The following is a 111,776-nucleotide window of genomic DNA, read 5'->3' as shown; positions in this document are numbered from 1 at the left end:
GGTATTAATCCCTGTTTATCTGGGTAAAGGTTGCTGGAGAGGATGTGTTCTGGTCTTTTTGTTTCCTTCTTAGCTTTCTTATTGTCTCTTTTGAATGGTATGTAAATGTGGTTTATCTCTTTGTATCGATTGATGGCTGATATGTCTGAGTGCCAAGCTTCCAGGAATTCCCTAGTGTTTTTGGATTTAGCTTGGTCTAGGATGCTCAGAGTTTCCCAGTTGAAACTATGGTTGAGTCTGTCCATGTGTTGCAAGATTAAGGAGTTTTCATCATGTCCTCTGACTGCTAGTTGGTGTTCATAGATGCGCTCTGCTAGTCTTCTGCCTGTCTGAAGACTGAAAGAATAAAGCAAAAGGGGCAATGTCCCTACCCAGAATTAAAGTTGGAATCTCCCTGGAGTTGGATGGCTTGTGAACCCAAAGGCACTCCATCTTGTTGGAATTAAGCCTCAAGCTGGTCTTCCCTATCCAGACTCAAACAGCCTCCATGCATCTGGAGAGCACTTTGATGACATCACCTGTGCAGCCCTGTAGCAGTGAGTCTACAGGAGTGGGTGGCCATAATACATTCAATAAATAAACCTCTACACAAATATATAGCACTTGCATAATCTTCAAACATCAGCTCTACAAATGTTGTGTTAATGTTATTCTTTGATATTAGGTCAGTTGCAATATGGCCTGTTTGAAATATACAGTAAGAACTCACTGAAGCTCAAACATTCACATTTGTGTCAGAGAAAGCTGATATCATAAAAAATTGTTTGGTTATAAATTCATGTTTTTCTATACAGTTGCAAATAATTTGCCAATTCAAATTGGATCTCAGTGAAAGAAAAGGAACAAAGTTCAGTTAAACAATTTGAAAAGATAGCAATAAATAAAGGAAACATCTTCCTGAAACAAATCCTAGGGGAAAAAAAACAGATAAATTGTTAATTACCACCTATTGAATCCTGTATTTTTCCAAGAAAAAACACATAAATACACAATATGTCTGGCTACATTAACAGCAATGTTCTGTGACATTCTATGGAAGCAAAAGTTGGACTCTGAAGAAGCAGAATAGAAGGAGTATTGACACTTTTTGAAGTTTGGTGTTGGAGAAAATTTCAGAGAATACCATGGATAGCCAAAAAAACAAACAAATGGAACAAATCAATCCAGAGTTATCACTTGAGGCACAAATGACCAGGCTGAAATTTTCATATTTTGATACATTATGCAAAGACACAGCTCCTTTGAATAGTCTATAATGCTGGAAAGAGAAGGCGAGGATGACCAGCAGCAAGGGAGTCTCCATTACAGTGGTGATGGGAGCACCATTGGAAGATATGAAGGGCCAGGTTGGTGATAGGCCAGGTTGGTAGACACTGCTTAATTTTAAAGGCCAAGACTGAACACCTTAAGAATTCAGGTGGGGCTGACTTCTTAGTCAATACAGTTGCCTAAGACTGGTTGCCTAGGACCGTTACTTAAGACAGAATGGACTGTTAAAATGTGTACTGCAAGATTGCTGACTAAATGTACTCTACTCGCAATTTAGTCACTGGCAAAACAACTTCCTGTCAAAAAGGAAGATTAGAAATGTGGCATAACATGGCTGGAGAACCAAATCAGCATTATACTACATTCCTATATTAGATTATTGTTGCCACACTAGCAAATTGCAGTTTATATAATGATTACACAAATAGAAGATTTAGGCAAGTAAAGCCATTCTGTTTTTTAAAACAGAACGTCTTCAAGTTATTTGTCATAGAAATTGGCAAGCCAATTTCATTGCAAAATTACAAACAGATTCCTGAAACTCTTTAAGTCATTTCCTTTTGGGCACAGAAACACTGACTACCCCCGCCCCCACATTACTTAGTATAAGGCATTTTTGTTGCTTCATTCTAGTCACTACATAAACAAAACCAAACCATTTAGTCTAATGTTTTCAATAACACTAGAATAAATATCTGCAAGTCCTTATGTTTCATTGTTTTTGTTGTTAGGTCAACTGCATATTTGGACCCCTCTCAAAAAAGAAAATAAATGTTAATTTTCCAAATACTTCTGTGCCATAGTTAGTGAAATCTGTTCAGCTGCTTTGCCAGAAATCCTGCTGCATGATTTAAAGGCTCATTATTCACAAGCTGATCAGAAACAGGATCAGACCTCAATGATACTGAGAATACCACAGGAATCTTCATCATTTCAGGAGCCAAGAAAAAGCATAATGTTATTTCTCCAAGTTATGTCCCATGTTTATTTTAATCAAACCAAGATAATATGCAGCGATCAATACATGAAAATATTGTCCAGTACACATTAATCTTCAAAAATGATCCTTAATAGACTTTCAGTGCCATTATAGATACTATGGTAGTTATTTATTTATATCTATCCTGCCTTTCCCTCAAGACCTCGTTAGACAGATAGCCCCCCCCCCCAGCAATATCCCTGTATGTGGGTTGGCTGAGAGAGAGAATGACTAGTCCGAAGCCAGCTTCTATGGAGGAGGACAAGGAGGACTAGAACCTAGGTCTCTCCTTTCCTAGTCTGACGTGTGAACCACTGCATCTCACTGGCTCTCAGCAGCCTTGCTACTTGGTGAGGATCAACTAATGCATGCTTTAAAACTAGAGTAAGAAGTGTGTGAATACATATTAAAAAGATTTCCAGCAAGAACTTCCATGTGTTCATGTTCAGATATGAAATGCTGACAGGTCAGCTCTGAAACAAGTACATATAATTTATAAACAGTGAAAGAATGCCAACTATTCAGTATATTTTGTTTTTCTCATGCTGACCTAATTGCTTGCTAAATTAATTATTCAGTAACTTATAAGATTAATCAAGTTTTTTTTTTAAAATAAGGTTCAAAAAAGAAGCATATTTTCCATGCAACAATTAAGACAGTTTGAGTGTTAGGAAGAGAAGCACAGCTTCAAAAGAAGTACCTAAGTAAATGAGAAATGATTGTTAACTTGTTTCTTATGACATAAATGACACAGCACTGTCCTTTTAAAACATTAACTTCCACTTTTTTTTAAATTGAAGACTGTTGTTTTTCTTATAGATATCACAGCTGCTTAGGAAGTATGTGACTATTTCACTCTATAAACCTGAACTGGGAAGCTTGATCTTTTATTTTTATTGAAGTCATCAGTTTTGTAAATGTACACATGAACACACTTTTTCTCCCTTTCTTCGTCCCTCTGTCCCTACACACGCACACACAAACACACACACACACAAACTGCAATTTTAAAATTAGCTTGCTGCTTCATGCAGCTGCACATTATTGTAAAAATGTGTGTAGGTGGGAAATGGCTATGACAAATTTGACAAGCTTCCAGGAGGAACTGCTTTCCCTCTGCAAGATGACTGCAGTTGAAAGTAGTCATTAGATTCATATCACACTGCTTTCAAATAGTGAGAAGGGTTTTTTTTTTCACCACTGAAGACTTTGCTAGATATTTTCCATGAACATCATGGAGCTCTTTGCATATTCCAGATGCACACAATTAATATATTTTGCCCATTCGTTTGTACTTAGGTGCAGTCATATTATGCTGATGATAGCCATGGGTGATAAAGCACTCCACGCAGAGAGTAAATTGGCTGCCTGCAATGAGACAGCATGTTCTAGCTTTCCTCTGTGTGTAGAACAACACCCAAGCTGGCTGGTATAGGAGAAAAACCTTCTGCAAAGAAATGCTTCTTCTCTACTGGCCTCTGGTAGGCTAACAGCCCATACTTTTGTTGTCTTATAAAGTCTCTTCTGAGAAGAGTTTCCTACAAACTTAAAAATGGCAAGAGTTAAGAAGAAAAAGATTTGCCATCTACATAGGCATACTTTTCAGAGGATGTAAATCAGTTTATAAATTCTCTACCCATAAGGACAAGCAGCTTTTTTTAAAAAAAGTGTCTCTACCTGAAATACTCAAAATCCTTAAAAGCCTTTTTAAGGGGACCTTTTTCAGGGGGAGGGGGCAAATATGAAATGTCATGAGTACAGCAGTCCCATTCCTCAATTATATTGAGAAGGGAAGCGGAGTTATTACTGCTAAGTTGATAGAAAGGCAGTTTCAGTTGGGAGGGAAGGTGAGAACAACACAAGCCGTTCAGGCAGAGCACTTGAAAACATGGTAACAGCCTATCAGAGAAGTACCATACTGGCAGCGGCCATATAGAAGCAGTGCATCTATCACAGCAGTGGTATTTCTGGCTTTCTGCTGGCTTAGCCAGACTTGTGCCAAATCAACAATTATTATATGATTTATACAGTGCACAGTGGACATTTCTGTTTGTAAAAAGAGATTGTTTCTTTGACATCTAGAAATTCTGTCCTTGCCAGGTGAACAGGCAATTCAGAATGGGATAGGATACTTGGAACTTAGATGGGAGAGCTCTACTTAAATTTTAAACTCCTACTTAGAAAACCTTTAAACTATTAAGTTCTGCCTAGTTGTCTGTATGCTTTTTTCCACCTTTCTCTGTGCTTTACCTAAATATGGAGAAAAGTTCAATTTTTGTTGGGTTCATTTTCAAAATTTGTTAGAACCAGTTTGGTTCTAGTGGTTCTAGCCTAATGGTTAAGGCACCAGGCTAGAAAGCAGGAGACTGTGAGTTCTAGTCCCACCTTAGGCATGAAAGCCGGTTGGGTGACTTTGGGTCAGTCGCTCTCTCTCAACCCAGCCCACCTCACAAGGTTGCTGTTGTTGTGGGGAAAGTAGGAGGAGGAAGGAGAATTAGGTATGTTCACTGCCTTGAGTTATTTATAAAAATAATAAAGACAGGATAAAAAATCTAAAAAACAAACAAACTTGTGCTTTTCTGGGCATGGTCTGTGTACATACTTTCAATTTTTATGATTATTCTACCTACTCCTAGAACCCTAGAACGTCATATTCAGGAGGAATCCAGTTAACACCTTTTCTATCAAATTTTATTAAAAGGCATAAGGTTTCATTTTCACTTCCACTCCAGTTTAGAGTGGCTAAACTGATGCAGGAATTAAATTGGGATGACGCCTGGGGGAAGGCAGGGTGGTTAGGAAGGTGCAGGCTACACATGAGACAGGTTATGAATTAATGATTGGATCTGCTAAAAACCCACTGTGTTGAGACCTTCTGAGATGGTTCGAAATCTGTTAATGTATGTGAGTTCAGCAATCTCTCATTCAATTTTACTGGTCGAGTTTCTTTTTTCTTTTGACTTTCTTTTTTTTCCAAAATGGCTACTTTGAAATCTCTAATGGACCTAAGACTGACATCAGAACTCAAAATATCGGATATCAAAGTAGATATCAATTATTTTTGGAAAAAAGAAAGAGCCCAAAGTTTCAGGTCACCTGCCTATGCAAATAGATTATTCATGAACAATTACAATGAAATATGATTATCCTTTTTGAAACTGTTATGCAAAATCTTCATATATTGGTCTACATATGCATAATAAGCCCTTACACATACAAAATAACTTGATGTAGTTGCATTTTTTTTCTGTTATGTTTCAATATTTTTCTCTGTGTTCTATTATGATACACACACACATATACACACACACACACTCATTCAGATTAGGATGCTGGCAAGTTCTATAAGAAGGGATAGAGGCTGTATCTTGCAAGGTTATCTGAGATGAGTTTGAGGCTGTTGGTCCTAAGTAAGTAGACAAGATTCTATGAAGCTATCTGCGGTTTGTATTCCTGCCCCACCTGGTTGGTGAAAGAATCCAGGGATGTAACAGGAGGCTGTAACAAGTCAATAGTCAATGGATCCTTGGGAGAAGCAGTGGTGTGCCCTCCTTTGAAGGGAGTGGTAGTATGGTCTTTCCTCAAAATCCTATTGCTATTCCAATTGGAGAGAAGTTGACCTCTAGAACTCTCCACTGTGGGGTGCAACCAACCTCACTATGTTTAACATTTACATGAAGGCAACTGGGGAGGTCATCCATGAGTACAGAGTCAGTATCAATAGTATGGCAATGATACACAGTTCTGTAGTTCAATTCTGGGTCAAACAGGAGATGTGATCAAGATTTCATACCATTATGGGGATCCTGTTATGATCTGGCTCAAGTTTAATACCAGCACAGCACAGTGGCTTTGGGTATGGTAATCAACCAAATCCATTAACATTCCATCTTTGTTTCTGACCAGGATAGAGTTCCACAGTGGAGAGCTGACTCATAATCTGCAGGTCTATTTGGACTCACAGTTCCTGCTCAAAGAGCAGGTGGCAGCCATGGCCAAGAGACCTTTACCCATTTCCAGCTTGTGTGCCTTTTATGGCTGTTTCTGGGTCAGGAAGCTATCCTCAGTGGCTTTGTCACCATGGTTTTGATTACTGCAACATACTCTACCTTGAACTGCCCTTGAAGATCACAAGCTTCAGCTGGTCCACAATGTAATAGCTTAAGTAATGTCCTGCACAACTTGATTTATCTATGCCACACCTATATTTAGGGAGCTGCATTGGTTGCTAGTCAATTATAGGCACGTTTTAAAATGCTAGGTATCACCTTTAAAGTCACATATGACTCAGGAGCTGGCTATCTATGAGACCACCTATTCCAAGTAGCAAACTGCAAAAAAGGATTGCTCTGGGTCCCAATCTCTAGGGACTGCTGTCACTGGGGGCCACAGGGGCAGATCTTCTCTCACTGCTCCCCTTCTCTAAAACAGCATGTCCCAGAGATTAGAATCCCAGCTCTGCTATGGTTCTTAAGGACCATTAAGACTGGGTGCTTATAAAGGGCCTTTGAGAGGCTGATATGAATATTGGTTCCTCCTTCAGAAGAGGTGTTCGTCAATTTTGTTTTGACTGTTTTTAGTGGCACATTGTAATGGGCTATTTTATGGTTTTAACCATGTTACTGGACATTGGACTTTAAGTGGCTCAGAATCATTTGTGACTGGAGCAACATGTAAGCCTCAGCAAATAAATAACTCACCCGTTATCCTATTTCAAACTAATTGAGAATTTGCTTTGGTACTAGTGAAGGAGATACAGAAGGACATTAGAGATAGGAAAAAAAAGGTTTTGTATATTATTTAACTGAACAACACAGATCACAGCAACAAATTATCCTAATGTGAAAAACGTTTCAGAGGAAAAGTTACTTACTTCAATATATTCATTGTTCTGATATTTCTGACTTTATCAAACATTTTTTTTTAGGTACCCAGTTGTGTCCAGACCTGCAGCAAAATGACTGCAGATACTTATCTTAAATATAAATGTTCAAAAACAATCATAGTGTCAGTTTTACACACAAAAATCATGTAAATACTATATATGTCAACACGTGTGACTTGCCTTTTATTTTCAGTGTAATGTTATGTTAAGCACAACCCATTACTGAACACTGTGGAAGTACAGAAAGTCTTAGTACAGTGGTACCTCTACTTACGAACTTAATCCCTTCCGTGACTCTGATCACAAGTCGAGTTGGTTGAAAGTCGAAGTAAATTTTCCCATAAGGTTCAATGTAATTACCGTTAATCCGTTCCGGCGTCCGCGGACCACGCGTCAGGGGCAGAAAAATGGCCGGTGACCACGCGGCAGGGCGGAAAAATGGCCGCGGACCACGTGTCAGGGGCGGAAAATGGCCGTGGACCACGTGGAATGGGCGGAAAAATGGCCGCGGATCATGTGGAACAGGCGGAAAATGGCCGCGGACCACGTGGCAGGGCGGGAAAATGGCCGCGGACCACATGGAATGGGCAGAAAATGGCCGCAGATCCAGTTCGTAAGTCGAGGTGAGTTCGTAAGTAGAGGTAAATTTTTGGGCCCGGAGCTGGTCGTATCTCGAAAAATTTGTAAGTAGGGGCGTTCGTAAGTAGAGGTACCACTGTACTATTGTAGTATTTTTGCCAGTTGATCTACCAAACTAGATGTTGCAAGCAGATATATTGAACTTTTTCCCAATGCCTTGCATTTTGCTTTCTTCCTTTTTTCTTTCTTTTCTCCAAAGCAACTTCTTGTTGACAAACAACAGGAAACCAACTGTGGGATGGAATGGTTAACCATTTTCTGACAAGTGCTTTTCCATGTGGAAGAAAAAGCTGCAATTTGGAGGGGCTGAACTGGAGCAGAAAAAAGTCTAGTCGGGAAATGGCAGAGGCTATTGGTGTCTCCTTTTTTCCCCCCTCAGGGGTGGGTATACCAAAAGACATTAAGAACAAGTTGCACACATCTATCAGAAATATCTATTTTGGTTAAAGCCTTTATTAGTCTTAAAATCTAGTCCCCAATGCTCTGAAGCCCATTACACCAATAGAAATTGCCTACACATGAAGGAAATAAGACGAGCATAAAAACATACTTTGTATTAGGTCATGTTAGGCAGTTAGTCCACCAAGCCCTGCGTTATACTAGCTAGTAAAATTCCCCAGGGCCCTGGGCAATGTCCTTTCTTATCTCTGACTTCTTGATTATTTTAACTGGAATCAGGGAGAATGAATCAGGAATTTTCTATATGTAAAGTACATACTTTACTGGTTAATTTAATCCCTTCCTTCAAATCTATTGCTTAGACTTTCATCTCCCTGGAGTTCTGCTAGTGTAGTCAGTAAGACCAGTTCAGAAAAACAGGGATGTTTTTCCTTGGGATCATAACATTGTGCACGTTCTTACATAAAAGACTGCAAATGCAATCTAAAATCAGTTTCACAGGGTATTAAACTTGGGTAATTTATTCCAGACAATTATTTCTAGTGAATGGTAAGGAGTATCAATGATGTTTTCTTTGACTTCTATTTACTATATTTGTATAAAAAGGCAATTAAATCAATATAATAGGCAACGTTTTGTACAAAAATACAGAATTTTAAAAGTTTTAAAAAGTATATTCTATATTACTGATCAGAATTGGACTATATATATTTATATATAAAATTTATATAAATTTATACATGTATATTTATATAAATTGCCAATATTTGGGAACTCAGCAAGTGGCTGCTTTGTTTACACAGTAGCTTTGTATTTTTTTGTCTTCCTAGAGTAGTAACGTTGTAACTTGTAATCAGCTTGCTATAGTCTATTTTTTACCATAATACATCTTCTGCTTTATGACTGAGGAGAATCTACAGGTAGTTCTATCCAATTGCATTTTCAATCAACATGTTTGTGCAACAGGTTGTAAAGCCCCTGAAAAATTAGAAGATCTGGAGGACAAATTGTCCTGATGAAGTTCATTCATCAAAGTTCTCAGTGCTCCTTTTCTTAGTTGGGTGATGGTTCAGTCCCAGATGAATTTCTTTGCAAAGAAAATGTCAATCTCTTGGCCCACAACCTATTACAATCCTGGAGACTGAGCTGCAACAGGGAAGTAAAAGTAAAAAGGGTTACAAAGGCAAAACTTGGTTTTAGAAACCAGAAACCAATACCAGAACTGTAAGTTGCACTGGTGAGTATTGCTTTCCAAACCCTGTTCATATCCAATCCAAATGCAAATACAAGAATGGTAGGAAGGAAGGCATTTGATGTGAAAATCAGTGGGCACCAATTGCAGGTGAGGAAAGAAAGATCACCAGGACCATCTTCTGTCCATTGCCAATGAACCCTCAGGCCACCCGTCAGTTTCACTCTTGAAACACAGAAGTGGGAAAAAAACCCTTCCATCCGCTGATTCTTCTCTGCGGGTAATCCCTCCCTCCCATCTCCAGAGTCTCATTAATAGGCAATTTTGTCCTAAGAACTTACCTAAGTGATTGGCCATTGCTGTTAACATAATGAAATCTGGTTCTTTGGAAAGGTTGTCATATACAGTGGGGCAAAAAAGTATTTAGTCAGCCACCAATTGTGCAAGTTCTCCCACTTAAAAAGATGAGAGAGGCCTGTAATTTTCATCATAGATATACCTCAACTATGAGAGACAAAATGAGAATAAAAATCCAGAAAATCACATTGTCTGATTTTTAAAGAATTTATTTGCAAATCATGGTGGAAAATAAGTATTTGGTCACCTACAAACAAGCAAGATGTCTGGCTCTCATAGACCTGTAACTACTTCTTTAAGAGGCTCCTCTGTCCTCCACTTGTTACCTGTAGTAATGGCACCTGTTTGACCTTGTTATCAGTATAAAAGACACCTGTCCACAACCTCAAACAGTCACACTCCAAACTCCACTATGGCCAAGACCAAAGAGCTGTCAAAGGACACCAGAAACAAAATTGTAGACCTGCACCAGGCTGGGAAGACTGAATCTGCAATAGGCAAGCAGCTTGGTGTGAAGAAATCAACTGTGGGAGCAATAATTAGAAAATGGAAGACATACAAGACCACTGATAATCTCCCTCGATCTGGGGCTCCACGCAAGATCTCACCCCGTGGGGTCAAAATGATCACAAGAATGGTGAGCAAAAATCCCAGAACCACACGGGGGGACCTAGTGAATGACCTGCAGAGAGCTGGGACCAAAGTAACAAAGGCTACCATCAGTAACACACTATGGTGCCAGGGACTCAAATCCTGCAGTGCCAGACGTGTCCCCCTGCTTAAGCCAGTACATGTCTGGGCCCGTCTGAAGTTTGCTAGAGAGCATTTGGAGGATCCAGAAGAGGATTGGGAGAATGTCATATGGTCAGATGAAACCAAAGTAGAACATTTTGGTCTAAACTCAATTCATTGTGTTTGGAGGAGAGAGAATGCTGAGTTGCATCCAAAGAACACCATACCTACTGTGAAGCATGGGGGTGGAAACATCATGCTTTGGGGCTGTTTTTCTGCAAAGAGACCAGGATGACTGATTTGTGTAAAGGAAAGAATGAATGGGGCCATGTATTGTGAGATTTTGAGTGAACACCTCCTTCCATCAGCAAGGGCATTGAAGATGAAACGTGGCTGGGTCTTTCAGCATGACAATGATCCCAAACACACCGCCCGGGCAACAAAGGAGTGGCTTCGTAAGAAGCATTTCAAGGTCCTGGAGTGGCCTGGCCAGTCTCCAGATCTCAACCCCATGGAAAACCTTTGGAGGGAGTTGAAAGTCCGTGTTGCCCAGCGACAGCCCCAAAACATCACTGCTCTAGAGGAGATCTGCATGGAGGAATGGGCCAAAATACCAGCAACAGTGTGTGAAAACCTTGTGAAGACTTATAGAAAATGTTTGACCTCTGTCATTGCCAACAAAGGATATATAACAAAGTATTGAGATGAACTTTTGATATTGACCAAATACTTATTTTCCACCATGATTTGCAAATAAATTCTTTAAAAATCAGACAATGTGATTTTCTGGATTTTTTTCCCCATTTTGTGTCTCATAGTTGAGGTATACCTATGATGAAAATTACAGGCCTCTCTCATCTTTTTAAGTGGGAGAACTTGCACAATTGGTGGCTGACTAAATACTTTTTTGCCCCACTGTAGCTTAAGAAAAGACCTGTCTTTAAAACATCCTAATTGCATTGTATATTTGATAAATCAACTCAGAGGGCCAGTGAAATATAAAGTGAAATGATGTGCTGTTAATAATGTAAGGTAACTGAACAGGGGGCAGGGGAGGGATCCAATCTGGAGCAAGACTGCAATACTGACATAAAGGTCCCAAGGAACTAACTATTTTTTCTCTCTACTTCATGACTAATATCTTCCTACCTCCTATAGAAGTTATCTGCCTTGCAGGAAACAGCAAACACAAACTTATTCCTAAGAATAATTTTTCTAGATGTTATACAGAATCTTTACTTTGGTTACAGTGACTTAATAATTTAAGATATTAAAAATTCAATGAAATTTAAATACACATGAAAATTCTGCTTGAAATTTAAATTTGGAGGCTGCTAAGCTAAGGAAGGCTGATTCAAGAGTGCTTCATGTTTGCTGCTTATTTCTCACTTTCTTTTCTCCAGGAGCCCAGATAAGGATTTTTTTCCCTAATCCCATCCTTCTTGTATAGGTTAGGCTGAGAGAGGGAGGAAAGAAGAATAATTTGTCCAAAGCATCCAATGAATTTTGTAGTATGGATTTAAATATGCCCCCCTACCTCAAAACTTTGTCAATATATTAACCCAAAATTCAGACATTAAAAAGTTATATATAATCAACAATAACAAAACACAAAGGTAGACTTATATTTCATTTCTCAGTTTTTCATTTTCATGTAACATGAATGCAAAGCAGCAGGTACAGGTAAAGGGGATCTGACTCTTCATCCAATGTGCCCTGTTCTTTCATGAGGTCATAGTATATCTCCTTTAAGTTTGGTTTTTAATAATACTTCTAGTACAATAATATTTTAAGGATACTTTTATCATTATGGCTCTCTTGGTTTTTTTTTTGGTACACTGCTTTGATTTATTTTCATCAGAAAGGAAATGCATCACTAAATAGTCTTTAAAAAGCCTTCACGAACATTGGGTCCTATTGCTTATAGCTTTTCAGAATGCATATTTGAATTCTGAAGCTATGCCACTGTCTTTTAGGTGTTAACTGGAAAAAGTAAATTACTGCATTATTTTTCTTCATAATTATCTGGGCATATTTTAGAACACTGACTGCCAAATGTATGTAACATAGTAAGAGTACTGTATCTGTGTAATCCTGGAATACTTGCCAACAGTTTAAAACCTCAGTGACCTGAACCACAGAAGCAGCTGGGGAGAAGGTTTAATCTATATACAGCTACTAATAAGGACTGATTTTCAGTCCTCTTCCGAGATCTTCTATCTGTATGAACAGGGCATTCAATTTCCCCTTGTCCCAGCTGTGGAAACTTGGTTTGGTATAGGCTTTGTGGTAAATGGGAATGCATTTGATTCAAGGCTCTTGCATACCTTTTTCCATATCTTGTTCACAAATAAAACTGTTAACATCTTCACAGTGAAAGTCATTCCAGAGCCCAGCATGGATTAACCCAGCACAATCTTCCCCTGGTCCATGGCCATGTTTCCAGTTATCGGGCTGTCCGGCACTCCAGTTTCTTGCAATAAAACAGAAAATGGATCATTCCATAACCAAGCCATCATGTGACAATGTGACAGAGGAGATTAATAAATTGTGAAAACAAAACAAAAACAAAACAATCTCTCCTAAAGCAGAAAACATACTTCTTAACAAACAGTGCATGACTTTTCCTGGAAATGGAAAACAGCTGGGCTTTAGAGATGGGAATCAATTGGACAAACAGCCAAAGCTCAAAAGCCTAAAATTAGACCAAGGATTCTGTTCTGGTTTTGGACTGCACGTAGACACATGTAGACAGTGTGATCCATCAATGGGGTTGTGCTTGTTTGCTTCATCTATAGCTGCAGATGAGCTACTAAGATATAAACACACCTTCCTGTTGGATTTATATATGCATCTCCAAATCAAAATAAAAAGAATAGTTTCTTGTTATATAATCTTTAGAGAGGAATATATAACATTATCCTATCATAAACTCAAAGCACATCAACAATCATACACTGCAAGAACTATCTTATGATAGAGAGGTTTGTATAATTAGGGCTACCTGATCTGGACAGCAAACCCCAGAGCAGAGCTTCTCTGTCTCTCTGTTGCCATCTAGTGATCCTTCAGATTTCTGTAGGCTTTGTATAATATTCATTTGGGGATGTACATCCACCTAGCAAATTACACTTTGAATGGATTATGAACAATCTCTTAAAGATTTTTAGGTCCTTAATGATGCAATGGTTTAAGTTAAAAACTTGGAGATTTCATCAGGGTAAGGAGGAACTAGCCAAACACGCCAGTGACATTTCCTTAACATAAGCTCCAAGGCTCAACAGCAGTCAAACTGAGAGACTGAAGGAGAAAGTAATACTTTCATTCAATGGAAATGACAGATCTTAGTCTTCTTGATCCAGTGCTAATCCAGTGTATACCCTGATTCCAGTTCAAAAGAATTTGGCTGGTAGCAGGTTTCAATGAAAAGTGAAGACACGAGTTTGGATTCTAGCAATGATTTACATTTGATGCAATAGGGAAGAAGTCTTATTTTCTGTAATGTAATCAGTCAACTAACATGAACTCTTTCCCTACGGCATTTCTCTCTCTCTCCTCCACCCCACCCCCCGTATGTTTATATAAAATAAGGTTTAAAAAAGTCTGTGATTTCTCTACCCTAGTTTGCTACTGAATCCTGTAATTAGCATCTTAAGGTGCCTTATTATCATCTTTTATTGGTTATTCAGTAATTTTTTTCTGGCAATAAGCCTTTTGAAATCAAAGGAGAGTTAGTCTGAGTCTAAAAAAGCATTCCCTTTATAATGTTGCAGCACCATTTCCTAGTGGCAGATGTTAAGAGATCAGTTATAGCAGAAAACAGATAGTTAATGTCCTTCCTGCATTTACATATATTCTGGTATAGTTCCATCCAGCCATCGCCAGTCATCTTCCTTCACTGAGTCAGTGAGACCAATCCAGAAACTGCCTTTTGCGATAACTTGTTTTTTAAGCCATTGCTGTGAACAGAAGAAAGGACAGGTCACATTATTTCACATTCCAAGGTTTTGGCTCCCTAAACTACTTTGCGCTTTAGGACTTGAAAAGGGTGACTAAGCATAAACATGAGCGCAGAATTTAGATGGGTGAAATCCATTGGGAACTATTTCTGAGCTAATTCCATCTGATCTGACCACATTTCCAACTCATCCCTCCCTCCCAATCTCAATCCAATCTCCTCCTCATCATCCACCAAGAATTTCCTTTTCCCCACCAATTTTCTGGTTAAAGATGGTGTACTGATAGCAGCAATAGCCAGCTATGGCACATGAGGTGAAGACAGGGGCTTTTTTCTTTCCACTCTAGCAATGGAAATGCTGCAAAGTAGATTGTGAGAAATGCAGCTTCAACAGGGGCTATTTACGGCATGGTGCGCTCTGCAGCCAGAATGAAAAGGGATTATAAAAGAAGTTCGCCCTTGTTCCTTCCCCAACTTGCTGTCACAAGAGCACCAGCTCAGTAAGCGCTGACCAGGCATTTTAATTTGTACAATCCCTTGTCTGCCTCAATACAAAATGCTGTCTTTTATTATATTTATAGTGGCTCATTGTAGTAATGATGTTGATATTAATGCAGCTGTAGTTGCCCTGGAATCGGATTTTAAGATGACTAACAGAGAACTATTTCAAATAAATAGATAAACAATTTGGGGCTCTGTGGTTAGGCAGAAGGGAAGTTGGAGGTTGAAAGGAAGGGATTCTTTTCTAACTTAAATTAAAATCCAACACCTTCCCCCCAAAAGCATTTAGAAATTACAATAATCATCTCGTATGGAATGACATCCTCTGCCTTATTTCCAACAAGATCTTTTGGAAGCTCACTATTTCTATATCTGGGGCTGGAAATATTACTCTTAGTGACAGCACTGGCTGACATTTGCACACACATTGCTTTTAAGATGTCTGTTTGAGACAATTTTTTATTAGTCTTCATAGGGTCAAACTACATACTGCTTGGGAAAGAACTGTGGATGACCTTTCACCTTTGTTTTGTTATGCAGTGAAGCATAGTTATGTGGGATTGTCAGTTTGTTAAAATGACAAAATGGAAAGGAAGAAGGTATGTAAACCTTTCCCAGTCCTGCCCCCACCTCTACTCAGTCATTCTCCTAGCCTCTTTTTCTTTAGAAGAGAAAATCAATTTTTGGGGGTGGGGGGAGGTGTAACAGTGTCAGTGGAATAAGAAAGAGTGATAAATCCTGTTCTTTTCATGGACTGCTTTGAACTAACTGACAGCATCTGACAACTTCATTTCAAGAAAAATCAACATGGACTTTCAGCAGAACATTCAATCTAGATTGAATGGAAGCTGCGATAACAAGCATTGGTTGCTCCTCCATGCAAATACAGGTAGTCCTCATTTAGCAACCACAACTGGTATCGGCAACTCAGTCATTAAGCAAAGCGATCACAAAGTGAAACCATGACTATGCTTACAATCTTACTTCAGCTTTCATTTACTTTACAGACCTGCAAAGGTCGTAAATGCAAGAATTGGTGGTAAAGTTACTTTTTCATCACCCTCGTAACTGCAAATGGTTGTTAAACGAGGCAGTTGCTAAACAAGGACTACCTATAGTTTTTTGCTAACTTTTACAGTAAGACTGTCATCCCCTGATCATCCCTCCTGATTATCTTTAGTTAGATTATTATCTAACTAAATTATTATGAGACAATTCCACATATAAAATGCTTTCCGACTAGCTTGTCTAACTTAATTACCTCCTATCATTGTCAACTGGCATGGCTGGAGGTAACGATATTTGCATACAAATGTGTTCTAACCCTGCTCCTTTTTACTATTTAAATCTAACAGCATGCCAGATGGGATTCTATACCTGTTCCTCTTTGCTATTAATGAAAACCAAATGTGACGATTTCTCTTCACAGAAAAGTTTTGCATCTTCAAAAATGGCTCTTTCATTTGAAAAGTAGTAACAGCTGTCTGAAAAATTCTTCCAGTAAACAGGACAACCTGTAACATGAAACACTTGCAATAAATCCCTGTGAGAATGAAAACTTAACCCCCCTCAAAAATAAGGGCTCTGAACAGTTTGAAAATGATTGAGAAATGCTTCAGACCTCATGTGAGCACAGCACCTCCCTGCTGTATATTAAGGCAGCCTAACTTTTTCTAGGCTTCAGTATGGGCCTGAAAAAAGATGCTCTACTTTAAGAATCAACCCATTAAAATTAATCTACTGTTAAAACAGCAGCATCTTTTTTTTCAAACTCACACAGAAGCCTGAGAAAAGATGCACCAGCTTTAAGCAATAGCAGGGACTCACTGTGCTCACGTGAAATCTAAAAGACGACTTCAGAATTACTCTTGGAGCACCCAGAACCCTACTAGATAAAGTTTTGAACAACAGTTCTCTAATCATTAGGAGCCATGCAATTTGAAAAAATGATTATCCATTCAGAATATTGTTGAAATGGAATTTCCATTACTGATAGTTGCAGCCATCTTTTTCTATCAAACTGGCCTTCATTTCTAGTTTATAATAAAAAAAAAAGAGGGCACAGTTTAACAATATGTTTACAGGATAAATTTTGAAAAGCAGCCAGAACTTTTCCTGTATCAAAACCATTCTTCTAATACCATTCTGTTTGGATACAAAAAGTGAAACAATTAATGACTAACAATGAGATCTGAACAATCCTACAAAATTACTTATGAAGTTCTAATAGCAACACTGGAGATAAACCATATTTTGTCCATTTTTTCCATATAATACATAGCTTTGTTTTCCCAGTGCTTGCCATTATTACAAGGGACAAATATCAGTCCTGCATATATGTATGTGGTACACAAAACGTAGAAATCATTTTGTGAATTAAAAACTAAGGGGGGAAGAAACTCCAGTGAAGACTCAGGATGCTCAGTGACCTTTAGATATCACAGAGCATAGGTGTCAATGGAGGGAGGAGAAAAAAAGGAAAAGATGGGGAGGAACTGGCCTGCTTGAGCTTCTAATGTTTTTTAATATGTTTTAACAGTACAAAATACTAGTTGTGTCGAGGGTTAAAATTCCTTGCCGCCTTCTTCACATTACAGAGAGAAGCTTTAGAAGGTGAATGAGAGAGAGAAAAAAAGAAACGGATTTTATGGCCCCAGGCCTCTCTGTGTGATGTGATAGATTAACTGTCTGAACCCAAGCAGTAACTACTCTGAAACAGAATGGGAGGAATTCTGGGGAAAAAGAAGAGTTGCTTTTCTGTTCCTTCTTAGAACCGTCATCTGGACCCATGGATTCAAAGAGTATGATGTTCATTTCAAGCTGGTTGGAGGCTTGAAAAAATATAGGCTGCAAACTTTCACTGCAATATGTACACAGAGTACAATCCAATGCAATAGTCAACAGAGTTTCAAACTACACTTTTATACATTGGTAATAAATATACAGTGAGGCATGCAGACAGATAGTATGTGTGTTAGCAGCTTACCGTTAGTTTCACTTTGTAGCGCCACAGGTATTCCTGGACCTGATGGTCCAGGAGGACCAGGCTCACCTGGAAGACCACGTAGTCCAGGTACACCTGGCAGACCAGGCAATCCACGAGCACCAGGTACTCCTGGTTCACCAACAACTCCTTGAAGACCTTGGGGTCCAGGTGGGCCCTGTGGGCCTGGGGGCCCATCTTTGCCAGGTGATCCAGGGAGCCCTGGATCTCCACTAGGACCAGGCAGCCCACTCTTCCCAGTAGAACCTCTCTGGCCTTTAGATCCAGGTGAACCTCTGGAACCTTTCCCACCTTTTTCACCTGGTGGTCCAGGTAGGCCACTTGGTCCTTTTTCACCTTGAGGTCCTGGAGGTCCTGGTTCACCTTTTTCTCCTTTTGGTCCTTTGGGCCCAGTAAGTCCAACTGGACCTTGGGGTCCTCTGTCACCTTTGGGCCCTCTTGGACCTGGAGGGCCTACAATAACATGAACATGTAGAGAAAATTAGAAAAATAATGAAATAGTATAATATCATACAAATAATGAACTGAAGTACATCGTAGTACTAAGAACATATTTGCACTTTATATTTACATCAATTTTTAACTCTTTTTAAAAGTAGTGGGTTCCTCCAAAGAACTCAAGAAAACTTAACCTGTCAGTATGCCTTTATCACAAAATAAGTCAACAGAAAACTAAATCTAGACCCTAAAATGATTTTAAGTAGATGATTACAGCTTCCTTAAAAGATTAAGGAAATTGTCCAAGTTTGTTTAGTATTGTTTAATTTAAGTTGTTTACATGAATCAGTGTTGCATCAAAGAATCTACAAAATCTTATTAGAACATTCTATTGTTTATATTTTTATTATTTTAAGAAATATATCAAGGGTGATTCAATGCCCATATTTCACTTTTTTTCCTAGCTTTTCTATCCATTACAGTCACAGGTTAAACAAAGCAAATATGCTTAACTTTCCCAGTTATGAGAGACATATTTATAGAAGAAAGTTTAAAAAATGGTGGAACTATTATAAAATTCATATTCAAGGAAAATCTTTATTAGGTAAAATAAAAAGTATTAAAACTATTGGAAAAGTTTTAAAAACCTCTATATCTTTTTATGTTCTCTGCCTGATGGATATCTAGAGATCATAAAAAGGCAGAAATCTCAATTTCATGAAACTGAAAGGAAACTATCACTGACTGCAGTTTTTGGAAGTTGCACTGAATAAATTAAAAATATCTCCTTTTCATGAAATTGTCAACAAAAAAGAATCTACTTACCAGGAAAAAAAAACTTTTGCTAAGTGTCTTCACAACATTGGGTTGTTTTTTAGATAGTGACAAATTCTATTTATAATATATGCACAATGCAATATATACCTGACTGTAGGGTTGTAAAAAACCATAGTAGTAGAAAGCTTAGAAATGTAAGATGTTATATACCATATTTTTCCGTCTATAAGACGATACTTTTTTCTAAAATCGTTACACTAAAAATTGAAGGATGTCTTATGCAAGGAAGTAAGCCAAGGAGAGAACTGCACGGTTACGAAACTGCCCATACTTTGTCTCTGCAAACAGGCTTCCTCCAATCATGAGCCTTATGTAACTGACGTCAGCTGATGCTGAACAAACCAATTGGAACACATCCCGTTGGAGGTGGAAAGCGTGTAGGCAGTGTGCAGATGAGACAGGGACCGGTAATGTCAGAGCATTCTGAGCCCATAAAGATGTTGGAAAATAAAAAAATAAATAAGCAAATGTCTTACTCTGCAAAATTCAAACTGAATGTAATCAATTATGCAAAAGAGCATGGAAATAGAGCTGCAGAGAGACAGTTTGGACCTCCTCCCATTGAGTGTAGGTAAATGTTACCTAATTACTAAATAAAAATGTGTTCTGCTTTATCTTTAAAATATTGATTTCTTAATTTTGGGTTCGAAAAGTGGGGGTTGTCTTATACATGGGGGCGTCTTATTAACGGAAAAATACGGTATTTGCAGAAGAAAACAGAACAATAATAATGATTGACAATATATATGAAATACAAAAAGACATACCAAACACTCAGGACCAGTTCTGACAGGATATGTGTTTCCTACTTTTAGCGCTAAACAGATGACCTTTTAACACTTTTTGATGATTTAACATAAAGCCTATTTCAGTATGCGTTTCCCTATTATAGCAGAGATTCCGCTCTTGAAGTTGTTTAAAAAGGGAATTTCTCATTAAAGTTCTCTCCATGTGTCAGAGACATACCCAAGGACTGTCACGTCCAGGGTTGCTGCTTCTGGCAGGAAAGGTCAAAGCACCCTCTTTTTATTTTTCAGTAGCTAGGCTAAAGGGAAAAGTCCTTGTTAGGCAGCTAAGATACAACACAAGTATGGAGACTAGGGTATGTCAGGAAGTTCAGCCTAAGTAGTTGCAGCCTAATACAATGATCTTGTATTGGGCGACAGTGGAAAAAAAGAGACCTGCCAGTAACATAAGATAAAATTATTCCACCTTCCAGCTTGTAACATAAACCACTGATGCAAACATCAAAGCAAGAGCACCTAAGCCTTATCCACCCAGAATGCAAATGTAGTTAGGTATAGGCTGGAAGGTATAAGCATTAGGTGAAGAAAGCTGGGTTGAAAATAACACTCAATGAGTGCTCATAAATGGAGTGAGTATTATTCAGCATTTTTATTAGTTATCTGGATGAGGAGATAAATGGAACACTTAAAATATTTGTAGATCACACAGAAGTGGACGGGACATCTACTTTCCTGGAAGACTAAAATAAAATTTGAAATAATAGGTTAGACAGATAGGCTGAAAATAATAGGATGCAATTTAAGAGAGACAAATTCAAAGTTATGGATTCAGGAAAAGAAATCAAATGCTCAAGTACCGGATGGGGAATAACTGGCTTACAAAGATCTTGGAGTAATAGTTGATTGCACAGTGAGTATGAGTCAATAATATATTGAGAATGCAAAGAAGCAAATGCAATTTTAGGCTGCATCAAATGAAGTATAGTTTTCAAGTCATAGGAAAGATTACTTCTCTTTCTTTCCTTTGGCAGTCCCACCATGGCTATTTTGTCCAGCTCTGGACACCAGACTTTAAAACGGATTCAAGTGAATTGGACAAACATGGATTAGAAACCAAGTCTTATAAAGAGAGATTGAAGGAACTAAGAATGTTTGGCTTTGATGAGAAAAGGTTGAGTGGGGATACGATAGCACTCTTCAGTAAATGAAAGGATATAACCCAGAAGAATATTAAAATTTTTCTCTATTGTTCCAGAGTGCATGATACAAAATAATGGATGCAAATTACAAGAAGGTAGATGTTGATAAAATTGTTCCTAACAGTAAGAACAATTTGAAAGTGGACTTTCAAGAGATGGGGTGGGCTACCCTTCACCCCTCACTAGCAGAGGCTAAACACTATTTAACTCTTCTTGAACACATCTACTGAAGGGAAGCCAGGCTGGTGTTGGTGTTAAGGTGTTGGATTAGGACTGGGTAAAACCCAAGTTCAAGTCCAGCCTCAGGTATTGAAGTTCCTGGGTTGTTTGAGACCAGTCACTCAGCTCAATTCCTCACAGGGTTGTTGTGGGGAAAATGAAATATAGAGTGCTATGTATACCTCCTTGAGCTTCAAGGGGAAAGGCAAAGATATAACAAGTAAATAAATATCTGTCTTAATTTGGATTCCTGCTTGAGGAGTGGACAGACTTGATGACCTAAATAACAATTCTCATCTAAGATACTTCATTGTAATCAGTAAACCAAAATGTTAGATCAATCCAAACATATAATGGGCCAGTTTTAACTTGCATTTATTTTTTAAACTGAGCTGTTTGGGGAATGGTGTTATAGTAACTAGTATTGTAACTAATACAGTATTGTACCTCCTTACTAGAAACTGGCATCTTAGAGCTGATAATAATTTATTCAATTGTTAGATTATGTTTTAGAAATGAGTTCCAAAAGAAAACAAAACATTTAAATTCTGTGTGGATGCGAGAAGATTTGTACACGACAGTTAAAAAAAAAGTTGAATAGAGGAATATGAACTTGGGAATAGCAAAAACCAAGCGCTAAGAGAAAGAAGAATTTGTACAATCTATACTAGGTTAATAACACATTTTCATATAATCTGTATTAGACTATACAACAAATAGCTTGTAGTCTACACCACTGTTTCTCAACAAGTTGTATACAGTACAACAGCAGTCTAAGAGAGATGCATTTCCCTTCCCAAATCATGAAAGAGGTCAAGAGAGAAAAGTAGTCAGAGAAGGCAGGCAGAGTTGCTAGCCTACAGCTGAAAAGTATTGAGGCAAAGAAACTCAGCGTTTTCACAGTGTTTCCTGGAGTCCAGGATTGGAGCAGCCTTTTTGATGCCAAAATAACATTTATGCTAGTTTGTTCCCTCTTTTTTTAACCCTTTTTAAAAACTTTTTAAAACTGTTTGCTTATTTATATATATATATTTTGGCTTAAAGAAAGACTTTCCAGATTGGCAAATGCTGCTTCAGCCCCAATGAGCTCACTCATTATTCTACCATTATAGCAGGAAGTTCAACAGTATTGCTGCAATGTTTAAGTCCTTAAACATACTATAACAGATACATATACAGGTAGTCCTCAATTTACAACCATTCATTTAGTGACCCTTTGAAGTTACAATGGTGGTGAAAAAAGTGACTTACAACTGGTCCTTGCACTTACGACTATCACAGCATCCTTGCAGTCACGTGATCAAAATTTGGGCGCTTGGTAACTGGCATGTATTTATGACAGTTACTGCATCCCAGGGTTACGGGATCACCACTTGCAACCTTCCCAGCCAGCTTCCGACAAGCAAAATCAGTGAGGAACCACATGATCCACTTAACAACCATGGTGATTCACTTAAGGACCACCTTATTTAATGACTGTACTGCTTAACAACAAATTTTCTGGTCCCTATTGTGGTCGTAAGTCGAGGACTACCTGTAGTAACAGAATACTTGTAAACATACATGTCATTTTCAGAAAAGGTAGACTTTTGGTTCATATGTTGGAGGACCCAGGTTGTTTGATACAGAAGTGTGAAAACCACTGGTCTAGACTACTGCAGTTAATACTGTTTGAATGAAATGCTGACATTTGTGTAACTGTTTCTATGCTGCTTTGAAGAAACATCCATATTTCATCACTTGTCCAATTGTTCTTCCATTATTACTAGATCCTCCTTCTTTAGCTTTGTAACCATCACTACATTTTATGCTTCCAAATTCCATAGTTAAACTACATGTGTTTCTTTATATAACCCTATGATTTTTTAAAATTCTGGAACAAAACTTCCAACTGACTGAGGAAATGAATTAAACATCTTTGGTTAGGCTATGTTGACAGAAGGAAAGGATGAATGTTTCATGGTTGTACAAGCTTTGAATAGGTGTTGTTATTTCCAGAATGTCTGAACGGAGCACTGCCTCAAAGCTGCTTTGCAAAGCAATGTGCTTCCCTCCTCTTAAGAGCAAACCAAGCATGTTGGATCTTGTTCTGCCAAAGACTGCTTGGAGCAGCCTCTGAGCGCGCTAAAGGTTTTCTAGGTTGCATAGCTTCAGTGAATGCTGCAGGCAATTCCAAGACTGCCCAGTCTATAAGACCTTCAGCCAGTATTGAGGAAAAGGTGAAGAGAAGCCGCCTCTGCAGCACTGCCCTGAGATCATTCCAGATCAACCAAATTGCTTCATTAAAGGAGCAATTCATCAGGTCATCTCTTTACTTCAGTGAAGCAAATCACAATGTCTATGCAGGGCAAATATCTTTCTTCACACGAAACTAAGTTTGCATAGATGTAATGTTTTTCTAATTCCTATCATTGTTACAGATCTTCAAAATAAATCCCTCAAATAAATATGTCTTAAAATGTAACGCTCTGCTCACTGAAACTTGCAAGCCTGACCTACAGTTCAGCTCCAAATTCAAATGTCACTTATACTATCTGTAAATAAAAGCCATGTGCCTTGTTAACTGAGGTTGTGTTATATAAGCTTCAATAATAATATAAATAATGTTCTGAAAAATAGGATTTTGAGATTAACAAATTTATATTAATGAATTATCAGGCAAAGAACCACCTGTAAATCTAATATTAAAGAAAACAAGGTCCCTTCTCTAAGTCATTCTTAAAACTGTAAATAGCATTACATAGTAAATGCAGCATGTAGAATTTAAAATTGTTTTAGGGATATGTGACTGTTTTGAATATTTTGATATTTTTAAATTTTATTTATTTAAATAATTTATATGGCCACTCATCTCACAACAGTGACTCTGGGTGACATACAAGGATTAAAATATTATTTCTGACATGAGAAAACAGAAGCTCTAACAAATCTGAGAAGCTTGCCCACTGTTTCTCCCTACCCTAGTGTTCTGTCACTACTATTCCCTTTTCTCATTGTTTTTTCCTTCTTGCAAGACTTAATTGTGCTACTCCCTTTCTGCCCACGCATTGCAGGAAAGCCAGGAAGTGGAGTGATGTGCTCACCATATTTATTTTCCTACAATGCCTCTGAAATCCACATGGAGCCCTGAGGTAACCTGGGCAATTTAAAAAACACATACCAATATCTATTTTGGAAAAGTCATCCAAAACGTTCCTTACCTTGTAGTATTGTGAAATTTTTAATCAGCTGACCATGTTTAGAATCTACCAGCTTCATTTCTTCCATTATTACTGATAAATTGGCTACTTCAATATCTAACCGTGTCCTCAACACATCCTGTTGCATCCTTAGAGTAGTAGCATCGAAACGAATATTTGCTAATGTGTTGTTCATAAAAGTCAGCTCATCTGTATGTTTACTAAGAGTATCTGTGCATGTTGTCCTGACATCATTGAGATTGCTGGTTAGTGTCCGTAAGCGATGGGCAGTGTAGCTAATATTACCAATAATGTTGACAATATCTGTCTCAAAGCTATTAAACTGGTCTTCTTGCTGGTTAAATCTGGCAGATGTTCTGTTTTCATATTCTTTATGGTATTCTTGGAGATCCTTCAAACTTTGTTCATTGGCTTGAGCAACAGTAGTGATATTCTCCATCTGTCCACTGAATGAGTTCAGCTGACTGCTCATATCCTCAAGTGTAACTTTATTAGTTTTGGTCATAACTGAATTGTTAGTTGCTAATACTTGCAAATTATGCACTTTCTCTTTAAGCCAATCAGTGTCCTTCCGTGCTTGGAGGGCAACCTGCTGAAGGTTTTGAAAGTCATTTTTGATTTTTTGGATAGCCTGACTTGTATCATCCACAGATCTCTGCAAAGCACTGATAAGATTTCTTTGCTGAACCTGTGTCCGGTTAAGATTATTTAGATTCATTATAACAACGTTATGTGAGTGCATTTGGCTTTGCAAAGTTGTTTGAATGTCACTTGTGTCTTGCTGGAGATCACTGATGTAGCCATTGTAAGATTGAAGAGTTTTGTTGATACTGTTGATCGTGAAAGAATTGCTATCCAAAATATCATTCATTTGGCTTTGCCTGCCATTTAACACACTACCAGATTCTTGTAACTTCTCCAGTGTATTTTTGTCCTTCGCAGTTTTCTCTGAAATCTCATGAAGTTGCTGGCGGAGAGCTGAGATATCAGCTTTGAAGCTTGAAAGCTCTGTGCTTGTGCTTATGGCTTTCTCTTCAGCTTGGTAATCTGAAAGAAGCAGGAAAATGATATATGTTCACATTTGTTACTTATCAGAAGAACAGTTTAACAGAGTTTATTTCATTATAAAAACAGAAGAATAAGCCAATATGTAAACAAACATATTTTGGGGATTGCTAATAAACATTGTGTATGTGTTAGGAAATTCTCTATTAATACAAATTAGTTTCTATTAACAAAGCTGGAGGAAGGGTCATTGCAAAATAGAAAAGTAAAGGCATACAAAAAGCATACGAATTCCCTTTTATGAGTAAACCTAGCTTAATATAATCTGTTCTCACTATCAGAAACTCACCACGGTCTCATACAAGAAGAAAGCTGTCCTGTTGCATGTTTCCAGAAGGGTGAAAACTGTGTGTTTGCCAATATCCCATTTACACCAGAGATTAATCTTAGCTTTAGTAGACCTGACACATGTTTTAGTTGGCTTTACAGTGAGTAACTCTATAACCTGTATATGCATTTACTCAGTATAGTCCTGTATATAGTGTGGAATTCAGAGTCTGAAAGCTTAAAGATGAACCACTAATAAATTAAGCTAATCTTTTAAGGAATCTATAACTATCTACTTTAAAAAGTTACCACAGGTTCCAATTTTAGTATATTGACAACTTCAGTAATAAAGGCATAATAATTTCATCATTTATTTAATCAATCAATCAATTCATTCATTCATATTAATTACCCAGTTTCTTTAAATCACTTTTCACTTCTATAAGTTTCTCACTGCATCTTTGGCGTGAAACTTCCATGTCACCAGAAACACTGTCCATTTTTTCTACAACTAGAACAAAAGAAAACAATATCTTAGCAGTGATCAATATTGATAAAAGGTTGAAAGATGTAATCCAGCAATATGTGGAATGAAACTTCAGGTTCACCATTCCTAACTATGTCTTAAGTTAGGCATAAAGAAACCAGAGTAACCTCCCCCACTGGCACCAGTAAATAAAAATAACTATAATGAGATTACCTTATTATTGTTGCTGATTGTAACAATATTAGCAGGAATAATATAAATTTATTATGTGCTGTTTTTAAATGATAGTACCCAGAATAGCATGCAGCAAAATAAAATTAAATAACATAGTCAATAAATAACTAAAATTTAAAAAGAAATAGCTAAAATAACTAAAAGAAATGTCAAAATGCAACCAAAAAACAGAACTAGACAGAAATCAAGCAACAGTAAAAGTCAATTATGCCATATTAAAACTAGTAACAATAAAACAAGGGGATGCACGTTAAAGCCTGTAGAAATATATGTTTATTCAAAGGTTTAGTGAAATACACAAAGAGGGAATCCAGCAATTTGAACTAGGAAGGCATTATAGTTTTACTCATAGCACTTATATGATAGGGACACCTCTTATGTACATTCACTGAATCTCCTAATAATGGAACCGACAGAAAAAGCTTGAATACTTAATCTATAGAGTAAGCCTTTAAATTCTGTTATGGAAGGTGGCTGAAGGTAATACATGTAGCTAACAGGAATTTTAATGTTTTTCAATTGTTCATGAAAAAGAAAAAAAATGCTAAATTCCTTGATGTCATCCAGGCAGAAAGGTAGAGTGCAAATCAAATAATAATACAATAATATTAATAAATACATCAATTGAAATTTCCAGTTATTCAGATGGAGGGGGATATAATTGTATATATTAGGTATTATAATAAAACTAGGTGATGCATCCTAAAGTCTGTTGAAATATGCTTTGCCCAGTGGATTCTGTACTTTTGAGACTCTAAATCTAACTTTGACCATTTTGGTCTCACATTCACTATGAAACTCTGTTGGGGCTTTTTTTGTTTTAAATAGTTGTAATTTATCAGAATTATGAGGTTTGTCTGGCCTTTCAGATCTGCTGATTGGCATGCTGCCGCTGCCGTCCACAATGGACTTGACAGGGCCTGAAGGCTTCGCTCCAGCCCGTGGGGGGAGCAGAAAGCCAGAGGGGGCATTCACAAGATACCTTGTTACAATTTGTAAAAATATTAAATTTTTCATAAGTATCTAAATTTGAATAATTCACAGCCCATTTTTATAATCATGAAAGTGCACAATATAAAGTGGTCCAATAAAAAAACCCTAGACAACTGTATTTGGATGAAGGTGTGATTAAAAAAAAGGCTAAAAAGAAAAAGAAAAAAAAGAATAAAGTCACAGACTTTAAAGCTATCTAGTAGGCACACTTACACCTCACTGAATACAATATAGTGTTCTTTTGTTGTTGTTGTTGAATATAATCAACAGAGAAGAATAGAAAGGACAGAATTTGGCAATGTTATATAAGGTAACTAACAAGATTTACCATCAGAAGTCAATCCAAGGGAGAAACCAAATATAAAACAGAAACTAAATACTGGGGAAACAGGAATAATATTTACAAAGAAGGCTAAGAAATTTGGGAGAGCACCCAATACTGAAATAGTGCTTTTGAAAGTTAAAATATCTTTTCACATTTTAGCAAATATTTTATGCCAAATTATAATGACATTTAATTCTAAATAAAGACCATTGTGCCAGTAACATTAGTTCACATTAGTTGAACATTAGTTCAATGGCTTCAGATAAACCTCAAGAATTAAAATAATTTTGCACAACAATAATTTACACAATTATTGGGTTATAGTCTTGAATCACTAATTCTTACACATTTTTATAGATTAAGAAGAGCTTCTACTTCCTGGCAAGGCAACAATGATACTGCAACAGATCATAACTTGGGTACAAAATGAGAAGAAAATGAAGATCTTGTGATGCACATCTGCCACATTGTTACATTTCAGTTAAATTATTGCAAAATGCAGAAAAGGGTTAAGGAATAATGAGCCAAAGAAAAGTGATGGCACGAAATAAGAGAAAGAAAAGGAAACATTGCCAAAACTAGTTTACACCAAGACCATTGTCTATACTTTTCTATATTACAAACCTTGCTTCACCATATCTATAAGCTTCATAGGCTGCCTATTGTTCTTTAAACTTCTCACCTGTCACTTTTTCAAAATGTCATTAACTTCATCCAACCGTATTTCTTCAGTCTTTCCTTTCCCTTGACCCATTCACTCTTCCTTCATATATTAATTTTGCAACTCATTACTCATTCATTCTCTCCCTCAACACACTTCTTTCATACCATTCACTTTCATATTCAGTCCATCTTTATTCAGCATACACTCTGTATTCACTTATCTTGTCCGAACCTATCCATTCATGTCAACTAACAGAATATTTTTTCCTGAATCACATTCATTCATAACATTATACAATTTTTCCAGAAGTCATCTCTCTCTTCTTTAAAGTCATTATTTATTATCATTCACTGGAGCATTAACATGTAACTATGTTCAACATACGATTCCTACTTTCCCATAACAACTCTCATAATGCCAATGCATACTTTATGTCATATGCTGTATTTTAGCTCTTTCATTTATTCATGTATTTTCCCATTCCATTTCACAAGCTCAGACCTCCTTCAGTCAGATCCACTACGTCCTTTCCCTTTTAGACTCACAATACACAAAATATTTATTTTCCTTTCATTTGTTAATTAATGCTCTTTGCCATTTACTCCTCTTACATTCCAAGTTATAATCTTCCATACGCCATAGCCATCACTGGATGGGCCCATAGATATTGACCTACACCACCCATTATGGCTTTGGTCAATTCAGGGTTTTAAATAATGCTTGTTACTAAGATAGGTGTAGTCTAGGTTATTGGCCTTAGTTGTACCCATATCACATGCAGCATCCCCAGCTAATAGTATGGAGAGTACCAGTTTTGCCACATTTTGGCCAGTATGCTACAAGTACAACCAAAACCCTGCTTTATCCCAAGCATGCAATTCTATGCATGCTAGGATCTCTAATCCAGAAAGTTAACATGCTGTTACCTGCATCCACCAGGTAGGTAGTATATACAGAATGTTAACACATTCAGATTTCCCATTACTACTGATTTGTACATGTTATCCATGTTGTGTGTGTATCCATCCAGTCCTTAAATTGAAAGCAATTAAGCTATATTTGAAGAACAGTCAGTGACACCTAACTGAAATGTAGAGCTTCTGGTATACACCTGTCCCCAAAATACAGTAACATTATAAAAGACCGAGGTACAGAAGTTCCAAATGAGATGGATTGATGGTAAAGAGCTACTATCTTTGTTTCTCCTAAACTTTAAGAGTTGCTTTCATTTTTACAATTCAATAATAATCTGAGATTGATAACCAGTGTTACTCTATTTAAGTAATTGTTTAGGATGAGGAATTAACTGATAGGCTTCCATGGAAAATAATCAAGATGATTACTATTTCCTTTAGTCTGTGACATATTCTAAAATCACACTGGTTGAATTAACTCATTGCTTTTTTGTGGTCAATTTTTCCTAGACTCAATAGGCAGCTATTATTATAGATGTGGTACTTACCTTTGTATCCCAGGACGGCTAATGTTATTGCTAGCAAGGCACATAATATATACAAAAGTATGATAGAAAATTTCAGTGTCCAGTTACTTTTACACTTGGTGCATTGTGTTCCTTCTTGAATACCTACAAAATAAAATTAAGAATTTAGATTCTTCTTTAGCTTTAATTATTTTGTAATAAATGGTTCTGAAGATATTTATCTGCAAGTCTGCATAAGGCTAAAACTAAATATGGTTTACTGGTAATCCATAATCAGTTTGTTGGTTTGATAAGAGACAATCATACATTACATTCAATGCAAGTCCAACCAGTTAATCTATTTATCTATTTATCCATCCATCTATCCAAGGACAGATAGACAGAGGTAGTTAGTCACACATAAAGTTCGAAGTATATACTGCATACATGTAGTTTATTCCCACAATGGACCATGTGTGAATTCATACGGGATTCCTGAATGATAGTCCCATATTCTTTTGCACACCAAAGGGTATTCCTTCACCTAAAAAGGTGTGGTAAAATACTATCCTTTACACTGCTGTTAAAATATGCAGGTTCTTAAATAAATAAGCACTAGACACAAAAATATTTTTAAAAATCTTTTGAATAAGGATTTTGATTCAAACAACTAGAAATAAGAAACACCCTTGTGCATTCTATGGGTCTTACATAGAATTATGCTTTTCAGAAAAGTTTCTGTTCTACTTAAAGCATTCTAAATATAAGTTAACCACTTACCTAACAGTTAAAAGAAATATTGACCAATTAAAAACAATGGTATTGAACTCTGGAAACTGAATATATGCTAATTTGTCCAATTAAATTGCAATAGGGCACAAAAGGCACCAGGCTAGAAAGTAGGAGACTGTGAGTTCTAGTCCCGCCTTAGGCATGAAAAACCAGTGGGGTAACTTTGGGCCAGTTACTCTCTCTCAGCCCAACTCACCTCGCAGGGTTGTTGTTGTGGGGAAAATAGGAGGAGGAAGGAGTATTAGGTATGTTTGCCGCCTTGAGTTAATTATCAAAATAATAAAGGCGGGATAAAAAAAAAAGTATGCGTTCTTCCAGTTACAAATGCATAGTCTCATGGTTTTTGATGTTACTTTTGTTTGCTCCTATTAAAATTAAATATCCCAGTACTGAACCTTCTCAGTTCTCTGTAAATTTAAGTAAAATGAATGGAATGAAAGTGAAACTGGGGAGGGCTGGAGTCCCAGGCAGCTTTCGTTAGGAGGAAAGAACTGTACGGTGAATTTTGTATTCTTGAGAATTTCCCAGTATTCATTAGTAGTTTCAAGTTCATAAGAGTATTCCATGTTCTTCAAGGGATCATGTGCTAAATTATGCAAAACCGAGTTTAGTCTGCATTGGACTTTTATCTGTTTGTGTTAGTTCCTTGGTTTGAGTTCTTCATTATGTAATCTGAGCACACAGCTTTAATGATGGGCTGCTTCCAAACTTTTGTCACTGGATGAACATACCAGAGAGTCCGGGTCACTTCCGGATGCTGCACATTTCTCCCTACTGACTTAAACAACCCTTAATAAATATCAGATGGGGTACAATGGGCCTTCTTTCACTAGACACACTTTTCTGTTTCCTGGCTTATTATAATGCAAGGTCTGTTTTTTCTTTGTCACTGTTGGGAAGACATCTGGCTAAACAGACCGATGCTTAGTACAAAGGGATCCAGCTGATACACATATTTTGGGGACCCCCTTTCCCCAGCAGCCAAGATGGTCACAAAAAAACAAGCTAGAAAGATACCCTCCTGTTACTGGCCTTTGTAGTATTTGTTTTTCTTGGATTACATTCCAGTGACTGGGGACTTTGTTCTCAAATGGGGGTCTCCATCTGCAGATTTGGGGCGGGAGAGAGACTACAGATAAACAGTTTTACTACTGAGGAATGAAAAGATGTTTTTGCTTTTTTTTTTTTTTTTAGTAAGGCTCATCAGTAATTCCAAGAGCCTTTATTGGGACTTTGAATGTAATCCTATGTTGTTTTTCTTACTGAATAATTGCTAAGAGTTTTTCACCAAGCTTTTTCTTTATTATCTTAAGTGAAAAACCTATTCCTATCTTTCCAAAAAAGAAAACTTGAGGTATAATTATCTAAAGTACTCTTGAAATGGGACTCACTTTGATCTCCAGGTAAGACCCAAATCTAAACAGTCAGTCTGGCCTTACCTTTATCAAGGTAGCAAAAAGGTAATGACAAGCAAAACACTCACTGATTTAAAAAAAAACAAAACTTCAAGATTTTTTAATGGAAAATGGTACAGAAATGTTTGAAATAAATAAAATTCTCTTTAGCAGGTGATGGTGCATGCAGCATCGGTTAATTCCAGGGATGATAGAATCTATAGTTAATAAAACTGCTCCATCATCTCTTATCTATTATTTCTTCCCCAAGGTAAAATTTCTTCCTTTCTCCCTTACTGGGAAGCTATAAGCGTGGAGTACAGAGCTGTTAATCACAATTCAACTGTACAAAATTTTTCAAATTATATGTTGAAACTTCCTACAAAATATGAACTATCCAACCCATTACAATAAATAGCAACAAATCATTGTAAGTAAAGATTTTGTTTCTATAGTTACATCTTTGTAACCGCTCTATCAAGACTTAATCTAGTTGAAAGAAAGGTTTGAAAAGCTTAATTGTTTTTATTGGTTAGCCAGAAGGAGCTCGGAGACCATAGTTGTATAAACTATTAATCTCCTAGCTCCTGCCAGTGTCTATAATACATGAGAACATGTTAGTTATTAAATAATAAGTGCATTAGGATATTTTCCTAATTTCTCTTTTGTTATATTAAGTTTACCTTTAAACCAGAAACCATTTTGGAGATTCAAAAAACAGTGCTTTGAGCACACATGACACCACTAGGTGTCACCCATGAACACTAAAACAATGGCTGAAAATCTCAGAAGGTGGCCAACAATTAAAAGGTTTTTGTGTTGCATGAGATCTTCTAAGATTTCAGTGGTTTATTTTTTTCCAATTTTTTTAAAATTAGAACTCACAACTTCAGGCAAAATAATGCATTGCTGTCCACTGCCTAAAAAGCTTGATAACCTCTGCTAAGGATTAAATTTTAGGCTGCAGAACAGTCAAAATATTTACCTTTGAAGCAATTCTGAAACAGTACTTCTGCTGAACATCTAAGATACAGTATCTTCACAAATTCTTAAACCCATTGCAGCCTTAATTTTTAAACTAATTCACTCCTTTCTGCACCTACTGTAATTTTCCAAATTAAATGAGATCCCATTCAAAGATAGAGAATCTCACTTAAAAGCATTCTGAACTGTGATGTGGTAGAGGAACTTTTTCAAATGAGATCATCAGTGTGAAGTATGAAGTGATACTGTTATTTGAGAGAAAAAAAAACTTTTTCTGAACCTCTAGGGTTTAGAGCAGTGTTTCTCCCAGTTGAAGTCCACTCATCTTAAAGTTGCCAAAGTTGGGAAACACTGGTTTAGAGCATGAAGGGTAGACTCTCTATTTTCTGGAGATTCTGCTAAAGCCAGAGGAAATGCCATGCTACCAAGAGCTCCTTAGCAAAAGTTAACTACTGTAGAACCTTCCTGGAGTTGGGCAGCTAATAACTGTAAGTAAGTAAGTAAGTAAATACATTTCCTGCACAGCATAGCTATCTAGGTCTCTGGATTTCTATAGGACCTCTGAAAGTATTAGTTCAAATGTGCCTATAAGGGGAAAAGAAACATCTCTCACAAAATCATCCAATCATCACCTACGTGTCTTCATTAATCCTTTCTTTAGCATCTGACATAATAAAGAATCCACAAAGAATGCCGTTATTTTCAACAAAGGGTTTCAACAAAGGAAATATTTTTGATTGCATGCAATGTACACAAAACAAATAAAGACTGTCTTGAACATTCTCGGCTTCTGGTGACTATTAAGGACACAGCCAGGCAGTTTTCTTGGCAACTGTATGGAAGTTTGCCATTACTTCCTCCAGGATATTTTTTCAACTCCAATCTAGCCAACAGGCCTTTTCATAAAGAGGTAAAGAATCCTCATTATCCAGCTTGATCATAATTTCTCAATTGTTTTTATAACCCAATCACTTAGCTTATGGCTTTGTTCTTGCTCACTGCAGGCTCAGAGATATAGAATGAATTGTCAAAAATCCTAATTACACACTTCAACAGCCATGGGCATATAATTAAATGGAACAATGTCATACTGTGATTAACTACAAAATAAAATATTTTAAGTGACAAGAAAAAGAAGACAATTGCAAAAAGGGAAAATAAATACACACAAACAAACAAGAACCTAGAGTGTTTGCATACTCAAAACGTTAGAAACCTGAAAACTGTTTATGGTTCATTTTCTGGCAAATTGTTATAGCAGTATATCTAGCCACAAAAATGGACTAAGACTCTAATTCCTGGAGCCGATTTTCTTCCTCCCTCCCTCCCACCCACCCAATTACTCTGCATGTCTTATAAAGGGTTAAAAACAAGTAATTACAAGTAAAACCACAGTAAAGAAGCCACCTGCACAGGGGAGGGAAAACAGAATCAAATACAGTACACAACAATTAGTTTCCCAGTACATATAGAAAGAGGTAGGTCTTTAAGACAAAGGAAAAATTTAAAAGGTAAGCTTTGCTATATCAGCTTTTTTAAAAATACCAATGTTGTGTTCTTAAAAAGCAAACTTCATTAACAGAGTCAGAGGTGTCCACAGGGTATGACCAAACATGTCAAGACGATGGTCGCAATAGTGCAATAGAAGCTCTGCCCATTTTTTAAAAGGAGCATCACACACGACGTGTATAAAAAAACAGGCAGAACTTCAGTTGCATCATTGCAGCTGCCATCTTGACTTTTTTAACTACACCCCGCAAATACTCTTGTAGTGAGAGATGCAGGGATGGGACCAAGCACTTCTATGAAAAAACTGTGCTTATGCCATAAGTTACTGTCTCTCTGTAACTGTAATATTTGAAACTTGTTCATGAGCAGCCCTCTTTATAATGCATTATGACAGCATAATATGGTGACTACTGAAGCTCCTGGACAGCACTGATCAGCTTCCATTTTCTATTGGGACACACAGGGGACAAGGAAACTCACCTCCTAGATCACAGCTTTTACCTGAGAAGCCAAGACAAGCTGTAGGCTAACAGGAACACCTGGCACCTACTTTGTGGACCCTTCTGGTATCAGGCAGAGTTCTCCTTATTCTCTCAGTCCCTTTAACATGTGAAATATTTTTATGCCTCCATGTGGCTTAACACTGCATAGTGGTTAAAGAGCTGCAGTGGCACTGGGGCAACCCAGGTTCTAGTCCACACTCAGTCATAGAAATTCAGTGGGTGGTTTTGGGCCAGTCACTTTCTCTCTCAGCCCAACTTATCATACAGTGCTGTTGTGGGGAAAAATGGGAAGAGGAAACACTATGTACCCCACCTTGAGCTCCTGAACAAAAGCCAGGATATACATTTAACAAATAAATATTACAAAAGTCTTTTGGGGTATTTCTTGTTTTGCTATTTTAGGTGCATGTTTTAAACAGTGGTTTATGGCCACCCTTAGTTTTTATTATATTTAATTGTAAGTTTACTTAAGCACCCTGGTTATTGGCACTCACAAGTTGAGTAAACAAATTAATATATTGCTGTGTACATTTCCTTTAATCCAAAGATCTAGAATTTATCCCCTAAAGAGCATCAGAGATTTCTGAAGAAGCAACCAAATAGTTGTTCTACTCTGTAATTCTGTACTTCAAGAGTTGCCTTCAAAGTATTTAAGGATTTCAAGATAAATCATACATTTCAACAGATTTAAATTTTGTGTACTGGACTGATTGTATTAAGTTGTTTTTTTAAATTAAAATCTTATTCATAGCAGTAGCATATAGACATTTTGGATAGAAACAGAAATATAAACATGTGTTGCTGCTTGGAGCTATCTGCCCAAAGTACTGCTGAATACCAAACATACTTAATGCAAGACACAGTGACCAAAACAAATGATTGCTGCATACCTATTAGAAAGGCTGCATCAGGCATGGCCACATTACAAAAATATTACACACCTTTTCTTCATCCACAGTTCATCATGGATGCCCTGGCATTTTATGTGTTTCTGTTCGGTAGGAATGGATGTGGACTTTTCCAAATAGTAAGTCAACCTTTTATGACCCATAAATTCCTTGTGGCTTTAACTTTAGCTTTAGCTTTAATTAATTTACGTTCTAAACCTAGAGGGGAATGTTCACTAAACATTCACCTAAAATTCTTTCTGTCATTTAATTTAATACTGTATTTATCGGCGTATAACATGCACAGGCGTATAACACGCAACTTAATTTTAAAAAGGAAGTTTGAGTAAAAAAACTTAAATTTAAAATAAATGATTTGGAAGCAAAATAAAGGGAGCTCTGAACTTTTTGTTTATTAATATTTATACCACTTATAAGGTAAATATGTAATATGAAAGAAAAAGCACCTCTTTGAACAAAAAAACTTAGATATTATAAGTTTTTACAAAAATTTTAATCAGAATCACTGCTATCTTGGAAACGATGAAACTCTTCGTCTTCACTGCTATCTTCAAAATCAAACTAAACACTGCTGCTTTCACCGTCACTGTCTTCATACATCAGTTCATCTTCTTTACCATCCAAAGCATTGCTTATGCCACATTTCTTAAAGATTTTATAACAATATCTTGCTTAACTGCGTCTCTTCATAATCGTCTGGCATACACTGGGCAATCCTGGTTCTTGTTTGCATCCAAAGCTCATGCCTCTTCATAAATCTTTGGCACCATGATGCCATCCTTTGGCACCATTTCACCCTTTGAAATCATTTATTTGTAACTCTTTGCTGATTTTCACTGCTTGAATAATTATCATTTTTGTTGATAAAGCAATGTCAGCTTTTCTTTGATTAAGTACAAATTCTTTTACCTGTTCTTCCAATTTTGGCCATTTAGCAATATCGCTGTGGAAACTGCATTTTGTTTTTGATAATGTCTTGATCTTTTCTTCATTTTTCGCCACTCTCGTATTGTGCATTCTGTTGGTGGCTCTCCAAAATGCTTTGCTGCAGCCCTATTTCCATGTTGCTCAGCATATTCCACAACCTTTAACTTGAAACCAGCTGTATATGCTAAACGCTTTTGTCTTGATTCCATTAGGGATACTGGTAGGTTTAAGAAACTGAAACAAGTAGTGTTTCACATCACCCGTGCAGTCCGGCACTCAGTGTATCAGAGCAAAGTGCCGGCGCTTTGCTCTGACTCATTATTACACACCAGAATGCTGCAAAGAGGAGGGAAGCTCGTGGTACTTTAGTGACATCACCCGTGCGGTCCGGCATGTAGTAATGAGTCAGAGCAAAGCGCCAGCACTTTGCTCTGACACACTGAGTGCCAGACCACGCAGGTGATGTTACTAAAGACTGCAAACAGAGGAGGAAAGGTTTAAGTGCCATCAATTGGAGGAGGAGGTGGGAAGCGCACAGTTGCAGCCCCGGTTACAGCCCTGGCTCAAATGAAGGCTCCACTCTCCCAGCCCTGCCGCTTGAGGTGAGAAGCCGCAGGGCTTATACAGGGGCTTATACATCAGCGTATAACATGCATATCGGCGTATAACATACAGCTAGGATTTCAGCCCCAAATTTTAGGAGGGAAAGTGCGTGTTATACACCAATAAATACAGTATTTCAGTTTTGAGGTTGCTTAATTCCATAGTGACTCTGGGTGGCTTACAATTAAAGGAGAATTAAAAAGAAAACAGCATCTACCAAAGAAAGAGAATACAACTGACCAGAAGGCCAACCCATAATCCAAAAAGACGAAAACATACCAAAAGCCAAAGGGGATTGACCACCATCCTAACCCAAGGCCTGGGAGAAAACCAAGGTTTTTAACAATTTGCCAAAAAAAAAAATGCTAACAAACAATCTTATCTTCTATTTTTCTGAAGAATAAATACTTGACACATTTAATTGCTTTTCTGTTAGATATTATCTACGTACAAATTGCATTCTAAAGGGCTGCTGTTGAAAGTAAACTTCCATTGATCTCTCTGAATTTAGTAGTACTTTTGTGTATCTGGATGTAGGACTGTGCTAATTATTTCTAAAATAAACAAATGTAAACCTCATCTTTGTTACAGAGAACTTATTTTCAGCCTGCTTATGCTAGATTTCATGAAGTACAGTATGGTGTATATTTTTTTTAAAGAAACTGATACTTTATTTAAGAATTTTATATCCCACTTTCTCTATTAAAATATATATTTTTGTGTCCATTTCCATTCAATTTCATTTTAAATCCATTACAAAAAAGAGCAGACTTCAAAATAAATTTATTTATTTAAAATATTTGAATGGCCACCCATCTTAAACACAACTCTGGGCAGCTCACAAATTGCACCTCAAGAGTTAGTATTTGGAGATCTAGCAAATGGTCATCTGATCAAAGTCCTCCTCACCACTAAGTGCATTGCATTACCACTTGAACTATAATGATTCTTTCAAATGTGAATCTACAAATATAAATTAGCCTAGGCCCTTTTTGTAGCAATGTAAAAGTAACATCCCCCCCCCCATATACCACCCAACAATTGGCTATTGTAATGACAGAGTGAATGACTCCAATTAATCTTTGCCAATAATACCATTTACTAATGTAAGCGACCATGACTTCGAGTACAGATGTCCTCCCAGTGCTGCATTTATTTAGCTGGATGTCTCAAATTCAGACTGGGAAAAAGATGACTGACTGTGGATCGCTTAACAATCACTTTTGCCATGTGCAAAAGGCTCCTGCAAAAGGAGCTCTCTGCTTTTGGCAGCCCAACCCCAGGATGCTTGTGAATTAAGCTCCACACTTGCCTGATGGCAGCAGAACAACTGCAGGCAGTCCCTCCCTATGTCTCACAAATGCTATTAAAAGGCATAAGAATTCATGAGCTGCAGCTCACTTCAACAGATGCAGAGTGGCTTGAGTGATGTAGGGTTTATATTGCCTTTTAATGAAATGCATTCGTTGGAAAAGTTGCCATGAGATTCCTCCTTTTTTGGGGGGGGGAGCTACCATAGACTAACACATCTCTTCTATAACATCTCAAAAGATTATCTTGTTACTGGGAGGAGACTGGCTTGAGAAGCAATCTTAGGAGAAGGTAGAAGGGAAAAAAATAACATTGGTTGAACTTCTGGATGTTATCGATTGTATTAGGTAATATTTTATATATTGGTAAAGATTATGTTTTGTGTACTCTGGGGTTTTATTCTCACACTAGAAATTACTGGGTGAACTTTCTGACCACATTTATTTTTCATAGTGTTTTTTGGCATTGCCTAAACCGTACCAAACTTTCGGGTTATTGAATAATGCAAACAGGTTGTGAACTAGCATTTCCTTATTAGTACAAGTGAGTACTGGTTTCACATTGCAGCAAGACATACTTGCTTAGAGGTTAAAATACACTTTCGGGTAAATCATCTGTAGTAGTGCAGAGTCACACACAATTTCTTTTCTACTTCACAGAGTATGAACACTCAGACTGGTATCTGCAATTAGAAAAGAGATACTACTGTATGTAATTTGCACCTTGAATCCATTTTGAGCATCAGCTTACAGCCATTAAAAAAAAAGCTTCAACATGCACCATTTTTTCACTGTTATAAATACTCACAAAAGCAGCCAAGACTAGCAGCATCCATGAACAACTATTTGGCCCTAGCATGGCCTACTGGTTTTAGGTGTTTCTTGAATTCATTTTTGTACTGATTCCCGTATCAAGTTTGTTATTTCAAAACAGATTCTGAAGTTTGCACTGTATGAAATCTTCCCATCTGCACAAGTCTCTTGGCTTAATATATGTCAAGTAGCAGAAGAACCCAACATTTTCATGTTTTCCCAGTTGGTCTAAGTGCATTTCATGTAGGAATGCCCCCATGGTGGGGACTCTAAAACAGCAGTTACTTGCTGCTTTACTACAACTGCCAAGTTGGGCTGACTGCACCGCTATTCAACAAGATCTACTGGAGCGTCCCCCTTTTTGAGAGTGCCATCAATCTGAAATAATATCTGAAACAACTTTTAATCCAGGTTCTAAAGAATGGAGTATGTGAATTAATCACTATGAACCTTTTCCTCTTGTTATAATTCATGGAATATCCCAGAGAGTTATCAGAATTTTGAAGACAAGGATTTTTCTTTTTCTTTATTCTAAACCATAGGCAATATAACAAAATTTCAAGAAAACTAAATCATACTAATCTGATAACAACAATTGTACATAAAAGAGATCAGAATTTTCCAGGTGTTTTACCAGATAAGGAGTTACAGTGGGGCAAAAAAGTATTTAGTCAGCCACCAATTGTGCAAGTTCTCCCACTTAAAAAGATGAGAGAGGCCTGTAATTTTCATCATAGGTATACCTCAACTATGAGACACAAAATGGGGGGGGGAAAATCCAGAAAATCTCATTGTCTGATTTTTAAAGAATTTATTTGCAAATCATGGTGGAAAATAAGTATTTGGTCAATATCAAAAGTTCATCTCAATACTTTGTTATATATCCTTTGTTGGCAATGACAGAGGTCAAACATTTTCTGTAAGTCTTCACAAGGTTTTCACACACTGTTGCTGGTATTTTGGCCCATTCCTCCATGCAGATCTCCTCTAGAGCAGTGATGTTTTGGGGCTGTCGCTGGGCAACACGGACTTTCAACTCCCTCCAAAGGTTTTCCATGGGGTTGAGATCTGGAGACTGGCCAGGCCACTCCAGGACCTTGAAATGCTTCTTACGAAGCCACTCCTTTGTTGCCCGGGCGGTGTGTTTGGGATCATTGTCATGCTGAAAGACCCAGCCACGTTTCATCTTCAATGCCCTTGCTGATGGAAGGAGGTGTTCACTCAAAATCTCACAATACATGGCCCCATTCATTCTTTCCTTTACACAAATCAGTCATCCTGGTCCTTTTGCAGAAAAACAGCCCCAAAGCATGATGTTTCCACCCCCATGCTTCACAGTAGGTATGGTGTTCTTTGGATGCAACTCAGCATTCTCTCTCCTCCAAACACAATGAATTGAGTTTAGACCAAAATGTTCTACTTTGGTTTCATCTGACCATATGACATTCTCCCAATCCTCTTCTGGATCCTCCAAATGCTCTCTAGCAAACTTCAGACGGGCCCAGACATGTACTGGCTTAAGCAGGGGGACACGTCTGGCACTGCAGGATTTGAGTCCCTGGCACCATAGTGTGTTACTGATGGTAGCCTTTGTTACTTTGGTCCCAGCTCTCTGCAGGTCATTCACTAGGTCCCCCGTGTGGTTCTGGGATTTTTGCTCACCATTCTTGTGATCATTTTGACCCCACGGGGTGAGATCTTGCATGGAGCCCCAGATCGAGGGAGATTATCAGTGGTCTTGTATGTCTTCCATTTTCTAATTATTGCTCCCACAGTTGATTTCTTCACACCAAGCTGCTTGCCTATTGCAGATTCAGTCTTCCCAGCCTGGTGCAGGTCTACAATTTTGTTTCTGGTGTCCTTTGACAGCTCTTTGGTCTTGGCCATAGTGGAGTTTGGAGTGTGACTGTTTGAGGTTGTGGACAGGTGTCTTTTATACTGATAACAAGGTCAAACAGGTGCCATTACTACAGGTAACAAGTGGAGGACAGAGGAGCCTCTTAAAGAAGTAGTTACAGGTCTGTGAGAGCCAGACATCTTCCTTGTTTGTAGGTGACCAAATACTTATTTTCCACCATGATTTGCAAATAAATTCTTTAAAAATCAGACAATGTGATTTTCTGGATTTTTATTCTCATTTTGTCTCTCATAGTTGAGGTATACCTATGATGAAAATTACAGGCTCCTCTCATCTTTTTAAGTGGGAGAACTTGCACAACTGGTGGCTGACTACATACTTTTTTGCCCCACTGTATAAGGCAAATCCTACAATCCTTACAGAGGGTACAACAGAACAGGACATGAGCTGTAGTCTCAATAGCCCCTTGTCTATAGGGGAACAGTCTAGCTCGTAGGGAACTTTTTTTATATTGGCCGTCCAAAGCATACATACATACATATATTACTGTAATCTATCTATCTATCTATGCAGTTGTTTTACACAATCCTTTAGTTTGTGACAATTTAAAGAATCCATTCCATTGAAGTAATTTACTCCTTTTAACATACTGTAGTCCAGATGTAATGATTACATTGTGTTATGGCACTGGAAATGAAGAAGACTAAATTAACATATTTCCTTAGAACTAAATTCTAGAGCAGCCATTTAATACATGTTTACATAAAGTTCATCAAATGTAAACATTCAATTAAGTATGATGTGACTAGGATCTTTTAGGGGTGCCACTTTTTAATTTGAGGAATTAAGGATAATCCCATTATTCAGTGGTCCAGATTATAAAACAAATGAATTATTTTCTACTCATTATCAACTCCAGCACTTCAGGAGCACTACGTTTTTTTTTTTCCAAGAAGGTTTTTTTTTTTTTTTGGGTGCCTTCAAGACAGTACTGACTCCTGGTGACTATCTGGACTAGTCCCTGCAATTCTCTTAACAACATTTGAAAAGTGGTTTGCCCTTGCCTCCTTCCTAGGGCTGAGAGAGAGAGACTGGCCTAAAGTCACCCAGCTGGCTTTGTTCCTAAGGCAGGACTTGAACTCATGGTCTTCTAGTTTCTAGCCTGGTGCCCTAACCACTACATCAAACTGGCTAAAATATCAATTGTGGGGAAGGCAATAAAAAGAGTGCAGGAAGAGATATAAAGATAATAAATGAGTGTAATGTGAGAGAGGTATAATAAAGAATGGGTGTAGGCAGATGGAACTTATAGGCTACATTCACACATTTTATCAAGATGAAAAAATATTTTTATCAATTTATTTAATTTTTATCAAACATTTTGATATCAAACATATTTTTAATTTTTATCAAAATTAGAAATTAATTTTTATCAAAATTAAATTTTGATAAAAATTAAGATATTTTAATTTTTAATAATGATTTCTTATATTTTCATAATATATATTGTTTGATATATTGTTTTTATATATTTGTTGTTTTATTTATTGTTGTATGCCGTCCAGAGTCATTTCCGATCAATCAATCAATCAATCAACAAACTATGCCAATATGTGAGGATAAAACATGCATGGATGCTAAGGCATTCATTGGTTTTTAAAACATTTGCAAATGCAACATGTATAGAGAGTAAGGAAGATGACCTTGGCGGAAATATGCAAAAACTGTTACCTAGGCAAAAGGGGCTGAAGCATATATTAAGTCTGAGAAATGAGATAATACAGGTAGTCCTTGGGTTATGATCACTTGTTCAGTGACCATTCAAAGTTATGATGGTGCTGAATGAGGGAGACTTACAACTGGCCCTTGAAGTTGCGGCCATTGCAGCATCCCCGCAGTCACGTGATGCAATTTGAGTACTTGACAACTGGCTCGCAACTGTGACGGTTGCAGCATCCCATGGTCACCTGATCGCCATTTGCAACATTCCCTACCAATTTCCCATATGCAAAGTCAATGGGGAAGCCAGCAGGAGGTTGCAAGTCCTCCCACAAGTTGCTCTCCCTGCTTTTTTGCCTGTGGCACTCGCCTGCCCACACTCCATAGCACCCACCTGTGGCACCCACCTGCTCACCCATACTCCGTAGCATTTGCTTGCTGCACCCACTGCCTGCCCACCCGCACTCTGTAGTGCCTGCCTGCCCATAATTCTCACCCGCAGCTCTCACCTGATGGCTTGCTTGACTGGCTTCCTGTCTCTACCCATGACATGGTCACATGAAGTCCTCACTTAACGACCCATGCAGTCCTCGGGTTATGATGACAACCGGGACTGCAGGGATTGCCATCGCTAATGGATGAGTTCATGTGACATCATGCTTTAGGACCACATCACTTAGCAATGGAAATTCCAGTCTCAATTGTGATGGAATGTATCTACGAAGGGGGAGGTGATGTGATGGAATGCAAAAGAGAACCAAGTTCTCAGGAAGGAGGGAGTGCATGCCGGGGGCGAGACAAGAGACAGCATAGCCTGGAGCAGGAGCATGGGAAGCAGAAGAGATTTAGAATAGCCACTCCCTAGAATTTCCCAGCGTATATCCACTAGGTTACAATAGTACAAATTTAGTCTGGCAAGATTCTGTCTATATGGTCTAAGCAATGAAATAAACTGAATTTGGCTGGACTGTTTCCTTTGTTGTTCTTGGGCTAGGCCTGTCATAACCTAAGGACTTCTTATATTTGGAAGTGGCTCAAGCAGACACCTCCCTGCTTCATTGGGGTACAAGAAGAAGGAGGTATACCATAATCAGACTTGTTAGTTTCTGTTATCATAGCCAATCTCAATAAAAGTAGTTCTAGTCTTCTTTTGGAGTTGATTTCCTGGTGCGGTCTACCTAGTGGGGCTGACAACATGCTGTTAAATAATACAGAATTAACCCTTTATAGCAATGATTCTCAGAGTGTGGTTGACAGATCACTGGTGGTCTGTAAAGGTCCACCAGGAGGTCCACTGCAGGTTCCCCACAGGCATGGGCTAGAGTCTACTTACCACCTCATTCCCTGTCTCCCTGGTTGCCAAGAATGAATAGGTGGCTATAAAGTGGTTAACTATATGATAATAAAAGTAGCAACGTAAGTATTAACATTAAGAATACTGACAAACAGGTTTCAAATGGAGTTATTGACTGAGTTTGCATGTGTTGTGAAACATGGAACAGTGTTCTTGCACAAACAATTCATGAAGAAAAGTGTGAATAGGAAATATGATGATGATTACCTAAAAGCAGGGCTTCATCAGGCTGGAGATCCACTTGTCCCTAACCCCTTAGTCCTAAAGACATTCCTGATCAGCAAATTTATGCTAAGAGTTTTTATTATATGGCATGGGCTACATAAAATAATTGAAGTAGTCCAAAATAATTATCAAAGGGTAACTTAGGGATGTTTAATTAGGCATTTTCTGAATGTTTATTCAGTGGTTCCCATGTCAGAAAATGTGAGAAATACAGTGTGTGGAGATGTTCCATTTTATAGGATGTTAATCAACAGTATACTGCAGTGTTTTTCAACCTTGGCAACTTTAAGTGGGTACACTTCAACTCCCAGAATTCTGAGAGTTGAAGTCCATCCCTCTTAAAATTGTCAAGGTTGAAAAACACTGGCATATTGTGAGACAATGCAGCACAAATGCAGTAGAAAGTCTTCAGTTAGCATAGCTAACGAAGTTTGTTTTCAGTGAAATTACAAAAAAAAAACATGTTTAGAAAGCTTGGTGAGAATGGAAATAATACTTTTTCTGACTTTTAAAATATACTGAATTCCTTTCGATGTTTAAAAGTTAGTTGACCTATAATATTCTTAAAATGCTTCAATATATAATTGAAAAAGAACCAACTTTTTACATGAAATCGAAATCTTCAAGATGTCATGAGATTGGATAAAAAACAGACTCATTTATCTGAATCCAAATACAGTTTTTGAACATGCATATCCTGAGGAAAAGGGAGAAAGATTTTTTTCTTGAATATGCTCCTTTTATCCTTAAAGCTTATCTAAGTGCCAAAAGCAGTTATAACTGGAATTATACCATACCTACTCAAATCAGATCCCACAAATGTCCACTGCACTCCGTACCTCCTCTTTTTGAAAAGCACACTTCACATCTGCTTGTTATCAGTAGCTATCTCACAGCATGCTTCTGAATCATTTTGCAAACTCAAACCACATGCTAAGCCTGCTGAGGAATTAGCCATGACTGAGCTATTTACAGGACCTCTGTGACCTGAAGCAACACCAGATGAAGGAGAAAAACTGACCAGAATTTTCTTTCAAGGGTTTCCCTACACTGTCACGTTTAATCACTTCACAGCTTTTTAACTTTCTGTCTCTCACTGTGTGTGTGTGTGTGTGTGCATGTGTGTACTGAGTGTCAGGGTGTGTGAAATTATGCCATAAAGCTGCAAAGCACTAAATAAAGTTCAGGAAGTTTGTCAGTCACCCCTATGGTCTTCTGTTCAGACAGTTAAGCTCTTAAAGGTCTTAAAAGCCATGAATTAATTTTACTTAGAGTTCTCTTGGTCTGAAGTAGCAGGTGGCCCCAAAACATGTGTGTATTCATACACACCTATCAATTTCACTAATAGTTCCATTAAAATAGCCATTCTCTCAACAGTCAAGATTGCCATGTTATTTTGGTATATATACTATGTATTTAAAAAGTCAGATTTGTATCATATTGGCAAATTCGCAAAATTCATTGCAGCAGCATCAAATACACTTGTGAATATGCATGGATGGGAAAAAATCCATTCTCAAAAACACACATCTCCTCTTTGTCCAAATTTATTCCTTCTCAAAACAAAGTTGAGTAGCAGACTCAATCTCATAGAGTTTCATCAATTTCAGTAGGATGATTTAGGCATTATAAACTAAATTATTTTGCTTACTGCAACTTACAAATTCATTTTGAATCTCTAGTATTGAACAAACAGGGAAGAAAGCAATTGTGCCAGGAAATACATAATCAATATATATCAAGATCTTTCAAGTAAGCAGAAGACTACTTGGACAATTAGACAAGTGTAAGCAGTTTCCATTTTCAAAATAAAAGAGGGTTAGGGTTAGCAAACCCTAACAAAAGAGAAAGAGGAAGCTATTAATTATAAAATAGTAGCTCCAAAAAGCCACTGTTTTTGCCAGTTGCTACTTGGTAGTCTGGGTTGCAATTAATTCCATCAAGATTCATTAGAAAGGTGGATTTAAGCTCCTATAAATAATCTGATTTGCTGGCCTCTCAGGATGTCATAGATGGAGCATGTCTTTGACTAGACAAGTCAGTCTCCCCAGAGAGCTTGGCTATCACTTTCTAAGTGATATGTCTAAGAAATGTTCAAGGAAAAAAAGATGAGAAGAAAAAAGAAGACAAGAGAAAGAATGAAGAAGAAAGAAGCTTATGAACATCCAAACAGGAGACCTAAAATAACTCTCTCCAGCCATCTCTGCAGCGAACATCTACTGAAACCAAAGACCTTATTCAAGGTGCTAACAAGTCAATAGTTTAGTTAGTCTAATTATACTGATTTTGAGAATTCTGTTGATGCATTCTGTTGTGTTGTCTGTATTTTTCATTTCCCAATATGGAAAATGAACGTACAGATTTTATACGTACAGATTGGTCTTTATTGGTTTTATAAAGGAATTTCTCATTAAAACCTTCCCCAAGTATATAACTCTCTGACTATAAAGCAACCCTTACATTTCAGAACTGGCACAGTGTTTGTTAAGTTCTGTATTTCTGGGCTTTGAGCAGAAAATCCAAAAGCATTATCCTTTGTACTTTCCTAAAACTCAGCTTAAGAGCAAAGCTATGGGAAAGGACTAGGAACTAGGTGGGAGGTGCCAGGAGGTTCCACCTGACTGTCAGAAGTCTATCATAATTATCTTTCCTGGAACCCCTGGGAAAAATGAGTCTGCCAGGAAGGTTTTAAATTATCTCCTCTCTCACTCTAACAAATTATATCTCAACAATACCTAAATTAAAATTAGAACAGCACAAAGGTTTATCAGGTTTATTTTCAAATTGTAAAGGGTAATCATTTAAATAAATTAGTGTGACTTTGCTATGTGTCCTATGACCTTGAGTACTAGCAAGACAACCTAATATTAAAAATAATATGATTTGCAGCTGATACATTTTTAAAATCCTGTGCACTGGATTAAAGCCACTATGACTATCACAGAGGTTTTAAAATCTCCATGCAGACATAATTTCAACTGTCATATTTAACCAAATTCCATCTAACATTGTCTCTTTTCATGTCACTTAGGAAGTTTAAGGATCTACCTTATTTTCAAATAAGACAATATCAATGATTATATTAGTGCAGAAATAAATAATTCAGCCCATGTGGATTAATTCCAAATTAATCCTAGTCTAACATGACAAAATGCCCCCCCTTTAGTAGAGAATAATGTTTAATTAATGGAAAACTGCTAGTTTTTTAGCCTTAAGGAAATCTCAACTTCAGTAAGCCTCTTTTATCATCAGAAAATACCAGTTTCAAAGCAAAATGAACTAATATTTGTTATGTTCTATTTTTTGTATTGTGTTTTTTTCCTAACCTACACAGGTAGAATAGGGTCTCTGGCTTCTTAACCAATATAGCAAGATATGACAGTCTGTTGCCAGATTTGCTGGATGGTAACTCCCATCAGTCTCAAACAATACAACTACAGTGAGAGATGCTGGTAGTTGCACTTGGCACATCTGGACAGCCACAGGTCTTCCCCCCATAGCATATAACTAATGAGTTATAAACCAGTATAATTTAGGAACAAGCTCTAGACCATGATGGGAATGATGTGACATACTACTCCAACATCTTTCAACTCCATCAGCATCTGATGTATGACTTGCAATGGTTTTAACCCTTACTCCCCACAATGGACCTAATCTGGATCCAGCCCCACTGTGCTTGTTATTTGCATCAGGAGAAAAGTTTCTATTGGCCCAACAAGGACCTCCTTTCCTCAAAAATCAGGTATCTCTGTCAGATACTGACAGATTCTGACAGATCTGTCAGAAGCCTCGCAATCAATTAGACCAGCCTGCTAGTTTGCTTGCTTTGTTTCTGCCATTACAAGAGAAAGGGGGAAGGGGGAAAGAGCTAGAAGGTGAACCGTTAGGCGCAGATGGACTGTCATCTGTTTCTCAGGAATGCCCAAGGTTGTACCAGTGTGGGACTGGGAGAGACCCAGTGGCATGCACAAGAAGGATTATGGGATAGAAGCGGGGAGGCAAAAGGGAAAAGGGTTAAATTGAGCTTGGCGCGTGTGGGATTTTAGTCCCAGCAATGCCCTAGAACTGTACACTAGTCCTCAATAAATGAATCCTTCTTTGAACCTTAAATGGTTTCAATGGGAGTTGCTTTCATTGGGAACTGAGCCTTGCAGCTTCTTACAATCTCAGTGTACATCAGGAACACAGCAGGAATTTGGAGGGAAGGATTGTTTTTGATTTTTACACTTGCTTTTTAGTTTTTAAAAGCCATTCATATAATTGCTAATTGTCTGGACGGTGTTTCATTCTTTTGAATGTGATAGAGCAAACTGAACCCTGAAGATACCTCATGTATCTTTTAAAACTTTTTAAAAAAAATTAATCTTTGACATGTTAAAGAATTAATAGAGAAGACAGACCTTTCCCCTGCTGGGCTATTTTAAAGAATTTTACAATACATTCCAGAATGCTTTGCCATAGCCTGTTGAATTGAAGCAAGCAGAATAAAGAACAAGCAGCCACTGGTTCTTTACCTAAGAGTCCCTAACTAGCAGACTCTATAACCAGCAGACTTTGTAACTGCAAAGACATCTAAATATCCTTGCCAATCTCCATTTTTGAAGCTTTCCTTGCTTCCTTTCGATTCTTATGAGTGTAGGGAAAGGTTGCAAAAGCAACAAAGGACAAGCCATGCTGTGTTTGCTACTTTGCTGTTTATAGTGTACTGGACAACCTACTAGACAACCCATGACCTGTTGGTCACCATTTCAGAGATATTTTCTTATCTAAACAGAGAAACAGAATGACCAAGGGCAAAAAAATAGTGGGAATGTGAGAGTGTGACTTACAAGTTGCTGCCAGCTTCCCCATTGACTTTGTGGGGAGCTGGCAGGGTGCATCAGGAAGCTTGCTTGCTTCCTTCTTCCCTCCCTCCCTCCCTTTTCCTCCCACCCTTGCCCACCCTCCCTCCCTCTCTTCACTTCCCTTGCTTCTTTCCCTCCCTCCCTCCTTCCTCTCTTCCTTTCCACATATAATAGAGGCTTGTGCCATTTGCCCTCCCCTCACAACCCTCAGGAGAGCCCCAGTGAAGCTTCCTCCTCCACCTCAGCTGACCCACGGAACTGCCTGCCACTTTGCTGAGGGGAGCCATGGACCACAAGGAAAATTGTACCCCCGCTCCTCATTCTGGTGTGTTCCTCAAGGGCCCCCTCCCTCAAGGGAAGAAGAGGGCTCACCTGTTGACCACTGGTGCCCCCCAGCCAAACCTACCTCACCAGCAGGCATCCAAGTCACTCCCGCAACCTTCCCTCAAGGCCCACTGCCATTAAGAGATTTCAAGTTTCTGCCTCATTTCCAAAGCAGCCAATCACCACTTGCTCGTCCGGCCTTGCTGCCAGCCAACTGGGTGCAGGGGACATAGGGTGGCAGGAAAGAGGTTGGGGATATGCCCATGACAATCATGTGACCTGGACTGACTGCAGCACAGCAGTGCTGAAGTGGCCACAAATTTCCCAAATTTCAATACCACGGGAGTCATGGATCCTGGATTTTGGATGCATTCTGTAATTTAGCCCATTTGACATTCCTTGGTTCAAAAATTGTTGCCCTATGATGCACCCTTTCACCTAGTTGAAGGTTACAGACATGAGAGTTTTAGTAGTATATAGACTGAAGGCAGTAACAAACATTAAAGCACTGAATAACTCCACAATGCCATTTGTCCAAACTAGCATGGTATGGTTTAAGGCCATCAACTATCTGGTAGCAATTAATGAGTTGCATATGCACGTGTGACTGTGTGGGATCATTCAACATAGGAGCCATAACCTTTGACTCACATTACACTATTTTAAAAATGCAGCAGCAGCACTGAGTCAGTAGGAGATTGACAGAACTCCAAATTTCTACCAGAAAACAAACAAACAAACTGCTATAGGTCTTAAATTTAGTTCTTGTGCAATGTCAGTATTTGATACTTGATTCTTCTCTATCCAAAGCAAACAGGACTTAAAACTCCAGAACTGCAGACTAAAGTATTTTCACACACATCTCTCTGCAAACAATATTTTGGATCACTGTGTCAAATTCTACTCAGAATACAGAATTTGCATTGCATTGTACTTCTGACCCTGAAGTTGCAGGTGCTGATCAACCAATCATAACCATTCTGGAAGCAGAGAAAATTGCTGCTCAGGAACTTAAAGAATTTGTAGATCGGTCTTAGTGTGAGAAGTGATTGTTGTTCAGTTTTGCTGGACTGAGAACTGGAAAGGGGCCAAAATCTAAATTTATTAAGATAGGGAATGTACACATAACAAGATCAAATAAGGGGCTCAGCAAAACACAGAAGGGCAAAGGTAACAAGGAAGGGGTAATTCAATTACAAAGACACCGAGGACTCTACAGAATCAGTAGGCTGTGTGTTACAGAAGGAAGAAAAAAGTTGCTGTAGGTCAAGTAAAGATAGAGGAAGAAGCAGTTATATCACGAATCTAAAACCTACATGAAACTTCTGTCACATGCAGTTTAAAACTGTCTGCAGCACCACCAGAGTTTGGGACTTCGCAAAATGTGAGTGAGGTGAAGGAGATTTAGAACAAATAAATAAATGGGCTTCTTCACATAATGCATTACTCATTACCATAAAACAACAGTGATCGCACTTAACAAGGATGGCTTTAAAAGAAGACTGGATAAATTCATGGGAGGCAGGTCCCATGGCTATCACTTTTGAAGACTCAGTGTTACCTCTGAGTGGGGGCAGCATGTGTCCCAAAGAGCAGAACATCAGGAGAAGGGCATGTTTTAATCTCCTGTTGTGAGCTTCCAAAGTCATCTGGTGTGAGAAACAAAATGCTGGATTGGGAAGGGCTTTGCCCTGATCCCACAGGGCTGTTCTTATGTTCAGTGTTGATAATGGTAACCTTAAAGAAGCAACTCAAAGGAGAAAGCCACAGAGAGATCTATATTTTCACATATTATTTTGAAGTAATGCTGTGAGTAAAAACTGCAGTACAATAAAATGTTCTGCAAAATTTTGAAAATGGTGGTAAGATAGGAATTTCTTTCATAACAACATGGAATGATATAATGTAATTTATGTTCCAAACATCTGCTTCTCTCTTTTGTCATTCCAGGACCCCCACCACTCTGTTTCTTTGAAGAAAGGTTAAACCATCACCATACGCACAATACATTCTTAGCATTCCTAAAGAGTTCTCTCAATCCAGTCTGTATGAATATATTCAATTGCATAACTTAACCATTTCAGAGCTAATTGTTAGCATACTAGAAAATGCTAGAAGTGTAGGGCCTTTCATTTTGGCCTACTAAGGTATTGGACTGTCCATATTTTAGCTCATTTGGGCAAGATGAACACAGGAGTCCCTGTCAGCAAAGCACCATGGTATATCCTCTAACTACAGTGGCTTCTTCTGACCTATGGGAGAAAATACAGCTGAGTATGTGCTGTGTCCCCAATAGAAGCATGCATCATACACACTAAGACAGAACTGTAAATCTGGGAGAAATAAAAGTTATTTGACTACTCACAGGAAGGCCCACTGCCTTTTTTCTTCACATGTATTAAATGAAGGTCTGCATAGGCATAGAATACATAAAACTATCCTCTGTCCCTAAGTGAAAAAAGGGTGATAACCCCCTCCCTGGAGAGAGGAAAATATTAGTGAATATTTTATTAATATTATAGTGTAAATGAGTCCTTTTCTTTGCTGAATAGAATGTATTTGTCTTTCACTGAGATGTCCCTCAGGTGGATTCTATTTGGCATTCTCTCTGTGCTTCATGTATGCTGGCAGCGTGTTCCATCCCCTTGCTCTGATTTTTTTTTCCTTTTCCAGTTCCTAAAAGTAACCATAGTAAGTATGCTGCTCTCTCTCCATACAGTCTATAGGACTATTTCCTAGATTCCTTGATTCTACCAGCAGCTCACATCCATCTGTCAACTTAGTTCATCCCTAAACATGCATTTCATCCACTCACCATCCATTCACACTTTTTTTCTTATTACTCCCTTACTATCTCCTCCTTTGAATTTTCTCACTGTTCTTCATAAGGCAAGCTGACAGAAAGGCAAAATGCATTAAGTACTCAAATATTATCACTCTGCAGTTCACATATAAATTATTAGCATTCTAAAGTGGGCATAGTTTTCAGGAATATCAAGATATAGGCAGGTGATCTAGGAATGCAAAACAAATGATAAATGGCTAGGTTGGACTGAATTGACAATAACTTTCTGTCAGCCAAGCCATACCCCTGGAAATTAGCTAGATCATCTATGAATATATAACACATTTAGCTATATAATGATTAAATTATATTATTTGCTGTTTTGTTACCACAGCAAGTAGTACAGTGATGAAAGTGTTGGGGTTACAAGAATTCCCACAGCTGAACTATTTCCCTCCAGGATGTCTATATCTCAGTGTTCAGAGGGGTGGAGGGTTTTTTGTTTTTGTTTTTCCTTTCTAACTGCCTTCTTGTGTTTTGTGGAGATGGCAGGTCTTTTAACTGATAATAGAAAAGCTTGCAACTGGGTGTTTACATAATATACTCCTGAATCTTTATCAGTCTAGGAATGAACTTCTACAATTTCACTGTAACAAAGCAGGCAGAAGCACGCTCTTCTACACAACCATTTTCACGTCTTTCAACAAACATTCATTCCTTGCAGACCATATACTACTACCCACTATCAGCATTTTCCCATTTTAGTAACTTTTTACCAAAGTATACACAATAATCTACTTGCTCTAGCTTTTGTCACTGACGCATAACTTGCAATTGTTCAATTAATTTTACCTGACAAATACAACTACCCTGGTTTTTGTTGCATTAATTTTTAAGTCCATACTTCTCATTGCATCATGCAATTGATTTAACATCTGTTGTAAAATAATTCAAGTTCTCAGCCAAAAACATGGCATAACCTACATACAAAAGTATACATAAATTTGTGTCCCCAGCCAATACACCACCAATGTCACCACAAGCATTCCTAATACATTTATATATAAATATATTATATAACCCAGCAGACATCATACATCCTTGTGTGAAGAGAAGGCAGCTGTGGGCAGGAAGGCCTTTGCACAACTTCATCTGGTGCTCCAACTGCACACTTTTCTAGGTGGGGGGGGGGCTTCAGATAGTCAGTCATGCTCTAATCACCTTGCAGCTTGACTCTGCAACATGCTCTACATGGGGCTGTCCTTGAAGATCACCCAGAAGCGTCAACTGGTCCAGAATATGGCAGTGTGAGCAGTGATGGGCATACCTCAGTATGGCTATGTAACACCACTGTTTCATGAGCTGCACTAGTTGCCAGTTTGCTTCCAGGTGCGATTCAAGGCTACCTATAAAGTTTTACATGGTATAGGACCTGGTTACTTGAGGGACTGCCTGTCTCATAGTATCTGCCCGGCCAATTTGATCTTACAGGGTTGGCGTACTCCGGGCTCCTTCAATTAAATGTCATCTATCGGGACCCCAGAAGCATGCCTTTTTGGTAACAGCATCTGCCTTCTGGAATGAAGTTCCCCCAAGATCTGAGGGAGAGTAAGACCCCTTGCTTCATTCCATCCAGCTGTTGTGCTTACCATCTTTTATCTTTTATCAGTTTTATTGTAATTTCTTTGACTGTTGTAAGCTGCCTACAGTCATTGGGGGTTGGGCAGCATTCAACTTTAATAAATAACATTATTATTGTTGTTGTTGTTGTTAATAATTTGCATCTGTTTCCATTTATTGATAGATTCCAATGCCCTCGAAAATACAAAGAACTAAAGAACTTCCAGAAATGTAAACTTGCATAGCAACATTCCATGAAAAAAAATGAAACACCCCAGTTACACTATTTTCCAATATTTTCTTTTTATATTTCATACGTTGATAGTTTTGTTTTCTCTAAGGCCAAAACATAATACTTCTATTGTTTCTTAACTTTTAAAAAATCTAAACGTTTGTGGGGTAGATTATAGACATTTGCACAGAATAGAATCCTATAAATTTGGAAATAAGTAGTTCAACCTATTTTTGTAATTCAGATGAGGTTACATGGGCCTTCACTGAATATACATTATGGACATTTTGGGACAGATGATTTAATTTAAAGGACTAAAATAGTGGCTGTGTAATGGCAGTAAAAGTGAAAGCAATCAAGAATGGTAATAACAGCAATCAAGAATCACGGACACTGTGATAGGCTGAAGACAAGCCTCTCAAAGTTCCATTTGGCCTTTGGAGATAGTGTGTCAACTTGGGCAAAATATGCAGATAGAATTCAGCTTGAATACAGCTCTACATGGGGCTCCTCTTGAAGAATATCCAGAAGCTTAAATAAGTCCAGAATGCAGTGGCAGGGACAATTATGGGTATGCCTCATTATGCCTCTGTTGCACCTTTGCTCTGAGAGCTGCATTGGCTTCCAATTTGCTTGTGGGTACAATTCGAGATGCTGGTTATTACCTACAAAGCCCTATATGGCATGGAGCCAGGGTGTTTGAGAGACCACCTTATTGTTCTTCCCTATCCCATTAGATCCAGTGGGAGGGAGATGCTCTGGTTCCTGTCGATCACGGATTGTCATCTAGTAAGACCAGGAAGCGTGCCTTTTCTGTAACTGCCCCTTGCCCTCTGGAACACCATACAACCTCAAGATTAGGTTGGCCCCGACACTGCTCACCTCTCAGAAAGCCTTGAAGACATGGCTGTTTTTCTAGCCATGGGAGTTGGGAGAATATTTGAACCCACACTGTTGGTGTATGGTGACTTTGTGTCAGCCCTTCAGGATAAACCAGACTAGGGAACCAAAGTCATGCATGTTAACACAGGTAGTCCTTGGTTGACAATGGTAACTGGACCAGAATTTCTGTTGCTAAGCAATGCAGGCCTAAAGGGCAATATCATGTGACTGCATCACCTAATGATGGCAATCCCAGCAGTCACTGTTGCCATCATCAAACGAGGTTTGTGGGTCATTAAGCAAGAACCCTCTCACAACTTCCTGCCAGCTTCCAACAACCAAAGTCAGTGGGGAAGCCGGCAGGAAGTTGCAAGTCCCAGGCAGCTTGCAAGCAGGCTGGCAGGCAGGCAAGTGGCTGCTACGAGGGAGGGTGCATGAGGAGCTGGTGCGGTGTGGCGCGACCGCAGCAAGGCTTGGGGTGGCTACTGCTAGACATGGGAGACTTACCCAAGCGACTTGCAACCTTCCCTGCCGGATTCCCCACTGACTTTGCTTGTGGGAAGCTGGCAGGGAAGGTCACAAATGGCAATCAAGTGACTGTGGGATGCTCTAACCATCGTAAGTGCTAGCCGGTTGCCAAGTGCCTAGATCACAATCATGTGATCATGGGGGTGCTGGGACGGCTGGAATTTTGACGACCAGCTGTTAAGTACCACTCTTTCAGTGTCATCAACTTTGAACGGTTGCTGAATGAGTAGTCATTAAATGAGGATTTTTATTATAAGGTTACAGTAACAGAACCTTGCAAGTCTGAATGTGCCTTCTTCCTCCCTCCCTTTATCTTCATGAGAACTAGGAGGGTTTTGCCTGAGATGCTTACTCAGGTTACAGTTCTGGCCCGGACTCAGATTTCTTTTACTTGACTGCTGTCTTGGTTGAGGCTCTTCCTCCTGTTCCTCAAAGTTATTCCTTTTTCCCATGATACTCTGGCAGTCACTTTATGTTTTAGTCAGTCTTTGGCCATATAAACAAATTTAAATTAAATAAATAAATAGACAAACAACTTACTTTTGAAGAGGTGGGCATACAAAGTACTGTTGAAATTCTTAGACGTTTAAAAATAATTATGAAAATCTACAAAGTAATATGTAAGAAGACATGAATATCATATTGTAAAAATTGAAACTGTGCTCCTTACCCTTATTGTGGGGAAGGAAAAGGGGTTGATTGTTTTAGTCTGTTATTTTGCTTAAAGATATTTCAGACTGTCATTTCAAGTTGGTCTTTCTAAAGTTTCTATAATAAGAACTCCTCTTACAGACCTTTCTTTTTTCTTTGAAGAGGAAAAACCTAAAAATCACATTTCACTGTTATGCAAAGGATGGACAAGCCAAAATATTGTTTACTTTTGGTTGGTTAAATTTCATTATGGTAATTATGTGGAATTTTTCTGATTATACTGTCTCCAGCATTTAAAAACAGCAACAGAAACTAAAACAATGAATTATCCTTTCATATCCCAAAACTGAGAGCCAGTTTGGTGTAGGGGTTAAGGCATCAGGCTAGAAAATGGGAGACTGTGAGTTCTAGTCCCATCTTAGGCACAAAGCCAGCCGGGTGACCTTGATTGAGCCAGTCACTCTCTCTCACCCCTAGGAAGGAGGCAATGGCAAACCACGCTGAAAATCTTGCCAAGAAAACTGCAGGGACTTGTCCAGGCAGTTGCCAGGAGTCAACACTGACTCAAAGGCGTGTACACAAACACATACACACACAAATCCCAAAACTATACCCATTTATTCCAAAGTACATCCCTACTAGATACAATTGTACATAATAAATAGGTTGCTTATAATACAATATAAAGAAAACAAGAAAACAAACATGAATTATTCCTTCATATATGGCCAGAAGAATTTCACATATACAGCTAACAAATTTTCTCATATATGCAAGTACATATATTTTGGAACAATTAACATTAATATATCACATTTAAAAAATCTAGCTTCGAATAAAATTATAACCAAAGAATATCGGTTCTTTTCCATGTTCCTTATTTTCCTTTTCTGAGACAATCTGTGGGCACTTACTACCCTCACAGCTTCCAAAAAAACCCCAACTGTTTTATATAAATCAGATATCTTTCTTTTGGAGGTGAACCTTAAATGTTCTTTCAGCAGTCTGAAGTCTGTTTTCCAGAAACTCTTTTTAGTACTTCATTTAAGACAGAAATGCATTGCTAATAAAACCAGCTGAGAAATAAGAAAAGCAGTCCAAACTGAAAATGAGATTCAGTCAACCCAATTATATATTTTATTGTTATTCTCCAAGTTTGATTTAGTGTTCCATTGGTTTTTTGACCAGCTACCGTGGTCTCTTCCAATAAGAAAAATGTTTAAAAACAAATATTTTTATACTAAGAGTTAATCTTGCTAAAATGTCAACATTTGTGAATCTAAAAACCATTTTTTTTCAAACTGCTTAGTAAGTACTGTATGTCCCAATACATATATCTAGAATCATAAAAGATCTAGAAATGTTTGAAGCATAAACAGAGCAAGCTACACCTCAAAGTCTGATAGCTTCTAGCATCTGGAATGTCCCTTTGCTTGACCGTAAGTATTCTGATGGGACTGTCCTGGAAGTGGAGTAATGACTACAGAGATGCACTTAATAGACATACAATACTGTGCAAAAGTTTTAGGCAGGTGTGAAAAAATGCTGTAAAGTAAGAATGCTTTCAAAAATATATACAGTGGTACCTCGGGATACGAACTTAATCCGTTCCGTGACTCTGGGCGTATCCCGAGTTGGGCGTAACCCGACGCAAATTTCCCCATAGGGTTCAATGTAATCCAGTTAATCCGTTCCGCCCTCCGAATTTGGTCGCACCCCGAAGCAAATTTTCCCATAAGGTTCAATGTAATTACCGTTAATCCGTTCTGGCGTCCCCAGACCCCGCATCAGGGGCGGGAAAACGGCTGGGCGCCGCACAGCAGGGCAGGAAAACAGCCGGGCGCCGCGTGGCACGGCAGGAAAACGGCCGCGGACCACGTGTCAGGGGCGGAAAAATGGCCATGGACCATGTGTCAGGGGCGGAAAAATGGCCGTACCCCGAGGCGGAGTTCACACATCGAGGTAAATTTTTGCGGGCGGAGCTGGTCGTAACCTGAAAAGTTCACTAGTAGAGGCGTTCGTATCCCGAGGTACCACTGTATTCTAATTGTTTATGTTTATCAATTTACAAAATGCAAAGGAGCAAACAGAAGAAAAACCCAAATCAAATCAATATTTTGTGTGACCACCCTTTGCCTTCAAAACAGCATCAATTCTTCTAGGTACACTTGCACACAGTTTTTGAAGGAACTCAGCAGGTAGGTTGTTCCAAACATCTTGGAGAACTAACCATAGATTTCCTGTGGATGTAGGCTGTCTCAAATCTTTCTGTTTCTTCATGTAATCCCAGACAGACTCGATGATGTTGAGATCAGGGCTCTGTGTGGGCCAAACCATCACTTCCAGGACTCCTTGTTCTTCTTTACATTGAAGATAGTTCTTAATGATGTTGGCTGTATGTTTGGGGTCATTGTCCTGCTGTAGAATAAATTGGCAGCCAATCACATGCCCCCCTGATGGTATGGCATGATGGATAAGTATCTGCCTGTATTTCTCAGCATTGAGGACACCATTGATCCTGACCAAATCTCCCACTCCATTTGCAGAATACAGCCCCAAACTTGCAAGGAACCTCCACCATGCTTCACTGTTGCCTGCAGACACTCATTATTGTACCGCTCGCCAGCCCTTCAGTGAATAAACTGCCCCCTGCTACAGCCAAATATTTCAAATTTGGACTCATCAGTCCAGAGCACCTGCTGCCATTTTTCTGCACCCCAGTTCCTATGTTTTCATGCATAGTTGAGTCACTTAGCCTTGTTTCCATGTCAGAGGTATGGCTTTTTGGCCACAATTCTTCCATGAAGACCACTTCTGGCCAGACTTCTCTGGACAGTAGATGGGTGTACCTGGGTCCCACTGGTTTCCGCCAGTTCTGTGTTGATGGCACTGCTGGACATCTTCCAATGTCAAAGGGAAGTAAGCATGATGTGTCTTCCATCTGCTGCATTAAGTTTCCTTGGCCGACCACTGCATCTTCAGTCCTCACCGTTGCCCATTTCTTTGTGCTTCTTCAAAAGAACTTGAACAGCACATCTTGAAACCCCAGTCTGCTTTGAAATTTTTGCCTGGGAGAGACCTTGCTGATGCAGTATAACTACCTTGTGTCTTGTTGCTGTGCTCAGTCTTGCCATGGTATATAACCTGTGATATGAAACTGTCCTCCACAACCTCACATTAGTGGCAGAGTTTGGCTGTTCCTCACCCAATTTTAAGCCTCCTACACAGCTGTTTCTGTTTCAGTTAATGACTGTGTTTCAACCTACATATGAAATTGATTATCATTAGCACCTGCTTGGTATAATTGGTTAATCATACACCTGACTCTAAACCTACAAGATCCCTGACTTTGTACAAGTGTAAGAACTGATGCTGGTTTGAAGCCAAAGGATGGTCACACCAAATATTGATTTGATTTAGATTCCTCTTGTTTGCTCACTTTGCATTTTGTAAATTGATAAACATAAACAATTACAATATATATTTTTGAAAGCATTCTTACTTTACAGCATTTTTTCACACCTGCCTAAAACCTGCACAGTACTGTAAATGTAATGTCATTGTCTGGGACTCAGAAGCTATCCACACCAGTGATTTACAGCATCATCCAGCCATCCGTATAGTGATATAGCATTAATATGGACAGGTTTTATATAACCACAGTGCTGGATGGATGATGCTATAAATCACTAGCCTAAATAGCTTCTATCACTACATCCTCCTCTTCTGCTATTTCATATATCGCTGGTGTGTCCTGAGGAAAAGATATTAAGCAAGAGTAGTGGTAACAAAAGTAGTTGTATTTTGCGTGGCTACAATATTTTGTGCACATCAAGCATCAGCTCTATGCAGTAATATCTGCAGAAGACATGGACTGAAACTCTATATCCCAATATCCTTACAGGAAATATCCCTAGTCTTTTCTGGGCAATTTGCGGAACAGGAGGCACAGTAATAAAAACTGGTCTTAACTGAATAGGTTCCCCACACAGACACAAAAAAACCCAACACCTTTACCATGCTAAGGAATCAATATTTAAGAGTACAGTAATGGTGGATCCTGGTTTGAGAAAACGTCTTTGAATTCTACAGTACTTTCATCAGGTATAGTCCACAGCATCATGGATTACCATTTTTGGGGTGTGCAAATGATAGCAGGTGATTAAGAGGAAAGAAATCCCCACGATATGAGTGAACCATTATTCATTGAGTTTTAAATCTTCTTGGTGTTTAGAACACAGGCCATAAGATTGAATGCTGAGTCTACTGACACAGTAAAAGGCAAGTTTTAAAAATATTTTTGACAAGTCCAACATAAAACTGACTTTTAACATCCTAATAGTAGTGTATCTATATCAAGAGGGGCAACTGGTGGCTCTCCAGATCCCAAATGTAGCAGTCCCAGACAAGATCTGGAGGGTTGTTGATGTTATGCCGGGACATTCTTCTGCATTCAGATTATGTAGCCAAGAACCCTTTTTCAAAAGCTAAAACGCGTTTCTTAAACTTAAATCAGAGAACAGCAAAATAAATTTTTCTGATCACTGAGGAAATAAGGAACAAGTAGGAATCTGACAGGCCACACTATTGACTTAAGGTTTTCAGAGGATTAACCCATCAGTAACTGCAGGTGACCTGGAAGGACAGGAAAAAGAATTTGTCTTTTATGAGAAATCTGCCAATATGTTGTTCTAAACTGGAGCTTATTAAATAAAAACTAAAAATAATATGAAGGATAAAGAAGGCTTCTGCACATTATTAGTACATTCAGAATTAATGTATTTTTTTTACTTCAGCATACTGAAATTATACGAATCTCTCTACGGGCCAGGTATCTTTTAACGTGTCTCTATATAGGAATTCCAATGTATGTACAAGTACATTCCAATATCAGGGGTCTTGACAGTAAAATTCTTTAAATCACTTTGCTTGTTTGAAAAGAAGATCAAGACACAGATACTCTTACATATGGTACTGGTTTGCAAACAAATCATTTCTAGATTTAGTTTAGACAGCATATTATGCATATAAAATTATGGACATTTTTCACATTTCAAAAAAAGTATAAGCTAAGAATTTGTTAGGATGTTTTGGTTTAAATAAAGATCATACCCTATTCATTAAGAGGAAGAAGGCCTTTCATAAAGTGGACCTAACCTGCCTGAAAAGCCAAGAGAATATCTAAAAGGTAACACAATGAGAACTTGGATAAATGAGAATTTATAGGATCTCTCTGCTATAGGAATGTGCTTGTTGTGCTAAGATGAAAACCACTATTTCAGGGCATGAATTTCCATAATTGCTTTTTAAAGAAAAAACTCTCCACAACACTTAAGAATCCAGTACTCATAAACTAAACCATCTGTTCACATTGAAAGTGCACAACCTGCCTTCCCCAAAGCCCCTTCTAAAGTTTCTGATCAAAAATACTCTATAACATAAATTAAATTAGTTTACTTTTAATTAAATCTAAATTAAATCAAATTTGTTTTTAATGTAACACCTACTTTTGAGAGTGTGATTTTTGGGAAACCAAAGGCTATATGTAGTTTTCAACCAAGTAATGGATGTACATACATCTCTTTTTAGCTGAGTTTAATAAAACAAGGTTATATGGGAAGCACATGATCAGTCACAAAGAAAATTCTCCCGAGAAGATACTATTTTCTCTGGAGGAAAGCTTCCACTGGTACTAAAAGTTCAGTTGTTCCTGGGAAATTTCACTTATGAGAACCAGAGATCATGAATGTAATGTCAGGTTCGGCCGGCACGGCGCTTCGGGGAAGCTTGCAGCCACACCGCACGAACTCCGCCGGCGGTGGCTAGCTGAGGGAAAGAGGAACTGAAAGCGCCGCTAATTAATGGGCCACCTGCGCCCAGCCAAACGGGAAAACCGCAGCGGAAGTTTTAACTCTACACTGATAACGGCACGAGCCAACAATGAGCGGGGCCGCAGGCAGCGAAACGAGATCACCACGCAACTCAGAACCCTCGGGCTTGCACGTAACGGGGGGGAACCAACCCATGCCGGAGGGGACTGCCAATCAAGGACAATGGACCCTGGCCGAAACTGCCATCATGGACAATTAAGGGGGATTATTGGGGGGCCAATAATCCGCAGCGGTAACGCAATCGCGGGGCGAAAAGCATGGGAAGGGGGGAATATAACGAGTGATGCAAATGTACCAAGCCAGTCCTGGCTCTGCATGAGTAAACCTCTTTTGTGAACCACACGTGTCACGGGAGTTTCTCTGTCGAACGGGGCAACCCTTACATGTAATAGGATGTCTCACCAAAAATTCAGATTTAATTACCCCAATTCAGAAATTGTGGGCAAATACGCATTATGATTCCATGGGAGGATGAACCTTAATGGAGAGGGTTTGTATCTGGAACTAAAAATAGCAGGCAGATGTGCCAAAAAGTCCAGCCAGTAATAGAAAACTCTCTGATCCAGTGGAGGTTCTATGGTGAGAAGTGGCTTTTTGTAATTGCCTATACTACTCCACAAATCTGCTCCAAAAGTTTGGGGGATTTTAGAGAACACTGTGGAGAGGGTGGAAGAATCAGTGAAAATTAGCTGTCCCTCCCCTGCATTTATAGAACTATCACTGGACTAAAGAACCTTCCATCAACAGAGGGATACCAACAAGGTGGTTCTATCAGACCAGGAGAGTTTTGCATCATCTAGATGGTAGCCATTTAATCACATTATCCAAATTATCTGCTTCCCAATGGGACTTGAACTTAACTGTAACTTTAAGAATTGGTGACTGAGCTTGTTCCTTCTCATATTTTCCTTTTCTGTAGGAAGGTACATACTTTCTTCGTACTGATATTTGTTAGCTGCTCTGCAATAATTCTGGCTAAAAGTATTTCTTTTTCTTTAAAAAGGGCTAAATAAATAAGGGCACATCAGAACTGCTGTGACTCAGTGGGAGCATGATAAATGTGTTTAACATCTGACTCAAATTTATGAATTTAATGATATGAAATATGAGGAAGTCTATCCCATTTCTTCCTGTGTTATATTTTAAAAGATATATAGAAGTAGCATATTAAAGTTACATGGATTTGAATTTTGTCTCTGGATTAGATTAAATGCTAACTTTGGAACTTCACAACTGGTTCAAATGATTCATTTTTACATCATTGTCCCATCATTAATTTAGACCACAAACTGTATGTTCAAAGCAATTCCTCATGAATCTTGGTTCTTTTCTGCCAATATTCGTACTAAAACTGATTAATTTTTTTTAAGGAGGCAGCAAATATAATTGCCATTTATTACCCATAATGGTTATGAAATTCCAAGCATTTATGAGCAGGAAGTATTGTGTTGACATTGCAAAACCCATACATTAAAAATATTGGTTAAATGTTGCACACTTTAAATATTCGTTAGGAGCATTTAATGTTTTTTTTTAAAAAAAGCTTCTACCTAAAATTTACAGATGCTATCTTCAAGAAAAGCCAAAATATACCCCTCATTATTTTGAAATGTTGGTCTTCATGTTTTTATTTTATGTCTGTGTTACCAAGATTGTTTTTACTGTTTATTTTTTTCACTGTTTATCTTTTGTATTTTTATATTGTTTATTTTTTGTAATTTTGAATACAACCAATAACAGGGAAAAAATTATTGCTTTGGCTTTCCTAAATTTGTATTTTAAAAATGAATGGAGGTATCAAAATTATTTTGCCTGCTAGCTCCTGAATTTTCTTGACTATGTGGCAATAAAAATGTTTTTACTCATTTCATAGTAGCATGCTGTGTTCAGAAGTGGATGTGTAAATATACATCTTAAAAAACAGTCTGAAATTTGCACATGGCTTTCATTTAATGCCAAATGATACCCAGATACATTTCTTTGCATTCTTTCTATTATTTGTACATCTCCAAGAGTTTTCTTATCCCACCTAAGGACATATAATGTTACTGCTGTGATGAGATTTTAAAAATTAAAACTGGGCCAACTTAGCAGAACTTTATGGCTTAACTTTCTTCTAAAGCCATAAAACCATATTTTCCTTTGAGAGACCTACATTCATACACACAGATCAGTTTCTGTACCTGTTGTCTTTTTTATATTTAATTGTAGACCTGGTTTTTTCACTATGCTCCTTGATTTTCATTACTAGAACTTGCATATCATTTGCATTTTAGAGCAGTGTCAGCAGCATAGTGCAAGTTATTGAAATTTTCACACAAGGACAAGATATTTTGGGATGCCCATTCTCCTAAGCACATTCCACAGCTTGTTATTGTTGATACAACTGAAAGCCTTTCTATAATTGACGAACCACATACTGACTTATTTTTGGTAATGTATTCTCTGGCTTTCTCAATTATCCAGCATGTATCATAATAATATCTCGTTTCTCAGTCTTTTGTAACGCTACTTGAACATCTGGCATCTCCTTTTCCATGTTGGATGATCCTAAGCAATATTTTTCTAGCATGTGAAATTAAGGATATTGTAGTTTGCCCACTCTGTTAAGACTTTTTTTGGGGGGGGTATTAGTATGTAGACTGACCTCTTGCAATCTGTTGGCCACTATGTCTTTCTCCAGATTTGCTGGCATAGTTTGGTTAGAACTTTTATTGATTCTATTGCTTCCCATATTTCTGTAGCTATTCCATCAATTCCTGTAGCCTTCCAACTTGGTAACGAGAGGAGTTTTTCATGCCCTGAGTGGTAAACAGTCTTCTGACTGAAAGTATCCAATTCCAGTCCATTTCAATTTACTGGTGCCTAAAAGTCAATGCGTACTTGTTTAATCTTTCACTGTGTTAAACTGTCCCATGTTCATTTTCTTCTGTTCCATGTTCTCACCATAATTCTGTCTTTGCAGCTTCAGATTTTCTTTTCCTGTATGGAAACATCAGCAACTAGATGCCCCAAAGGCTTTAATCTAGCCATGACATAAGCACTATTAGTATGCCAAAAGATCCTAAATTCTTCCCCAGTAGCATGTTAAGTCTGATCGGAGGGACCCATCATCTGGCAATATATTGTCAATCACTTTATATTGTCTATCCATGTGGGGTGTTTGGTAAAATACAGGAATGATTTACCACTGTCTTTTTCCACAGAGTATGAAATGATGACTTTGCCAATGTCAGTAAAGTGATCATCTGCCTATCACATTTTTCTATACATTGCTACCCAGTATAGATGCCTTATTTTAGCTGGGCATCTGGGATGGGCTTCATGGGTGGCCCACCTGGGATTATATACTCCTGGCATTCTTCATTCATCCTTCCCTGGAATACACCCTAACTATGATGAGGCAGCACAAGAGGACCTTTGGGGGGACACACCCCACCCACCCCTAAAACACATCTCCACTGAAGGTACCTCTCTAATAGCTCCCATTATTGGTCCCTTGACTTTACCTCCAATGCTAGGAGTGAAGAAACATAAACAGATTTTATATACTGTATCTTAAGACTGCTTTTGAACAATGTTAGAATAAGGGAAAGAGTCAACTTTAATATAGCACAGCTACAGAAAACTTCAGTCTGTTTCACTCATGGTCTGGAACAAGATGAAGGCAACATAAGGGGGGAATTGCTGTATTCAAAAAATGGCTGTGCTATGGTTAAATGCAAATGGGGATTTGGCTTATCAGGGGGCAAGAAGAGAGTTTTAAATTTAGACAGTGTGTATATGTGTGTAGTTATGTTCAGATAATGCAGACCATGGTTAGGATAAATACACCGCCTAGAAACAACCTTAACTACAATTATCCCAGATCTGGGCTCACATGCCACAGAAGGCCAAACAATACCATAGTTCAACCAGTCATGCAAAATAGTTTATTGAGTTTAAGAGTAACACAGGCTTAGGAGCTCACATTCCCACAGAACTGTCAGCTTGCTGAAATAACATGTACCATAAATATTTCCTACCGAAAGAACCATGAAATTATTCTAGTAAAATAATAAACTTTTGACCCAGATAAACTTCTGTTGGGGCTACCTATCTTCTTTCTTCCAGAAATAGTATCATCCTGTTGGACAGGGTTCTTATGACTGTTAGTTCAGCCATCTCTATTTTTGGAAAATGTTGCAGAGAAGGTGATTGCACAGCAGCTGCAGAGGACTTTGGAAGAAGCAGATTATCTGGATCCCTTAAAGTTGGGATTCAGACCTGGGTATGGGACCAAGACAGCACTGATTACACTTCTGATCTCTATATGGAGCAGGTTGGATGGTGCATCCATCCCTGTTCTTTTTGACCTCTCAGCAGTTTTTGGTATCATCATTCATGGTATCCTTCTGTACCAGCTTTGGGGGCTAAGGGTGGGCGGTGCTGTGTTGTGCTGGTTTTCTTCCTTCCTCTGGGGCGGTTCCTGTTAGTGTTGATAGGGTGGAGAGGTCCAGCCCACAGCCCCTGCTTTGGGGGGGGGGTGCCACAGTAAACATCCACATGAAGTTACTGAGTGAGGGTATCTGATGATTTAGGGTGAGGCCTCATGAGTATTCTGATGATACCCAGATTTATATCTCTACTGCAGATTGTCCAAGTGATGTCATGGAGGTCTTGTCTCAGTGTCTGGAAGGTATAGAGGTCTGGATGGGGAACAACAGGCTTCAACTCAACCCTAGCAAGACAAAGTGGCTCTGGGTTTTAGGGGCCCTTGGTTTTGGGGACTTTTCATATTTAGCCCCTTGCTATAAATGCTATTTCTGAGTTTGTTATATTTTTATCTTGTTTTTAATACAGGTAGTCCTTACTTAACGACCACAATTGGGACTGGAATTTAGGTTGCTAAGCGATGCAGTCATTAAGCAAATCACACGGTTGTTAAGTGAATCACGCAGTTCCCCATTGATTTTGCTTGCCAGAAGCCAGCTGGGAAGGTCATAAATGGAGATCATGTGACCTTGGCACACTGCAACTGTCATAAATACATGCTGGTTTCCAAACGCCCAGATCGTGAACACGTGACCGCAGGGGTGCTATGATGGTTGTAATTTGGGCACTGGTGGTAAGTTACTTTTTTTAGTGCCATCGTAACTTCAAACAGTCGCTAAACAAATGGTCATTAAGCAAGGACTACCTGTAATTGTTAGCTGCCCAGAGTTATGTATTTGAGATGGGCAGCTGTATAAATTGAGTGAATGAATGAACACATACAATTCCATCTTCTTAACAGCAGTTTATTCAGATCAATATGGAAAGGACAGGACCTGGGCTTTGTTAACTATTGTGTAATACAATATCAATCCACTTCTGTGTATATAACAAAATATTCTAAACTGGAACTTTATTATGTGATTTAATTAAGAGACTGCAAAAGCATGCAATGGATAAGTATCACATTATTTCCTCACTAGAGGACTAAATATTACCATATGATTTGGGGAAGATTAATCTTCCCTTCCCATTGCAATATCTAATAGCAGAACTTTCTTGAATACATCAGCCATAATTAAAGATTAACTAACAATGACATATGCACAAACAAGCATTTGCAGTGAGCTGCACAAATTAGGACTGAAGGAATAGACACAATATGGAACAACCCTTTCCCTCTTGGTGTAAGAAACAATGGAATGACTATGTTTCTTTATGTTTATTAGGTCAGGCAAGAACTGATAAATTCATAGCTTGTACAAGTGAAAATCATATAATATGACATTATATATGTATATGAACCTCAAATATGAAGTCTCCAATTAGCATTTATCTATTTGTTCTGGCCTACTCTAATTATGAAACATACAAGGACCAAAAACAATTGAAAATTGTACTCATAATAAGATACGAACAGACACATTATTTACACACACACACACACACACAAGATTAGGTTGCTTGCCTGCCACCAACATCAACTGGAATCAATCCTGTAAAGAGGAAGAGAACCACTGTATCTTCATCAGCTGGTACAGAAGAATAGCATGGTCACTGAGAACTCAAGGGGGCCAGGATGGATGTACTACTTCCATTACATGTCCTTCATAAGTCATTAATAAGTGCAACCAATCCTGTCTTAATGCTATCACCTGGCCCGAATCCAGAGTGAAAGGGGTCTAGATAATCCACTTCCTCTAAGGATTTTTGGAGCTGTAAAGGAGAAAAAAGCTAAAAACGGAAGGTTGGAAACGAGATGAAAATTGTCTAGTTCTGTCAGACCCAGAGATGGTTTCTTGAGGAAAGGTCAAACTACCATCACTTTAAGAACTCATGGAAGTAACCCCTCTCTCAAAGATACATTTACAGGTAGTCCTCGACATATGACCACAGTTGGGACTGGAACTTCCATCATTAAGCAATGCAGTCATTAGGTGAGTCACACCCAATTTTACAACCTTTTGTTGCTGTGGTTGTTAAGCAGATCTAGCTTCCCCCATTTACTTTGTCAGAAGCCCCCTGGGAAGGTTGCAAATGGCTATCACATGACCCTGGGACGCTGCAACCATTGTAAATACATGCCGAATTCTGATCATGTGATTGCAGGGACACTGCAACAGTCTTAAGCATGAGGACCAGTCATAAGTCACTTTTTTTCAGCACCGTTGTAACTTTAAATGTTCATAAAAGAATAGTCATAAGTCAAGGACTACCTGTACCACCACTTGGACCCATCCTGGAGGCTTTAACCAATCAGGAGTTGCGTGGATCTAACACACATGATTACCCCAACAGCCTCTTATTTATGAAGCCTTTTTTTTTTTTGGATCGCAGATACTTTACCAAGTCACTGAAAATTCTTCACTTTTTGGTTGTACATAGTTTGTATGTATGATTGTGTACAGTCTGAAGTAGTAGTGAATTTTTCAGCTGACAAAGGATCTGGGGCCCAAATAAACCAAATAAAACAGGTAATAAATTAATTTAAGAAACACAACAATAAATGAGTAGTGCTAACAAAAAGACACTTGACGGTCAAAAGGCATGATCAGGCTATGAACTTAGAGCAACCACAGAAACAGAAACAGACTTCTGCATTGGCTTCATCCAGGTAACCAGTCTTTTTTTAAACAAAATAGAGAATTCTATCCTTACTGGGAGAAAAAAAGCCCACATGAAGCCCACTTCACCACACAGATAATTTGAATCAGAAGAAGCATGTAGTTTATTTTTGTTGCATTAAAGTGTGATCAACAGTCGTACAATACAAGGAGAATGGTACTGGAAAATCTGTAATATTCTACTGAGATCTCAAGCAGAAAATGGGGATGGAGGAGGTATACATACCAACTGTGCTGAAAAAAACTCATATAATTTACAACCCACTAGACTTGCAAGATCACTCTCCTTCCAACACTTTCCGTTTTGTTTGGAAGTCTTGCAAAAGACATAGTTTAAAAGCTCTTCCTCTGAGTTTAATATCCGCACAGTTTACTGGAAATCCACTGATTATTCTTTATTGCTTAATTTGAAAAGAAGCAATGTGAGTACCAGACTTTCCAAGCAGACAAAGAAATATGCTGACTTGTTACACTGACTCTCAGTGGTGGTCAGCTCTGGCAGCCTGAGAACAATCAGATCAGACCAAAAAGCATCAAAGCCCTGCCAGATGTCCATCTCTCTAACAAAGAAGAAAGAAAACAAACAAACAAAATTAAGCCAGTAGGGAAGGTATAATTTTCATACACCCAACAAAGGAGCTAGAAAACTGACACTACAAAGGCAGTCCTAGAGTAAATTATCACTTAGGTTTATCAAAGTAAATAAGCAGGGAGACTATCATCTCCAAGAAGACAGGGCAGTTATAAACATTTCAGTTTTGATCCAGCAGTACTGCACAGCCAAAAGCTACATACAGCACTGTTAGGTCCTACTGCTAGCTGAGATATGGCAGATGAGGCTGTAAAAACATTAATTATTTAATGTTTAATATCCTTCTACACCTATCTCCTGATCAGTTTGAATTTCTTCCTAAAAGAAAAATGGTAATTTAATTAGAAGGCTTTTAAATGTCCTAACACAATTTCCCTCATTCTGTTTTTAGATGCTTTCCAAAGCATAAATTAGAGTGAAAGTAAAGTAAAATTTACATAAAGTAAATTTCTTTTTAGAATCGTTATTGGAAATGGGGTTTGAAAATATAGTAAAACCTTGATATTCCAGACTTCCATCCAGTGGTATTCAAATTTAAGCAACATCATTTTATTTCAGGCTTCCAAAGCTATCCAGACAACTGAAACAATCTACATCATTTGCATCACATGATATAATTAAGTAATTAATTTTCAATTAGCTAATTGCTCAAATGACACAAATGGAGGTCGGTCAGTTGTGTAAATTCAAATGTAATGGACACTGGAGTTTAACAGAAAGCCCTTCCCCCAAATTTTTAAAATTAATTTTAAGTTTTACTTAAGTTCATTTCTATAATTAATTCATGCACTTGCTAGTAGAAAGGTTTCAGTATATGGATTCTTGCAAGCAACAAATGTTTGTTGAAAAAAGCAAAAATCACTGTGTATAAGGGCATGCATCTGCCACTTGGTCATATGGAAGGGAGAGCTGAGTATGTCAGGGGAAATATAAAAGTAAGTTGAATGCCGTGGGAATGGGTTACTTAAGAAGTGTGTGGTTAAAAAAAGTTAGTGTCAAGAAGGAATGAGCACTATACTTATAAGAACTCAATACAAAACAGAACAAATGAGAATCAACTTGCCAAACAAATATATAAAGAAAAGGATGAGAGACAGAGGAAGACTAGACATTTTGGCTGAAAAGACTTGATGGGATCCTCACAGAAAAGAGCTGAGAAGTTTAAGGAACAAAAGGCAATCTATGAATCAATGTATGGATACAGTAAAAGCAAGGATGATTTGCAAAGACAGAAAGATATGGAGAACAGTGAACAGTAATAGTGTAAACAATATTTAGTTAATTTCATATTTTTTAAAATCTTGATTTAATTTGTTTTGTTCACTACTTCTCATTCTTTTTCTGTGCCTGTCATGATAACATTGTTTACCATGAAAGGGCAGGGTATGATGGAATATATGTATCTAATAAGCTCATTAATAGAGATATACAAAATGTTTTGAATTCAAAACCTTCTGAGTTGGAAACAGGCTGCTCCAACTTATTTATTTATTTATTTATTTATTTATTTATTTATCTGTCTACAATAATGATACACATCATTCTTCCACAGGTAGTGGTGATTTGATTAACGACCATCCATTTAACGATGGTTCAAAGTTACAACAGCCTCAAAAAAGGTGCTTTACAACCCGTACTCACATTTATGACCATTGCAAAGTGTTGCACCACCCCCCATGGTCACGTGATCGTGATTTGCAACCTTTTTTACAACAGTTGTTAAGCAAATCACCACTTCATGAAGAAAATCACATGGTCATTAAGTGAATTCCAGCAAAAAACGTCCATTGGGGAAGCTGGAATTGCTTAATGATGTGACTCACTTAATGACCATGTGATTCACTTAACAACCATTGTAAAAATAGGTGTAGAATCGGGTCTGGTCATGTAGTGACTCACTTAATGACTGCCCCACTTAACAACCAATTTTCTGGTCCCTATTGTCATTAAGCGAGGACTACAAGCATATTCTCTGGAAGAACAGAGAATTACAGCCATGTCTAACCTGAAGTCTCACAGGTCAGAATGTGAGTTCTGTTGTCTTCTCAAAACTTTTTGCATACCCCTCATATTCAGCATCAATGAACATAGATTTTTTTCAAATAAAGTAATCACTCCCTCTTATTTTGTTTGATCTTATTTCACAAAAACATTAGCATATACTATCAGAAATAACAAGACTATTCAAGGTCTTAATATAAAAACATTACATCATGTACTTAATTTGTTTGCAGATGTTACATCCATTTTAAAAATCCAGGAAAGAAGTTAACTATGATTTTAGATCAATAAGTGATTGGTATTTAGAAATTAACTCTGATAAACCATCTGCTATGTTAATTAATAGCAATAAAGAGTCAAGAGGAATTTTTAAATTCCATACATTATCAGTGTTGGCCTTACATATTTAGGAATAATTTATTACAAAGTGCTGACACCAATTAAGGAAACATTTCAGTACAAGATTAAACCAGAACTTAAGTAATGGTGACATGTTTAACTATCATAGTTTGGTGCATTTCAAATGACTATTCTTCCAGATATTTTATTTTTTATTCAAACACTCCCTATTCCTTTGCTAATTACTTGGTTTCGTATACAATGAAGATTTTTTTTCCCTTCATTGTAACTGTAAAATTCCTAGAATTAGGCAAACTACAGTGCACACAATGATAGAAGAACATGTTGATTTAGGGATACCAGATTTGAAATATTATTTTAATGTATATTTCCCAGCATCCCACACTGCTGCTGGGAGTTGTAGTTCAGCAACATTTGGAGGGCCATGTTTTTCCTGACCCTGATTTAAGGCTTTAATTCCTTCCCAGATCTTGTTCTTCCACTCTCGCCTCCTCAGCAGCTTTGTAACTGGTTCTCACAACTATTACCTTAGTTTTTTAAGCAACTGTTTCTAAAGTAGTGAATCCTATACCTAAATTGTCCCTGCCAGAAAAGACAGTCCATAGCTTCTTTAGGTAGCTTATTCCAACACTGCTTGTTCTTCTTAATATTATACCAGAGTCCCTGCAGCTGGCCAGACAATGAACACATCCAGTTTTTTCTTATTTATTCTTATATGGCACAGATCCTTCCTAATCTATGCATTTTTTTTCAATCTTTTCTATGCTAGCTGAGAAATCTTAGCAATTGTCATTCAGTGAACTGGACAATGCTGGGCTGGGTAGAGTAAGTGTAAATAATATCTCACCTGTGCTATAGAAGACTATTTTTCCCCAAGTCATTACTCTGCCTTTTTCACATGAAGGAATAATGTGGGCCAGGAGCTGTCCAGCAGCCTTCCACCCAGCGTATCAGGAATGCATCAGGAGATATACATATGTACTAATCTATAGAAGTAAAGCTGTGCTGAGATTGAACATCATAGGACCAGGGATTCCCATTATGTGAAAGAGTTATACAGGTAGTCCTTGTTTAGCAACCACAACAGAGACCAGCAATTCAGTCATTAAGCAAAATGGTTGCTAAGTGAAATCACAATTATACTTACAATCTTACTTCAGCTTTCCTTTCTTTACAAACCTGGAAGGTTGTACATGTGATCACTGGTTGAAAAGTTACTTTTTCATCACTGCTGTAATGGTGAATGGTCACTAAATGAGGCAGTCGCTAAACAAGGACTACCTGTATACACTTGTACATCAAGTGTACGTATACGGATACAAACCCTTTCAATTAGTTTTAAACTCATAAGGGTGGTGGATAGTGGAGTGGGAAGATGGGACTAATCCATGTAGCTCCTTTACTGCCCTTATGCATTTTTTTCCTGCAGATGATAAAAGTCTTGTGAAAACCCCTCAAGTTTCCCTCTAGTGAATCTATCTATATACTACTAAAACTCTCATTGTATGTATGTTTGTCTGTTTGTACCCTCAGTTTAGCCCAAATGGTGCATTATACCTCAACAATTTTTGAATCAAGGTACTTAAAATCTGCTAACTTAAAAAATGTGTAAAAAATCTGGGACCCATTATTCTTATGGAATTGAGATTTCCATGATGTTCAAACCAGTTTCATTTGCAAAGTTGTGGCTGTTGCAGTGTCCCCGTAGTCACGTGATCATTATTTCCAACGCTTCCTGCCAGCTTCCCACAAGCAAAGTCAATAGGGAAGCCGGCAGGAATTTGGAAGTTGCTCCTGCTCCCACTGTTTTTTGGCCTGCCTGTGGTCATTCTGTTTATCTGTTTAGATAAGTAAATATTGACTTATTATTGAAGTTTGTTTGCCACTACAATTGTTTTTCTACTTATGATATATACTCTTCTTAGATGATCACAGGGTCGTCTAGCATTGGGGTAAAAGAATATGGTCAGCCTAAAATTTAATGTTCATTTTGGTCACATAAAACCACACTACCTTTCTCTCAAAGGATGACCCAACAGGTCATAGGATTGTCTAGAATATACTACGTTCATAAAAAATGGTAATCTCTCCTTGAGTTGAGTAAATGCTGGTGAATTTATGGAAACGTCCATATAGTTTCCTTGGCAAGAATACAGAAATAGCTGCCACTGTCTTTATCTCAACTTTTTTTTAAGACTTCCTAGTATAATTTCCCCTTCATGGATCACTGCCTTGTCGTGGCGAAGGGGCTTGCGTAACTCAGTGAAGCCATGAGCTATACCGTGCAGGGCCACCCAAGACGGACAGATCATGACAGAGAGTTCTGACAAAATGTGGTCCACTGGAGAAGGAAATGGCAACCCACTCCAGTATCCTTGCCAAGAAAACCCCATGGACAATGTTAAAAGGCTAAAAGATATGACGCTGGAAGATGAGCCCCTCAGGTCGGAAGGTGTCCAATATGCTACTGGGGAAGAGCGGAGGGCATTTCCAAGTAGCTCCAGAAAGAGTGAAGCGGCTGGGCCAAAGCCGAAAGGACGTTCAGCTGTGGATGTATCTGGAAGCGAAAAGAAGGTCCAATGCTGTAAAGAACAATATTGTATAGGTACCTGGAATGTAAGATCTATGAACCAAGGCAAGCTGGATGTGGTCAAACATGAGATGACAAGATTGAACGTCGACATCTTGGGAATCAGCGAATTGAAATGGACGGGAATGGGTGAATTTAATTCAGGTGACCATTATATCTACTACTGTGGCCAAGAAACCCTTAGAAGAAATGGAGTTGCACTCATAGTCAATAAGAGAGTGGGAAAGGCAGTAATGGGGTACAACCTCAAAAACGACAGAATCATCTCAGTGCGTATCCAAGGCAAACCATTCAACATCACAGTAATCCAAGTCTATGCCCCAACCACTGATGCCGAAGAAGCTGAAGTTGACCGGTTCTATGAAGACCTATAACACCTTCTAGAACTAGCACCAAAAAAAGATGTCCTTTTCATCATAGGGGATTGGAATGCTAAAGTAGGAAGTCAAGGAGTAATCGGAATAACAGGCAAGTTTGGCCTTGGAGCACAAAATGAAGCAGGGCAAAGGCTAATAGAGTTCTGTCAAGAGAACAAGCTAGTCATAGCAAACACTCTTTTCCAACAACACAAGAGAAAACTCTACACATGGACATCACCAGATGGTCAATACCGAAACCAGATTGATTACATACTTTGCAGCCAAAGATGGAGAAGCTCTATACAGACAGCAAAAACAAGACCAGGAGCTGACTGTGGCTCAGATCATGAGCTTCTTACTGCAAAATTTAGGCTTAAATTGAAGAATGTAGGGAAAACCACTAGACCACTCAGGTATGACTTAGATCATATTCCTTGTGAGTACACAGTGAAGGTGATGAATAGATTTAGAGGATTAGATTTCGTAGACAGAGTGCCTGAAGAACTATGGACAGAGGTCTGTAACATTGTACAGGAGGCAGCAACTAAAACCATCCCAAAGAAAAAGAAATGCAAGAAAGCAAAATGGCTGTCAGATGAGGCTTTACAAATAGCTGTGGAAAGAAGGAATGTGAAAAGCAAGGGTGAAAGAGAAAGATATAAGCAACTGAATGCAGATTTCCAGAGAATAGCAAGGAGAGATAAGAAGGCCTTCTTAAATGAACAGTGCAAAGAAATCGAGGAAAACAATAGAATGGGGAAGACTAGAGATCTCTTCAAGAAAATTGGAGATATCAAAGGAACATTTAGTGCAAAGATGGGCATGATAAAGGACAAAAAAGGCAGGGACCTAACAGAAGCAGAAGAGATTAAGAAGAGGTGGCAAGAATACACAGAAGAACTATACAAGAAAGATCTTAATGTCCCTGATGTCCACGCTGGTGTGGTCACTGACCTTGAGCCAGACATCCTAGAGAGTGAAGTCAAGTGGGCCTTAGGAAGCATTGCTAACAACAAAGCTAGTGGAGATGACAGTATTCCAGCTGAGTTATTTAAAATACTAAAAGACGATGCTGTTAAAGTGCTGCACTCAATATGCCAGCAAGTTTGGAAAATGCAACAGTGGCCATGGGATTGGAAAAGGTCAGTTTATGTTCCAATTCCAAAGAAGGCCAATGCCAAAGAATGCTCAAACTATCGCACAATTGCACTCATTTCACATGGTAGCAAGGTTATGCTCAAAATCCTACAAGCTAGGTTTCAGCAGTACGTGAACCGAGAACTACCAGATGTACAAGCTGGATTTCGAAGAGGCAGAGGAACTAGAGATCAAATTGCCAACATTCGCTGGATCATGGAGAAAGCACGAGGGTTCCAGAAAAACATCTACTTCTGCTTCATTGACTATGCAAAAGCCTTTGATTGTGTGCATCACAACGAACTGTGGCAAATTTTTAAAGAGATGGGGGTACCAGACCATCTTACCTGTCTCCTGAGAAATCTGTATGCGGGCCAAGAAGCAACAGTTAGAACCGGTCACGGAACAACCGATTGGTTCAAAATAGGGAAAGGTGTATGACAAGGCTGTATACTGTCACCCTGCTTATTTAACCTATATGCAGAGTACATCATGAGAAATGCCAGGCTGGAAGAATCACAAGCCAGAATTAAGATTGCAGGGAGAATCATCAATAACCTCAGATATGCAGACAATACCACCCTAGTGGCAGAAAGTGAAGAAGAACTAAAGAGCCTCTTGATGAGGGTGAAAGAGGAGAGTGCGAAAGCTGGCTTGAAACTCAACATTAAAAAAACTAAGATCATGGCATCTGGACCCATCAATTCCTGGCAAATAGAAGGGGTAGAAATGGAAGCAGTAACAGACTTCATTTATTTGAGCTCCAAGATCACCGCAGACGGAGACTGCAGCCATGAAATTAAAAGACGCTTGCTCCTTGGGAGGAAAGCTATGGCAAACCTAGATAGCATATTAAAAAGCAGAGATGTCACCTTGCCGACAAAGATCCGCATAGTCAGAGCTATGGTTTTTCCAGTAGTAATGTATGGCTGTGAGAGCTGGACCATAAAGGCTGAGCACCGAAGAATTGATGCCTTTGAACTGTGGTGCTGGAGAAGATTCTTAAGAGTCCCCTGGACTGCTAGGAGGTCAAACCAGTCAATCTTAAAGGAAATCAACCCTGATTGCTCATTGGAAGGATTGATAATGAAGCTCAAGCTCAGATACTTTGGTCACCTAATGCAAAGAGAGGACTCTTTGGAAAAGACCCTGATGCTGGGAAACATTGAAGGCAAAAGGAGAAGAGGATGGCAGAAGATGAGATGGTTAGATAGCATCACTGAAGCAATGAGCATGAAACTGAGCAAACTCAGGGAGGCAGTGAAGGACAGGAAGGCCTGGCGCAATATGGTTCATGGGGTCACGAAGAGTCGGACATGACTTAATGACTGAACAACAACAACAGTATAATCTAGCACTTAGGTGTCACTTGCTAGTTTCCTATGCGAATAAAGCAATGTATAATCCTCAATTTTTTTTTGAGAATAGCCAAGGATGGCCAAATGCTGTACACAAAGAGATTCTTATCCCTGCAGAACTCTGCTGAAAACCTCCCAGTTACTATCCTTCGCAATTTTCTTCAGTAATTTTCCATATACATTATGACAAGTGTATACAAGACCACATTTTTTGAAGTTTCCTATGAGGATGATATATGAACAACTGCATTCCACTTGTCCACCAAACATGACATTTTAAATAAAAACAGCGTCAGATTAGCCTGGCAAACAGAAACATTGTTGTGTAGCATTCCTGTGAAATTTTGGAGGTAGCAAATATAGTATCCCAAATAAGGCATCCACTTGTGTTAATAATGAAAGAAAGATGATAGCAACTGTCCATTCCTCTCAAAGCACTCTCTGAGAGCACAGTTTAAAACATAAATTAATAAAAATCTGTTTTGGGATTCTGGAAGCACACTATGAATACGTAAAAGCAGGAGGTGAAGCCAGCAATTCTTGGGCTGCTGACATAGCTATAGTAGGATAATTCTTATTTGCTGCAGCTCAGAGGGATATTCAGTTACAGTGGAGAAATCATAACAAAGACAGGAAACAGATCAGCACTCTCTGGATTTAACACCCTCCCCAGGGACCTTGTTTCTAAACTGCAGATGTTTTTAACCTTGTCTTAAAATGCAGTTGTATCACATACCCCAGTCTGATGAAGTTAAGTACAGTATATAAACTGAAACAATTCAAGTCAGAGCAGAGGAGGAGGCTTTCTAATGTGCCAGTTGGAGCAGCTGACCTTTTTAATAATATTGTCTATCAATAAGCACATTATTAAGGAAAATGTGTAAAATGCCAATATATACACTTTGCAATAATGAAAAAAACCTCAGCAACATTTTGCTTGGAAACAGCAACCTGTTGCTTTTTGTCATTTCTCGAGAAATGATTTTCAAATGAAGGAAAGCATTAGACTCCCACCAACCACAACTGTTTCTACAACTGCGGCTTGTCTCTGCTCTGCTGCACTTTGTTCTTCAGTTTTGCTGTCCTCAGCAGTATACACATCAGAGGACAGGAAAATAATACTGTCTTCAGTCTGTTTTATTAAACCTAGTGTCAACAAAAACTGAACGTTAGTGATTGAGTTAAATGTATTCTAGCAGGGAGATACAGGCAGCCCTTTTATGAACTAGAACAACACTGAAGTTCTGGAAGTATTTTCTTATAAATAATTTAAGCCAACTTATATAAACATTTGTCAGATTCCATCAAAGAATTTACATGTGAAATTTGCATTCCATGGGGGATTTCCACTGAAGCAGGCTACTTGCAGGCTTGATCCAACCCTCCTGGCTCCTACATAGAGCTGGTGAGTCTCTGATTTGCTGGATCCAGGAAGTTGTCAATGCTTCACTATGGAATGGATGATGCCAGCAACTCTGAAGGAGGCTGTGGGGCGTCCCCTCCTTTAGAGGTTCTCTTTGGATCCAGTAGTGTTTGATAACCGTTGCCCGCTACTCCAATCTTTTGGGGAAGATCACTAAGCATGTGATGGAAATTGATTCAGCTGCAGAGCATCCTAAAGGAAGTGGATTATCTTAACCTTTTCCATAAGGTTCAGGCCTAGGATGGGCCTAGGATGAAGACAGCTTTGACTGCTCTAATTGATGACATTTATCAGAACCTTGATGGGGTCCTATACTTGATCTTACTGAACCTCTCAAGAGATTTTTGATATCATCCACTATAGATACCATCTACTCTAGTTCCTGCAAGGTCTGTGGATTGGAGACTCTATTTTGCAGCAGTTCTGATACTAACTCAGTGGGTGGTTCCAGATATCAGTGGCGAGAAATTGATCCAGTGTCTGCCTTCCTGTGAAGTGACTGGGGATCAGTTTTCTCTCCCTTACTGTTTAATATCTATATAAAGCTACTTGGAAAGTTCATATGGAAGTTCAGGCTGCAATACTATCAATATTGCCACTCTGGAGATCCCATCAAAGCTTTATCTGGATGTTTGGAGGCTGTTGGGGCCTGGATGGGAGGAAGAAAGCTAAAGTTGAACCTAAGAAAGATGGAATTGTTGTTTGTACATTGTGGTTCTCTGCCAGCACTCAAACGGGTGGCACTGCCTCTAAGGAAGCAGGTCCCTAAGAGGTGGTGCTGAATGGGAAAGTAGAGGCTGTGGCCAGAAAGGCCTTTGTTCTGCTTGAGGACCAATTGTGGCCCTTCTGGAATTGGGAGAACCTTGCTATAGTAACTCATATCATCTGAGTAGACTTCTGCAATGCACTCAACGTGAGGTTGTGTTAGAGACCACCTGGGAACTGCAGTAGGGCCTACTTGATGACTGGTGCACAACACTATAAACACATTATATTTATCTTGACATCCTGCATTGGTTATTAACAGATTTCTGGATACAATTCAAAGTGCCAATGTTGATTTATATAGCTCTATTTTGTTTGGCACCAAAATATCTTCAGGACTGCCTTCTGCACCCTAAATCAACATGTCCAAGGAGATCCTTCTGGGAGAATCTGTGGGTGGCCCAATTCCAAGAGGTATGGTGGGCTAAGGCCAGAAAGCTCTGCTTCTCTGTCATTGCACCTATATTGTGGAACAACTCATCCTTGAAGCTAGGTTGGCCTGTTTAGTAGTGGCTTTCCTGAAGTTGGTGAAAATTTATCATTTACGATCACTTTATTATATTTGTTGTTTGCATATTGCTACATTATGTTTTTTCTATTGTTATTGATATTATGTTGTTTTTTTGTGTGTATTGGGGATTTATGTACCATGGGCTTTTTATTGAATTGTATGAATGTTGTAGGCCACCATGAGTCCAAAGTGGGTTAACTGTACACACATTTAATAAATAACAATTTTACAAAGCCAGTTAAAATCACAATTGGCTATTTTATTTATTATTAGTTGTTAAATGCATACCATGCAGTTTCTTTAGGAACTCAAAACAACTTTCAGAGATCTCCCCATACAACTCTGTGAGGAAGGTTGGGCTGAGAGAGGATAATTGGCTCAAAGTCACCCAGGGGACTTCCATAGTTGAGAATGGACTTGAATGTGGGGTTCCCTAGGCCCAGTTCAATACGTAACTATCACACCATAGTCACAATTAACTCATTCAAATTGCAAAAGCCTGGTTAAAGCGGTAACTCTTTACTTTCTAATAGCAGAAAGAGTGGGGTCTCAGTGCAATTTCTGAGCAAATGTGTTGATTTAACTCTATTATTATCTCCAGTAGTACCTACCTGAATTAAATGTGCTACAATACAATTTTGGGCCACATTCTTTATGCCTGATTGACACACTATAGCAATCCCAGAGTTCAGTTGGTAGCACTTTCACATTATATACATCAGTAATGTTGATATATAATGAGCTTACCATTATATATGGTGGTTACTACTCAGTATACAGATTGATATTGCAATTTTGCCAGCATTACTCACCAAGTAGAAACCATGTATAAAAAGACAGTTATAACAAGCTATTTACAGTGGGGCAAAAAAGTATTTAGTCAGCCACCAATTGTGCAAGTTCTCCCATTTAAAAAGATGAGAGAGGCCTGTAATTTTCATCATAGGTATACCTCAACTATGAGAGACAAAATGGGGAAAAAAATCCAGAAAATCACATTGTCTGATTTTTAAAGAATGTATTTGCAAATCATGGTGGAAAATAAGTATTTGGTCACCTACAAACAAGCAAGATGTCTGGCTCTCACAGACCTGTAACTACTTCTTTAAGAGGCTCCTCTGTCCTCCACTCGTTACCTGTAGTAATGGCACCTGTTTGACCTTGTTATCAGTATAAAAGACACCTGTCCACAACCTCAAACAGTCACACTCCAAACTCCACTATGGCGAAGACCAAAGAGCTGTTGAAGGACACCAGAAACAAAATTGTAGACCTGCACCAGGCTGGGAAGACTGAATCTGCAATAGGCAAGCAGCTTGGTGTGAAAAAATCAACTGTGGGAGCAATAATTAGAAAATGGAAGACATACAAGACCACTGATAATCTCCCTCGATCTGGGGCTCCACGCAAGATCTCACCCCGTGGGGTCAAAATGATCACAAGAATGGTGAGCAAAAATCCCAGAACCACACGGGGGACCTAGTGAATGACCTGCAGAGAGCTGGGACCAAAGTAACAAAGGCTACCATCAGTAACACACTATGCCGCCAGGGACTCAAATCCTGCAGTGCCAGACGTGTCCCCCTGCTTAAGCCAGTTCATGTCTGGGCCCGTCTGAAGTTTGCTAGAGAGCATTTGGATGATCCAGAAGAGGATTGGGAGAATGTCATATGGTCAGATGAAACCAAAGTAGAACGTTTTGGTCTAAACTCAACTCGTCGTGTTTGGAGGAGAGAGAATGCTGAGTTACATCCAAAGAACACCATACCTACTGTGAAGCATGGGGGTGGAAACATCATGCTTTGGGGCTGTTTTTCTGCAAAGGACGACTGATCCGTGTGAAGGAAAGAATGAATGGGGCCATATATTGTGAGATTTTCATTGAACACCTCCTTCTATCAGCAAGGGCATTGAAGATGAAACGTGGCTGGGTCTTTCAGCACGACAATGATCCCAAACATACCGCCTGGGCAACGAAGGAGTGGCTTCGTAAGAAGCATTTCAAGGTCCTGGAGTGGCCTAGCCAGTCTCCAGATCTCAACCCCATGGAAAACCTTTGGAGGGAGTTGAAAGTCCATGTTGCCCAGCGACAGCCCCAAAACATCACTGCTCTAGAGGAGATTTGCATGGAGGAATGGGCCAAAATACCAGCAACAGTGTGTGAAAACCTTGTGAAGACTTACAGAAAATGTCTGACCTCTGTCATTGCCAACAAAGGATATATAACAAAGTATTGAGATGAACTTTTGATACTGACCAAATACTTATTTTCCACCATGATTTGCAAATAAATTCTTTAAAAATCAGACAATGTGATTTTCTGGATTTTTTTCCCCATTTTGTCTCTCATAGTTGAGGTATACCTATGATGAAAATTACAGGCCTCTCTCATCTTTTTAAGTGGGGGAACTTGCACAATTGGTGGCTGATTAAATACTTTTTTGCCCCACTGTATATATTGACTGGATTGTATACCATCCAGAGAACTTGAGTAGTTTAAAATTCTAATAAATAAAACAAAATAGTAAATGCTATAGCACTGAAATACTGAAGAGCTATGAGAATATGTTCATTTCTTTTCTCATGCCAGAATGACAAAAGCTTCAAGACAGGGATACTATAGTAACATGGAGGGAAATGTTTCTTTGTTCCCTATGCCTTTTCCTGAGCTTCTAAAAAGAAGCCCGCCACAACCTATAATGTGCATCAACACTCATTAAAAGCAGGAAAAAAAAATATTCCTGATCTTTAAGATGTTGTGATAGCAAGTCTCTCCAGACAGGGATTGGAGATGACAATGATGTCTTTTAAAATTGTATTTAAATTAGATATTTACTGGATTTAGGCTGTTTTCTCAAAATTCAAACATAAAATTCATGCTGCTGAAAATAAATATTCCTCCAATTATTCCAGATAACATTTGAAAGTTATGGAATGTGGTGGTGTTTTCTAAAACTTGTTACAGAAATTTTAAAGAGAATTCTACTGGCATACAATTAAGCATGCAGCAAAAAGAGTCACTCAAACTTGCATATTTTGGAATAAATTTCTATTTGATTGCTGAAATATATGCTGTTCCTATGGAAAAAGGAATATGTATGAATAATTATTATGTTTTTATTGGTGCAATTTCCATGGTAAAATATGGGAAAGGGAAAAAAAAAACACTCTGGCTTTTGCCTGCATTACTACATGGGCTTTAAGCGTAAGCCAGATGCTTATGCCAGCTTTCCTAGTACCAAAAGTAGTGAGAAGCCAGTAATCTGTCCAAAGAGAAAAATGACTAGGAGTAGGGCTGCTATTGAGGGGCTATATATGGCTATGGCCAGACAAATTACTAGGTACATTCTAGAAAAGAGAGTTCATCTGATCCTGCAGAAAACACCTAATGTTCAGTACAAGCATAGTATCACAGAATCCTAGGATTGGAAGGTGCCTTGAAGATCTTCTAGTCCCAGGGCAGCAATCTTCAAACCATCCCAGATGAATGGCCATCCAAGCCTTGTTTGAAAACCTCCAATGATGGCACATTGGATGACTCCAGGATGCAGGCTATCCCACTAGTTAATAGCTCTCTGGGTCAGGAAATTCCTCCTTATTTTGAGTTTGGATCTCTCTTTGTAAAGCTTCCACACATTGGCTCTTCTGCTACCCTCACACACTACAGAGAATAAATCTACATCCTCTACCCTGTGACAGTACTTCAAGCATTGATCATGTCTCCCTTTAGCCTTTTCTTCTGTGGGCTAACTGGTGCTGTTCTTACTATTTCAAAATGGGACACGATTAGGAAAGGGACTGATGGATTTCCATGACTTCATTTCACCTCCCACTAAGTGTCACCTGCCAGCAAAAACACAACCCCCAATCCCTCTCCTTAACATAAAGTGAGGCAGGACTGGGTGACTTTAGGTGGATGCTTTGAATGGTGGGTTTAGCCACCTGTCAAGTTGCTTTACCAGGAGGATGCACACAAAGATGTACTCCACACCTGTGACTAGTCAGCTGGCCTATTTTTAAATGTAGGCTAGTACTCTTTTGAAAGAGTGCTAAACCTGTGTCTAAAAATAGCCCACTGGGCAGATCACAGGAATGGAGGAATTGATTAATAAAAAAATGGAGCCCCATTAAAACTTGCAATGCAGTAATCAGTAACAAAATCAGTAACACTAAACTGTCAGAAACTTACTTCTCTTTCCTGGTTTAAAATCAATCTTCTGGGCAGCATAGGACTAGGTTCTCACACAAGAGCAACAGTCCTTTTTAAACACAGTTTGGACACTCCTGAAAGAGTACAAAGTCCATATTTATAAGGAGCTTGGATTAGAACTGTACTTCAGAAAGAGGCAGTCATATATTACAGAAGCAGATGCCTCTGCAGAAGCTAGATGTTCCTGGAAGCCTAAATCAAAATGGTTACAGAGTGCAGTTCCTAGCCACCAGCAGTGAGGAAGATGCCCCAATACCTTTAAGGAGCTAAGGAGATCCCACCCCAGCTGTGTCAGCAACCACATCATCAGTGAAGAATGCCAGACTATATCTATAGCAAAAATGCTATTGGAAGAAGAGGGAAAACATTACTTTAAAGTAGGACACCTAAAGGTGACTTTAGGTTGTCTCTACTTTTGGCTGGGAATTAAACCCATAAGGACATATTTAAAAATGGTCAGAATATGTTTGTTCTGTGGATGTGAGCATGAACCCTTAGGTTCTCATGTTTACAAATAGAAAAAAGAAAAGAAAGGGTGAAACTCAGCTTAATCATTTAAAAAACCAAATTAAACGCACCAAAGCTTTGTTAGGGTGATGCATGCATACAGTTAGATTTTGCGTTTAGCTCTGATTCTCTGCCACATTTAAAACTAAAGAATTTAGCCACAATTAGGGGGTTAAATCTTTAATTAAGGGATTGTCTAGCACTAAAGATTCTCTTCTTTAACCAGATTCTGTGTTAGAGGGAAGCTTTTGTAATTATGAATACATAATATATAGGTTACATCAAGACAAGCTGGACTTATAAAAACTGAAGCTGTAATCCTGGGTAGCTTAACTACTAAGATTGTACTGGACTTTGTTGTGTCAGAGCTTCAGATCACCATGGTAATAAAATAACAACAAATGACCATAATCTGAACACTTTTCTTAATTTAGAAGTGTGAAGAAATCTCTCTTAGCTCAGAGCTGTAAGAAATCATATGCAAATTATATACCAAAATCAAATCCAGTTGGGCTATTCCATAACCTTCTATGATGAAGAAAAACAAGTTCTTCAGAAAAACTGAAATATTTTCAGTTCACTTAAAAAAGATGTGCAATTATAGACTGAGAAGGAGAACTGAGAACAAACAAACATGAACTTTAAACATGCCAGCCACGCTTCTGTCACATATTTGAGCTTGTAGTGTATAGGCAGGATGCCAAATATTTAAATGAGCATTGTGTACATTAGATATTCCATTGTAGCAACAAGAGTAGCAAAACATACCTATTTTTCCCTCTTATCACATCTGCAGAGACCTGGCCAGTGGTCCTTTTTAATGTGACCTGTTCCCTGCTAATGAGAAAAGAGCTGCAAGAAGACATACAGGGCCTCTCCAAAGAATATTTTTAGCATCTGACAGATAAAATCCCAACCACTTTGAGTTGGACTTGGAGTGGGTAGGTCCAGTCAAGGTGAAGGTAGGTACGGTCTTGTGCGGTTATCTGGGAATAGTTTGATCCTGTAACTCCTGCGGAAGTGGACAGGATCCTTGGATCTGTTAATCTGACTACCTGTTTGTTAAATCCATGTTCTTCTTTATTACTGAAGGTAGAAAAAGACATGTATTGGGTCCATGCACTGTTGACTTACTCTTTGAGGGAAGGAGTGGTTTAGGCTGCCTTGAAGGAGGCAATGGTGTGACCTCTTCTCAGGAAACCACTGCAGAACACAACAGTCTTGGACAACTTTCACCCAGTCTCCAATCGCTTTCTGGGGAAGGTTGTTGAGAAAATGGCCAGGCTACAACTTCAGAGGGACCTAGAGGAAGTGAATTATCTAGACATTTATGTTGGATTTGGAATGCCCATGTAACACCTTTGCTTCACAAACTGCACAGGTTACTGGTTACTGGTTGGCTTGTAAGTATAATTCAAGTGCTGGTTATCACCAACAAAGCTCTATATGGTATAGAGCCTAGTTATTTGAGGAACCTTCTCTCTCCTATGATTTCTGCCCATCCTGTAAGATCAGACAGAGTGGGCATGCTCCAGGTTCCCTCCATTAAATAATATCATCTGATGGGACCCTGGAATCATGCCTTCTCTGTTATAGTGTCTACTCACTGGAAGAGTATTTCCCCTGAGATTCGAACAGTCCCAACCTCGCTCTTTTTAAAATGTGCCTTGAAACGTGGCTCTTTCTCCAGGCTTGGGCTAGGGTGGACTATGAATCCTTTGTGAGAGGTTCTTATGTCAGTTCCACTGGGTTAACTATCTTCCCCTTCTGTTTTCTGATGTTCTATTTCTTTGGTTTTCAATTCGTACGCTGCCCACAACTATTAAGAAAATGGATGGCTTCAGAAACGTGAATTATAAACAAAAACTTGGACAGTACTTCACCTCTGACTATCTCCTATATAATGACCTTATGTGAAGGACAATGTTGGGCTTCAGGGTTTAGTGACTGTGGTCTAGACAACAGATTTCCTGACATTTTGCCAGCTGCTGTGGCTGGCTTCTTCAAAAGCAAGGTGGTCTGCTGTGAAGCTTGCCAAGGTACCAAGGCTGATCTTGTCAGGACAGGAATAAGTTTTCAAAAATCCAAAGCAGGGAATAGAAACTGTTGGGGAAAAATGGAATAGGAAGGTAGGGAACTGATTTGTGGCAGCCTTCTCTTGGCAAAGAAGGTATCTGACAATTTGTTATTCTTCCTCTATTTACGCTCCAAGTTCTCAAACTCAGATTTGAGAGTACTCTATAATTTAGTGAATCTTTTAGCTGTGATTCTGGGTTGCACAGGAGTAAGCAGTTTTGACTCTGAGAAAACCGCTTTTGTGTGGGTATGCATAGATATGTTATAAATGCACAATTAAATTCACTCTGAGGCTAATGCCCTTTAACTTCTACCATAACACTCTCTTCTCTACTGAGCATTGAAAATCTGGCAGTCTATCCAGTAGACAAGAAGTCTGTTTGAAGACATTAGTTAACATTCTCATTAGAAAATATGTAAGTATTTTTTAAAATGTACAGTATATAGTGCCCTAAGAAGCAGGTTTTCTGGTCACTTTACCAAATTATTAAGACATAAAACTTAATATAAAATATGGTTAAAATGAGTGAAGACATTATTGGTCCAAAATCTAAAAACCATTCTATGATAAAGATTGCCTGTGAAAATTTTGAAAAGTCACCAGGTGATTCTGCAAATATAACACCATAGGCAGCAAATATAATTCCATGTTTGAAAAAAGGCCTATCTCAAGTAGCCATGTGCCTTACCAAAACCTGTTACAAAGAAGAAAGGTTTGGAATAGTTGCCCCATTCTTTTGGACTGGCAATGGAAGGATCCTTCCAGCTAAAGGTACCTTGAGCTGTGAGCCTTCATTTCATTTTAGAGAGTAGGCAGCTATGTATTACGAAGGACTTTGAGTCCTGGCTCTGAAAAGATGGGCAACAGAAAGAAGAAACTTGTTTTACTTTACAACTATTATGATGACTATAGCAGACTTAATTCTGGAATTCCCATATATTAATCTTACCCACCACACTTCAGAAATTCTGGTTTTTGTTAACTTTTTCTCCAAGGGTATATAGGGGCATATTGTCATCCTAACACTCATTCTTGTGTCAAGATGTCACCCATCTCTTTAGTTCGGAGATCATACAGAACCATGAGCCAGAACACACTAATGATTGTTCCAGTCTTACGGTTAAAGAGGATTTTTTTCTTTTTCTCCTTTACTCATGGAACACTTCTTTCCATCATGCCATAACAACAATGAAGCTTTTCCTCTAAATACCTGGGTTTTATTACATGGTCTTCCCAAAAGGTGTGATACAATTCTTGCTAACCCACCAATGACACATGCCTAACATCAATTAGAGGATATATTTTCTCAAAATAAACAGAGAACATTCCAAAATTGTAGCCTATCTACATACCAAATGTATAGCACTGAAGAACAAACTACTGTAGTTTCTTTGAATGATTCAACACATTTTCACTTCAAAGCACAACTATCATCATAAACTTTCTAAATTTTATACCAAGTATTTATTCATGGGAGCACTAGCTGGAATCTTTAACTCTAGGGAGGCCACTGAAAATGGAGAGATAAATCTGTTTACAAAGCGGAATGTATCTGCTCTACATTCATTGCCTGTTATGTTAGCCTTATTCTTATAGTAATATGTAACTCTGGGATTGCATGTGTAGGCTATATTGCTTTTTTAAATATTCATTTTTCAATTTGCTTGGCAATTTAAAATAAAAAGTATTGTGACCTACATTATCATACAATAGGGTAACAAGATTCAGTGGGATTTCCAGAGGCACATCTCAAACCAATCATTTTTTACAATTTGTGCAAGAAGTATTTCTCAACAGGAAATGCCTGCCTTACAGAATGATTAGTGCTGGTGGCAGTTTCCTGAAGAAAAACAATGCACATAAATTTCTAGTTTGTTATCTAGAGAAGATGACTTCAAAGAGGCTACTCCATGACTAATGACTAACCAAGGGTGATAAGAAAACATGCTTTCTCAAGCACTTCATCAACCTAGCAAGCCAGAGAAAGGATAATTTGAGTCAGCAAATAGTTTGGTTTTGTCAAGTGTATAACACTCCATAGCATTAGTGGAATACACATCCCATTCTGTCACTAGAACAGGATATCCTTAAAAGTAGCAAAACTATTCCCAAGCAGATAAAAATCATTAGATTGGAGCAGGTCAGTGGTCTAAATAGCATTGCATTCTGCCATCTGCTAGCAAAGCCCACTCAGATATCACAGGAAGCTTTTGAAGGGCTTCAAAGGAAGGTACATTTCTCTAGTTGTTTTCTTTTTAATCTTTTAGTTAGAAGAATATGGCACTGAAAAAAAAAGTAACTATTCTTCTATCTATCACAAGTACTATTGCTATTAGAGTTGTACAAACTATTTGGAGGAGCATTTTGCAAAGTTACCAAAATTCCTGAAGCTAATGCTGAAGATGCCAAGGCCCTGCAACCTATCAGAGGTTTGCCAGCAACTTCAAGGCCTTGTCCATGTCTTCTGGGTATGGGATTACATACTTACATGCTCAGGTGATGCAGAGAGCTCCCTGAAGCAGGTGAACTTAATTACTGACAAGAATGCTCTATATTTTACATCAATTGTAAAATAAAACTGATAAATTAATAAAATTGAGAGCCAGTTTGGTTAAGGCTCCAGGCTAGAAACCAGGAGACTGAGTTCTAGGCCTTTTCAGGCCTTAGGCATGAAAGCCAGCTGGGTGACTTTGGGCCAGTCACTCTCTCTCAGCCCAACTCACCTCATAGGGTTGTTGTTGTGGGGAAAATAGGAGGAGCATTAGGTGTGTTTGTTGCCTTGAGTTATTTATAAAAAATAATAAAGGCAGGATAAAAAATCTAAAAATAATGTTTCTGTCAGGTCACCCTCCTCACAAAGGCTAGAACACAGTGGAAACTGCAGTCCAGTAAGTTTGTAGGACAGCATTTTGGGGAAGACTGTGCTATGTATTCCTACCAAATGTAATTTGGAATGAGTGAACAACCTTACTTTTACTTTTCCTTATCTTTTATACTTTCAGCATGCTCCTTCAATCTACTGAGACACAGAAGATGACTTAAATATGAAACTTGTCTTAATCTTTGTGCCTCTTTCCTTCTTCCCTTTTCAAACTCAAACATAAACACATAAGCTTGATACTTTATATTTCTCCATGAATTTTCAAAGAGGGTGAGAGTCTATTGTGTTTATACTTTTTGGGACTTAGCAAATGAAGACTAATTCTGCCTATTGCAGAAAATGGTATTGCAATCTGATATTTCAAATGAGTTCAATAAAATATGGATCCCATAGGAAGAGGATGAGGGTGTCTATTTATTGTAGGAGGGAATTTTTCACTGTTTAGTTTTTTTTAAAGGCTTTCTTCCAACTATGAGAATGTTTTTAACCTCCAAGAAACACATAATCTAAGAGCTAGAAGGAATCTCTAGAAAAACCTCTTAAGTGGAATCTTCAAAGTCTAGCATGCAAGGAATAAATACAATATTTCTTTTTCCTGCTTCTCCCAATATCTGATCAACTCCACTGATGGTAGAAAAAAATACGTATTTTGCCTATAATGTCCTTTGTCAATCACAGGCCTGCTATGGTTAACAACTGTAAAAAATCACTTAAGTGGGAGGAGTTCCACTAGGCTTGGCTCTTACGACTAAAGACAAAGACCACCAGCCCAGTCCTCCTCCACACCACACTATTTTCGCTCCCTAATCCCTCCAAAAGTAGTTTGAAGCCAGCTTTCAACTGGCCTCATTTCTGCAGACCTCAACATGCTGAGAGCAAGCAGTAACATTTTAAGTGAATCAGTGCCCACACTCCAACTGGCCAATAACAGTGCAAAAAAAAAAATAATCAGTGACCCATCCACTGAGTTACTAAAAATCCTGGAGAAATAAAAATCTCTTCTCCCTGTTGGGGTTGTTAAATGTTACTACAAAAACCATGAGAAGGAGAGAGGATTCATTCCTACCTCGTGGAGAACCATGAGGAAAAGAGAAAGAAAATGAGGGAAACTGGAAAGAAGGCGGGATCTGAGCCCCTCCCACACAAAGCAGCAAAGCTAGGCTGCAGCGGAGCCACCCCTCCCTTTGTGCTCATGTGAGACAGGCTTGGTTGAAACCCCATATTTTCCAACACTCCCCACTCCATACAAAAGCACACTCCATGCACATTTTTAGTACATGTATACAATTATCTGGTCATATGTGAAACAAATCTAAGCAGTCTCTATGAGGCAAAGCTGTCTGCAAAATGCCATTTCTCAGTTGCAATTAAAAGCTTTTTGCAAGCTGTGAAATTGTAACATGTCAACATTTTTGCAACACATGCTTTCCTTATTAGCTGCAATCATGACTGCATGTTGTTGCAGCAGCTGGAATTGGGAGAGATCAATGAGAAAACAGTCTATCCATGAAGTCTGAAGAGTCACAATAATTAAAAGAAAAATATCTATGTTGCTGTAGACTCAAACAAATGAGAGCATAATCAGAAATAAAATGACTTTGCTCACAAACCAGGTGACCTTATGAGAACAATCCCATGTGAAAGTGATCCCAAAGTGGTGTAAGGCACTGATATGGAAGTGCCTGATTCTAATTCTTCTCTGCATCGACAATGCAATTAGTGTGCTACTATTAGCAGAAGAGAAACAACCCACATACAGCTAATGAATTAAAAGGAATCTGGCAGTTGTAGAGAAAAATAAAATAAAAAAAATTGCTGACAGATTAGGAAAACTGACTACATCTCCCATAATTCTCAATGTGGGCCACCTACAAGCTCTGTACTGCTGCATATAGAAAAGCTGTCTTAAAGGTTCAAATAAATCAGTCCAAAAATAGAAATAAGTTAACTCTCAAAACCAGAGATCAGAAGGTATGAAATGGCTTTTGAACTGTGTAGAGCTGCCCCCAGTAGCTTTAAAGGACCCCAAAGAACACCAAGTGATGGGAGCACTGGCATTTCATGTTTCTGCAAGTGGCCCGTTTCCCCTGTTGTGCTTTTCTAAAATCGCTTTTACTATCCTGATATCTTAGAACAAAAACCAGATAACTAAAAACAAACAGACTCTGTTTCCCAAAATCAATATTCTGAGCACAGTTTTTTACTTGAAATTTACTTAAGCAGTAGTACTATGTTGTACAAAATAATGGTGGGATATAAGTCTAATAATAAATAAATACATAACAAATACATACATATATTGATAAATACAAAAATAAAATGAATTTGTCCTAAATGAAGCAGTTTTTTGTTTTACCTACAATATATATTTATACTAAATAAAATGTTATGAGCCTCTATACCAAATACAGCATTCCCCTGCTAACAAATTATGTAAGAAGCATCAACTTCAGCCAGCCAGCTAAGGTGCTGATATCACTACCCTTAACGCTTGCTACCTGTCAGAAAAGTTATGATTGTTAGTTGTAATATGTATAACTTGACACATGCTAACAATGAACTGCATTTGCCATTTCGTTGCCCAGTTCTTCAAAAGATCCTTCTGAAGCTCTCTGTGGTTCCTTTTTGCTCTAAGCATGAATTGTAACTGTAGTGTTGCTAGCAAACTCAACCAGCAAATCATTCATTTACTCCTAAATCCAGCTAATGTACAACCAAGTTAAAAAGCAACAGTCTAAATTCAGATTTGTCCATGTATTCTCTATCTCTTCTTTAATAAGTTACTGACCCCTAAGAGCAGGATCTCCTATTCTCCTAATTAACTCTGGCACTCTTTGTTGAGAGATGTTGTCAAATATCTTTTGAAAGTCCAAATAAATACTATCTACTGAATCATCTGCATCCATATGTGTGCTGGCATTCTCAAATAATTCTAACATGTTACTGACACAGAGCTTATTTTTGGCAAAGCTATGTCATGCTTCTTCAGCAGGTCTTTTGACTTTTTATAACCAAGCCTTCATCCTTTGACTAATGGCACTTACTTCTGAATGGACATGGATCAAATTGCAGTTAGCTCTGCATTAAGATTATTACACAGTGATTTGTAATTTTACCTTATATAGAGGATGGCCAGATGCAAAACAAAGGCAGTGTTTTAATAGTTGTGTAGAAAAGGAACTATAAGCAACAATAGCATGACAAGCTATGTTAGTTGAAATCCTTTTTCCTATAGTACCACTGAAATATACGAGGCCCAAGTCATCTTTTAAAAAATTTGCTTACCCTAATTATAAGTAGAAGAAACACAACAATAATTGCCATCTAATTTTAGGATGAATTTGGAGATTTTTGCTGGGTGAATAATTAAGGAATTTAAAGTGAACCAAAACAAAAAGGGGAGGGGGTCTGCTAAGATTAGCAACATTTCTGTATCTGAGTTCTGCTCATTCCAAGTTATAATCTTGCAAATTCCCTTTCATTTTATAGCATATTCAGCAAATCTATTCTAAGCAGCAATGTTACTCAGAAAGCAAAAATGTATTGAGTACTTCACAGTAGAAATATATAAACAGTAGAAATCTATAAACAATTTATATAAAAACGATATAAATTCTAGCAACAGATCTTAATAGTTCATATCAAACATTCTTCTATGCTTCTCAGAGACTAACTAAGAAAGAAAAATCTGAAAGTGGAGACATTTATCATCATTAGGTCATTAAGAACTGGTTCTTCCACAGGAAAGTTAGTGTACAGCCTGACCCTGTGAACGTGCTCTGATCTTAGTAGCAATCAAGAGCAAAGGCTACAATTCTACTCACATAGTTAAGAGTAACCTTATTGAAGTTATTGGATTTATTTCAGAATTGACATTTTATCATTAATCATTTATACATGCTATCCTTTGAATAAAATAATTCCAGGGCAGTGCAAAATGTAAAATATATTATGCATCATTATCAAAAACACACAAGACTTTTTTTTTAAAACAAAAAGACAACACAAAAGACAAGATAGATATAAATCAACAGATATAATCTGAAAAAGTCCCAGAGCCACATTACATTCCAAACAACTGTTAAAAGTAGCTTGTTTTTATTTCAAAGTACTGCCAAGAAGGGCCTATCTCAAATTCTCTCACTATGGGTCATTCCCACTGAATGGGATTGTAAGTAGGGCCTAACCAAACTTAAAACTTGAATTTGATGTTACTGGGGGAAGCCTTGTTATATATTCCGGGTTCTTAAGTTGTGAAAGGATTTACACACAAGTATTACATTGGGTTCACAGGCTCTGATATGGACATGACATGTTATTATTTTGACAGCTGACAAATTTTGAAATATGTAGGCCCCAAAGCCTTGATACCGATAATCTGGCAAAGAGGATATACAGATTTAAACTAGTTCTATATCTATATCTGAGACCCAGCAATGTTATGTACTTCCAAGCAGAATTTTATGCACACATTAATAGGTGCTCTATGGATATGGCAGTGCTGTCAAGAAATGGACAGAGTTGGCAAAACCTGGATGTGTCCGCCAGAATATGTAAAATGGTGTTGCTCAGCTTTCCTCCCAAAATAATAGAAATACTAGAACGCATGATCTTGTAATACCCTTTTTTTGTAGCTGCAGAAAACCTTTAAATCACTTATCTGGAACCAGCAATATATCTCTTTTCCACTTTTTACTGACAGGCAACCTTTGTGTTTTGAAAAATCACCTGACACATGTTTAATAACAATGCTTAATGTAGTGGTCCTCCAGAAGACTAGTGAACCACTATAAGGAGTGGAGCTTGCATAATGCCTGAATGATGTTTTGCAATTAATGGTTTGGGCATTACATGAGCAGATATGTCCTTGGAAACAAGGTGTCTTGTTTTTCCTGCAGTCCAAATCAAAAGGCCCATGAAGAGCCATGATCAGTGACCAGAGGGGAAGAGATGTGCCTACAGCAACCTCAACTGGCTAACAAGGGATTGTGAATGAGGTGTCATAGGCCGTCCAGACGCCAAGCCATATCAGGAGAAAACAGAAAACATGTCCTTAAAATTGAGTTGGTCAAAATTAATCTACCATAGTCAATATTTGAGATATATTTTCTGCAGACAGACTAGTACCTTGGGAACAGTTAGATATATTTAGTTTTTCCAGAAACATCCTAATACTAAAATACGCTTCTCAGTTATAATTCCAATAGTGACACAAGGCCAACTAGTATTTTAAAAAGGCTGTGTTCATTTTAGATGTTGTATGTGAAGTGAGCAGATCTAAAGCAATGTAAAACATTACTTCTTTTAACGGCATGCTCTTAAGCTGTAACTTTAGTAATAGTTTCCTGCAGTCCAAGGTCAACAATGTAATTGAATGCATAAAATACATGAAGCACAGCTACTGAGTATATGGTGTATTAATAGTTAATAAGTGGATCCTTAACAATATCATTACAAACTTTGTAAAGAAACACTCAGAATCTAGTTGCCTTGCAAATCGCATCAGGCTGCTGAGAAAGAAACATAAACATCATCTGAATGGCTGGTGTGGGTCTTCCGGGCTGTGTAGCCGTGTTCTGGAAGTTTCCCAATCTGAATGATTGGGAAGAGACATTAAAAAAATAAAATTTACTTCCTATACCTATAAATATCTCTATACAAATGTAATATAGGAAAAAATGAGCAAGAGCTTCAACTGATCCAAAATCAAAAGGGCAGATGTATTCACTAAAAGGTGTATTCTATCATATATCTATGCAGATGTAAGAGCATTAAAACATGCCTTTGAAATTCTCTACAATATTTGGGCACAATTAAGGTGATAGAAAAACATGGTGATGGTGATTCTCACCTATGATTCAGCTTCCAGGATTTGAAATTTTGGGGTAGTCACTTCAGTTGCCCATTTATTAACATTGAAACAACACAGAAAATTTTAGCATGTTAATCTATAGAAGTGCGAAACTTTCACACCACATATTCATATGGAGAAGATAAGGTACCCGTACTGAACTTCAGGCCAGAAGGCTGTGTTTTTGCATCTAACGGAAATTCAAACCATTTAATTTTGCACTTTTTAGGACATGGCAACTCCTCTTGCTGTTCAGGAAATGATAATTGCAAACGTTGGGTGATAGTTACTAACAATGAAAGATTCCTACTGAATAGCAAAAACAGTAGAAGCTTCTATATAAATAAGTAAATGCTCAAAAACAAGTCCCTATAATAAGCACATTTTGTAAAATCACCAGTGAAGTAAACAATGTTCTTAATCAATTTCCCCCCTATAGATTCCTCACCTCTACTTTTTCATGTTTTAACCATGTTTCAAATAACACATACACAGAATGTTGAAACCATGTTTCAAATAACACATGGGCAATTGTTTTGTCTACACCATGAAAACATGACAGTATAGTCTAACTTACCAAACCTCTTATAACCAAAGGACTGAACCTCTTCCTCTTCTGCAAAGTCGTCTGTTAAAAAAAAAAAATATGGACATCAATATAGATGTCAATGTAAGATAGATTAGGATAGATAATTTAGATATTTTTGTATATTATAAATATATAAGAAAATACATCTAGAGCTACTGAAAATTCTGCATAGGAGCTGCATTTAAAAGTAACATTTGATTCAAAGTAGTATGAAAAATATCAACAGCATTCCCCCCTTACTCCTATTTATTTATTTGTTGGTTGGTTGGTTGTTGTTTTTATTGTTAGTTGAAATGTAACTCTTGAAGCTCTATTTGTCTGAATCACAAGTACATCATCTGGTCATACTCAGCAGTTTGTGTATGGAAATTATTGGGTGGTCCAGTATGTAGTGTAATAGAACAGACCAATTTTTCTTACAAAACAACATTTTAAAAAGAACACTATATTTGGCTTGTAATGTATCATTGTTGCAACTACAATAACACAAGCAAAGAAAAATATTTAACCCTATCCTGATTTGGAAGAGGAGAAAAGAAACCCCTATGAACAACAGAGAAGACCTCCTAGTAAGATGTTTGGAAGTTTCTCATTTCATTCAGTCATTCTTCTATAGATTTTTTAAAAAATAGGTACAAATAGAACTGTGGTCAACAGAATTGCCAACTTTCCATTTTACTGCCTTCACCATCATTTATTAATATCTACATCTGATAGGCATTATGCAAGATTCATGGCTCTTTTTGCAAGTCTGCACTAGAAGTCAGAGAAAACTTGTAAAGTGATCTTAAGAACTGCCTTAAAATACAGAACCAAACATGTAAACTAATATGATTACAAAGAAGGAAAGCCCACCCTACAGCACAGCCAGGGTAAGGAAATAAGACTAGGGTCTTATTTCACTTAATGATTTGTTCACACATGCATGCATGAATACTTATCAGTTCTGATATCCTACTCTATATTTGTATCATTCCAAGCAGACTGCATTGATTTAAAACTCCTTTTCCCAACTTGATCCCCTCCAGATGTATTGGGACAGCAATTCTCATAACTGCAGTCACTGTGGCAATGTACAACTCAGAATTCTAAGAGCTACAATTTCAACACAACTGGAGGAGAATTGAATGGAGATTATTGTGTAGGTTGGGTTCCATGTACCCTGGGCTTCCTCAAGAACTAGATGGGTGGGGTGCTGTAAGAGACTAAAGGGAAAGAAAAAAAGGGGAAAGGGGAGAGGAAACGAAAAAGTTTGCCCCAAACAGTCAATTTTCTGTCCAAGAGCTTTGCCTCTTGATTAATGGTTCCAGGATTTTTTTTTTTTAAACTAACAGGTTCCTTGCTCCCAAAAAGTTTTAAAACTCCCAGCATAGTTTATAAAGGTACATACATAATATAATGAGAGACAGTTTGGTGTAGTGGTTAAAGGTATCAGGCTAGAAACCAGGAAACTATGAGCTCTAGTCCTGCCTTAGGCATGAAGCCAGCTGGATGACTTTGGACCAGTCACACTCTCAGCCCTAAGAAGACGACAGTGGCCAACCACTTCTGACAAAGATTGCCAAGAAAACTACATGGACTTGTCTATGTAGTTGCCAGGATTCAAGAATTGAGAAGTATAAATAAATAAAGGAATACAATTTTAATTTAAACTAAATGTAGGGGGAAAGGGATAACTAGGAAAGGAAAGGAAGAAAAACCATGACCCAACAGGGAATTTATTCCAATGGGCTGGCAGTGCTACATAAAAGCAACACTTCCAGGTGTAGGTCCCTCTCCAAGCTTCCCAAAGTGTGGAACAATCAGCTGCTTCTCCTGGTATGATCATAACAGCCAGGCCAACTTTTGTAGGGAGATGTGATCTTGAGGTTCTTAGTCCCAGGTCACTGGGAATATATTTTTAATTATGGCAAACTCTTATGATAATTTTTAATTAAACACAATTCAACATATATTTTGCTTTCAACTTCTGGAACACTTTGTTGTTACATATGAAAACTTTTCCTAGGAAATTCAAGTTCCATGCATGAGTTCCAAGATTTGCTGTCTAGATTCCAAAGAAGATTTCAAGAATTCTGAGAAATTCAATATTAATGAATTGTGAGCAGAAAAGAATACTCAATTATCAAGGAAAAACAATCAGGTTAAGATGAGTACTAAAGCTTTCTCATGTCAGCATAAGTTTCACAAAGCCAGACAACTGGAAGCTAAGGTGGATGCCATAATAAACAGATATGACCCACAATCTGTAATAAAAGGATCAGATGCTTCCACTGGCAGTGTTGGACAAAGACTTACACAAGCTTTCTTGCTGGTTTTAGGCACTCCATCCTCTCTATTTGAACTGGAATCCTTTAAATGATCTGAGTCTCAAAGAGAAATAAAAGTGTGAAAGAACAAGAGGATAAATTATTAGCAGGAACAACCTGTGACATTGCACAATATCTTGACTGATTATTGGGTATGTGAGAGGAAAATTTTAGTAGCCTTCTATATGTTTTAATGTTAGTTTTGATTGCATTTGATAAAGCCAAGTTAGCTTCCTGTGACCTGTAGGGCAATGACAGGAAAAGTCAAATGCAAGACTAAGCAAACTGCTGATGGGAACAGAAGGGGAAGGTACAGTATGGTAAAATTAGCACCAAGGACATTACGAATCAGTTGCTAAACCTAGGAGTCATGTCTGTGGTTTGTGGTTTTAAAGGATAAAAAGGATTGCATCTGAGGGGGTCGGTACCATTTTGGTCAAGCTGTTTACCTGTTGGCTCGATTAAAATGGTCACGATATTGCAATGTGAATCTAAGTACGTACCTTGTATGCTATTGGTTGAACTTTACTTGCTTATTGAACTAGCATTTAATAAAGCTTTTGGAACTCTGAAGTAACTTGTTTCATGGTGTGTCTGCCTCCCGGGTTTAACGTGGTTTTTCCCCTGACAGTCTAGACTCAAATATTCATTCAGCCATGACATTCACTGAAAGTTATGTAACATGAAAAAAATAAGTGGTGTACAGAACAGATCTCTTCACTAACAATGGCTATAAGCAGGATTAAGAGAAAAGAACTTTCAAGCAGAGGGAATTAGTTCTTCTAGCAAGCTGGACTCATGGTACCTCTCATATTAATAATTAAGAATAGTAGTTGACATGCAGACACACAGAAAGAGAGAGAGAAAGAAATTAAGATACAAAATTGACTCAATAGGTGGTTTCAAAATTTTTAAATCAATTTTAAGTCAGTCTAATTGCAAGTTATTATTCAGCAGGTTTTATACTGAACAACCTAAGTTGTTGAAATGTATTATACACACTACTAAGTAATACATTCTAAAGACAGAAAAAAGGGCAAAACTGGCTTGCCAACAACACAAAGAGTAGCAGTCAGAATGGATGGTGACCAGCAAACAATGTCTGACTGTAACTTGCTTAGTATCTGGTCTGCACTGATAGCAGCAGACTTATGAAGTACAGTGGTACCTTGGGCTACGAACGCCTGTTAATGAACTTTTCGGGTTACGACCAGCTCTGGCCACAAAAATTTACCTCTGTTTGCGAACTCCACCTCGGGGTACAAACAGGATATAAGGCCATTTTCCCTCCCGTGACACGGTCCATGGCCATTTTTCCGCCCCTGACACGTGGTCCACGGCCATTTTCCGCCCCTGACACGTGGTCCGCGGCCATTTTTCCGCCCCTGACACGTGGTCCGGAGCCATTTTTCCGCCCCTGACACATGGTCCGCGGCCATTTTTCCGCCCGACACATGGTCCGCGGCCATTTTTCCGCCCCTGACACGTGGTCCGCGGCCATTTTTCCGCCCCTGACACGTGGTCTGCGGCCATTTTCCGCCCCTGACATGTGGTCGTAGGGAGGGGGACTCTCCCTCCAAGCAATAGCCGCCTCCCTGTCCTCCATGCCAGAACGGATTAACGGTAATTACATTGAACCTTATGGGGAAATTTCCTTCGGGTTGCGACCAATTCGGGGTGCGACCAGAGTCACAGAACGAATTAAGTTCGTAAACCGAGGTTCCACTGTATGTCATGAGGATACATTCACAGTCGCCTTCATAGTTGTGTGAGAATTCAAAGCTGAGTCTCTACAGTTCTAGTTCAACACTACATCCACTGATTTAGTATTTTCCAGGAGTGGGTGTTCTTAAGCAATGTCTTGAGAAAGGTTAGTTAATATGTTTCCATCCAAAACACATTTCCATGAATCAACAAAAAATGTGAAGTAAAAATGGCATAATTTCTGTACTGATGTTATATGCCTGAATAGTACATATGCTCATATGTGAGTCACTGAGCTCAAGAAAGAAAATTGGAGGCTAAGACTAAACTTTTTTATACTCTTATAGATTCAAAATCTTTTCCTTCTCTGGCAGCCAGTCAGTTCCATAGGGTTTTTAAGATGATTTCAATGGGACTGTTACAATCATATTGCTAAGCTTTATTGATGTCGTTCTTGGCAAATGTAAGAGGGTTAAGTTCTTGTCTTATAAAATATAAATAACTCAAACATGACTTTAGCAAAAAATACTCAGAAATTGAGAAATGCTAAGAGCAAATGTGGCCCTTAAATTTATCCTAAATTTTAATTATGTAATTGCATTTATCAGCAACTGCTGTTGCAATTTTAATTACATATACATGAGTGGATCTTCAAACTTAGTGTGAAACTTGCACTAACACTATTCTGAAGGAAGTAAAGCATTTCCTGCAGGTTCTAATTAACTTACTAATGAAGAATTTGAATTTACTAAGCATATTTTTGTGAATATTTAAATAGTTCGTAGTACCTTACAAATCTAGATTCACAGCATAGTTGAACCTTATTGGAAAAAACTACAGTGGTGATTGAATGATAAAATAATAATTTATCTTTGTTTGCAGTGTATGTACCTTGGGAATTTACTAGCTGCGTATGCAATCAACATTGCATACATATGCAATGGAATTAATTTTCTATTTAAATTACTCAGTACTGAGTAACATATTTCAGCCTGATTGAAATTAAGCTATATCATTTATGTTCAAATATTCTTCCATATTAAAAATGACACATTTTCTTAAAGCCAATTACATCCTTGCATAAGCACTGCACTCAAACTTCAGTTTTTCAACATTATTTTTGTACAGATACTTGCCACACTTGCATAAGCAATACTTTGAGCCTTAGCAACAATGCACTGTAAACAGAAGTTAAAATATTCCAGAAATATAAATGACTGATACAGTGGTGCTGAAATGTCATGTACAGGTAGTCCTTGTTTAGCAACTACAACTGGGACCTGCAACTCAGTCATTAAGTGAAGCAGTCGCTAAGTGAAACCACAACTGTGCTTACAATCTTACTTCAGTTTTCCTTTGCTTTATATCCTGCGAACGTTGTAAATGCAAAGACTGGTCATAAAGTTACTTTATCATCACTGTCGTAACTGCGAACGGTCACTAAATGAGCCAGTTGCTAAACAAGGACTACCTGTACTTAGATAGAAAATGAAATCAGACATGTAACCAAAAGAGAACGTTTCAAACAAAGAGTGAATTGAATTCTCCTCACACGAAGGGTCCTCGCAAAGAGTGGACCTACATATTGTCCAGTCCTGATATATTCCCAATCTCTGGGAATACCATGTCACTCATCAGAATAGAAGCACTCTTGAACTTAAACTAAGGTGGTGCCCGAGACCCAGTCGCAGATGTACTGTTCAATGCTCAGCAATAAAATTGTTGCTATATAATGCATATTTCATTTTTAACAGTAATTTTATTAAATATTTTACAGCAGTAAAACATTTTTACAACAATAAAACTATTTTTTCAAACTACTATTGTTCAATACTAACTAAAAAAATAGAAGAATAAAAAGAAAGAATAGAAGGTGCAGAAAAGAACAAAAAAGGAAAAAAAATTAAAAAGGGAAGTAGAAAAAAAAATAAAGAAAAAATATATAAATAAGTGACTTCTCATTTTCATCACAGCAAGTATAAACAATTTTAGTAACTTATCACATTCTCTTAAAATACAACAAATGTTTTCTTCTTCACATACCTATCTCTTATCCCTTATCTCATCTCTTATCTATAAACAAATCCATAAAGCATTGTCATTTCAGTCCTAATGTCAGCAAAAGTCCATTAAGGGTTACCAGAGATAACAACATATGTATTTTAACCTTGATCAAATATACCAGCTTTATATTCCTTCCTTTTACTTCTAACAATTTCAATCTTTAATCCCTTCAAATGATGTTGTAGAACTTGATTTCTTTTCATTTTTTCTTTGTCCCTTCTCACAAAGTTCTTCCAAACTTTAACAAAGCCTCTTTTGTAAATCCAATATAGGAAAACTATCAAGGTCACTCTCTTGGTTTGATGTTTGTATATCTCTTTTAATTATTAAGACATCAGCCAGTTTCTTTTGTATGTTGATTTAACATCTTTTTCCATGTCATTCTTGTAGCCTGTCATTTGTAGATCCACATTCAAATCAGTCTTGATCTTGTCAGGCAGAACTTATTCCTCTTCCATAACATCTTTTAGACACAGTCTATCTATAGAGGCAGACACTCTTAAAATTAACTTCTGGGTCCATTGTTCAAAAATATCCTTCACTACGTCCAATGTTAAAATATTTTGCTTCATTCTATAATTGTAAGTCGAGTTTAAGTGTTTTTCTCCTTTAATTGTAATCTTTAGTTCCCTCTAGTTCCCCGTAGTGTCCCATCTTTAATATCTTATCTTACTATTTTTTTTAATTCAAAATAAAAACATTTTCCCACAGGAAGGATTCTTTATAATTAATTCCAAAATCTTAATTCAAATTTATCTGGACCCTTAGTCTGTTTGTAACTTTCTAAAATCAAAGTTTAATCACCCTTTTGCTGTTTATTCAAAAAAAAAAAATTAAGTTCTTAAACTTGTAGTTATAACTTATTTCACTAAAGATTGAAGGAAACTCACCTGGTGCTGTAAACCTTGTTGATCCAAAGGTTCCTAATAACTGAAAAGCAGTTAACAAGCAATTTCCAAAAGTAATTAGAAAAGGAAGTATGTGAACTTGGTGTCTTTTCAAAGGTGCCAACCACGGTTTGAGCAAGATGGTTATTTCCTCATCTGGCAGAGCTCTAAACTTACCAGAGGCTACTATCTTGCAGTTTTCTTGCGAGGAGCTAGCTGTCTGGAGCACTTGTGGGCAATTTCAAGTCCTCTCCTTGTCCGGAGAGGAATTATCAGAGCCGGTCTACTCACGGCGCTTCATTCTGCCATGGTCGTCGGCTCCACTTTTCAGAGCTGTCTTCAATCTGCCATTTCTTTCCCGGAAGTCTCAATATAACACATATTTCAGAGAAAAACTGAGTCTAACACAATCATATTGGAAAACTCCTCAATTATGATTAATAAAAGGAAGTTCAAAAGAAAAGTCAAGAGAATCAAGTCTCTAAGCAAGCCAGGGAGTTAGTCAAGCTATAATATTTGCAGCTCAGCTAGAAGCAGTTAGCCTTTTGGATGACACAGGAGTTTAAGCCATGAAGCAGAAAGCTTTTGAAAACGAAGAAAAAGGGAATATAGAAGGTCTCCTTTCCTGGAGGTCTTCAAGCTGAGATTGGATGGTCATCGGTCAGAGATACTCCAGTGGTTGCTACACTGAGGTGATTAGACTAGATGAACTCTAAGATCTCTTCTAACTCTTCCCAGATAACTGAACAAGAAAACTCTGTGAACTCCATGTAACTTGCCCAGCCAGAATCCAATTTCAAGTGAATCAGAGCAACATTATCCAATATATGCCTAGAATAGTCCTTACAATGACCTTGTCAAAATTCCCCTGGCCCACCTTTAATAAGGAGGAACCAAGACACAAGGCAATCCTCAATAAAGGTTCTTATTGATGTTTGGTTATAGGCATTCTTCATTTTTTTCTCCAGCAACACTCTAGGGATTTCTTGTGCCATTTCATTTGCTGGAGTATCTACAAAAAACAGGGGGCCCTCCAGAATCCACACTCACACAGAGCCCATATAGGCACAATGCAGTCCAAAGCCACTGTCACCTACTCATTCCAAGCAGCAACTAAGACCTCAGTCGAGCCATGCAGGAGAGCTTCAGGAACAAACCCAAATTCTCTCAGAATCCCACCTGGGTCCATTATCTTCTGCGATGGACCAGTCTGATTGGTCCTTCTTTCCTGCAACAGGTAGCAGCCACGGAAAACTCCAAGGCTACCAAGGAGTGATCTGTCCATGACAAAGGAGTGATGTTGACATCCCCCAACTCCAGATCATGTCACCGGGCTGGGGCATCAAAAGACTGGATCAGGTCCATGGTTGCCATGGTGGCTATGATCTGAGATGTCTTTAATTCTGGGCCAAAAGAAGGCAAGTTGAAGTTTCACTGTACCACAAGTCTGGGGAACTCAGCTACCAATTTGGTCACAGCATCAAACAGCCCAGGCAAGAAAACCCATCTGACCCTTAAACCTGAATTTGATAAACAGTGTCTCACATCTGATTATTTGATTTGATTTGATTTCAATGCTGCCCAACTTCAAACCAACTAAATTAAACATATGCAACATATATCAAGCACATCTAACAAGAGGTTTTATCCACCCTACTTCAAGGCCTGGGAGAACAGCCAGGTCTTTAAGGCTTTCCAGAACACCAGCAGGGTAGGAATCATCCAGACCTCAGGGGAACTTCATTCCAGAAGACAGGTGCCTGTATTGCTAGTGGTTTTACAGGAAGGTTGGCAAGGAAGAATTAGGTAAAGGTGTGTACCTCTTCCCATAGGTGCACAGTACAAAGAACTTTAGATTCTTATATAATGGCTCAATATGTAGTACAGAATGAAGCAAGCATTTATTTTAGTTTTTAAAGGGCATACTTGGGTTATACTTTATTTTGCCCTGTCCTTGGTGGGACACCTGTGTAGAGTAGGATGGTATTTCTCATTGTCAGCCAAAAATCTTTGGAAACAAATACTCTTTAAATTTGATATAAACCAATAGTCCTTTACCTTGGTGGTCTCACTTTTAGCAAAATTAAACAAAGCTTTCCAAGCACAAGGTAAGATTAACTCATCCTTGGCAAACTCCAGTGAGATGAGACCACTGAAAAGGGATGTAAGTAATGGTGGTTCAGAACCTATATACATTAGACAAAATTCCCATGGAATATAGCTTTAAATGCAGATCTAATCAAGAGGATGCTGCAGGTTTGCTGGCTTTGAATGGGTTCACCAGCTGTCATCTTTTCGGGATTCCCTGAATGAAATGCATAAGTTCTTTCATTGTCTTACTGTATTATACAGTATACTCTGTGGTTGGGAGTTGGGCCATATACAAATTTAAATAACAATAATGGTAGCAACAACATTCATTAATATTCTTTGATTGCTGTTTTGGGTTGTGTTATTATGCTATTTTCTTATACTGCCTTGGAATAAAGCCTTAAATACTCATACCAAATTATCATAGCTTCTGAATCTAAAAGAACTTGTGACCCAATCCTGCTGGGCTCGGGATTTTGCTGTGTGTGACATAGAAGGCACACTTCCTGATCTGTTTAATGAACAGGACCTGGTGCACACCCACTTTGTCAACTCATTATATATTCAAAGGAAATACAGCAACTATGGAAGTAAAATAAAGACAATTAAATGAAGAAAAGTATTTTTAAAACATGTAAGTGGTCCTCATTTAACAACCACTCATTCAGCGACTGTTCAAACCTGCAATAGCGCTGAATGAGTGGTGGTTACAACTGGTCCTCAAAGTACCAGATGGCACAGTGCCCCCATAGTCACATGATCATGATCTGGGCGCTCAGCAGCCAGCCTGGATTTCCAATTGTCGCAGCATCTCGTAGTCACATGACTGCAATTTGTGAACTTCCCTGCCGGCTTCCTAAAAGTAAAGTCAATGGAGAAGCCAGCAGGAAGTCAGAAACTGCAATCATGTGAGGTCCTCATCTAACAACAGTTACTGGAGACTGCCAGAACTGCTGTTGCTAAGTGGCGTGGTCACGTTACATAACGCTTTACAACTGCATCACTTTGTGACAGAAATTCTGGTCCCAATTACTGTTGTTAACTGAGGACTACCTGTATATATTTTCCAATTAATCAACAGTAACTGGAAATAATTTGAACAAGAAAAAAAAAAGCAATATCTACAGTAAAATGAATTCTGCTGATTCAGGGACTTTGGAGGGTAAAGGCCTCTATACAGAGTATGGTACTGTGGAGGAATACAGAGGTAGCCTTAGAAGAAGTATGTTACAGCCATTATGAAAATATAAACTTAGCCCATAAAGCCAGGTGAAGAAGAAACTCAAGACTGTCCCGCCTTGACTCTCTCTGGCATAAGTGGGGGCAGAGAGAGAGAAAGAGAGAAACTCTGCCAGGCTTTCAAGATTCTGTCATTTACCCTATGACAATAAATTTCCATAATTCTTGTGGTGTCTGTTTCCTGATCTGGCCTATTTCAAAGGGCTGACATCAGTCTTGAATGCCTCACTATTCTCTATTCAGATAGGTATCAAACCTTGCCTTTGATCGTAGAGATGGCATCAGTTTCTTGGGGCATGACATTGTCTACAGAACCACTTCCTGAAGCACTGTTAAAATATCAACAGCAAGTAGATATACAAATAACAAGCCTGGACAATGTCATGGTACAACTAACACAGCCTTTAGAACAAGTCTTGCCTCAGCCAGGAGCAGTACAGCAATCTGCAGATCAATTAATTTTTCTGTGCTCTCATGGGAGTTTACCAGAGAACTCTGGAGGAACCTTGTATCAATTGCTGACTTTCATAACTCAGTGTGAATTGCTTCTGGTGGGTCAGCTAGCTGAACTGGAAAAAGATTACTTTTGTTCTGAGTCTGCTGAAAGAAGGGGCAGCCAAATGCACTGTGCCCCTCATTGACGGCAATGGTCCATTACTGGATAATTACCAGAACTTTATGCAAAAACGTAAAGCTGCATTTGATGATTCAGCTAACAGAGCAAAGCATCAGTCAAGAGATTCACAAGCTAAAACTGCCAGAAATGTGGGGTGGAATGATCTAGCTCTGACTGATGAATTTCAAGGACTGCTGGTGAGTCAATAAAACAAGGCACCCAGAGAATTTGGAAGAGCTGTTCCAATATTGTGTGTTAATTGATGGGTGTATGGGAAAGTTGAGGCATGGAGGAAATGGTAAGGAAAGGGGGTTTTACAGCTTCTCTTTACCCCTACCTCATCTTTGTGGCCCCTTGGACGCCAGTGCTGGAAAACCCATATAGAAAACCCTATTCTGCAAATAGGAGCAGAAAAGATCTCCATTCTCAGCAGAGAAATAGAGAAGGAAAGAGCTCAGTTTAAGTTTCTACTATGGAGCCCTCAGACATCTGGCCAAGACTTGCACTGCTAAAGTACAGGCCTCTGAGTCAGCAGCAAAGTGCCACACCAGTGGAACTGCAGGCCACACAGCAACCAAGTGCCCAATTACTCCAAAGTCTTGTTTTCAGGAAATTTTGCAGACCTCCCTCTCAACAGAATGGCCAGGGTGGCCTCAGACTCAAGAAGAGTCCAGGCAACCAACAACAGGAAAGTATATTCTATTCTCCTTGTCACTCTTCATTCAGACTGAGGTTTGGAAATACAACTTTCAGTTAGTTTCAGTTCTTATGGACTTGGGAGCCGCAGCCAATTTCATAGATGAGACCACAGAGTAAACTTTTACATTTCCCATGCAATTATTACAGAAATCTATGCTTATGGAAACAATTGACAGGAAAGCCCTTTGAGCTAGTCCTGTTTTGCAACACACTGCACCTTTGCAGCTGGCCATAAATGATCATCCAGAATCTTTGCTACTATAGGTCTCAGCTTTCTTATGTGTGCCCATTGTGCTGGGTATTGATTGACTGCAAACCCATAAGCCAGATGTTTACTGGAAGTAATGAACATTATCTTTTTCTTTGCAGAGTTAGTTTTTTTAGTTACTAAAACTGAGGACCAAGCTGGTTTATTTTTAAATGTGAGTCACTTGTAATTATCTAAATGCTGTGATAAAATTGCAGCCAATAACATTAAATAAATTTAGTATTCCCATTTAATCACAACCATGTTCTTGCTTTCATTTAGCAAACGTGAAACAGCTGTATTTTGCCATATACTTAATGTTTACATTCTTAAGAATTTGTACTTCATTACATAGTCGTTTTACAGCCTCTGCTGATATGTTTCATTAATAAATCTAAAAGATAATACTATAAAAAGATTTTTAAAAGATAAAAAACTTGGGTTTTTTAAAAAAGTACCTGATTAAATTTCTCACCGGTGCTGTTATCTTACACCTACATGGAACAAGCCTGCATAACCTTGGGATAGAATTAACAGAGCAAAACTATTATTCAGTCAGAAACTTCCCTTTAACAACTGATCTGTCTGCAAGTAGCACCTCATTTCGGTTTATTATGTATGCAAGCTACATACATTAATGTTAGCAGTCACTGGTAAGGGAGCAATGTGTTTACCATGTGAAGATCCACCATGTGACCTACATTATACACAAATGCATGAATCAAGTAAAATTCCTGCTGGCTTAATGGCAATGTGTTTAGCATTTTGAATAAAGAGCAAAAAGATAACTTTTTTTCCTTCTTCATTTCCAAATAAGTCCCTTGCATAAAGGACTTAATCTTCACCTTTTATGAAAATAACACATTAAGTTATTTATTAAACAAAGATACACTGCTTTTCATTTGCTAATGTCATCACATCGATCTTGGTAAGAGCATTAAAAATAAGAAATATGAGCCCCTGGTGGTTTTATTGATAAAAATAATTTTAATTGCTAATTATCTTCAGTATTCTGGACAGTGCTCACCACCAGAAGATATTCAACACTTACTTTCACATGTGTGGGCTTAATAAAACTAAATACTATTCCCCATAGGCTGCTTCTCTGGCAAAAATTTTTTAAAAAATCAATGACTATACTCTATAGTATTTTTATTGGTCTCTGAAAAAACAATCCCTGTTCCTGCCTTCTTGGCACAACAGCCCCATACCACACTTCAAACAGCATGCTAGTATTTTGTCAGTTTCTTGCATATCCATACATATCCGTGTTTATCCACATAGTTACTAAGATTATTTCTGAAAATCTACACTTGAAAGCTCAGAACTATTTCCTACACATTTGAAAACATTTAATGCCACAGTGTACAGAGATTTGTACTTACTCTGCAGATTACTTGGAGTATTTTTACTTTCATTAATAAGGTGTACATTGTAACATATCTTTTTTTATTAAGCTCCAAAATGTGCCAAAGAGAAGATTCATTTGCAAAGTTAAATGACACAAGCAGTGGGATCTGAAAGGTTTTCCCTTAACGTGTGATTCAAAAGCTGGTGGGGGCAGTCGGGTTGTAAACTCCAGCTTTTAGCATATGCAATGCACAGCAAAGGCCAAATATTTTTCCAGTCTATAGATCTTGAGGGAGAAAATGCCAAATATATTTCATAAGGCAGTTAAGCCTCTACTGGAATCTAATCACTGCCAGATGTCTAGAAGAACATCACGAAATGCTGGCAACCCCCCACTGGTCTCTCAAAAAACTGCAGAGGCAAGTTTTAAAACTTTTTTTTTAAGATAAGTGGCCAAGAAATATGTGCTAGAGAAAGCAGAAATTGTGCGAGTGAACACTTTGCGCTCTTGGACAGAGTTTTTCAATTAAAAAAAAAAAATCCAAAAAGAGGGGTCTATAAACAACTTACAAGAAGCTGAACTTGGGCTTTTCCTGAAGAAGAAATGGCAGCTTTCATCCTTAAATGACTAGCGATCCAACACCGCTTCAGTTTCTCTTACACACAACACACACAAAGCACAAGCCCTCTTGCAAAAATATTTGCTTCCACAATAAGCCCACATCCACCGCTGACAAGACTCCCGCTCTTTCACAGCCGCCCAGCAATTTCCAAGACGTACTTTCTGAAAGAGCCACCCACCCATTGGCTTACCTTTCATGTTGGCACACAAGGCGGTCACATAGAAAACTCAGATGCTGGAGGAATTTGCTGTTGTTAACACAAAACTCCTTTATTGGATTTCCATGCCGGGCGCCCTGGATCTTCTGATCAGGAGGAAGGATGGATGGATGGATGGCACTCTTGGCCCCTCGCTGAGCCGTCTGAAGGAGTCCGGAGTTTACGCTCTCCTGACCGGCCTAAGCTCAGACGACCAGCCTCTGCCGCCCCTCCTCTCTGCTCACTTTTGGAAAGGAGAGAAAGCTTTTGGCTCCACGGTTCTCCCCCCCCCCCCGCAGCTCCCCTTTCCCCCGCCTCTTTCACGAGCTGGACTGTAAAGTGAGGCAAGGAAGAGACTGTAATAATAAACCTCCAGAGAAGTTTGAATGAGTAGAAACTTCTTCCCTCTTCTCTCTCCTAAGTGCAGCCTCCCAAAAGCTCCAGACTGTCCTGAAAAATTCCTGCACATCAGCCGCCTTGCCTTCCCTTCCCTTCCCTTCCCTGTGAGGTTGACTCTTCTCGGACAGAGAGCTCTTACCGAGGCCTGCAAATGCGAGGCCAAAATGCTTTGGCAGAGACCTAGGTGTGTAGGCTCTCCAAAGAGGCGAAACACTTTGAGGATGGAAAACAGAGAAGCCCAACAGCCCCCGCTCGACATTTCAAGCCGTCCAAAGTCTGGTCCCTTCCCAGGATGCAGAAACTCTGTTGAAGAGGTGTATTTGTTCCAAAAAAAAGATAATCACCAATAACAAATGCTATTTCATTCTAGTTAAAT

At 38.3% G+C, this 111,776-nt stretch overlaps 1 protein-coding gene across 2 annotated transcripts; it reads right to left on the bottom strand.

Moving 5' to 3' along the window:
- Positions 1–6,811: 6,811 nt before the first annotated feature.
- Positions 6,812–111,291, bottom strand: COLEC12 (collectin subfamily member 12). Of its 2 annotated transcripts, XM_088130753.1 has the most exons (10): positions 110,996–111,291; positions 96,965–97,015; positions 30,052–30,174; positions 26,299–26,397; positions 24,555–25,601; positions 17,898–18,368; positions 16,289–16,425; positions 14,302–14,411; positions 12,780–12,925; positions 6,813–9,317 (listed from the first exon to the last, which is right to left on the bottom strand). In XM_088130753.1, exons 1-10 carry the CDS (start codon positions 111,000–111,002, stop codon positions 9,298–9,300), a joined length of 2,211 nt encoding a protein of 736 aa, XP_087986879.1. In that variant the 5' UTR covers positions 111,003–111,291; the 3' UTR covers positions 6,813–9,297. The 2 variants fall into 2 exon arrangements, with proteins under 2 accessions (XP_087986880.1, XP_087986879.1); XM_088130754.1 differs by lacking the exons at positions 96,965–97,015; positions 110,996–111,291 and adding an exon at positions 85,051–85,157 and having other exon boundaries at positions 6,812–9,317.
- Positions 111,292–111,776: the final 485 nt, after the last annotated feature.

The sequence above is a fragment of the Python bivittatus genome, unplaced genomic scaffold (assembly GCF_059951505.1).
Source record: "Python bivittatus isolate LINGU-HERP-01145 unplaced genomic scaffold, Pbiv_v1 ctg000840_np1212, whole genome shotgun sequence".
Classification (NCBI taxonomy): Eukaryota; Metazoa; Chordata; class Lepidosauria; order Squamata; family Pythonidae; genus Python; species Python bivittatus.
The sequence above is the reverse complement of the archived record's forward strand: the minus strand, read 5'-3'. Positions and strand labels throughout refer to the sequence as shown.

Bases quoted from the DNA above. Each gene is read 5' to 3' on its own strand.
- COLEC12 (XM_088130753.1), bottom strand. The intron at 30,175-96,964 runs GTAAGTTAGACT...TTTATTTTGTAG, and splicing joins CTTTGGTTATAAGAGGTTTG to GTATTCAAGAAGGAACACAA. The intron at 26,398-30,051 runs GTAAGTACCACA...CTTTTGTTCTAG, and splicing joins AGCCGTCCTGGGATACAAAG to TTGTAGAAAAAATGGACAGT.